This window comes from Tyto alba, unplaced genomic scaffold, assembly GCF_018691265.1.
Source record: "Tyto alba isolate M040663 unplaced genomic scaffold, T.alba_DEE_v4.0 Super-Scaffold_8, whole genome shotgun sequence".
Taxonomy (NCBI): Eukaryota; Metazoa; Chordata; class Aves; order Strigiformes; family Tytonidae; genus Tyto; species Tyto alba.
Window position 1 is genome coordinate 22,480,783 of NW_024881329.1, and position 137,001 is coordinate 22,617,783.

The 137,001-nt window shown below is 47.6% G+C and overlaps 12 protein-coding genes and 1 long non-coding RNA gene across 23 annotated transcripts; 6 read left to right on the forward strand and 7 right to left on the reverse strand.

Moving 5' to 3' along the window:
* Positions 1–6,321: 6,321 nt before the first annotated feature.
* Positions 6,322–19,795, reverse strand: NCSTN (nicastrin). The gene is made up of 17 exons (XM_033002160.2): positions 19,649–19,795; positions 19,290–19,394; positions 17,760–17,883; positions 17,136–17,254; positions 15,925–16,070; positions 15,586–15,736; positions 14,982–15,091; positions 14,006–14,158; positions 12,520–12,624; positions 12,255–12,332; positions 11,936–12,105; positions 10,616–10,718; positions 10,275–10,370; positions 9,666–9,753; positions 9,383–9,534; positions 8,853–9,065; positions 6,322–7,321 (listed from the first exon to the last, which is right to left on the reverse strand). Exons 1-17 carry the CDS (start codon positions 19,773–19,775, stop codon positions 7,199–7,201), a joined length of 2,163 nt encoding a protein of 720 aa, XP_032858051.2. The 5' UTR covers positions 19,776–19,795; the 3' UTR covers positions 6,322–7,198.
* A 63-nt stretch (positions 19,796–19,858) lies between these two features.
* On the forward strand, positions 19,859–40,693 carry COPA (COPI coat complex subunit alpha). The gene is made up of 33 exons (XM_033002148.2): positions 19,859–19,962; positions 20,151–20,264; positions 20,693–20,766; positions 21,081–21,161; positions 21,452–21,528; positions 21,992–22,101; positions 25,960–26,069; positions 26,665–26,764; positions 27,347–27,482; positions 27,930–28,012; positions 28,567–28,717; positions 29,171–29,237; positions 29,345–29,420; positions 31,520–31,602; positions 32,578–32,717; positions 33,634–33,719; positions 34,158–34,296; positions 34,664–34,826; positions 34,938–35,084; positions 35,375–35,564; positions 35,662–35,757; positions 36,112–36,200; positions 36,429–36,552; positions 36,850–36,939; positions 37,030–37,139; positions 37,335–37,412; positions 37,602–37,670; positions 37,887–38,023; positions 38,608–38,794; positions 38,877–38,987; positions 39,215–39,376; positions 39,472–39,666; positions 39,990–40,693. Exons 1-33 carry the CDS (start codon positions 19,923–19,925, stop codon positions 40,047–40,049), a joined length of 3,675 nt encoding a protein of 1,224 aa, XP_032858039.1. The 5' UTR covers positions 19,859–19,922; the 3' UTR covers positions 40,050–40,693.
* Positions 40,694–41,203: 510 nt separating this feature from the next.
* Positions 41,204–44,459, reverse strand: S100A11 (S100 calcium binding protein A11). 2 transcript variants are annotated; one of them, XM_033002149.2, is made up of 3 exons: positions 44,366–44,459; positions 41,747–41,884; positions 41,204–41,490 (listed from the first exon to the last, which is right to left on the reverse strand). In XM_033002149.2, exons 1-3 carry the CDS (start codon positions 44,423–44,425, stop codon positions 41,341–41,343), a joined length of 348 nt encoding a protein of 115 aa, XP_032858040.1. In that variant the 5' UTR covers positions 44,426–44,459; the 3' UTR covers positions 41,204–41,340. The 2 variants fall into 2 exon arrangements, with proteins under 2 accessions (XP_032858040.1, XP_032858041.1); XM_033002150.2 differs by lacking the exon at positions 44,366–44,459 and adding an exon at positions 42,994–43,127.
* A 1,604-nt stretch (positions 44,460–46,063) lies between these two features.
* Positions 46,064–59,176, reverse strand: TCHH (trichohyalin). Of its 6 annotated transcripts, none has more exons than XM_042785369.1 (7): positions 59,138–59,176; positions 57,795–57,954; positions 55,649–57,325; positions 53,975–55,282; positions 52,673–53,614; positions 49,411–50,416; positions 46,064–49,056 (listed from the first exon to the last, which is right to left on the reverse strand). In XM_042785369.1, the coding sequence occupies exons 2-7, from the start codon at positions 57,930–57,932 to the stop codon at positions 46,286–46,288; spliced, it is 7,842 nt and encodes a 2,613-aa protein (XP_042641303.1). In that variant the 5' UTR covers positions 57,933–57,954; positions 59,138–59,176; the 3' UTR covers positions 46,064–46,285. The 6 variants fall into 6 exon arrangements, with proteins under 6 accessions (XP_042641303.1, XP_042641302.1, XP_042641300.1 ...); XM_042785368.1 differs by having other exon boundaries at positions 53,975–55,102; positions 55,463–57,325; XM_042785366.1 differs by adding an exon at positions 53,699–53,703 and having other exon boundaries at positions 52,673–53,626; positions 53,992–57,325.
* A 3,646-nt stretch (positions 59,177–62,822) lies between these two features.
* CRNN (cornulin) lies at positions 62,823–70,430 on the reverse strand. Of its 2 annotated transcripts, none has more exons than XM_033002159.2 (3): positions 70,279–70,430; positions 64,234–64,393; positions 62,823–64,123 (listed from the first exon to the last, which is right to left on the reverse strand). In XM_033002159.2, the coding sequence occupies exons 2-3, from the start codon at positions 64,369–64,371 to the stop codon at positions 63,008–63,010; spliced, it is 1,254 nt and encodes a 417-aa protein (XP_032858050.2). In that variant the 5' UTR covers positions 64,372–64,393; positions 70,279–70,430; the 3' UTR covers positions 62,823–63,007. The 2 variants fall into 2 exon arrangements, with proteins under 2 accessions (XP_032858050.2, XP_032858049.2); XM_033002158.2 differs by lacking the exon at positions 70,279–70,430 and adding an exon at positions 64,883–65,039.
* A 4,312-nt stretch (positions 70,431–74,742) lies between these two features.
* Positions 74,743–77,008, reverse strand: LOC116964004. 2 transcript variants are annotated; one of them, XM_033002166.2, is made up of 3 exons: positions 76,794–77,006; positions 76,443–76,586; positions 74,743–75,909 (listed from the first exon to the last, which is right to left on the reverse strand). In XM_033002166.2, exon 3 carries the CDS (start codon positions 75,886–75,888, stop codon positions 74,890–74,892), a length of 999 nt encoding a protein of 332 aa, XP_032858057.2. In that variant the 5' UTR covers positions 75,889–75,909; positions 76,443–76,586; positions 76,794–77,006; the 3' UTR covers positions 74,743–74,889. The 2 variants fall into 2 exon arrangements, with proteins under 2 accessions (XP_032858057.2, XP_042641585.1); XM_042785651.1 differs by lacking the exon at positions 76,443–76,586 and having other exon boundaries at positions 76,794–77,008.
* Positions 77,009–78,479: 1,471 nt separating this feature from the next.
* Positions 78,480–83,000, forward strand: LOC116964003 (keratin-associated protein 16-1-like). The gene is made up of 4 exons (XM_042784903.1): positions 78,480–78,540; positions 79,459–79,583; positions 80,139–80,431; positions 80,506–83,000. Exons 1-4 carry the CDS (start codon positions 78,480–78,482, stop codon positions 82,601–82,603), a joined length of 2,577 nt encoding a protein of 858 aa, XP_042640837.1. The 3' UTR covers positions 82,604–83,000.
* Positions 83,001–87,974: 4,974 nt separating this feature from the next.
* On the forward strand, positions 87,975–89,976 carry LOC104356935 (proline-rich protein 9). Its single transcript, XM_009962276.3, has 2 exons — positions 87,975–88,052; positions 89,050–89,976. Exons 1-2 carry the CDS (start codon positions 87,999–88,001, stop codon positions 89,575–89,577), a joined length of 582 nt encoding a protein of 193 aa, XP_009960578.2. The 5' UTR covers positions 87,975–87,998; the 3' UTR covers positions 89,578–89,976.
* Positions 89,977–90,418: 442 nt separating this feature from the next.
* Positions 90,419–92,750, reverse strand: LOC116963999. The gene is made up of 3 exons (XR_004408499.1): positions 92,564–92,750; positions 90,842–90,939; positions 90,419–90,606 (listed from the first exon to the last, which is right to left on the reverse strand). It is a non-coding gene; the product is annotated as an uncharacterized LOC116963999 (long non-coding RNA).
* A 2,869-nt stretch (positions 92,751–95,619) lies between these two features.
* On the reverse strand, positions 95,620–99,649 carry LOC104356934 (keratinocyte proline-rich protein). The gene is made up of 2 exons (XM_033002168.2): positions 99,575–99,649; positions 95,620–97,714 (listed from the first exon to the last, which is right to left on the reverse strand). Exon 2 carries the CDS (start codon positions 97,691–97,693, stop codon positions 96,665–96,667), a length of 1,029 nt encoding a protein of 342 aa, XP_032858059.1. The 5' UTR covers positions 97,694–97,714; positions 99,575–99,649; the 3' UTR covers positions 95,620–96,664.
* An 11,072-nt stretch (positions 99,650–110,721) lies between these two features.
* On the forward strand, positions 110,722–114,304 carry LOC104360708 (keratin-associated protein 10-4-like). Of its 2 annotated transcripts, XM_042785165.1 has the most exons (3): positions 110,722–110,747; positions 111,684–113,190; positions 113,281–114,304. In XM_042785165.1, exons 2-3 carry the CDS (start codon positions 111,704–111,706, stop codon positions 113,366–113,368), a joined length of 1,575 nt encoding a protein of 524 aa, XP_042641099.1. In that variant the 5' UTR covers positions 110,722–110,747; positions 111,684–111,703; the 3' UTR covers positions 113,369–114,304. The 2 variants fall into 2 exon arrangements, with proteins under 2 accessions (XP_042641099.1, XP_032858033.2); XM_033002142.2 differs by having other exon boundaries at positions 111,684–114,304.
* A 2,659-nt stretch (positions 114,305–116,963) lies between these two features.
* On the forward strand, positions 116,964–120,510 carry LOC104360707. The gene is made up of 2 exons (XM_009966718.3): positions 116,964–117,015; positions 119,174–120,510. Exon 2 carries the CDS (start codon positions 119,189–119,191, stop codon positions 120,149–120,151), a length of 963 nt encoding a protein of 320 aa, XP_009965020.3. The 5' UTR covers positions 116,964–117,015; positions 119,174–119,188; the 3' UTR covers positions 120,152–120,510.
* Positions 120,511–133,227: 12,717 nt separating this feature from the next.
* LOC116964002 (claw keratin-like) lies at positions 133,228–136,659 on the forward strand. 2 transcript variants are annotated; one of them, XM_042785297.1, is made up of 2 exons: positions 133,228–133,295; positions 135,737–136,659. In XM_042785297.1, exon 2 carries the CDS (start codon positions 135,758–135,760, stop codon positions 136,268–136,270), a length of 513 nt encoding a protein of 170 aa, XP_042641231.1. In that variant the 5' UTR covers positions 133,228–133,295; positions 135,737–135,757; the 3' UTR covers positions 136,271–136,659. The 2 variants fall into 2 exon arrangements, with proteins under 2 accessions (XP_042641231.1, XP_042641230.1); XM_042785296.1 differs by lacking the exon at positions 133,228–133,295 and adding an exon at positions 135,042–135,060.
* Positions 136,660–137,001: the final 342 nt, after the last annotated feature.

Genomic DNA, 137,001 nt, shown 5'->3' on the forward strand with positions numbered 1-137,001 from the left:
CATCAATTCATTTAGCAGCAGCTCCCTGCCTCCTCTAGCCCATCTGCTTCTCCCTTTCTGCTGGCTGCGAGATGCAGAGATGCTGTTTTGTTTGTATGTCGATCTTGATTAGCCCCAGAAACCTCACTGTTAAAGCTGTGCTGGCACTGGGGAAAGATCACCTGGGTAGCAGAGAGCTGTAGGTCCTAAGCAGCATCCTCCATCCCTGCCTCACCCTCTGCCTTCTCCGCGCCATCGCACCACACGCTCAGGCTGGACACGCAGGTGAAAGAGGCTGGAGAGAAAAGGACGGGGGCCCAGGAGCACAGGGCTGCACGAGGCAGGCTGGGGAGGTGCAAGCTGGAATCGGTATCGCCCTAAATTACCTTCCTTTTTCCTCTAGCCCTGGTATTTTTCTCCAGGAATGCGTGCAACTGGCTGGACGACGGACAGACGCACAGGCGTGGTGGTGAGACCCGAGTGGATGCTCTCGCTGCAGGCAGAAGGGAGGACGAGGTCGAGAGGAGCCGGGGCAGACGGCTGCAGTGGTGCCTAGGGGGGGAACTGGGTGCCAGGTATCGGTGCCGTGGATTTGGGGTTTGGGGGGGGGGGGGGGGGGGAGTCACTCCAGGGTCTTCTGCACCTTTCCCAGCAGCAGCGGGTGCTGGTCTCTGTCAGACACAAGGGCGGCGGCAAAGATGGACCCTGGGCACGATCCAGTCTGGCAATTCCTACACTCCTAGTTGTAGTAGTCAGATCCTGATTTTAAACACATGCTGGACTCAGATGCCTGCTGGGCTCCAGCCAATGGCCCCTGCTTGCTGTGATAGTTATCCCCAGCTAAGCTGCCTTCGTTCCTTCAGCTGGACCGTGTTGCTGCTCATGGTAGGACACAGAAAGCAATGGCCAACGGTCGGGGCAGCAGGACGACTGGAGAGTGACCACAGGCTACTGGACTGGGACACAGGACTCGATGTATCCTTTAGCATCACACAGAGGCTCCATTACACCCGAATCCGCTCCGCTGGTCCACGGACCAAAGACCCCGGTCTGTGGAGGCAAAGGATGGGAGAGCCTCGAGGCACCGGGCACACAAAGCTCAGAAGTCTTTAAAGTATTCAGCACAGATCTAAAGCAGTTTCAAAGGCATGCAAAGGAGGAGCTTGTGTGGCAGGTAACACGTTTTCTCCACATATTTATTTAGGAGTTAAAGCTACGTGCTGCTCACCCTTGAATAATCCATGCCTAAGCAATCGCCACTTGGGAAAACAGGGTCTGGATGTCTGTATATGCCTGAAAGGGGTATGTAGAGCAACACCTCAGTCTCTCTAAATCCTGAGCTACATATCAGGCAGGCAATGGCCCAAGTGGGAGCCAGACCTGGCCACACTGCAATGCTGACTGTTAGGGAGAAGTGAAAGGGGTAAAGAGTCCTGGCAAAGGTGCTCGTGGGACAGCTCGGCTCCAGCCAGCTGCAGCCACTGCTGCGGGGCTCCAGGGCCGGGAGCAGGAGAGGCAGCAGAAGCTGGGCAGACTGGAAAGGGAGGATGCTACGTGAGGAGCAGACGTGTCATCTCAAGTAAGAGAAAAAGAGACTTCTCAGAGAAGCGACAGAGAGCATGGTACTACGAATACCGCTCTGCCATGTCGCAGGCTCAGCCCCCAGAGTGGATAAGGCAATGGTGGCTGCTCCTACGGCTTCTCCCAACAACCTCTCCTGCCCTCGGTCAGAAAGTGTCTTTCTTTGGTCTCCAAAAATCAATCCCTTCACCCCCGCAGTGGGCTTCATCTGTTTTAGCTGCTGATAAAAAGTAGAAAGCAAATTATTTAAGACAACACCAATTTTTTCTTCCTGTCTCCACTGCTTCCCTTCTCCCAGCAGCCAAACAGCCCTGGCTTTGTTCTGGGTATTAATTAACTTTCCTGCCTCTTAATATTCCAGAGCCATAAAGTTCCCAGGAGCTGGGAGGCCGGGCGCTAAGAAAACACACATTTCCTCTCCTTTCTCCTTGTCTCATTGACTGTCACCCCCATATGTCTCCCCCCTCAGGGCACAAGGGCAGCTGCAAACCCTCCTCTCTGGGCTCAGCCCCAGCCCTCTGCCTCCTGGGAGGCAGCTGAGTTCAGAGGTCAAGAGAGTCAGTGGCATCTTCTTTTTGTGCAGAAATCCCTGGTAGAGTTGCATGGGGAGAGAGGAGAGGAAATTGATGCTTGCAAATTATGTGTGTGCATGAAGGGGGGGGAGAGTGTGTGTCTCAGCAAGATGCCTGGGGGCTCCACGGCAGAGACAGCAAGTGCCAGCTGCCCTCCTCAGCAAGAGGAGTCAGGGGCTGCCCAAAATCTGGGCTTTGCCGTAGCTGGAGGTGGTTTGGGGTAAGCCAAGCACTGTCTCAGTACCAGAGGCGCGGGTGGGAGTTCCACGGAGCATCTCTGGGGGTTATCAGTAAGGACAGGACTTCTTGTGGATCCGTGCAAGGCAAGGTACAGGGATGAAGCTCATTGGGGAGGACAGTCACGGAGAGCCAGGATCTCTACTCCTGGCTTGGCACCTTGTAGCCAAACGAGCCAGCAGTGGGTAGTGAATTTCTCCAAGCACAACAGGAAAAGCGGTTCCAGTGTCCGGCTGATCTCCAGGGCTCTCCAGCCAGCACCAGACTCCCTGGAGCTGGGTGCAGGGAGGGGATGGGAGCAGGAACAGGCGCGGAGCTGCAGCCTTTACCTTCAAGACCAAAACCTGGCACAAGCTAAGGACAGGAGACTGCCCCTGGGAGCAGCTGCCCCAGCCTTCGCTGGCGTCAACAGCCTGTTTATTTTGAGGAGCAGTTCAGCAAGACTTGCTAGAAGTTGCATCACCTTTTCCCCCGGCAGAGGGTTGCAGAACTTGCTTCTTCCAGGCTCCGTCTCTTGAGGGGAACAACTTTGCCTTTGGCTGCTCAGCCGCTTTCACCTTTCTTCCTTGTGTCTTTGGTCAAGCGTTGAGCAGGGGAGAGAGCTTTCAGAATCCCAGTCCCACTAAAGCAGCAGAATAACTGATCTGCTGAACTCTGTGCCTAAAAGATGCCAAGGATGCCAAGTGCTTGGACAGAACTCAAAGCCGTCCAGCATCTATAAGTGTCAGGAAGAACTGGTTAGACCAGGAGTGATGTAAAACAACCTCAAAATGTAGCAGTTCTGGAAGAAATTCAAGTCCTCGTGCTCTGGAGAAACAAGCTGAAGTCTAAGAGTCAGAAAAGAGCATTTTCCCAGTACCTGAACTTGATTGCGATGCTGGACTAGAAATGGATTGAGCTTTTGTCTCCTCTGCTGCCTGTGCTAGAGCGATGGTAACCTTCGTCAGGTGGGAGAGTATCTGAACTCATCACGGCAGCAAGGTTTGCCAGGAGAAATCTCTCGAAGCCAGCAAACAGCTAGGTATCTCTAGAGCGTTCCTGCGAATCGTTTCCCAGCTGGACCACGTCCTCCTGGACCGGCTATGACGGACGCAAGCGGTGCTTGCTGCATCCCTTCCCTAGACCAAGAGGCAGCCAGGGGTACGCTGCTGCTTCAAAGACAACCAGACACGGAGCGGGGAAGTGGTTTGCTTTCCATATGTTTCGCATAATTTCCCATGCGAACTTTTCTCATTATCAAAGCAAATGGGCTTTGAAGGGGGGAATTCTCTCGTACACGTCAGCCTACCTCAAAGAAGGCCACACCACCGGCTTCGCACCGTCATCCGGCACAACTTGGGCTCTACCTCGTTTACCCAGCACACATCAAAATACACGCAGTTTCTCCTCAGAACTCAGTAATTTTGTTCCTATCGCCAAGACAAAAATAAATCTACTTATATGCCAATACTCAAACTACTTTCCACATTAATGTACTGAGAAGGCACTTATTCCCCATTGCTTATTAGCATTAGGGATGCTCTAATTAATGCACATAATCTCAGGAGTGATGGAGAAAAGTGTATCAGGGGAGTTATCAACTTTAAGGTTTGCGCAGCTGAGGACAGCTGCTGTTATACCAGGATGGGGAGGAGGAACTAGAGACACCACTCGCCCCAAGCCAAAGGCAGCTACTGCACATTACGAAGGAAGATACACAAGGGGTCAAAGCCCATTTCATTTTTAAACTGGGGACTTGGATCTGCCGCAGATAACTGTACTCAGACTGATGGTATGGAAAGGGTGGCTTAAGAGTGAGCTTTTGCAGGGCTAAGACACTAACTCTGGGCTTGAAGCAGCAGACAGCAGCTCCCTCAGGGGCAGCGATTTAGTTGTCGTACACAAAAGCAGCAAAGGCTTTCCTGGTCCCAGCGGAGGGGACGGAGCACTCACAAATCCACTGTCAGCTCTTTGTTCGGAGATCGGGAGTGAGACTGAGCAACTGAATAGGTCACAGGGATCTCGGTTCCTCCCAGCTTGCTCCATTTATGATCTGGAGAGGGATGCAGGTGAACTAAGACCTTTTCACATGGTCTTGTTTCCGGATAAAATGGGATTTCATTCTCCACGACACAAAAAGCAGCTCCTTTCACCAACATTAGCTTTACTTTAACAAAACACCTTTGTACTTCAAGTACTGTTCACCTCAAGGGCTCAAGAGCATCCCCTCAGCCCTGTGAAACACGGGTGAGATTCCCTCTCCGCAAGGGGAAGCAAAGCGGCCGCAGCCGGCCTGGGGAAGGACAGGGAAGAGAAACCGAGGGACCGGGACTCACTCTCATAGCTCATTTACTTCCCAGATGAATCCCGCAAATCCTGACTATTTCTTCCCCACCCCCTTTCATCCACCACTCAGGCCCAAGTCCCCAGAGGAGGGAAGGCTCAGATCTGCACGGCGCAAGCCTCATCGTCAAAAACCAGCTGAGCAAAACGAAATTTACTGACCATGGCAAAAACACAACGAGGAGGGCTGGAGACACCGGCGGCTACTGCCTTTCCCTTTACCCCTCTGTGCAGCGACGCTGCTGGCGCCAAGAGGGACACGCAAACCCCCAGCTCAGGGGGAATTTTGGGCTGACAGTCAAGCGCAGAAGACTTGTGGCGTTCTCCAGCCTTGGCAGCAGGAGGGAAAATGTGTCTCTGCTGCAGCGCCTGCCAGCCTAGCCCCTTGCTTCTCCCCTCCTTTTGTCGGGCACTGATAGGAGGGCTGCTCATCGCGCTGTCCACAGGGGAGACCTGTTGGCCATCCAAGGAGCGGCGCAGGCACAGACAACGGCGGCAGCTGTTTGTTCGCCTCGCCAGAGAGCGGCTCCGAACAAAAAGCTGGGAGTGGAAAATGGGGCTGGGAGTGGTAAAAAGGTTTATTTCTGTGTGTATGGGGAAAACGAGAAGAAAAAAAAAAAAAAAAAAAACCAACACCAAACAAAAATTACAACCAGAAGCCTTTAGGGGGGAAAAGAATAAATAAAAAAAGAGAGCCCAGAGAGCCCAAACCCAAGCACAGAATCTAGATTTGAAAGGTGGGAGAGAGAGATGGGAAGGACACGTTTTTAATTTGAAAATTATCAAGAAACCTGGGTGTATTGACCCAATTCACTGATTAGCCAACACTGATCCCAACACCTCTCCACACAGCACTGTTCCACCATGAATTAAGCGTTTGCATTTTGATACGTTAAAAAAAAAAAAAAAATTAAAATAATTAACTTACCTTAGGGAAGGAAAAGCATTCTACAAAATTCTCTGCCAGACCACAGGCTATCTTGAGGTCCTGCATCTCACCCAAAATACTTTCATGCACAGCAATAGTCTACTTGGATAATTTTGGGGAACTGATTTTGTTCTGACAAAGTTGGAATGAGTCCAAAGATTAGGAGTTAGAGGCTATGAAAATCCTTATTGTAAAGACAAGGTATCTCCATGTAAATTGAGATAGGAGTCTCTTCAGCATTGCTAGGAGAAATGAAAAGAAATCAGGCACAGAAACATTCCACCAAGTATCAGGAGCAGTTTCCTGATAGCAAGATGCATTAGCAAGTGGAAAAAGCAGCCCTCAGGGTAGCACTGAAAGTACAAGCTCTGAATTACTTTAAAACTCCGGAGTGTATGCCTAGCTGAGAAAAGACTTAAACACAATAAGCCCTCGCTGTCCTCTAAGGAAGGGAAAGCAATGTCTGCCTCAGTGCTAGTCAGCTCCGATTTCTGGAATTAATCCTCTCTACCTATTTTTGAGCTCCTCGTTTTGGACAACAGCATTATCGCACCTTTAAATCACGATCGGTGAAGAGCAAGTGAATTTTCATACACAAGGAACCAGGAATATCCGAGGGTCAGTCACAACCACTAGCCCTGAGAGCCCAGGCTTGCTGGGCACTAAGCAATAGCATCGAAGGAAAGAAAGTGGGTGAGCACGCTCATTAAAAACCACGTTTATTATACCAGCACCTAGAGATCGACCGAGGTCAAGGTACCATCGCACAAAGCACTGTCTGGAGTGATCAGACATCCCTGCATTGGAGAGCTTACAGTCTAAACAAGTGGATTAATTCCCTGTCCTGTCTGAGGACACCAATGTCTTCCTTTTGTTTAGCTGTAAAAAGAATGCAAAGTTTCAATGCGAGTCAAAAACCAAAATCAGACAATCTCTATTTCTCCCAAGACCAAAACATATAGCAACACCCGGTGGTTTTGGTCCTTTTGGCAGCAACTAAGACAAAACAGGCAATGGGTTAATTTGTAGGTGGAGATTTTTTTAATTAAATGGAACTATTTATATATATACAAAACCCAGAAAATATTGCACCATTAAAAAAAGGACATTTTACATCTAATCAACTGTTAAACACACCTTGTCCTCCCTGCACTGCAGTATACACAGATTCACAGCGACTGTCGGACATTATCAGGCAGCCTGTGCTGTCAGACACCACGGAAATCTGCTGGTCCACGTACATCCCAGAGAAAATACCTTTACCCTTTCCAACATGGCCTTCATTTAGGGAACACATCCATCACGTTGTCGTCTCAGGACCAATCCTCTCAACTTGCTCAGAAGGAAGGACAAATTAAAAAGAAAGGCTTTGGGAACTTCTCGGTTTCCTTAGGGCTTGGTCGGCACCGTTTTCTGGGAAAGTCTCTCATGTTTTAGGGCTCAGTCCCCAGAACCCGAGCACGGAAGCTCTGGAGAGAACCCTTTGCGTCCCTATCCCGAGAGAGGGGCATTCCAGTGTAGTTTTATCTTTGACAATTGTAATCCAAGGGCTAAGACTTCTCAAGCCCCGAGAGCATCTTCAGTAAGCCACAGCCCCAGGGTCCCGTGGGATGCTGAAAAGTACATCAGCTTTGGCGTTGATAAAATACGTGGTCAGGAGAGAGAAGATCAGAATGGCAATGCCAACAACCAAAGTGATTATCTAGGAAGGGATGAGAAACACTTAGCATTGTTGTTACAAACACAGACCTGCAACACCTCACAGAATTTGCATCAAACAGGGGTTTCTGTCAGAAAGCCACAGCGAGACACTATGTACGCTGAAATAAAAAAGATACTCTGAGGAGCTTACAGCCTCAGCTGAAAGTGACTGCCAGACAGGAACAGGTCAGCTTTTGCTGTAGTTATCAACAGTGCACACAAACCAAGAGTTTAAGAGAAAAGGTAGGAAAGTTGTACCACGGATAAAGAACCTATCACCTTGCAGAGCGGTTGACGCAGTTCACAAAGATTTTTAGCAAGTATTTAATGTGACACTTTGGCTATTCCTGCATGAACTGTCATCTCCTCCGGCAAGGAACTGTAAATGCCTTCGACGAGCACGGTTGCTGGCAGAATCAACATCTGTCAGTAGCCTTCGTGTGGCTGAGATTGCCTCCCGCTCAGCACCTTGCCTGAAGCCTAAGCGCCAGGCCAGCCTAAGGCCTCGCCACGTTCCTTTCTGTCATCCCTTCTTCTTGCATGGTAGGACTGCTGTTCCCAGTCTCCCCTGGATATCTCAGAACAGTCCCCATGCACTGGCCAGTCACTCACGTGCTGCTACAGTTTTTTGCTATCGGGTCAACACTTCAGGGATGGCTGGGCTCAAACTGTGCATCTCCAGGGCACCAGTATCTACTGGGCTGTAACGGGCTGAGACACACAGGCAGGGCATTGTGCTTGTTCGACAGTGGTAAAAAGGCCCAGTGCCACACAAATTAATCACTCAGATTTCAAATAACCACCCGAGAGATGCAACAATTGCCTGGGCTTGCATGGCCTTTGGGTGGCTTAGGGCTAGCACATGATGATGACAGCGCTGTGCACTCCTGAGTCTGTCCTGACAGGGTATGACATCATTAACAGCCAACCAGAGGGCATCAAGACAGGCACAGAGCCCCAAAGGGACGGTACGCTTAACCCTTATTCTGCTGGCACTGAAGCCACTTCACACCCAGCTAAGGGCTGCTTAAAATCTGAGACACCGAAGCAACAGCAGCTTTCGCTTGCGAAGGTTTGTGCAAAAGTTATTTCTGCGCTGTCGAGAGGGAACTCCAGCTGCAGGAAGGGAGATCTGGGTCGCACATCAGGCGAAACGTCTCGAGCCAGATTCACTGGCTCGGCTTCCTGTGCTTGGGGAAGGGGTTAAAGACTCCTGTCACTTCTATCTTTTATTCACAGAGCTCAGCCTGCTCATGGGACTCTTGATTATTCTGCACAGTCTCGGCCTCAGTGGCAAGGTTATTAACCCACAAATGGCCGGAGGTGGTAGGGTTATCACCAGCGATGCATTCTGGGTTACCTCATTCTGAAGGATCGAAGCCTGGCTGTTCTGAACTGGGGAGCTCACACAGGATGATGGCACAAGATCTCGGAACAAACTCTGAACTATTTCTCCAGCTGTCAGGAGATGTTATTCAAAGCTAGCCATATTTTTTTCTGCTACTTTCTTTTTCAGACATGTACAAACTCACCTCTAGCTCCTTGCTGGCTACCAGAAATATTCGGGCACGGATCTCTTTCCACCGACTCTCTGTCCATGTGGAATACTCTGTAGATCCCCACTGCCTCAGCTCAAAGGCAGGAGACAGCGCTTTGCTTAGGTGAACAGTGGACCGAACGCAGTAGGGGACTCGTGATGTTGAGTTAGGGTCCAGGGAACCCTGCACCCAGGCATATTCATACATCTACAGAGAAAATGGGAGAGTTAGAGACAGTAAAAAACCACTAGCAAATAATCAGATTATCTCCTTGTTCTGGAACCTTACCCGTGCCTCTGGGGAGAGAGAGGGGCTCTACTGACTGTTCTCACTTCAAGGGGATCCTTTTGCCCACTCCTCCCCTGCCCTCGGGCATTAAGATGCCTCCTTGCTGGAGGAGTTTCCCAGTTCTCTCAGGTTATTACGAGCAATAGAAAGCTAACCAGCTTTCCTCAAAAGTGGAAATCAGCAAATTGGACAGCAGATCTGTTCTTGCCTATCGTCCCACACTAATGGATACTTACTTCTTTCTCACTGCTGGGTATTTTTTCAGGGTCCAGGCACTCTTCCTTGGTGAGGTTAACAACCGTGCCCGTGAGGTTGGCCAGGACATACTGTACAAGGTAGGTGGTGTTCACAGGGCTGGAAACGGCGACGTAATGTTGGGGAACATCACCTGGAACAGTCAGAGAAAGGGGATTGGCAGGGAGATGGCCAGACCACGTTAGTATGGTGCTTTAGAAAGCTGCCAGGTAACATATGGGGTCAAACCCATTCCCGTGTTCTTCTTCCCCATGCTGCTCTTACCCAGAATTCCTTTTATGTCTGGTTTAATGATGGACTGAAACCAGGAATTGTTCATTTTAATCAGAAACCCATACAGCATTCGAGTGACCTGGAAAGAGATGGAAATTGGTTTATACGAAGAGAAGAGAAAATAGCACCTTAACAGCTAACACCTCTCAAGACTATTTGGCTGACAGATGTTTCCCACGACAGGGGCCAAGAGCACAGCAAAGGGGAGACTATACGTCACAACTGTATATAATCCAGGACTGAGCTATGACAACTGGGTTTGACTCCAGCTCCGCTGACTCCTTAGCTGGTCCCTGTGGCACACGTTGCCATTTCACCCCAGCTTCCTCTTCTGTTTTATGGACAGTAGATAAAGGAGCTCTGTTTTGCAGAGGGCTCGTGAAGCTTAATGTCTGCCCTGAGATTGAGAGGCAAGGAACTAGAGAGGGGTGAAAGGTTTTTCATTCAGCTGTGGTGGGGAAAGAGAGAAGGGGGGGGAGGCAAAGCCCTCATGGAGACAGACAGGACAGCATGCTGTGTAAACACATATAAACAGAGACAGAAGGGAAGTACGTGAGGGCTCATCAGAGATGCCAGGGACTCAATTCCATCTGCTCGTACCGTTCTTGGATCTGCCTGAATAGCAGAGGTGTTGTTGGCTCCCCCTGCAAGCCGGTAGAGAGCACGGGCGACCACTGTGGCAACTTCTGCCAGGGACTGCAAAGGAAGAGTGCTCTGTGTTAATCAAGATAGGCAGATCCAGCAAAACAAGCAAGGAGAGCAAGCCAGAATCCACACATCCATCAAAACGCTTACGTCGTGCTACCATCTGAGTGCCTATTGCCTTTATCACTGCACAGAGCACCCCCACCTTCTTTCTGCCCTTTTTGGAAACAGCTTTCCCCTTCTGATTGCCCCACCTGCCCCAGATACAGCAGCTAAAGAAAATGCAAAGTAGGAACCTTGGCTGTGTCTGTGACATACTCCAAGGTCTCCTCAGGGCTAAGCCCCTCAGGGTACTGCATCCGGATGTTCTCTGGAGTGTCGTACATGCTCTGGTAGTATCTGAAAAGAAGGCAAACAGAGGTTGGGGAGGGGCAGAAAGAAACCACAGGGCATGGAATTCAATTCAGAGTGTGCCTAAAGCAAACAGTGGGAGCAGTCTCCTGGGAGCAGAGATACAGCCCTGCCAAAGCACTGCCCTGCCACACGCTCTTTAAACCATTTAATGAGGCTTTATAATTAACTTGGCCCTTCCACAGCTTCTCCCATCTGAGGATCTCCAAGCAATTTACAAGCTGTGATTAGCTTTCAGGTGGGCGACAGCCCAATCTATTAAATGGGTAGAGAAACTGAGGCAAGGACAACCCATGCAGGTGGTCTCCTGGGAAGAGAGCTTTTGATGCAAGTCGTGCCAGTGGATTTTATTAATGCCTTATCTTGAAGCCGATGAGGAATTCCAAGTGAACTCTAGGAGAGATTTACACCAAAGCATCTGCAGCACGTGCAGCTGAACTGGGAAATGGGCTGAAAGCCCACTGCATGGTCTATGCACCTGACAATCCCAACCAACCCGGGACTGATCCCCCCAGTCTAAAGGGGAGTCACACAGCAGCGAGTTGCGCTTTCCTCCACCCCAGCTCTCCTTACCCCTTTAGAGCAGTGCAGATTTGGAGGTGGAAGGCAAGCTACTTCCCCTCAACTGCTACAGAGATTCTCAGAAACAGCAGAGAAAGACAGAAGATGAAGGGAAAGAGACCAGTTGAAGAGTTTAAGAAACTGGGGAGAGGCATGCATCTATCCTCTACCCCACATTTCCACTTCCAAAGTTGACGAGGAGCAAGGGATCCCCAAGGAACATGATGTAGTAGGGTCATGTGGGGTGAATGAAAGTGCCCTTTCCAATGCCTGGGGCTTTCTGCCATCACAGATAGAAAGCTGTATTAAAAAAAAAAAAAAAAAAAAAAAGGCAGCTAGCTTCTGGAAGAACAGATGAGGCTTAGGCACGCTCAGTTGCCATTTGCTCACCTCTGGCTTCCAGCCAGCTGTGGGGAACATTTTCTGTACAAAACTGGATTTCTTTCGGTTGTCAGAATAATTATGTTGCGCTTGTTCAATTACATGGCACACGTTTGCTCCTCTGCTCCCCCCAGACTCCTACTCCACACGTATGTTAGGCAGCACACCCCTGGCAGAGGCGTTGCAGGAGCTCACATGCCCTCTGCCGGCTCCGCTGCCTTTGCCTGTGGGCCAGCCCGTGCCCACCGACCCTGGAGAAGTACCTGTTCTGGAAGGCAGTCCTGTGGTCAGTTAGGACCACGCCGGGGATGTGCCGGGCCCGAAGGAAGCGCTGGAAGGAAGATGGGGGAAGAGGCTGCGAATATCCAGCTTCCTGCAAAGTCACGTTCGCTCCCACGCTGCTGTTACTCAGAATATCTAGCAATTTTCTAACCTGAAAGAAGAGAAGACGGCGCTGTTCCGCTATTCTTTTGGATGTGTAATTTCTCTGGGAAGTGAAATTAGCACACCGATCATCTGCAGCGTGCTGAAGATCCCGCAGCATTTTGGTGAGGTGAACGACTAGAGATTGCTTCCTATTACCTGCACTTCAACAGACTCATTCATCCGAGAGACGGGATCCGTATGCATCCATAGAACTGAGCCATTCCTTAGAGCCACCTTCAAGAAAAAACAAACAAACAAACAAACCACCATAAGTATATACTTGGAAATCACCGAGTCTTGCAGAGCAGGGAAGTCCAGTCCAGGGAAAAATCAAAACCAGTAAAAGGCTGGCTGGGAAAAATCACAGCTAAATTAATCACAGAGAAAAGGGAATAAAAAGGTCCCCTAACTTATCCCGCACCTGATTCAACTCCACAAACGAATGAATGTTGTCCAAGCGGAGAGGAAACTTTTCTTTTTCCATATCATACACCATTCGTGAGCTGCCAATGTAGTCAAAGGTCTCCTGTAACAGGGAGAAATTAATATGTGAATCACAAATGGATAGCTGTATTTGAGAGGCTGAGGAGGACCAAAACCAAGAGTCTGAGGGCCAACTACTGCACTAAGTGTTTCTGAAGGTTTGCATAGTCTGGCACACACCAAATGACCAAAGTAAATATTACATTGTGCCTAGCTCCAAAGACAAAGGTATTGTAGGAAGGGCTGGAGCAAAGGACAAAAAAGAAGGCAAATTACAGAAAAACAGGGGACAGCTATTGAATTCCACAAGCAAGAAAGGCACAAAGTCAGAACTAAGTAAGCACCAATATCCAGCAAGATACCGCTACTGTGAGTAAGAGCAGAGAGGCATTAACACAGCCTTTACTCTGGCATAAGTCATCCTCTTTGTTTTTTGGTAGAGGATAGCAAGACAGGAAAAGGGCGATTCTCCATTCCAGGAATTAAACATATGAAGCTTTCCTGAAAGGAGGGGCGTCCGTTTCCCTGGAAAAAAAAGGAGGGAAGGCTAGATGACACAAGTGAGTTTGTCAAGGGAGCTGCGAGAAGCTGAGCGTTGCCTGGGAAAGAATAGGTGCCCCCAAGAAAAGAATCCCCAAGACAAAGAAAGGCAGTGAAGTCAGCCAGCCACCAGACTTCCCCCTTGACCAATTTACAGCCAAATCTTGTCTTTCCTCCTACATCCTGGGAGCACGACAGAGAATGCCCGCTCCATAGCACTGTATGCCTGTCTCCCCCAGGGAAATTCTGACCAGGGATGTATGTGCTGAGGAGGGTGAATGAAGGGAATCACATGGCCACGGCAAGAGGCTGTGGGAGCCACTTTCACAAAGCTGCACAAAAGAAGCCATCAACCTAGATGCCTTGAGGGGAACATCAGCTGTTGGCCATCAGTCCCTCCTCCACACTCTTGTTCTGCTTTTCCACAGCTGCCAACTCCAGTGCTGGGCTCTCAGATATGAGCTGCATTTCGCTGCTGTCGACGCATATATTTTTAATCTAGCCCTTTCGGGGCTTCATTTCAGAGTTTAAAGCCTGGCCATTGCAGCTCATCCTGGGGGGGCGGGGGGGGGGGTGAGGCAGAGAACAGCCACGCAGACAGGCACACTGGGAGGAGACAGGAGGGAAAGCAAAGTTTGAGCCATTCATCCAGAATGAACTGTGGGGCAGAATACGGGTTGCCCCAGTGGAAGCTCCATCTGCTGCTGTTATCCCAGTGCAATTAAGATCCTGTTCGCACTGGGGGAGCGGAGAGAACCACGGTGTGGGGATGCAGACAAATGACTCTGCACAAAGAGTAGGGAAAAAGTTCATTTGCAGGGAGCCAAGGGCTGATTTGCTATCTTAGAACAAGCCAAATGGTGGAGAGCTGCTGCTGCTCTTACCCCTTGGAAGAAGGTGAACATTATATTCCTTTGCAACAAATGAACATCTGATGCTTTATGAAGGGCTTCAGCAGCAGCCAAGTGGGTCACAAAAGAAGAGACAGCACTCTCTGCCCCAGGCGCAATGTTCCAGAAGAAGGAATGGCTGTCAATCTGTAAGCACGAACAGGAGGTGTAAGAAATGTGCACGCAGGCAGAGGAATACCGTCCTGGGAATGTAAATTTATCACCTCTCTCTTATCCCGCTCACCCTACTGATAGGGGAAGAACCAAAGCGCCCTGCTTAATGAAACTTAAAATACCAACTGCATTGCTGTGGCAGTCCTGAGGCCTCAGAGCCCTGCCACCACCACCACCCTGACCTGAAAACTGAGATTACCAGGCATGCCGTAATTTTAATGCTTGCATCACTGTTTAGCATGAGGCTCTGAGATGGTGTCAAAATGGAGTTTTGAACTTGGATCTCTGTAGGGTGTAAAACGTCCATAAAATAGACTGCTAGAGGGGGAAGTAAACTTCTTTCTCAGCTCTGACGCTGACTCACTGCTTGACACACACACAGAAATCTCCATGTGATTCAGTGTGTTCCCCCCAAAAAATACAGACGAGCCAACCATGCTGTCTCCCTCTTGGCCACACTTTTTAAGGATATGAAATGTCTTAGGCAAGTGTAACAGACAAGCTAATTATTTCTACTTCTCTGGTTCCATCAGTGAAAAAAATGCTAAAAAATGTCTCATGTAACAAGACAGAAAGAAACAAAATGCAGACGTTCTTATATTGAAACAATAGGTAAACCCACCAACTAAAAGGCTCGTACTTGCAGAAAAACAATAGCCAGTCAGATCTAAAAGGTTTGGAACATGGGAAGAAATTAAAATACATGAGAGGTATGTTCCCATGAGACTCTAAGCCCAACATCTTCTCAGAATCCTTCCAGTCCATGCCCTACAAAGCAAGATTAAGAGGTACCTACTCGTGTAGCGACAATAATAACTTCCTTCTCAGGATCGACTTTCCCAGAGGAATTGATAGGTTGCAAGGTGCTCCACACATTGTAGTCAACAAGAGGATCACATACAACCTCTAGGAAGCAAAACCAACATTGCTCGAGTTGTGACTACATCAGTGACAAGTGAGACATAAGCTTTCTGGTCAGCTGTAGCTCATCAGTGGTTCTATCAGAGGAGCAAACTGCTGCTCAGCAGGCATGAAGTGCTGGCCCCAGGAAAGTCCCTGACAAAACATTCACCAGGATTTCAATTCATGTACACAAAACCTAACGGAGCAGTTATCTCAGAGCTATTCTTGGTAATCTGCATAGCAGGTATTAGGTGTCTTTCTCAGCCAGCATCAATTCTACAGATTATTTTCTAAACTAAATTTGTCATATTTGGGATATGACAAACATATCCCCAAATTCCTTCCCACTTCAGTAGTTTATTTTGAAAAGGGTCAGTTGGCGTGCAAGCCTTTAGGAAAACTCTAAAATTTTCTTTCTTTTGCACAACTGTACTCCACCTGGATTCTTGTCACCAGCCTTATCCCACCTCATGACAAGCAAAGAGGAATCTGTTCACCTGGATTAATGCTGAAGGTGCTTTGGAGGGAGCTGCGTCTCATGCAGGTAACAGTGCTGGTGACAGCATGCATGTGGGAAAAAAGCTGCATGGCACAGAGAGGGTACTCGGGGCCAGATCCATCACGAGGGACATTATGGTCTTGGTAACACTGGATGGAAATAAAAATAATTACAAAACTTAGCCTTTCTGTAATAGTACTGTGTACTGCATATAAAGTTGGGCTGTACTTTTTTACTGTAGATTTCAACATCTAAGCTGTCAGAAGACAAAACTTCTGCCCCCTTTCCTGAACTGTGCAGCAGCTCCCCTCTCCTAATCGTTGAGGAAGTGCAGTACCTGCTTAATAACTTGTGTCTCATTGGCATCTTCAAGGAGAAAAATAGGGAAATCAAAATCCTCATATGAAAGCCCACTCCCCACAGGATTCCACACAGTCTTATTGCAGTGTGCAAACTGAGGGCCATAATCTTTGGAATAGACACCTGGAAAGAGAAAGAAATGGGCAAATCTGAGCCTGCAAGAGAATAACAGACTGCAGGAGAGGCAGGGCCTGCTGAGAAAATAGCAGCAAATACAGAATGAGCACCATTATGGGCTGAGGAACCAGCTGACAAAAGCTTGGAGAGATGGAGTTGGTCACTGCATGCGGCAGAGTGGCAGAGACAGAGTGCTGTGCCACGCAGAGAGAATGAGAAACATGCATGCTCAAAGCCATCACATGCCAGGAGGCTGGCATGAGCACTCAGTGAGCATTTATCACATGCTGAGAGAGCGGAGGAGGCACACAGAGAAACATCATACTTCAAAAGGAGGAACATACAAACCCGCATTTTCTGAGCTCATCAAGTGCTGGAAGTACCCCTAAGGCATCCATAATGCGCTCGTCATTTTAACACCTAGATACCGTGCAAACAGCATGAAGGCAGAGCCAAGACAAATGCCAGCACACCAAACTCATCTCAAGAGCGTAAATGGCATCCTTCACGGCAGAAAGCTTTGTGCAAACTACAGAAGGTGTGGCAATTTTTCCCCCTCAAACTGCAATACAGTAAATTTGCTGCATGTAAAAATAATGAAATGAAAACCTGACTGAAACCACAGAGGGAATTCAGGGAGGCAGAATGTCATTTTAAAAAGTAGTGACTGGCCCAGACAGAGAGGTTAACACACACTCTGCTCAATCTGTGCAAACACAAGACGCTTTAGTCATCACGTGTGGACAAAGTACAAGTTTCACATGTTAAAGAAAAAGAAGTTACAACCACCCTTGCTCAGGTTTAACACTTTAGTGACTTAATGCTGTTTTAGTCATCTTATCTAAGAGTCTTCCCCTAAACACCCATTCCAGCCCTTGTTGAGAACGATGAGATGCCAGCTCAGACATGCTACTTTGAAGGAACATATCGAGCCTGTTACTTGAACACCATTTTGACATTAAAACGTAGCTGCAATTTCAGCTATCCTTCGTGCTTCCTTCTTTGAGCACACAGTGTAAAGACCCTATTTCTCTTCCTCTTAACAACGATAAAGACTTAACATTTCCTTACCAAACCCATCATTGGGGCACTTCAAACCAGGAGAAAATCCCTGGGGAGGACTAGGCTTGGCAGGGGCCACAGCAAGGCCTGACACTCGTGAGGTTCCCTTCAGCTGCAGCATTACCTTCCTGGAAGAGAGAAAGTACAACTGATATTACAAATTCATGAACAAAGAGTTACAATCCAAGACTGATGTATTACAGCTGAGCATGTGATGATGCTTTTGATCAAAATAACTAACACGTCCCTTTATTTTCTCAGAACCGCATAAGATTATGCATACAGCAACAGGCAGAAAACTTCAACCACTTCTTTCCTGCTCTGCCCAGGAAGAGATGTGACCAATCTTAATAATGTTATTTAATGAACTTTAGTAACTGCTACAGTGATGAACATGGCATGAGAATTTACACAGAGCAGAGCAGCAAGGCAGCCCATTTAAGAAGAAGTAAATTCAGGCACAAAAACACAGGAGAACCACAAATGTTTCAACCTCCCTACACTTCAGTGCAGTCAGGGCTGATTCTGCCAGCTGTCACTTGAAAAATGGCATTTTCATCACCAGGTTAGGGATCTATATTGGTCTTCTGGGCTCCAGTCACGCTGGGAAGACAAAAACTGCTGATGACTGACCTGTTGAAGAGGTTCCCATCTAGCAGTATCATGTAGGGTGGGTGCGGGCCATCAGCAAGCACCCAGTTCAGGTCCTCCTCCTTCTCAACCACATGGATCACCCCTGTGTCGCCACTGATGGAGGCTGTGGGAAGAGAGTGTGCCCTTCATGTTTCACAGTGATCTATTTCATTCACCCCCCCCAAACCACCTGAAACAGCAGGGCAGTAGGTTACAAGGGCTTTAGGAAAGAGCAGCTCATGGGGTTAGAGGGCTGGAGGGAGCAATTCGGTGAAATGGCACCATTTAGCTAAAGCAGGACAGAAAAACGAACAGTGGCTTTTAGTCCGGAAAAAAAAAGCTGAACAGCACACATTAAGAAATAAGCGCTCATGCTCTGAAAGCATCTTTTGTTTAAGCACATCAAAGCACTTAAGGACCTTCAGCTAACAAAGAACAATGAGTCTCCTGTGGCTGAAGAGAATAAGGAAGGATTGGAGGAAAGCGAGGCCCTGAGACAGAAAGACATTCAGGAGGAGGCAGGACCTGCCTCAAGGACCACAGTCCCCTCAGCACAGAGTAGAGATTGCAAATTCAGAAACTGAGAGCTCAAAGTCAACACAGCACGAGGCCCGGAGGAACACATGGGGAAAAAGATTGTGACAGCAAAGGGGACTAGCAACAAAGCAGGTCTACCACTTGCCATTTCACCCTGTTCCAAAGAAAACTGATGATGGACAAATCGCTTTCATGAGAAGCTACTGATAAAAACAAGCCCTTTGTCAACCCTCCCAGTTAGTAACTGCTGGCATTGTTGGAAACTGCCCGTGACTGGGAAGGAAGAACGGTGTATGGCTGCCTGCCCAAACACTAGGCTCACGCAGAGGGTGGAAGAGGAGTTAGAGAACCTTGTACCCTTGGTTATCTGACCAACCAAGCGCAGCTGTGCTGCCCTTAGCACTGCAGGGCACGGCTCATGGTGGAAGCAAAACTGAACTGGAAACGAGCAAAATACTGACTCACACTACCTTCAGCCAGGAAGGCTGCCTGAAGAGGATTCCCTTATCTATCTTTTAACAGTCCTGCAGTTCTGTCTTCCCCCTTTCAATATGACAAAACAACCTTCCAAAGCTAACAAGCGCTGCACAAGCAGCTCAGCCAAACCCTCCACTTCTCACTTCTTCACTCTCTGCTCCCTTTCTCTCGTACCTTGTTAACCCCTCACGCATTCTACAGCGCTCGCAAATTTGCCTTGTACCCCTCGAACCTGTGGCTTGGTTTTGTCCTGCGTGTGCACTGCCTGCACAAGCTCAAAACGCTGCTCTCTGCCTTGGAAGGGATTTTCAAGGCCTGTAGGAACACAGTCTACAGTCACCACCCCCCAATTTAGCAGGAACAGGTCAGCATATTCAGCGTTATTGGAAAAAAGAGCAAACTGAGAACAAGGGCAATGCTGATCTAAGCAAACCCAACAGGATTGCTGCATTACCCCCATCACCCACGGCACAACCACCCCAAGGAGCAGCTCTGGGGCCCCACAGCTGTACTCACACTGGCAGCCAATCTGGTGGGTGGCATTCAGGAGGCGAACACACGGTGCCGTTTTGTTCAGGGGAATGTAGATTTTCCTCTCCACAGAGTTCCCCTGGCAGGGACCTGGGGAGAAGACACAGCACCGCTTCAGAGGGTGCCAAACCAGGGGCTCCCCGCCTCTCAAAAGTCTCTCCCCAGCTCGGGGGCGGAGAGGAAAGACGCGCCCGTCCCCAGCTCGCAGAGGGACAGGAGCGGGCTCCCTGTGCCGCCAACTCAAAGGGGCCAGGCGGGGCTCTCCCTGCCTCCGCCTCAGTCACGGAGCCCAGTCAAACCGGGGGAGGCCCAGCCCGGCCCGCCCCTCTCCCAGCCAGCCTCACCCACTGCCAGCACGGCGAGGAGCAGTCCCCGGAGCAGCCCCCGCCAGGCCGGGAACGAGTCCCGGCGAGTCCCCGCAGCGGCCTCCATCCCCCGGCTGCCCCAGCCTCGCCCCGCCGCCGCCGCCATCTTGTCAGCCCTTCCGCTTCCTCCCCCGCCGCCGGAAGCCGCTCTGCGCCGGCGGGAGGACCGCCACCTCTGTGGTCGGGGGACGGAAGCGGAAGTCAGCGGGGGGAACATCCGGGGCGCCGACGTGGAGGGCCGGGGCGGAGGGCGATGCTGACCAAGTTCGAGACGAAGTCGGCCCGAGTGAAAGGTAACGGTGGGACCGCGCTTGGGCCGCGCGGAGAGCCCCTGGGGGTGTGGGGGGACCGTGCCGGGAGCTGCCACCAGCCCCTGGGGTCGCTGGGTGTGGGGGGTCGGGCGGCTCCCCTAGAGCTGCTCCGCGCCTCAGGGCTCCGGTGCGCGAAGGCCTCGTTGTCACGTCCCTCTGTGCCTCGGCAGGGCTCAGCTTTCACCCCAAGCGGCCGTGGATCCTCACCAGCCTGCACAATGGCGTCATCCAGCTGTGGGATTATCGGATGTGCACCCTTATCGACAAATTCGATGAGCATGATGGTCAGTGTGCTGGGGGGAGGCGCTGGGACCTGCTGGTGGAGGGAGACTGGGGTGCGGGGGGAGGTGGGGAAGCTCTGCTGAAGCGTTCCTGAGGCCTCTACTTAAATTTGCCTTCAGAGTTCGTCTGTTTTAGCTTCTATTTCTTTGCAGCTGGTTTGCTGAACATTGCTTGCACATGCGTAGAGTGGGATAGTAGTTTTGTTTCTGGCTGGAAATACAGACCTGAAAGGCCTGGATGTTTTGTGATGGAAAAGAGTGGGTTTGCGAATGGGATCTCAGACTGTTACATGACTTTTCATCATGACTTTGAAGCTTTTAATTTACCAATAGCTACAGGCATGAGGAAGAGTGCAAATTGTAGTCTTTAAGTGGTGCAAAGGACTGCTTCAGCTGTCTTGCTGTGTCCAACCTGCTCTTCCTATTTGTAGGACCCGTTCGAGGTATTGATTTCCACAAACAGCAGCCTCTCTTTGTTTCTGGAGGTGATGATTACAAAATAAAGGTAAAATTTTACTCCTGTAGCTCTTGTTCTCTGAAAAGCATCATCCAGGGAATGGAATGTGCAAAGAAACTGGTTAAAAGATGAGAAAGAGTGTTTGTGGGTGGGAAATAGTGTTTAGGAATTGTGATTCTCCTGTTTCAGAGACACTGGAGTTAACAGCAGCGAGTTGAAATCATTTTGTAGCTTACCTTAGAAAAATACTTTCAAATGGAAGAGAGAGGCTTGTAGGTGAACTGAAATGTGAGAAAGCACAAAAAAAAAAGTCTAGCAGGTGGTGGCCTGTGCTGTCATTGTTCTGCTTCTGTGTTGTGCAGGTCTGGAATTACAAATTGCGCCGCTGTCTCTTCACTCTGCTCGGGCACTTGGATTATATTCGCACGACCTTCTTCCACCACGTAAGCTCCTCTCGTGCTTACCCAGTGGTGGATGCCTCCTCCCTTTGTGTGTGAAAGGGATTTTTTTTTTTTTTGCTTCCCTTGCTAACGAAACTGTGCTGGTTTTGCTGGTGTGAGGGTGCTCCAGAGATGGTGGCCTTCTGTAGAGGTACAAGACGCATAAATTCTGCCTCCAAGACCTTAAATAAGATTTTAAAGGGTCATACCTGGGGACGGATGGAAAATACCATGTGGGAAGGGAATGTCTGGGGTTTGTATTACTTCATATATAGAATACTTTGTCTTTTTAGGAATATCCCTGGATCTTGAGTGCTTCCGATGACCAGACCATTCGGGTTTGGAACTGGCAGTCCAGAACTTGTGTCTGGTAAAATCAGTTGTTGCTTTAAAAAATAACTGCACAGTTTGGGGGCGAGCTGTCTTCATCTGTTGTTTTCAAGCTGTAGCCATGCTTAGTTGAAGGAACAGAACTGATAAAGAGAACTGCTCAGTTAGGAATGTTTCCATCAGTCTTGTCTTTTGCTTGTTTATTCTGATGCCACTAGACTTGTATTCATAAAGGCGCATATTGTTTGGTTGCAGATTTTTTGAGGTTAAAATAATGTGTCAGTGCTGAAGCCTGCGAAGTTATTGATATCAGAAAGCTGACTCTTGAATGCTCTCTGTAAGAACAGATATGCTCAGTGTTCAGCCATGCCAACTCTGGAAGAGTCGCAGTCAGCAATCCTGTATTTCCTTCCTGAGACTGAGCTTAGTGCTGTTGGTGCAAATTGGATTGTGTACTAAAATATTTTATGCTTAAATGGTATTTTCTGTGCTTTTTGTTGTAGTGTGCTGACAGGACACAACCACTATGTGATGTGTGCCCAGTTTCACCCCTCTGAGGACCTGGTAGTGTCAGCCAGCTTGGATCAGACTGTGCGCGTTTGGGATATTTCTGGTGAGCTGCCCAGATCAAGGGGGTACCAGTGGCAAAGCCCACCTCAAAACTGCAATTGCCGAAAGTCAAGTGAGGCAGGAGGGAGTGGTTCAGATCTGAGAGCAGGAAGAGTAGCCTGGTGACTGCAGGAACCTCAGGCAGAAAATTAAAAATTCTCTACTGCTGGGGACCTATTCCCCGTAGTTTTCATGAAGTCGTGGGATGTTGGGAAGGGACCTCTGGGTGTCATCTATTCCAGCCTTTTGCTTGAAGCAAGCCTTCTGTGACAGTAGATGAGGTGAGCTGTAGCTTTGTACAGCCAAAAAAAACCTCTAAAGGTGGAAATTCTGCAACCTAGTCTTTCAGGCTGACTTTATAGCCAATGTAGGCAATGAATATTGCTGTCAGAAGGGACACAGGGTTGTCGACTGATCAGCTTTGCAGATATGCCAGACTTGGAGGAGGATTTTAGAAATTTCTGGATCGCCTTTATCCCCTTGGAAAACTCTTGGAGGCAGCAATAAGTCATATGTTCTGAGAGAAAGATAAAAAGGCCTCTGCCTGGATTGCAAAAAGGGTAGGGTTTGGTTATCATAGCCTAGTTGTGGGTGGTGGCAAGAAGATAATCTTATCAGGAATTCTTTCAACTTTTTCAGTGTGGTTGTGTGTTTCATAAAATAAAGATCAGAGCAGGAGTTGCAAATCAAAACTCCGAAGTACTTAGCTGATACCTGAGCTATTTCCTAGTTATACGTAGGTGATTTAATGGAATGAAATATGATGGCTAAATAAAAAAGCTAGAAATTGAGAAGATATTAGCTGGAGAGAAGGGACTGGTGGGGGGGAAGCACTGGTGGTGTTGCAACTAGAGACAGACTTCATCCGACCTGCCGCTCTCGCCATTGCAGTTTTGGTTGGGCACGCTGCGTTATTTGTAGCACACGCTCAGACACGGCCAGCTGTGTCAACAGCCGGGGCTGGGGACAGGATATCCTGGTTATTTAAAACCTGTCCTCCTCTCTGTACTGCCAGCATGGGGAGTTTAACAACTATTCTGCCAGTGAGCTTTGCTGCTGCATTCTCCCACAAACGCTCTCTCTCAGCAGAGTTCCAGCTGCCAAATTGGTTTGGAGATAGTACAGACCTTTTTTTCTCAGCTGATATGTGATGAGGGGTTTTAGAGACATGCTGAATTATTGACTCAGCTGTCGCTCCAGTCAGACACGACACTGCGAGAATACTAGTGTGTGGAAAAACCCACAGAGAGATAAGTGGTTTCAAAATACAATTCCGCTTCCCAATTTTTCCCCAAAATGACTTCTGTCCTTAGCAGGATTCTGTTCTGACTCTAGCAGTCTCCTGGGAAGGGTTATTTCCCCATTTTGTCTGATGTCTGCTGTGCACATAATCCTAGTCAGAGAAAACATCATTTGGTGTTGAGCTTTAAATCCATTTCTGAGTGCTGCTGTTAACTTGCAGCTTCTCTTGACATCAGTGACAATTTTTTTCAGCAGGTTTTGGGATTATGAGCGCTGGGTCTTTGATGCCCTCAGTTAAATGAATCTAAAGGTCACATTCTAAAAGCCTCCTCCCAAAACTGTGAACCTCAGAGACAGTGTGAGGAATGAGGAGTGTGACCCGGACTGGGCGCGGGAATGTGAAGATTTTCCTCTTGGTTTGAATTCCTACACAGATAATGCTCCTTGGTTTGAAACCTGCTGGTAAAGCATCTGCAATGCAAAACAAGTAGGCTCAAAGTTAAAGGGTCTGTTTGCTGCTCATCTCCTGAGAGAGACTGTGGGAATGCAGTCAGAATAAGCTTGTTTATATATATTAAAATGCATGAACGTTTGTGTTGTATTATTCACCTGTGCTGTGGAATGAAGTCCTTGCTCATGGTGCTGATATTAACCTACAGACACTACAAAATAATCTTCTGTTTTCCTCTAAGTATTAACCCCCGAGGAGGGTGTTAGTGGTCTTACCCTGAGTGCTTTTGTGTGTGCTCTAACATCACACACCAACTTCTGTTTAACCTCGCTCGTGGTTGGCAAACGTCGATGTCTGATGCTTGGCAGGAAACTTCCTTGTTCTGTCAGGGCTCTGTTTAGTCCATCTGGGTGACCAGCTTAAGTGAGGATCACCCGAGGGTTTGGGCTGGCAATGTTGAGAAGCCCTGGGACTGGCAGGACCTGAGAGTCCCCAGGTAGCGTCGGAGGCCTCGACTGCCTCTCCTTGAGCACCCTCAGTGGATGTATGTTGACGGCTGGCAAAACCCTTGGTACAACTTCAGCCTCCACTGCACTTCTCTAATTGCCCACTGAATGTGGATGGATTACAGGGACAGGAAAGAACCTGAGGCCAGCAACAAAAGGGTCTGTACCCAAGAACCCTCTTTAGTTTCCATTGAAGAGGAGAATAGAGCAAAGGAATTTGCAAAGGACTCTTTGTCGTCTTCCTTCTAACTTGCAGCTTGTCATTCACAGTTAGCATGTCACCCCTTTACTCTGGTTATTTTAATACCTGTTCTCCTGAGTGGTCATGTGCATGTTGAGCTGAGTCTCCTTTTCAGGTTTCTTTTTTAACACCTGTCCTCAGAATGCCTAATAGCTGCCTTTCTGCTACGAGTCCCTTTTCCGTCCCTTCTCCCTCCCCAGAGCAACACAGGAGGCTGGTGTGTTCTGTGAGTGTCCTGCCTTTCCTCTCGATTTGTGCAGTTACGCCAGAAATTTTCCACTTGTGTCCCAGTCTTGTTTCACTGGCTTGTCAAAGGCTCAAGTATTTTCTCTTCCAAAAACTCTTGTATTTCTTCACTCCTCTTTCTTGGATTATGTATGTTTAATTCCTCCTTTCTGGGGTACTTAGTGTCAGCTTTGTAGGGGTATCTACTCAGCCATTCCAGTCCTTCACCGTTACCCGGTCCGTCTGTATGTGCACCTCCCTCAGTGCGCTGAGCCTTTGTGCTTTGCTGTGAGACACTGCTTAACATGTTGGTTTCATTAGACTAACTTTGCCAGAGAGGTTGTTGAGCTGTTAATCCATGAGGAGTTTAGGAATCAAAATTGCGACAAGAAAATAATAATTTTTGTCTTCAGTATTGTTTGTTTGCTTCTTACCCTTCCCTCTCTGCTGGCATCCATGCCAGTGCAATTCTGCTTTTATCTTAGACGTTTTTTTCTTATCCTTAATAAATTTCGTGATAGCATCCTTGGGCCAAGTACTTTTAAATGGCAAAGCATATTTTCTGAGTTATGTTTTAGAGTGTTATGTGTACAGTCTTCTCCCTGTGCACTGTTGGAGGAGAAGCTTTTTTTGATTCTCAGTTTCCCTACTGTGGTCCGTTGGGTTTTTAGGAAGGATAGCAGGTATAGGCCTGTTTTAACTTGGAACCCATAGTTTTCTTCAGAATCAGGAACAGGGTTTATTTCGTATAGCTTTAGCTCCTGAAAATACTTTGTTTCCAGTCAGGTTGTCCAAATCCATAACCAAGAGGCCATCAAAGTGATGTGGGTGAGAGTCCCCTGAAAGGTGCAAGCTCAGATAAGCGAAGGGGTAAGAGGGGGAGAAATGGGAACGGGTCAGTCCTCCCTCGCTGAGGTGCTGCTGCCTTCCTCCCAGTGAGCTGAGGCGATCCTCCCTGCGATTTGCTGCATTGCAGACTTTCCTCTGGGTATGTCTAATCTGAGCTTGTGCTTTTGGAGGAAGTGGAAGGGAGTCCTGGATGTTTCTCATCCTCTTTCAAGTTCCCAGTTTCCACCTGAAGATGTGTGTAAGCAGCACAGGAGAGCACTCAGCTTGTCGTTAAATCAGTAACGTTGTCTTGATAATGTAATTTTTGCTCCCTCCTCCCCTGCTTCTCCTTCCTCTTTGTTCTACAAGGCCTAAGGAAGAAGAACCTGTCCCCTGGAGCTGTGGAATCGGATGTCAGGGGAATAACGGGGGTGGATTTGTTTGGGACAACAGATGCGGTTGTGAAGCACGTTCTTGAGGTACAATGTCAGTGTGTGTGTGCAGTACAGCCTTTTCAGTTTTATTTAATGAAATCTGTGACATAAATGATCCTCTAAAAGCCCAGAAAAATAGCAGAGGAGAAAAGAGTTGAAACACCTGGCTCAGCTCTGTAGAGTTACGTGCTCTTGTAGATTATGGAATTACTTTTTCTGAGTTTAAAATCTGAAATCTGGAGATATTTGCACTGTAACCAAACGGATATGGTTTTCTCCGTACTGCCAAAAGCTCAGTTAAATAGCAGATGTTATTACCTTGTGTTCATGGAAGCAGCAGAGGAGATTATGGTAGAGACAGCCTTCTGTAACGGCTTGTTAAAGCGAGGAAGTGGGGCTGCTCTGCTGCCGAGCTTCAGCTTTGCTCTCTTGGTGAGGAACGGTATCTGCAAAGCTTATTATTGCGGGCATCTCTGATCTTACTATCTGTAAGCATTCGGCATGAGCAGCATGGAGTATTAAAATAGTGGAAGCTGTGTCTTGGGAAGTCTGTCTGCAGTCTTTGTTGCTTCGGCCTTCCTTTGCTCATTCCATTCAGTCACCAAATTGCTTCAAGTGACTGTTTTCTTTGCGCCTGTAGGGCCACGATCGGGGGGTGAACTGGGCTGCCTTCCACCCTACAATGCCGCTTATTGTGTCGGGAGCTGATGATCGGCAAGTGAAGATCTGGCGGATGAATGGTAAGAGGATTCTCCAGGGAGGGCCCTCAGGGAGAAGGGGGTTAAGAGTTGAAATTTATGTTTGAACATCTGTAGGCTGAACCTGGAGGTAATTTACACTTTGCAAACGTGTCTGTATGATAGAGTGGTAAATAATCCCAAGCAGCGTTGGGTTTTGCAATTTGAGGAGAGCTCAGTTCTCTAGCAAACACTTCTAGCTTCTTTTGATTTGCACACACTGCTGAACAGAATCTTGTAGGATTAGGAAAACTTGACTCAAGTTTTTTGAATATGCCCGGATGGAATAAGAAAGGGAGATGATTTGAGAGCCAGAAGCCCTCTGCCCGGAATGGTTGTGCTTTTGTCAGCTCAGTCCAGCTAAATTCTGTACTCAGCACCTCTTTCGTAATCTGGTTAATCTGTTTCTCAGGTGAGTTGTGCTGGTGATTAGAGAGAGATCGGAAATGTGAATTGCAGAGAATGGTGTAGGAGCTAGTGGCCGATGCAGTTTGCTTTTTATTCAAACGCTTGCTGTGCTTCTGCTGTGGCAGAACTTAACCTGTTTAAGTGTTCTTTTCCTCATTCTTTTCCACTTCTGGCTAGAATCGAAGGCCTGGGAGGTTGACACTTGCCGGGGGCATTACAACAATGTCTCGTGCGCTGTCTTTCACCCGCGGCAGGAACTAATCCTCAGCAATTCAGAAGACAAGAGCATCCGTGTCTGGGATATGTCTAAACGGTTAGTGCTTGTCAAGCATCTGACTCAAGCTCATTGTGCACATTTTTACACTTATGAAAGACCTGCACTTATTCTTAGAGAAACCGAATGCTAGCAGTTCTTAAAACGTCATTGCTAGTGTTTGATAATTCAGGAGTGGGAAGTCATAATTTTCACGTTCTCTGTCCCTTTGAGACACGTGTGAAGAGGAAGGCTTGTAATTGTCTGAAAGCAGGTGGAAGACGGCTAACTTGTCTAGTGATACTGCTGCTGAAAATACGTTAAATGAGAATATATTATTTGACAGGAGGCTTTGAATACAATGTTTTGAACTCTCAGTGGGCTCCTTGTGCCGAATGCTAGAGGTGGTCTGTATGGCAAAGCTCAGGATCTTCAGTTTTGGGAACTGAAGTTTACACCAAGGTTTCCATTTGTTTATATTCCTTATTCCTTCTGTTGCACATTTAGCACGGGCGTCCAGACCTTTCGACGTGATCATGATCGCTTTTGGGTATTGGCTGCTCATCCCAACCTCAACCTCTTTGCTGCAGGTAAAAAAAAGCTCCTACTCAGTGTCTGACTGGTTGCTGCGAAGAGAAAATGCATTCCATGTAGGAAATCCATATGGGATTTGCTTTTCTTTAGCGCGCTTTGCAGAACACACTGACTTTATTAAATGTAGGGAAAAGATCCTTATTTAGTGGAACAGAGTCTCATTGTATCAACTGTAGTTCAGAGTTGGAACAAGATAGACCCTGCATTAACTAGCTAACTGCTGTAAGGCTAAGAAGAGAAGGGACAGATCCTAGGGGAACCTGTGTGGGAGTATTAATCCTTACAGACATGCGTGACATCGAGGCAGAGTGTTTCTAGAAGAGTGTCAGGTCTTAGATTTACTAGGAAACCTCAAGGAGGACGGGCACTTAGGAGAGAAGTGGAATCAGTTAATTCAGTGAGGCTGAGGAGTAGCAGACGTGGCTGGCAGTCACTGGTTGTGATTTTTGTTGGCTCTTTCTTGGTTTGAAGGGCTTGGTGGTGTCATCTTCATAATGAGAGAAGCCACAGGATTTAATTCACGTTTGAATTCTTTCATGCCTTTTCTCAGGGCATGATGGTGGAATGATTGTCTTCAAGCTGGAGCGTGAGCGGCCGGCTTATGCTGTGCACGGGAACATGCTGTATTATGTGAAGGACCGTTTCCTCCGCCAGCTTGATTTCAACAGTTCAAAAGACGTTGCTGTCATGCAGCTGCGAAGGTAGGAGATGGGTGCTCATCACCTTACAAGAGGTGTTGCCAGTATCCTGAATCCCTTATTAGTTTCTCGCTTACAGATAGATCATATTATTGTATTTGCACACCTCAGCTTCAGCTGACTCTTCTGTCAGATGAACTTATAAAATCTAGAAGTTTTTCTTAGGTAAATTTTTATCTGTGTGTAGATAAAAAAATTTTTATCTGTGTTTTTTTTTTTTTTTTTTTTTTTAACTAGTTTTAAGTTTCAGACTGAACTGACAGCTCTTTCATTTATGGAAACACTGATATTCTTACTCTGTTTCCAAGTGGTCTTGATTCAGGAAATTCATCAAAACTGAGCTTTTCTGGTACTCAGTATATTTCAGAAAATGAAAAATGTTTATCAGAAGGTAACTTTGGTAGAAGTAATCTTGATCTGCTCAAAGTTTCTCTTTTCTTTGTGACTCTTTTTCAGTGGTTCCAAGTTCCCTGTGTTCAACATGTCATACAACCCGGCTGAGAACGCTGTCCTTCTCTGCACAGTAAGTCAGTTTTGCTGCATAATGTGCTGAAAAACTTTCCACAAGGCTGTAAATGTTGGTTCTGTGAAATCCTATCTCAAAATGGGTTTTTGCCCCCCTCTCTGCAGAGAGCCAGCAACTTAGAGAACAGTACTTATGACCTATACACCATTCCCAAGGATGCAGACTCCCAGAATCCGGATGGTAGGCATTTCTTATTTCACATTAATCCTTGTGGGTGTTCATTATTGTGTAGCTGTCCCCTCCTCTGCTCTCCAACTCTGTATGTGTGTGCTATATATAAAAAAAAGCTTCATTTCTCTAAACCTCTCTTGTTGGACTCTTTCTCTGTATTTCCCAATGCCCCTGCAGCACACATCGTTTGGCAGGCTTCCTGCACACTATATCACACTACACTGACTTGAAAAATTCATGTTCATCCCAAACTTTTACTGCTACAAATATATATTTTATAATTTTGTTATTAGGAACTTTCTGTTTTCCCTTTCGACACAGCAGGCAGCCTTCCTGGCTTGTCAACAGAGATGGATTTTAACCAGATATGTTTTGTTCTAAGAGGTTTTATACTCTGAAAAGTGGCTGTAAAAGTGACAGTGCCAGACTGCCAGTAGTCATTCTTCCTCTCGGCAAATACCATGATCAGTTTTGTGCAATTTACAAGTCAAAACATGATTTAGGAAAAAAAAAATAATTCTTTCTCCTAACTATGAATTCCATTTGGGATCTGAAACTCCAGCTGGTTCCTCCTGCCTCTGTCATCACGGCAGTAAAGATTTTGAAATGAGTGGGAGTGATGAATGAGTGAGACTGGAATCCAGCTCACTTGCTCATAGATTTATTGATTTCTGTGGGCCTAATGAAGGGAAAATTTCTTTGCTGAGTACAGCCAGCAGGTGTATTTGAAGAGAGAAAGAGAGGTTTTTAGGAACTTTATATAGATGAAATGTTACTGAATATATTTCAAATATTTAGTTTGAGATGATCAAAGCTGACTTGTCTGGGGACACCCAGCTTGTGACCCTTTTAATGAGAAAAAGCATTATTCATCTTCTGCACGAAGAAGAAACGTTCAGGCCTCATGAAAACCATGCACTTTTAATACATGTTCAGGAATAGCATAAAATTTTACTGGTTGGTCAATACCTTCTCCAGCAAGCTGCTATATATGCAACCTTCTGATGATCTCCCAGGGCTAAAATGTAGGTATTTAACATGTGTCTTGGAGTTGTCATCCTCATGTCCTTCAGCTCATTTACCTGACCTACAAGGGAAGCTAAGCTTTCTTATCACTCTTCAACAGTCTTTTGGGTAATATATTTCAATCATTTTCTGTCTGATCTAACAGTCAGTGTTAAAGACTTCCAGCCAGTAAAAATACTGAGTTGTGGAGATTCAGAAAACCAGAAGTTGCCATCAGAAAACCCCAAGCAGAGCTGGGAATTGAATTCAGACAAGTCTTTCTTGGGCTGCGTAGCAAATGAGGGCTGAGGGGTGAGGCAGTCAGGTTAAAGTCATCATTTGTTGGGATGTAAATCTGCCACAAATGGCACTGTGCTTGGTGAAGTAGCACGCGGTCTAGCACGTGAGTCTCTAAAAACATCGTGTTGGGGTGCAGGACTGATGAGAAAAGGGGCTGAGAACTAAAGAACTAAAGAAAATTTTAATTTAGCAAAACGGCAGCAGCTCTCACTTCACTTCTCTGGTCCCTTCCGCTGCTGCAGAAAGCCTTCTCCACATCTGATGCGCGTCCTGCAGCACTGTTCTCTCTCTGTGCTGTCTGACACGCAGAGTGCTGTGTTTGTATTAGCATTTTAAAACTGGGAGAACAGCTGCGTGCTGGGGCGAGCGCAGCCTTTCTCCTCCAGCTCGTTATATCCGTTTGCAGGGGAGGGGGGGGGAGGGAGAAGGGAAGGGGGGGGGGGGGGCTTACATTGAAGCCGGGACCCTCGCTGCTCGGTTCGTTTGGCCAGCAAGGCTCTGCTCGTTAGCTTGACAGACGGTGCTGTCGCCCAGGATGGCCTGTGTCGGCGCCAAGCGGTGGCGTTGGCGGTACCGACAGCCACTTGTCTTGTGCCTTGGCTGGAGAGAAGGGCTGGCGCTGGCCACGCCGAGGACATCGGGAGGGGGGGCAGGAAATGAGTCTTGTGAATAGCCTCAGGTTAAACATGAGCTAGTAGGAAGCAGCTACAACAGCCAAGATGGGATCAAACAAGACTGACTAATGTGTTGCTGGAAGAGCCTGCCAGAGGTTTTATTCACTGCCTGTGTTTTGCTCTCCCCAGCCCCTGAAGGGAAACGTTCCTCCGGGCTAACAGCTGTGTGGGTAGCTCGTAACCGCTTTGCAGTCCTGGATCGCATGCATTCGGTAAGGGGACAAGCTTAATAGGGTCATCTTTTTAACAGGGTATGGTGTCGTTTGGAAGCCTGCAGATGGAAAGCGGGGAGATTGGGTTAACAGAATTATTGGAGATCCGAGTAGACTGGCAAAGCATTGTCAGTAGAGAGTGGGGCTGCGGACATACACGAGGAAATGTAATGCAGTGACAATGTAATGAGTTGAAATATTATTTAACTACTTTGTCAGTAAATCTCAGCTCAGTTGCTGGAAGCCTGCTACAGCAGGTGAGATCAGGAATGACAGCTCTCCAGAACAGGGCTGTGAAGCCAGCCAGGTCACTTTCGTAGCATGGAAGTAATGGGGAAATGGTGAAAATACAGGTTAGATTATTAACAAAGCTCTTTGTTCCGCTCTTGTGGAGTGTGATAGGAGAAAGAAGGGGGAAAGACAGTCATGGAAAGTTTTCCCTGCTTGAATTTACTTCATGTGAAGGGGAAGAAAAGCCTTGCTCTTTGCCTCATGCTAGATACTGTGTTTTGTTTTGTTTAAATTCAGAGTGTGTTTTGACTTAGGAAATTCAAGTTTATTTCCTGCCTGTTCTGGTGCTCCTCCCTGCCTTCCCCTTCTCCGCTTGCCATTCTTGCCTCTCAAATTCCTCATTTTCTTATTCTGTCTACACTCGTTCTCTCTCGTTTTTCCCTAATATTTACTTTGTTCATATACTCATTGTAGAGAGGGTTTGCAAACTGTATCAGCCAGTTAGCAATGACACCAGTGGGGCAGAAAAGAAAGGTTGCTCTGTTTCTGCACCCTGGCAAACTTGTGGTTGGGTTTTCTCACAGGGTAAAGTCTGATCCTGCCCTGAGAAGGGCTGCAGCTCTTATTTTGGCCTCACGTCGCTGAGGTTCAGCTACACAAAAATTCTGAGTGCAAACAGTCCGAAATTTCTTTGTGGAATTCAGCTAACTGTCCTGTGCAACATTTCCTCTCATCAAATGGCAGATCCTAATCAAAAACCTGAAGAATGAGATCACGAAGAAGGTGCAGGTGCCGAACTGTGATGAGATTTTCTATGCTGGCACAGGGAACTTGTTACTGAGGGATACAGACTCCATCACCCTCTTTGACGTGCAGCAGAAGCGGTAAGATCCAGTCTGCTGGGGGAAGTTTTAATATTGTAATCCTGCTGGTGTATGCCCTCTGGGGACAAGTAATAGCTATTAATGCACTCCAGAATTTAGCATCAGCTGCAGGCTGTGTCAGACCGATCCAAACCACGGCTAGCAACTGTTACGAAGAGCAGAGTGTAAACATAGCCAAGGTGCAATTTATGCTGCAGGCATCGTGCCAGTGATCACAGGGAGATGCGTGCCATACCCTTGTAAATCCTGTGACTACGGAATCGGGTGCTGTAAAAGTGGAGAGAAATCAAAAAACCCAAACTCAATCAAGCTAAGCTTGCCTGATATCTTGTCCCTGAGGTTTTATATCTGCTCAAAATGCTCTTTTGGCAGCATGTTTGTGCTGGTATATGTGCTGCTAGCCACAAAGGAACAGGCAAGGAGTTGGTGCTTTTGGCCATCTTTGTAGGCTTGAGAAGGTTCTGGATCATCTGCAGATAAATATAGTGCATGCTGATTGTTTCTGTCCCAGAACTTGCCTAATTTCCTTGCTTGAATGCCTCTGTCTTTCTAGTATTGTTGGGAAAGTTATAAGTAAATTAATGCAAGTGCTGCTTGGAAATACCTTATTTCCCTCGTTCTGTTAAATCTGCCTTTAAAACCCCCTCAGAAATCTAGGTTTTGAAGTCAGTTGTCACTCTAATATATTTGTTATTGCACAGGTATGGAGAGAGGTTTGTTTTGCTGCACAGGACTGCAGAGACACTCGGTTCTGCCTCACGATTTTGTAGCTCCAGAATAGCAAAAAGGGCCTTCAGAGCATCTGCAAATTGGGCTCAGGCTGTTGGGCACTGGTCGTTATCATACCGAGCTTGATCCTAGAGCGTGCTGTGGAGGGATATTGTTCAACTCTGATATCAGTGCTGTCCTTTCCCAGAACTCTGGCCTCGGTGAAGATCTCCAAGGTGAAATACGTCATCTGGTCGGCTGACATGTCCCATGTAGCTCTGCTGGCTAAGCACGGTAAGTGCTGGGGTGGGGCGGGGGGCACAGTGTTTCATTGGGATCCTGGTGCATGCTAGCTCCTTCCTCGATTGGGAGCAGAGTCCCTGCTAGCATGGCCTGCTAGAGAAACCACTGGGTGCCATGGCTGGCAGTGAAGGTGCAGCTGAGGGCATTCACAGCGTGGGCCCTGCCGCTTTGCCCCTTCAGCAAAACCTTTCCACAGGCCTGTAAAACAGAGGGCTGCTTGTGCTCCTCAAACTCATCCAGCTAATCCCTTTCATAAAACAAAGGCGGATGGTGACAATTTAGTTGTGGTTGCCGTCATCTCCTTAGCATCTGACGCCCTGAATTGAATTGCTGTTGCTGGCACTATGGAATAGAGAAGCCATAATTCTGAGACAAATGTTTAACAGTAGAGGGTTCCCTAGCCTTACTTTTTTTGGCTTTCCTTTCCAGCCATCATGATCTGCAACAGGAAGCTGGAGTCACTGTGTAACATCCATGAAAACATCCGTGTCAAGAGCGGTGCCTGGGATGAAAGTGGTGTTTTCATCTACACCACCAGCAATCACATCAAATACGCCGTCACCACAGGGTGAGTCTGGGAGTCGTGCACCGAGTCCTTGCACTGGCAGGCCTTGTGGAGGCTACTGTGGGGTTTTTGGTTTGGTTTGTTTTTTTTTGGGGTTGTTTTTTTGGCAGACACCAAAACTGGTGCTTGTGAAACGGCACTTTTGTTACAGCATGGACATACCCAAGGGCAGCTAGGGCTAAATACTCATGTTTGGTTGCTTAATCTGTGCACTGGTGTTTTATCGCTGGGCTGGATGCCTGCACTGTTCATCTGACTGGGGCTTGCTTTTATAATGCAGGCTGAAATAACATACGGAGTGTTGAGGTAGGGGATGTAGTCCTACGGATGTGTTGGCATGTGTCACACGTGTGCTGTTTACTGGCTTTAGGGATCACGGAATTATCCGCACCCTGGACCTGCCTATCTATGTTACCCGTGTGAAGGGGAACAACGTGTACTGCCTGGACAGAGAGTGCCGCCCCAGGGTCCTCACCATTGATCCCACAGAATTCAAATTCAAGCTGGCATTGATCAACAGGAAGTATGATGAGGTGAGGAGATGGGACAGACCCTGCTTTCTTCCTTGACCTAAACCCAAGGGTCGAGGGAAGTCCCTCGCAAGCGGTGTTGGCAGCGTCAGTGCCTGGGCCTTTTCTCTGCAGGTGCTGCACATGGTGAGGAATGCCAAGCTTGTGGGCCAGTCCATCATTGCTTATCTGCAGAAAAAGGGCTACCCAGAGGTGGCCCTGCACTTTGTCAAGGACGAGAAGACCCGGTTCAGCCTGGCACTGGAGTGTGGCAACATTGAGGTGAGGCGCAGGTGGTGCTGTGAGAAAGGCATGTCCTCTGGGTATCGCTTGCAAACCTTACTTTTTGCTGTGAGGAGGGAGGAGTATTGGGAAGAAGGGAGTATTAGTTGAGAGTGATAGAGTTGAGGGTGACAGCAGTCCTGCTAAGGCGCAGGCCCTTGGCTGGGGGAATGATTTAGTGCAGCGATCCTTGTAATCCCATGCTTTCCATCATGGGCATTATCAAGAGAAGCCAGCAGAGAAAACTGGTTTCTGCAAAGTCTTTGTAACCATGTTAATTCTCTTGTTAGATTGCTCTGGAAGCAGCCAAAGCTCTGGATGACAAGAATTGCTGGGAGAAACTGGGAGAAGTGGCATTGCTGCAGGGAAATCACCAGATTGTGGAGATGTGCTACCAGCGCACCAAGAACTTTGATAGGCTTTCCTTCCTCTATCTCATCACTGGCAATCTGGAGAAGCTTCGGAAGATGATGAAGATAGGTGAGTGCCAGGGTGATGAGATAAGAGCGAACGGGCAGCAGCACAGTGGAGGCTGAGAACAGCAAAGCTATTGTGACTTTTTTTCCTTTTGGTTTAGCTGAGATCCGTAAAGATATGAGTGGCCACTACCAGAATGCCTTGTATCTAGGAGATGTGGCAGAGAGAGTGAGGATCCTGAAGAACTGTGGGCAAAGTGAGTAACAGACTAACATAAATCCTTGTGGGCTGGGGAGAAGCTGGGGAGGCTGTTGGGATGAACAGTAATTTTTGGAGGCAGATCAGCATAATCCCTTACCTGAGAAACTGAATCAGATGAGCAGAAACTAACCCGAGATCCAGGAGACCCATATCAGCTGTAGAGCTTATTCAAATGGTCAGTTGTTGCCTGCACATTCTAGTCCTAAATCCAGTAACATCCCTAAAGGTGTGATTCTACACCTTGGTATGCTGCTAATCTTTCCTTTGTGGCCCCGTGTGCTGGTGTGAGAAGTTTTCTTTCTCTAGGCAACGAAGAACACTCACTCCTGTTAGTTATATCTCATTTCAGAGTCTCTGGCCTATCTCACGGCTGCAACTCATGGTCTGGATGAGGAAGCTGAAAGCCTGAAGGAAACATTTGATCCTGAAAAGGAAACGGTTAGCAGACTGACTAATGCTTCCTGCTTCATTGTGAGAGTTCTAGAGTTTGGGAAGGAGATGACAGTGAGTGTTAAGTGTCACTGGCTGGGCAGCTCCTTTCTGGGAGGGAGGAACCATCACCGTTCCAGTCACTTGAGACTGCCTGTGCCGCTTGGAGGTGGGTAGGCCAAAGAGTGGGATTTTCCTTCTGTGGCCTTTAGCTGTTTTCTGCACCTCTCTGCTCAGATTCCAGACATTGATCACAATGCAAAGCTGCTGCAGCCTCCTGCTCCTGTCATGCCTCTGGATACCAACTGGCCTCTGCTGACTGTCTCCAAGGGGTTCTTCGAAGGAACAATTGCTAGCAAAGGTATTGCTTTGTACTTGGAAAGGTGCATTAAGCTGGGGTATGCAGGATGGAGATATTTATTTGTCTCTGTGGCTCCTGAACTGTTGCTGTTAACCTCAGATTTGTTATGTGTTACTAGCAGAGATTGGAATCCAGCTTGGCATTTACACAGTCTTGGCAAATCTCTCAAATCTTTGGCCTTTTAGCACAAGATGAGACTTAACAATTGGAGGGGAGGGTGCTGGTCTAATGTAATTCTTTGCTTAACATCTGACCCACTCAGAAATGAGCAAATGAAGGATTCTACCCTTTTTGTAGGCAAAGGGGGTGCCTTGGCTGCTGATATTGATATCGACACTGTGGGCACTGAAGGCTGGGGAGAAGATGCAGAGTTGCAGCTGGATGAAGGTGGGTGAATCCCAGAGTTTTTCTTGCAGAGGTGTAAGTGTGTGCCTGTGTAAGAGCTCTGACTATTTCTCCTCTGCCCCCTCCATGCAGATGGCTTTGTGGATGCTGGAGAGGGCTTTGGAGAGGAAGGCCTAGGTAAAGGACAGGAAGAAGGAGGTGGATGGGAAGTTGAAGAAGATTTGGATCTTCCCCCTGAACTGGTAGGAGGCTTCTGAGAGGCTTGTTGAGCAGCCCAGTTGTAGTTACTTGGGAAGGCGATGACAGCTTGTGGTGGTGGTGGGGGAAATGTGTTCTGGGCTTCTTCAGAGACTCGGTCATCACAGCTGTGGCCAGCTCTGATTTCACCTGGGTGCTGGAAACTTCCGCACTAATCACTGCTCTGTGTGTTCCCCCAGGATGTACCTGCTGGTCCAGCAGGAACAGCGGAGGACGGATTCTTTGTGCCCCCCACCAAGGGCACCAGCCCAGCTCAGGTAGCGGCACAAGTCTTTGATTGTCTTTCTCAGAAAATTTCTACTTCGCTGCTTCTTTTCCGGTTCAGTCTTTCTTGTTAACACGTGCCTGCGAGCAGAGAGTAGGAATTTAAGTGGAGTTAGGGGTGATGAGGGTAGGTAAGACAAAGGTGTGCATATACACAATATGTTTCCCTTCCATTCTTGTAGGTGTGGTGTAACAATTCTCAGCTTCCTGTTGACCACATTCTGGCAGGCTCCTTTGAGACAGCAATGAGAGTAAGTTGCTCGTGGAGTTCCTAGGGAAAAGATTGTGCTCTTGTCCTCACGTATTTTATCTCTGATCCAGTCTGAACCTTCATTTTGTGTCCTTCTTTGAATCATTTTGTGCATTGTTTTCGCTGGGTATAAAATAAGAGGTGCTGTGAGCCTGAGTGACATCTTTTGTACAGCCCTGGACAACTTTTACTCAGCAGTTCAATGTGTCTCTTCCAGCTCCTCCATGACCAGGTAGGAGTAACAAACTTTGGACCCTACAAGCAGCTGTTCCTGCAGACCTATGCCCGTGGCCGCACGACCTACCAAGCTCTGCCATCTCTCCCTGCCATGTATGGATACCCACATCGCAACTGGTAAGCGATCGGCTTAGCTCCTTTCCTGTCCTCTTTCCCTTGGGCCATACACCCCCCAGCCTCCTCGACAGTTGGAGCCAGAAATGTCTCCAGTTTCTGTTGTGAAGGAAGGAGCCTTCCCGTTTGTGGGTATAAACAGGGAGCATTCTGTCTTTAGTGGGATTTTTCCGCTGCCTGCTGTTAGATGTAAAGAACTGCTTTCATTTTTTTTATTTTAGAGACTAAAACCAGGGTGAGGTGGTTGGGATGCTGTGTTTTCTAGCGCTAATGCTCTGCCTCTGACAGAGCTGGTGTGAGGCATCTAGAGAACCACAGGTGTGTTTTCACAGTGGTGCCTGGGAGCCACTGTAGAAAAATGAGCCAGACTTCCCAGCCTGCGCTAATGCAGAGTGAGCTGGGCATTGTGGGTGGCAGAATTATGGAAGCACAGATGTCTTTTGTGCTAAGCTAATGGCAAAGAAAAACAGCGTGGCCCTAGGTCAAAACATTTCTGACAAGTTGCAGTCGAGCTGACGATGTGTGTGTTCCTGCTGGCCTCTGCAGTGGTCTCATTTGTACCCCCAACCCCTCTTTGGTGCCCCCAGGAAAGAAGCTGGCTTGAAGAATGCCCTCCCTGCTGTTGGACTGAAACTCAACGACCTGATCCAGCGCCTGCAGCTGTGCTACCAGCTCACTACAGCTGGCAAATTTGAGGAGGCCGTGGAGAAGTTCCGCTCTATCTTGCTCAGCGTGCCCTTGCTGGTTGTGGACAACAAGCAGGAGATTGCTGAGGTGAGACGCAGGCTCGTGTCTGTTTTCTGTGTGCCCGTGGGGCAGGAGGCTGAGTGCCTGACTCTGTCTCCCTCTCTGAAAGGCTCAGCAGCTGATAGCCATTTGCCGGGAGTATATTGTAGGACTCTCGATGGAGATTGAGAGGAAGAAGCTGCCCAAAGAGACCCTGGAGCAACAGAAGCGAATCTGTGAGGTACAGAAACTCTTGTGAATTCCTTCACTTTGAGGGAGATTGAGGGGGAAGTAGCCTTTGGGTTTAAAAAGGAATTGGGAATCCTGAATTCTGCCATTTCCTCTTTTAAATTAGATGTGGTGGTGATTACCTGGGAGGGGTTTTTTGCAGCATTTTTCAGAGCATCCAGCTATTCCCATGGTTGGTAGTGATTGTATCCCTGCTTTCCCTCCTTCTCCCTAATGCAGATGGCTGCCTATTTCACCCACTCCAACCTGCAGCCTGTCCACATGATCTTGGTGCTGCGTACCGCTCTCAACCTCTTTTTCAAACTCAAAAACTTCAAGACAGCTGCTACTTTTGCCCGTCGGCTGCTGGAGCTGGGTCCAAAGCCTGAGGTGGCCCAGCAGGTACGTCTGTGAGGTGCATGGCCAGAAATATCTGCTGTGGCAGACCCCGCCTGGACGGCTTCCTAGCTGCCCCTCGATGTGATTGCTTTTTGCAGACGCGCAAGATCTTGTCAGCGTGTGAGAAGAATCCCACTGACACCTACCAGCTCAACTATGACATGCACAACCCCTTCGACATCTGTGCTGCCTCTTACCGACCCATCTATCGTGGCAAACCCGTGGAGAAGTGTCCGCTCAGCGGAGCCTGCTACTGCCCGGAGTTCCATGGGCAGATCTGCCGCGTCACTACGGTGAGGGAGGCTCAAATTCTGTTACCACCCGCTCCTAACCCGCGATGTTTCCCTTGACAGTTCCCTCCAGCAGCTTTCCCCCGTGCTTGCCCCTAACTTGGCGTAGGTTTTGGGTCAAGTTGAATGTTGGAGGACTTGGCACGTGAGGTGGAACAGTTTGAGAATTGTGAAATATTGCGTAGTTCAACTGCTACCTGCGGGGTCTGACATTGTGGCCATCAGCGGCGGGCGTTCTCGAGAACCGTCCAGGCTCTGAGCGCCGCGTGTGGGGTTGGGCTGTTGAGTTGCTTTTAAGCTTTAATCATCTCCCTTTCATTCCTCAGGTGACGGAGATCGGCAAAGATGTCATCGGGCTGCGGATCAGCCCACTCCAGTTCCGTTAGGGCATGCCTGTCCCAGGGAGGTGTGAGACTGGAGGGAACCGGTCCTGTTCCACAGCACAGTGTGGAAACCTTCACCTCCCACCATTCCAGCTTTTAGTTCATAGTCTCTTCACCATAGCCATGCCTGTGCTGTGTCTTCCCTGCTCTTCCCCACCCAGGAATGCTGTAGTGAGACAATTTGCTGCTTCCAAGTAGCAGCAACTTGAGCACCTGTTTCCAGATCCAGCTGATGTGAAGTTTCTGTGTGCCCTTGTCCCAGAGCAGATTTTTTTTCCAGAGGATAAAGGGTGGTTCTTGCTGAGCTCTGTTTACCACACAGTGCGCTTTGTAGAAACTCCTTGAGAGTCAGCAGCTGCCTCTTACGTCCTTTAGTGTCAGGCTCCTGAAAGAAGAGCTCGAAGACCCTGCTGCAGGCTGGAGAGCAGGAATTGCTGAGCCTGGCTCTCGCAGGACCGCGGCCCTGTCTGGATCTGGGCTCAGTGCAGAGCCTGGCCCTGCTCCGGGGCAGCTCTCCGCCCCGCGGAAGTGGCAGGAAAAACTGCTCAGCATTCAAGTGCTAGTGTTGACTTTTTGTTTTGTTGTCCTAGCAACGCTTCTCAAAATAATCAGCTTCTCTCACAAATAAAGTAGATTGACCATCTTGATCTTCCTGTTTTGGAGCTCACTTGGTTTTACTGAGATAGAAGAGAGATAAGGTTTAATTTCCTCTTCTCCCCTCGGTCCCTCTTCTGCACTCCTAAGCTACCACACTTAGAGGTTTCTAAACTTTCCAGAAAATGGAGGCTGTAGTCCTGAAATAATTTATCACGCCGGCAGGGGCTGCTTCTAATTATAGTTAATTATATAGTTAATACATAACTGCTGTTGCCAGGGCTCAAATTATCCTCCTTGGTAATGCTCCTGTCTTTGCGTTTACCTTGCGTAGTTGTACCCTTTAGTGTTACTGCATCTTTCCCCGTGGCACTTCGCAGGCTGGAGGATCTCCAAAGCCGGGCAGATCGTGGCTTCCAGCAGTGACAAGGATGAGAAAACACATCTCACATCCATGGAGGAGCAGAGGGTAGAACGCAGAGCTCCTGCTCCCTCTGTGGCTGGACTGCTTTCCTAGTGCTTCCTCCTCAAACACGATGCTGAAATAAAACCATGCCTTACACTAGGATTTTAAACCTTTTATTTTATACATAAAAATGAGGAGTGGGGATGTCCCCATCTTAAAGGCGCTGCTTCCAGCTTTGCATCGGTCTGGTTCGAGGAATGTTCACAGCGGTGGGGGGAGATGCAGCAGCCAGGGCTAAGGGTGAGGGGCCTTAACAATCAGGGTATCGTGGCAGGCCACCGCAATGCCCCCGATGAGGTTCAGGAACTCTTGGAAATCTAGCTGCCCATCGCTATTCAAATCGAGTTTCTTCATCATCCTGTCCACAACACCTGGGTCCTGATTCTGCAAAAGAGCCAAGAGATGGGAGTCGATGTCTGCCTCGAGGCAGAGGTGCCCCTCGCTGAGCCCCCCCCCCCACCCCAGGCGTGGAGCTGCCGCTGCCCAGTTCATCACCAGTGGAGAGGGACTGGCAGAGAGAGGCAGAATTTGGTCAGGCCGCACTCTCATCAGGCTACACTGTGGCTTCTGGTGGGAGCAGAGGCTTTTAATTGCTGTCCCAGACGCTACGGGAGCTGCTTTTGGCCTGGATTTTGCTCACCTTCGTGAAGGCAGCCAGCTCGGTGTTCATGAAGGCCAGGAACTCCCTCTTGGAGAGCGTGCAGTTGTCCCCCTCGCGCCCTGCGTACCGCTGGAAGACGGCTAGCAGGGACTCGATGCAGCGTTCGGTCTCCGTGGGCTGCAAGAGCAAGGTCAGGTGAGCGTTGCAGGGAGCTCGGGGCTCGCAGGGGAGCAAACCTGGCTCTGTTTCTGGAGGAAGGCTGAGCTGAGGTTGGGGGGGGGACGGGGACTCCTGCTTTCTTCGAGGAGTCTCATATGCCCAACCTGTCCAGCTGCATTTTTCTTTGGTATTAAGTTCTCTGATGCCTTGGCACAGCACTCTAGTGCGGGAAGGACCCGGAGGCTTGGGGAGTGGTGCATGGAAAATCCCCTGGGGAGATGTCAGCTCCCATCAGAGGAGTGTCCTGGACTGGGAAGAGGTTGTGCTGCAACCACTGCAATGTGCTAGTTTTTTCCGTGCTCTCCAGCACGGCTTGGCTGGGACTGCATTTGTAGAAAGATAAGCCCGTTCTCCCCCTTCCCTTCCCCCTGCCCGGTCTGGACAGAGGAGAAACTCTGAGTCACCAGAGAAAAATTCAAGCAGAGTTAGCTCCCCAAGCTCCTGCCTGCAGGCAGGGACAGAGCTGGTCTGGAGAGGGCAAGGTGAGGGACATGGGGGGGGACGTGGGGCTCTTTCCCCTCCCCATAGCTCCAGACTTTGGGGAACTGGGCTGGAGCCCACCCTTCCCTGCCCAACCTCAGCATCCTGGGGCCTCCCCGCCACATCCTGCCCTGCCTGAGGCTCAATTCAGCCTTTTTTTTGGTTAATGGGAGAGGAGCCGGGTCTCTTCCGCCCTCAGCCGCAGGTCCTGGGCTCCTCTGTGCCCCCCACCCTGGTGCCGAGGGGGGGGTGAGATGGTGGAGGCAGAGCTGCAGCCCTGACTCTGGTAATGGGCAGCGGGGGGAAAAAAGGAGGAAGGAGGGGGTGGGGAACAGCACCAATGTCACCCCTTGGTCCCCCACACCTGCAGGGACCCTCTGCCCACCCTGTGTAGCTCTACACCCTCTTCCCGCGCCCGGGCCCCCTCCCCGGCAGAGATTTAGCTCCGCTCTTGGCACCTTCTCCCGTTTTCCGTGCCAAAGCGTTTCTCGCCTTCGGCTCTGGGGCCGCTTGCGGGAAAAGCTCCTCAGCCCTTGCCCTCCTGCCCTGCCAGAGCCGTCTTCTCCCTCCCCATCCCCGGGGCTCACCATGGCTGGGGTGCGACGAGACGGGGTTGGGGAGGGAGGCTCGGTCCTCAGCACGGCCGCGCTGGGATGCAGCAAAGCCCGAACCGGGGCGGTTATGAGCCTCAACGCCGCAGCCACCGCCCTGCCCGGCGCAGCCACCGCCCCAGCCCTGACTCAGCCCCCCCTGAGCCGCGTTGGGCAATCGTCAGCTCTAACGGCAGATCGGGACATGCCTGCGGTCCCCAGCTCCGGCTCAGGAATGTGCTGAGCCCCTCCTCTAGGCTCTCCATCCCTTTCCCTCCCGAGTTTTATTCTTTGCAGTTATTTACACTCCCGTTTTCTCCTTGTCTGTTTTCTCCCCTTGGTCCTTTGCTGCTTGTCCCTCCATTTCTTCCCCAGGGTCGGGGCTGAGCCCCCAGCCCAGGCTCCCTCAGTACTACCTGGAGCGTCCTCAGAGTTTCCTCTTGCTACAGCGAGATTTGGGCTCCCCCATCTCTGCTAATGAGGCCGGCAAAGGCAGATCAGATGAACAGGCACCATTCCCCCCTCCTGCAGTGCTGGGGCTGCTCACTCTGGGGGCTGGCTGCTGCTTGTCCCCTTCAAGCCCGACTGGTCCCACTTGCTCAGTTTTGCTGGTAACACCTTGTAAAATGGGGGGGAGGAGGAAGCCCTGTGGGGTTGGGGGGCTCTGTGGGCAGCTGGCTGCAGCCAGGATTTGTCCCCGGGGGTGCTGGTCTGAGCTCCTTGCCAGGTCTGGCCACCCATTGTGCAGCTACAGAGAGACTCGGGAGAGCTAAAACCAGGGAGAAACAGAGGTGGAAGAGGGAGAAGGAGGCACCCAGAAGGGCAAGGATGTGTCCAAATACCTCGGAGGAGGGATTTGTGCCCCAGGGGAGCCGGGGAAGCTGCTCCCTGTTTACCCGTGTTTGCACAGCCGTGCCGTGGTTACAAACCCACTTCCCCGCCTTTGCGACCGGTGCTGACACAATCCCTCGCCCGTGGCCGGATTTCCCCCTGACTCCCAGCCCTGGGTGTTTCCGTGTTTCCCCAAAAGCTTCAGGGGACCCCGTAGCACAGAGGTGGGGGGTAACACAGGCTGTCCCCGCCCGGCGCGGGTGCTGGGATGTGCTCTGGGATGTGGGACAGCTTCCAGGGCCGGGGCTCTTTGGAAAATGCTGCTGGAGACTGAGTCAGCATAGAGCAGGAGAAAAAGAAGCAGCCACTCAGGGCGACAACAGTCCCCAATATGTTTTCCTTTCTTGTCCCAATTTCCTGCCCCAAAGCTCTCCTTTTCCCCCATGTATTGGGGGAAAAATACTTCCCACTCCGCCATCCAGCCCCTCCCAAACTGGAAACAGTTCAGTCCCTGTAAAGACAAAAATATTTTCCAAACCTGGGAGCCGAGGGCAAGAAACCTGGTCCTCTTCTGGGATATTTGCAGTTCCACCTGCATTTGGCAAACTCTTCTTTGTTGCTCCTTTAACAATAAAATCGGAGCTGGTCGAGTGTTATTTCCCCCTTTGCAAGAGCAAATCCCAGCGGGGGTGATGGCCCGGCCCCGTCCTGTTTGATTTTGGGAGGTTTCTGTTCCTTGCTGCTGTGTGTGTGTTTGCAGACGAGGCTTTGGCCCTGGTTGCAGACAGACCATCTGTGCTGCCATATGTTTGTCACCGAGACACGCGCCTGTCGCGTGCACGAAGGGGACATCGCCCCGCGCATCCACCTGCCCCGGGCTGGGACAGACCCTTCTCAGTCCTCCTGGCATCAGGTTTAAAACATCTCAGGATGGTGGCTGTGGCTCGGTGGCCAAGAAGCCCTGAGTGCTGGTCCCTGAGGTTGCATCAGGCTCTGGTGGACCTGAGCTGCCCTTGCTCCTCCTGGCCAGCCCCGTTGCCAGCCAGCGGGCTCTGGTTGCATTTAAGAGCAAGACACAGATGGTGCTGGGGTTGTCCTCGCTTCTCTTTTTCTCTTCTTGCAACACTGCAGCCCCATCTGCTGCTGAGGCAATCGGTTCTCTCTGGCTCAAGGGAAAAAAAAGTGAATAAAATCTGGTTTTCTCCATGGAGGGTCATGGATGTCTCCACCTCCAGCCTTGTGCACCATGTGTGAGAGCGGTGACTTCTCGGGGCCGTGCTGCTGCCTCTCTCCTGCCTGAGGATCCAGGAGTGGCCCCAGGTACGGGGCAGCCCAGGGGAGAAGGCAGATGGATGCGTGTGGCCAGGAAAATGTGTGTCTGGATGGCTCTTAACCAGCTGTGGCTTTGCACCGCTGGCTGTCCCCGTAGTGCACAGGCCCGTCCGTGTGTCCCCACGTGGGTGTCAGACCACAGCGTGTGCAGGCTGTGGTGGGAGCCCCTGAAACCACGCAGATCAGTGGGGAGGGCCGGAGTTTGAGAGGTATGTGGGCTCCTAAACATGTAGTAGGGAGGATTCGGTGGGATTTTCAGCGGCCCCTGTCTGGATTAAATGTTTGGGATTAGGAGGAATGTGTGATCTGAGCTGGGGCACCCTCCCACCAGGCTGAGGCCCTCGTAGAAATTAGATGCAAGAATGAAAGATGGCAGCAGCCAGTGCAGTCATCAGCTATTTATTCTGATTTTTCATGCAATACATCAGTGTGAAGAAGAAAAAGACACACCCCCCCCACCATTACCCTGCAGTAACCACAGCATAACTCGACTGCCTCAAAGCCTCCGTGGGGCTGAAGCTGGGATTCTGCTCAGCTGTTAGGGGAGCAGAAAAGTGTAACTAAAAGCACTGAGTCTAAAAAAGAGTGGTGTTTTGTTTTGTTTTGGTTTGGTTTTTTTTGTTTGTTTTCCCCCAGCCTCGAGGACCTTCAGGCCCTGGAATAAGTATGATTGAGCTACTAGAATTTTTAATTCTTGATCCATTGCAGAGCTGAAGCCAACAGGAGAGCCAGTCACGGGGCTAGGGAGATGTGAGTGCAGTGAAATGCAGAACAGTCATGCCACAGGGTAGAAGAGATGACAGGGACATAAAGGACAGAGAGACCCAAGGAATCCAATTAGAGCAGAAAAGTGACTAAATATTGCATTAATGTGGATAGACATAATGCAGGAAGGCAGAAACCGCAGATCCTGCAGTAACTCTCTGCCTACCTAGCTGCTGAGGATTTGTTACATGGGAAACCCCCGAAACCCACTTGACACCCTCTCAGAGCACCTCATTAACCCTTTTGTGTCAAACACTTCTGTGCCACCACACGGTGACATCCTAAGCTGAAAGCAGAGAGCAGAAGTGATCCTCAAAGAGGTTTAGAGAAGCCCCATCAGCTCCAGGGAGAGGACTTCCCCTTAAGATGTCTTGGCTTCATCCCCGGCAGGACAGCTCGGTTCCTCCTGTGAGAGGGGGGGGCCCTGGCTCTGCTTGGTGCAAAGACGTGGTTCCTCCTCCCGTTGAGGCTGGGCATCGCGCACTGGCCGGGGGCTCCTCTTGCTGTTCTCCTGCCGTGGCTGGCGGCTCTCCTCTGGTGGGGGAAGCTTTGCATCCTCACGGCAGCGGATGGTTTCATCTCTCCGGGGTGTCTGGGGATGGTTCTCTTTGGTGGCTTGCTGGCATGGCTCGCAAGCGTCCCGTGGTTCTGGAGCCTGGGGCAGAGGTGGGCAGCTCCTGGCCTCCCTGTCCTCACGCTCTCTCAACTGGCAGCTGGACTTGGGCTCCGAAAGGACCTGCTCCCTGGCAGCTTTTGATCCATCTCCCCCGGGCTGATGCTCATTCTCTTGTACATCAGGCATCTTGGGGTGCTGGCTGTCCCTCCTGTCCTCCTTGAGCTTTGCCTGGCAAGCGTTACCCTTAACACCATCTGGCTCAGAGGCAGAAGCCTGGTGAGACCTGTCCCTCACTCCCATTTCAGACCTCTCCTGGGGCTCATTGAGGATTCCTGTGTTCTCCTGGGAGCTAGAAGCTGGTGTTCCCCCTTGCCGTGGCAGTTTGGACTCCCTTGTTTCTCGCTTGTCATTTTGGGGTCGTGGATCTGGGTGGTTGCTCTTGTCACACGGGACTGCTGGTGGCTGGGGTGACACACAGCACTTCTTCACATAGACAGGCTGTCCCAGGTCATTGGCCTGGTGGCAGATGATCTTGTAGGTGGTAGCTTCAGGATCATTCAGATTCTGGATCACATGGATTAAGTACGCAATGGTCTGAGGTTTACAAGCCTCAGGGAGGACCTGTACTTCTGGGGGTACATTAGGCTCAGCAGGGATGTAACGGACCCTCATGTCGGTGACAGATGCCTGCTGGCCTGCAGGGAAGAGGTCTCTGTTGTCTACCTCAACCGTTTGGTAGAGGCTTTTCTTATGCCTTAGTCTTTCATCCTCACGTGACCGGCATGTGTTTTCCTCAAGTGCTTCTTCCTCATGTAAAAGCTGATGGATACTCCTTTCTTGATCGTCTGAGGGATCGCTCGGAATATTCTCACGGGCATCAGGATGTAGTTCACTTCCATGATGACTGTGCAGAATCTCTAACTCCTGATCTTCGAGTCTCTGGAGGATGCTGCTCCTGCAGGTCCCTTCATCGGATCCCATGGCAACTTGTTGTCCACTCTTCTGTGTATGGCGGCTGCAGCGCTCATACACCTCCAGCTCGCGTTGGCGATCGGTCCTGCCGTTGCACACAGGCTCTTCCCTGTCTCTTCCCTGGAAAGTCTTCTTCTCATCCTCTGATTCTTCGCACTCACGGGGATGCTCCCTCCTTTCCACATCATCATGGGGCTCCTCTTCACAGGACATGGGTTGACACTCCCTCCTTACCACGTCGTCACGGGGCTCCCTTTCATGGGACACACGGTGGACGTTGATGTCTCCTTCTGCCTCTGCTGACTCTTGCGTCCGTTCGAACCTCACGGACTCACGTTGTCTCCTTCCCTCATCTTTGGGCTCACGTGTTGGAGGGTCACGCCTCTCGCGTGTCTCTCTCAGGTCGGTGGTGGCACCTCGCTCTTCCCTTTCGCGTGTCTGGCGGCTGCGGCGCTCGTAGGCCTCCAGATCCAGCTCGCGTTGGCAATCGGTCCTCCTGTCATCCATTGGCTCTTCCCTTTCTCTTCGCCGGCAAGTCCTCCTGCCATCCTCTGGTTCTTCGCAAACACGGGATCGCTGCCCACTTTCCACCTCGTCATGGTTCTCCCGTTTGCTGGACACACGGTGGACCTTGATATCCGCTTCTGCTTCTGCCTCTGCCGTCTCTCGCGTCCGTTCGAATCTCACAGATTCACGTTGTCTCATTCCCTCATCTTTGGGCTCACGTGTTGGAGGGTCACGCCTCTTGCGTGTCTCTCTCAGGTCGGTGGTGACACCTCGCTCTTCCCTTTCACGTGTCTGGCGGTTGCGGCGCTCGTAGGCCTCCAGATCCAGCTCGTGTTGGTGATCGGTCCTCCTGTCATCCACGGGCTCTTCCCTTTCTCTTTGCCGGCAAGTCCTCCTGTCATCCTCTGGTTCTTCGCAAACACGGGGACGCTGCCCCCTTTGCTCCTCGTCATGGGGCTCCCGTTTGCGGGACACACGGTGGACCTTGATATCTGCTTCTGCTTCTGCTTCTGCCATCTCTCGTGTCCGTTCGTACCTCACGGATTCACGTTGTCTCCTTCCCTCGTCTTTGGGCTCACGTGTTGGAGGGTCACGCCTCTCGCGTGTCTCTCTCAGGTCGCTGGTGACACCTCGCTCTTCCCTTTCACATGTCTGGCGGCTGCGGCGCTCGGAGGCCTCCAGGTCCAGCTCGCGTTGGCGATCGGTCCTCCTGTCATCCACGGGCTCTTCCCTTTCTCTTTGCCGGGAAGTCTTCCTCTGATCCTGTGGTTCTTTGGACACACGGGGATGCTCCTTTCTTCCCACCTCCTCATGGGGCTCTTCTTCACAGGACATGAGTCGACACTTCCTTCTTTCCATGTCGTCACGTTTCTCCCTTTCCCGGGACTCACAGTGGACCTTGATGTCTGCTTCTGCCTCTGCCGTCACTCGTGTCCGTTCGAACCTCACGGATTCACGTTGTCTCCTTCCCTCATCTTCGGGCTCGTGTGTTGGAGGGTCATGCCTCTTGGGTGTCTCTCTCAGGTCGGTGGTGACACCTCGCTCTTCGCTTTTGCGTTTCTGGCGGCTGCGGCGCTCGGAGGCCTCCAGATCCAGGTCAATTTGGCGATCGGTCCTCCTGTCGTCCATTGGCTCTTCCCTATGTCTTTGCCAGCAAGTCCTTCTGTCATCCTCTGGTTCTTCGCACACACGGGGACGCTGCCCACTTTCCACCCCGTCATGGTTCTCCCGTTCACGGGACACACGGTGGACGTTGATGTCTGCTTCTGCCTCGGCCATCTCTCGTGTCCGTTCGTACCTCACGGATTCACATTGTCTCCTTCCCTCATCTTCGGGCTCGCGTGTTGGAGGGTCACGCCTCTCACGTGTCTCTCTCTGGTTGGTGGTGACACCTCGTTCTTCCCTTTCACGTGTCTGGCGGCTGCGGCGCTCGTAGGCCTCCAGGTCCAGCTCACGTTGACGATCAGTCCTCCTGTCGTCCATTGGCTCTTCCCTTTCTATTTGCTGGCTAGTCCTCCTGTCATCCTCTGGTTCTTTGCACACACGGGGACGCTGCCTCCTTTCCACATCATCACGGGGCTCCTGTTTGTGGGACACATGGCGGACCTCAATGTCTGCTGCTGCTTCTGCCGTCACTCGTGTCCGTTCGTATCTCACAGATTCACGTTGTCTCCTTCCCTCATCTTCGGGCTCGCGTGTTGGAGGGTCATGCCTCTCACGTGTCTCTCTCAGGTCAGTGGTGACACCTCGCTCTTCCCTTTCACATGTCTGGCGGCTGCGGCGCTCGGAGGCCTCCAGGTCCAGCTCGCGTTGGCGATCGGTCCTCCTGTCACGCAGAGGCACTTCCCTTTCTCCTTGCCGGCAAGTCTTCCTGTCATCCTCTGGTTCTTCGCAAACACGGGGACGCTGTGTCCTTTCCACCTCGTCACGGTTCTCCCGTTCGCGGGACACACGGTGGACCTTGATATCTGCTTCTACTTCTGTCTCTGCCATCTCTCGTGTCCGTTCGAATCTCACGGACTCACGTTGTCTTCCTCCCTCATCTTTGGGCTCACGTGTTGGAGGATCACGCCTCTCGCGTGTCTCTCTCAGGTCGGTGGTGACACCTCGCTCTTCCCTTTCACGTGTCTGGCGGCTGCGGCGCTCGGAGGCCTCCAGGTCCAGCTCGCGTTGGCGGTGGGTCCTCCTATTGCTCACGGGCTCTTCCCTATCTCTTTGGCTGCAAGTCTTCCTCTGATCCTCTGGTTCTTTGGACACACAGGGATGTTCCCTTCTTCCCACCTCCTCACGGGACTCTTCTTTGCAGAACACGGGTCGACGCTCCCCACTTTCCACATCGTCACGGTTCTCCCTTTCTTGGGACATGCGGTGGACCTTGATATCTGCTTCTGCTTCTGCCTCTGCTGTCTCTCGTGTCCGTTCGAATCTCACGGATTCACGTTGTCTCCTTCCCTCATCTTCGGGCGCGCGTGTTGGAGGGTCACGCCTCTCGCGTGTCTCTCTCAGGTTGCTGGTGACACCTCGCTCTTCCCTTTCACGTGTCTGGCGGCTGCGGCGCTCGTAGGCCTCCAGGTCCAGCTCGCGTTGGCGATCGGTCCTCCTGTCGTCCATGGGCTTTTCCCTTTCTCTTTGCCAGCAAGTCCTTCTTTCATCCTCTGATTCTTCGCAAACATGGGGACGCTGCTCCCTTTGCTCCTCGTCATGGGGCTCCCGTTCGCTGGACACACGGTGGACCTTGATATCTGCTTCTGCTTCTGCTTCTGCCATCTCTCGTGTCCGTTCGAACCTCACGGACTCACGTTGTCTCCTTCCCTCATCTTCGGGCTCACGTGTTGGAGGGTCATGCCTCTTGGGTGTCTCTCTCAGGTTGGTGGTGACACCTCGCTCTTCCCTTTCACGTGTCTGGCGGCTGCGGCGCTCGTAGGCCTCCAGATCCAGCTCGCGTTGGTGATCAGTCCTCCTGTCACGCAGAGGCACTTCCCTTTCTCTTTGCCGGCAAGTCTTCCTGTCTTCCTCTGGTTTGTCACACACACGCGGTCGCTGCCCCCTTTCCACCTCGTCATGGGGCTCCCGTTCGCTGGACACACGGTGGACCTTGATATCTGCTTCTACTTCTGCCTCTGCCATCTCTCGTGTCCGTTCGTACCTCACGGACTCACGTTGTCTCCCTCCCTCATCTTTGGGCTCACGTGTTGGAGGGTCACGCCTCTCGCGTGTCTCTCTCTGGTCGGTGGTGACACCTCGCTCTTCTCTTTCACGTGTCTGGCGGCTGCGGCGCTCGTAGGCCTCCAGGTCCAGCTTGCGTTGGCGATCAGTCCTCCTGTCGTCCATTGGCTCTTCCCTTTCTATTTGCCGGCAAGTCCTCCTGTCATCCTCTGGTTCTTTGCACACACAGGGACGCTGCCTCCTTTCCACATCATCACAGGGCTCCAGTTTGTGGGACACGCGGCGGACCTCAATGTCTGCTGCTGCTTCTGCCGTCACTCGTGTCTGTTCGTATCTCACGGACTCACGTTGTCTCCTTCCCTCATCTTCGGGCTCGCGTGTTGGAGGGTCATGCCTCTCGCGTGTCTCTCTCAGGTCGCTGGTGACACCTCGTTCTTCCCTTTCACGTGTCTGGCGGCTGCGGCGCTCGTAGGCCTCCAGATCCAGCTCGCGTTGGCGATCGGTCCTCCTGTCATGCAGAGGCACTTCCCTTTCTCTTTGCCAGCAAGTCTTCCTGTCATCCTCTGGTTCTTCGCAAACACGGGGACGCTGTGTCCTTTCCACCTTGTCACGGTTCTCCTGTTCGCGGGACACACGGTGGACCTTGATATCTGCTTCTACTTCTGTCTCTGCCATCTCTCGTGTCTGTTCGTACCTCACGGACTCACCTTGTCTCCCTCCCTCATCTTTGGGCTCGCGTGTTGGAGGGTCACGCCTCTCGCGTGTCTCTCTCAGGTCGGTGGTGACACCTCGCTCTTCCCTTTCACGTGTCTGGCGGCTGCGGCGCTCAGAGGCCTCCAGGTCCAGCTCGCGTTGGCGATGGGTCCTCCTATTGCTCACGGGCTCTTCCCTATCTCTTTGGCTGCAAGTCTTCCTCTGATCCTCTGGTTCTTTGGACACACAGGGATGTTCCCTTCTTCCCACCTCCTCACGGGACTCTTCTTTGGAGAACACGGGTCGACGCTCCCTCCTTTCCACATCGTCACGGTTCTCCCTTTCTCGGGACATGCGGTGTATCTTGATATCTGCATCTACTTCTGCCTCTGCCATCTCTCGTGTCCGTTCATACCTCACAGACTCATGTTGTCTTCCTCCCTCGTCTTTGTGCTCGCGTGTTGGAGGGTCACGCCTCTCGTGTGTCTCTCTCTGGTCGGTGGTGACACCTCGTTCTTCCCTTTCACGTGTCTGGCGGCTGCGGCGCTCGGAGGCCTCCAGGTCCAGCTCGCGTTGGCGATCGTTCCTCCTGTTATCCATGGGCTCTTCCCTGTCTCTTTGCCGGGAAGTCTTCCTCTGATCCTGTGATTCTTTGGACACACGGGGATGGTCCTTTCTTCCCACGTCCTCACGGGACTCTTCTTCGCAGGACATGGGTCGACACTCCCTCCTTTCCATGTCATCACGGTTCTCCCTTTCATGGGACACACGGTGGACGTTGATGTCTGCTTCTGCCTCTGCCATCTCTCGTGTCCGTTCGAACCTCACGGACTCACGTTGTCTTCCTCCCTCATCTTCGGGCTCGCGTGTTGGAGGGTCATGCCTCTCGTGTGTCTCTCTCAGGTCGGTGGTGACACCTCGTTCTTCCCTTTCACGTGTCTGGCGGCTGCGGCGCTCGGAGGCCTCCAGGTCCAGCTCCCGTTGGCGATCGGTCCTCCTGTCACGCAGAGGCACTTCCCTTTCTCCTTGCCGGCAAGTCTTCCTGTCATCCTCTGGTTCTTCACAAACACGGGGACGCTGTGTCCTTTCCACCTTGTCACGGTTCTCCCGTTCGCGGGACACACGGTGGACCTTGATATCTGCTTCTACTTCTGTCTCTGCCATCTCTCGTGTCCGTTCGAATCTCATGAACTCACGTTGTCTTCCTCCCTCATCTTTGGGCTCACGTGTTGGAGGGTCACGCCTCTCGTGTGTCTCTCTCAGGTCGGTGGTGACACCTCGCTCTTCCCTTTCACGTGTCTGGCGGCTGCGGCGCTCGGAGGCCTCCAGGTCCAGCTCGCGTTGGCGATGGGTCCTCCTATTGCTCACGGGCTCTTCCCTATCTCTTTGGCTGCAAGTCTTCCTCTGATCCTCTGGTTCTTTGGACACACAGGGATGTTCCCTTCTTCCCACCTCCTCACGGGACTCTTCTTTGCAGAACACGGGTCGACGCTCCCCACTTTCCACATCGTCACGGTTCTCCCTTTCTTGGGACATGCGGTGGACCTTGATATCTGCTTCTGCTTCTGCCTCTGATGTCTCTCGCGTCCGTTCGAATCTCACGGATTCACGTTGTCTCCTTCCCTCATCTTCGGGCTCGCGTGTTGGAGGGTCACGCCTCTCGCGTGTCTCTCTCAGGTCGGTGGTGACACCTCGCTCTTCCCTTTCACGTGTCTGGCTGCTGCGGCGCTCGTAGGCCTCCAGGTCCAGCTCGCGTTGGTGATCGGTCCTCCTGTCACGCAGAGGCACTTCCCTTTCTCTTTGCCAGCAAGTCTTCCTGTCATCCTCTGGTTCTTCGCAAACACGGGGATGCTGCCCCCTTTGCTCCTCGTCATGGTTCTCCCGTTTGCGGGACACACGGTGGACCTTGATATCTGTTTCTGCTTCTGCCTCTGCCATCTCTTGTGTCCGTTCGTATCTGACAGACTCACCTTGTCTCCTTCTCTCATCTTCAGGCTCGTGTATTGGAGAGTCACTCCTCTCGCGTGTCTCTCGCGTGTCGGTGGTGACACCTCGCTCTTCTCTTTCACGTGTCTGGCGGCTGCGGCGCTTGTAGGCCTCCAGATCCAGCTCGCGTTGGCGATCGGTCCTCCTGTCGTCCATTGGCTCTTCCCTTTCTATTTGCCGGCAAGTCCTCCTGTCATCCTCTGGTTCTTTGCAAACACGGGGATGCTGCCTCCTTTCCTCATCATCACAGGGCTCCAGTTTGTGGGACACATGGCGGACCTCAATGTCTGCTGCTGCTTCTGCCGTCACTCGTGTCCGTTCGTATCTCACGGATTCACGTTGTCTCCTTCCCTCATCTTCGGGCTCACGTGTTGGAGGGTCACGCCTCTCGCGTGTCTCTCTCAGGTCGGTGGTGACACCTCGCTCTTCCCTTTCACGTGTCTGGCGGCTGCGGCGCTCGTAGGCCTCCAGATCCAGCTCGCGTTGGCGATCAGTCCTCCTGTCGTCCATGGGCTTTTCCCTTTCTCCTTGCCGGCAAGTCCTCCTGTCATCCTCTGGTTCTTCGCAAACACGGGATCGCTGCCCACTTTCCACCTCGTCATGGTTCTCCCGTTTGCGGGACACACGGTGGACCTTGATATCTGCTTCTACTTCTGCCTCTGCCATCTCTCGTGTCCGTTCGTACCTCACGGACTCACCTTGTCTCCCTCCCTCATCTTCGGGCTCACGTGTTGGAGGGTCACGCCTCTCGCGTGTCTCTCTCAGGTCGGTGGTGACACCTCGCTCTTCCCTTTCACGTGTCTGGCGGCTGCGGCGCTCGGAGGCCTCCAGGTCCAGCTCGCGTTGGCGATGGGTCCTCCTATTGCTCACCGGCTCTTCCCTATCTCTTTGGCTGCAAGTCTTCCTCTGATCCTCTGGTTCTTTGGTCACACAGGGATGTTCCCTTCTTCCCACCTCCTCACGGGACTCTTCTTTGCAGAACACGGGTCGACGCTCCCTCCTTTCCACATCGTCACGGTTCTCCTTTTCTTGGGACATGCGGTGTATCTTGATATCTGCATCTACTTCTGCCTCTGCTGTCTCTCGTGTCCGTTCATACCTCACAGACTCACGTTGTCTTCCTCCCTCATCTCCGGGCTCGCGTGTTGGAGGGTCATGCCTCTCGCGTGTCTCTCTCAGGTCGGTGGTGACACCTCGCTCTTCCCTTTCACGTGTCTGGCGGCTGCGGCGCTCGTAGGCCTCCAGATCCAGCTTGCGTTGGCGATCGGTCCTCCTGTCACGCAGAGGAACTTCCCTTTCTCTTTGCCGGCAAGTCCTCCTGTCATCCTCTGGTTCTTCGCAAACACGGGATCGCTGCCCACTTTCCACCTCGTCATGGTTCTCCCATTTGCTGGACACACGGTGGACCCTGATATCTGCTTCTACTTCTGCCTCTGCCATCTCTCGTGTCCGTTCGTACCTCACGGACTCACCTTGTCTCCCTCCCTCATCTTTGGGCTCACGTGTTGGAGGTTCACGCCTCTCGCGTGTCTCTCTCAGGTCGGTGGTGACACCTCGTTCTTCCCTTTCACGTGTCTGGCGGCTGCGGCGCTCGGAGGCCTCCAGGTCCAGCTCGCGTTGGCGATCGGTCCTCCTGTCATCCATTGGCTCTTCCCTTTCTCTTTGCCGGCAAGTCCTCCTGTCATCCTCCGGTTTGTCACACACACGTGGTCGCTGCCCACTTTCCACCTCCTCATGGGGCTCCCGTTCGCTGGACACACGGTGGACCTTGATATCTGCTTCTACTTCTGCCTCTGCCGTCACTCGTGTCTGTTCGAACCTCACGGATTCACGTTGTCTCCTTGCCTCATCTTCGGGCTCACGTGTTGGAGGATCACGCCTCTCGTGTGTCTCTCTCAGGTCGGTGGTGACACCTCGTTCTTCCCTTTCACGTGTCTGGCGGGTGCGGCGCTCGGAGGCCTCCAGGTCCAGCTCGCGTTGGCGATCAGTCCTCCTGTCAACCACGGGCTCTTCCCTTTCTCTTTGCCGGCAAGTCCTCCTGTCATCCTCTGGTTCTTTGCATTCATGGAGACACTCCTTCCTTTCCAGCTCATCACGGGGCTCCACTTCACGGGACACGGTTCGATGCTCCCTTTTTTCCATGTCGTCATGGTTCTCCTGTTCCCGGGACACCTGGTGGATCTTGGTGTCTGCTTCTTCTTCTGCCATGTCTTGCATCCATTCAAACCTCACGGACTCACCTTGTCTCCTTCCCTCGTCTTCGGGCTCGCGTATTAGAGGGTCACGCCTCTCGTGTGTCTCTCTCAGGTCGGCGGTGACACCTCGCTCTTCCCTTTCACGTGTCTGGCGGCTGCAGCGCTCATTGGCTTCCAGCTGCACCTCCCACTGGTCCTCGATCCTTCTTTCATATACAGACTTTTTTCTCCCTGCATTATCTCGTTCTTCCTGCTTCTGTTCATGATGTACGTCTCTTTTGCTTTCTGGATATGTAAGCTCATTTTCCTTGTTCTTCTCTTGTTCATAAATGTCTCTTTCTGCCTCACGGGTCTCATAGTTCCTGAGATTAATTTCTAGCGGTTCCTGTATGTAGGATTGATATGGGCGTGTTGAGTCCAGGCATTCAGGCTCACGTGGCTGGTGGCTGCTGCGTTCAAGTGCTTTTTGTTCCAGGTCACGTACATCGTAGCGGTTTCTCTGTCTTGTGAGTAATTCAGGTTTATGTGGCTGATTTTGACTTCTTCTATCTTCTTCTTGTGGCCTCTGGTTTATTTGATCATGTGCAGGTAGTGCTGGCTCGTGTGGCTGATGGTTACTCCACCGGTTTGGCAGTGGTTGTGGTTCACAGGTCTGGCTGCAACTCCTCACGTCTTCCAGTTGTTCTGATTGAAGGCCCTCTTGATTTTGTCTCTCATTTTCCTGCACTCTGGGCTCATGTGCTTGCAAGCTGCTGCGCTGGCTGAGCTGTACATCTTCTCGTCTGTCTGGCTCCAGTGGCTGACGTCTTCTCTGGCTGTTCTGTTGGTTGCAAGGCTCTTGGCTTCGTTCTTCATATACGTGAGGGATCAGTCTCCCTTCCTTGGTGCGTTGTTTTGCATCATTTCTGCTTTGTGTGTTACGTTGCTGGTGATGACTCCCCTCTTCCTCTAGTGTTTCAAGCTCACTGATCCTGGTGTCTTCTTGCAGCTCACAGGGGGGATGATGATTACCCTCAGAGGCTTTTTGTTCCTCCTCCTGGAATTGCCGACTGATCCCTCTGTTCTTAATATCTGGCTCTCGGAGTGACTTGCCAGTGGTTGTCAACTTTGTTCTTTGCAGAAGGCATGGTCCCTTTGGCAGGTACCAGTAACAAGCCTTAGCCACTCCGAACACCAGAAGCAGGAACTCATTAAAATCTATTTTCCCATCATCATCCCACTCCAGAAACTTCAGAATCTTGTCAATTGTCTGAGGGTCATGCGGCTTCTGCAGGGAAAACACACACAGGGAAACAAAAAATGGGATTTTAGCCTTCCTGCTCCTTGTCAGAGAAATTCAAAGACAGGGACAATTTCTCCTTCTCTCTCTCACACCTTCACTCTTACAGCTCAACAACAACTCCATGTCTTTGTTCTCCATTTTCCTGGTTGTTCCCCAGCTGCAGCTAACTAGATCTCTTCTCTGGGATATGCTGTATTGTTCTGCTGGATGCATTTCCTTCTTACCTTTGAAAGAATACCATACCTCCCACAGTTCATTTTCCAGCTTTTGCCCATTTGCTCATGGCAAAATTGGTTGGAAGAACTGTCGAAGCAGTTAGTGCAAAGGAACTCAACTGCTGCTCCCCTTTGGTGATAGCCTCCCCGTCCCACTGACATAAGTATCCAGAGGAAGATTTTGCAGTCCCTGCACTGCAGTCTTGGCCTCAAGCCCTCCCCCTCACAGCAACACTCACATCTATGACATCTGCAAACTCCCTCTGGATGAACTCTTTCATCTTCCTTCGGCTGAGGTTGGAGCAGTCTCCATCTTCCTTTGCCTGTTTGTGAAAGACGCTGATGATGGTGGAAATGCCGTCTAAGAAGCAAGACATCTTCCTGCAGATTCAAGCAAGCCTGCAAGAAGAGGAGCAGACCTAAGGATGGGAGATTTTCTTGCCTCTGAAAAGAGGAAGGAGAATTGCTGGGGCCAGGCTGCGTGTGTTAACGAGATGCTGGGTGCCATGTGCTATGTGTCCTCTCCTGTGCCAGGGCGAGCTCTGTTTGACCAGAGCACTGGGAAGAACTTCAAATGCTTAGGGGTTTTAGTGGGATGGGGAGTGTCCTCCAACCTATCTACTGTTGTATTTGAGTGACGTTTGACAGGGGATGGCAAGATGCCTGCATTTGTAGACCACAGGGAGGGAACTGGGGATGATGACTCAAAAGATGCCCCAGGAACCCATCCCCATGGATGGTACTTATATTTCCAGGACCCACACTGTTATCTCTGCCTGGCACTGAGACACACCAGCTTCTGTGAGCCAGGTTAGAAGATGTCCCAGCACTGGCAAGGTCTGAGACAAGATCTAGCTGGGTCAGAGACAGGTAGGGTGCTTACACAGGGAGTTAAAACAAGCCCTGTGGCAGATGCTCCTGTGACCAGTAGTAATGCAAATCAATCAATAAAACTTTCATTACAACATCAGTTCATTGGCAAATAGGTTTTGGCCAGAGGGGAACTGTCAGATCACCTAGGTTAGTGTTACTTATTTAATTTTACTGAAAACTGCTTGGCAGAAAGCAGTGCTGATGTTGGAGCTTTGTTTCTGGAAACTTCGGAAGCCACCTCCTTCCTTCCTCCTCATAGGATCCCCAAGCCTGTATCATCTACATCAGTGCCAAGAGCTCACATCTGGGGAAGCTCTGCCGTGTCTGCCTTGCTGACTCTATAACACGCACATACACATGAACACATGTGCACACCTCTGCATACAGCATCCTGTTTTTTGGTATTACTGTAGAAAACAAAATTTTCCCAATTTGTTCATTCTGGCTGGGAGCTGATTCCAGACCAAAGTAATGCTCAAAACCTGGCTCCCCCTCTTGTTTTCCCTTTGAGAAAAGCTGCCTCTACACATGGAAGCATGATGACAGCATGCAAGTGTCCGAACAACACAAACCAACATTTCTCTGAATATAAAAGCAAAAGGCTTTCAGAAAATACTGCGGCAGGAATGATGCTGCCACCCAACATGAATCCTATAGAAATAACATATCCTTGCCCAGCAAAATGCACATTTCAGAAGGAGTGACTTACCCAAATCACCAGCGGGATCAAGTGGGATTCCTGTGAAGCCGTGCAGAGCGATCGGAGGACCCGAGTGCTTTTATAGGGTCCATGACGGAGCTACAGAAAGGAGACACCCTTTGTGGACGTTGTCCTGATTCATCTTTGGCCAAGCCCAGCTGCACCTTGACGTCCTCAAACGGGTTATTTAACTTATCATCCCCTTACCTATCATTTTAACCCAGAAATAGCAGTTGCCATGTGGCAATTCAGGCACTGGCTGGTTCCACCTAATCCAGACTGTAAAGTTATTTTACAGGCTGATTGCATTTCAGATTTTAAAAAATCTGGAGTAGCTATAAAGTGTATATATGTATTCACGGGAGGGTGTATTTTTATATAAATGTACATATGCATAAGTATGAATTTAAATATACAACACACACACACATAAAAGTACTGCCAGAAATTTTGAAGATGAGGACAGACTGCTGATGGTAGCAGAGCTCACTATGAGGACAGTCAAGGTCTGTATGGCCCATGATCTTGGTACCACAATATCAGAGATTATTTTTGTTTGCTTTTTGCGCTGTTCCTTTGGCACGTTGGGCCTGAAGTCAACAGGCTTTGGGTCTAGCTTTCAGTCACAGAAGGACAGAAGAAGACCTAAGTTGTATGAAGATGATGAACTGCAGGTGCAGAGCAGTGAGATCCTCAAATCCTCCAGATCTTGGCTTGCGTGGTGTCCTTGTATAGTGTTTTATTTTTGGTAGCTTCTTATTAAGGAGCCTTTTTGTTCTATTATCCAGGTTTTTGTTGGAAAAAAAACCAACCACAAACAGAACATTTTTAAATGGTAAAGTTTGCAAAATGAATTTTTGTACAAGAAAATGTCTGTTCAATACGCAATGACTTTTCATTGAGAAAAATAATGATAAAACACTTTTCACATTAACTGTCTTCCATGAACGACTTTCATTTCAACTTAGCTTGATCTTTAATTAAAAATAAAACAGAAACCTCCCTGCCGAGAGGTCGATTCATGTTGAATCTTCATCTTGTTGCCCTAGGCAGCTTTTGCTGTAATTACCTCTACAATTTTTTTATTATTATTTTTTTTTTAATCTTTAACAGCAAAATAATTAGAGACCAACCTATTCGTTTATTCACCCCAAATTCTGCCAGTACACAGAACAAATAAGGAAGATACCAGCCGTGCCACCTGGGCCCCTGCTTTTTGTTTTAGAGGTAGGATGATGCCTTGACAAGCATGACGGAGACATTGCAGAGAGTCTTCAGAGCATGAACTTGTCACGCAGCCTTGGGTGAGTGGCTCATCTGGCCCATCTGTAAGGTAAGATCATACTGGGTGTAGGAGCCTAATTAATTAGTGCTGGTAACACCTTGGGGATACTCATACAAGTGCGTACGAAGGATTGTTACTAACCATACTTCATTTTTGAGCTTTTTTTCAAGATTAAATTATACTTGTGCAAATTATACCCCACCTGTGGGATAATAACACCCTTGGGAAACTGTAATTTTATGGTAGATTGGAGTTATTATTAAAATTAAAGTATTAGAGCGTGGCTCGGTGTCCTGTAACAGTCTGTAATCCCCCCGCAGGGTCTGGGGCAGTGCGGGATGGTCGGGTGCCATGTGAGCCATCCATCAGGCAGAGTTTGGGTATCGATGCAGGAAAAGGTACGATGCCTTTTGGCCATGCGTTTCACCTGCTTTCCCGGGCTCTGCTGCCATTCCCAGAAGAAAACAAGGAATTTCAAAGCACGTTCTTGGCAGTGCTGAAACCCCCTTTTTCTCCAGGGGCTTTGTTTTCCCCAAAGATGCTTTCATAAGATGGAACTTGGATAGGTTTTTAAAAGTTATCACCCAAGAGGGTGGGCTCCATCCTCCTGCTTCTCACCCAGTTCTGTGCCCATCCCCATCACTGTTTATAAAGGCTGACCAAACATCTGTTGCATTTAATCTTAGAGGAATTGGGCTCCTTGTGTGGTGTAGAAAAGATCTCTTCCAACACCTCCCAGGCTTGCAGGACTCTTAGGTATTTTTGTCAGTGGAATAATTTTAATGTTCTTAAAATGAACCAAAAAAACCCTCTTAACTTCAAATACGACACTCCTGATGGCAAAAGTAGTGTTCTTCAGAATAGAGCGTATAATTAACATGTCCCTAACAGGGCTTGGTGCCTGCCTGAACTGGGAGGTCATTTTTTTATTGATGCTGCAAAAGGTGGCAGCTGATGGACAGACAGACTACAGAGGGATGGTTGGGTCTGGTGATTTTAGATCTGAAGCCAGACCTAATAAGAAGCAAAGAGCTAGAGGACAAACCTCTAACTGAGACCTATTTTACAAGAAAAATTAAGTTCTCTGGAAAATGCCATGTTTTGAAGAATGTCTCAGGTGGAATGGGGTTTTTGAGAGATAGGTGATGAAATTTAAGTTTTGACTCTCCCACTGCGTGTCCACAACTGTTATGAGGTAGTTCAGAACTTATTATTGCTAATATGTTTTATCAGGAGTAGAGCAGACTGGTGTGCTTCATGTCTAATACATTTACTTTTGACATTAGCACTTTTAAAGCCGATCATTTTTGCGATGTACATTCTGGGGGTAGTTTTGAAATGCTGGTTTTTCTGATTCAGCACTTTGCAAATTGTGAAATTCTGGGGTGTCCCAGAGGAATGACGTTTTATTTTCCAGTGAGGTCTCTGTGTGCTGCTTGTCACCAGCCACAGAGCAGGAGGTGCGAGTGCATTTATCGTGCTGATTTTGCTGATAGGTCTCAAGTGAAAGATAGCATGGTGAAAAACAGGCTGAGCATCACCTTCCCTGCGGGATGCAAGTCCTTGGGTCTGCCTGGTGGTCCAGCATGTCTGAACCCCCTAATAAACCCCACTGACTTCACCGGACTGCTCATGCCCTCAGAGTTATCCACATTCCTATGTGCATGTCTGGACAAGGGCTCAAGGACCTGGTACCCCGGACTGTCTGAACTGAATCTGAGTTTGAGATTGGCTCCATTTGTGCACCATTTGCCTGCCAGCTTTTTATCTCTGGCCTCTCAGTTGTTGCTGGGACTGGATGTATCCAAATAATCATTTTTCCTGTGTTTAATATGTTTCCGCTCCTTCGTTTGGAGAATTCCATAGCTAATAGGGATTTTTGATCTTCATAGCATGCTCCACATTCCCCTTGCTTCTGAGATTATTAATAAGTGAGATTAAATAGGACAGATCCCTCCCATTCAGTGTTAAGCAGCTGTTTATTCTTTTCACAACAGACATGAAAAATGCCCAGAGCAGATGGGTGCTGTGAGGGATCTCTTCAGGTTGGCCATACTGTTGTGTTAATCCAGACCTCTACCCTCTCTGAAGACATCTCTCACAGAGATGTCACATCCCTGCCCACAGGGAGCAATCGATTCACCTCGGCTAAATTGCAAAGGCGGTTGAGCAGCAGCTCCTTTAGGCTATCCACCCCCAGGACACACCTGCCTCTCTGCAGCCACCCCTCCATCTGCACCCTGGAGCAATCTGGCCATATGTCATGCAAGGGACGGGCGCCCAGGTCCTCTGCACCACATCATGTCAGCCTGGCAGTTTGCTGAGGGTTCGCTTGCAGCAATGCGCCGGGACACTGTGACATTTTGCCTTCAGCTTTATTGCTTTGCTTTACACAGAGGCAGCCGAACAGAGAGTAAGAGGGAAGGTCTCTAGTCATGCATAGCTCGGTACAAAGCAGGGGTGTGAAGCCCAGGGTTAATAAGGAATTAGAGAAGACATGACAAATAGAAATGCAAACCCAGGGTGGGACTGGACAAAATGTACCTCATTGCAGAGGGCAAGAGCCTCACTTAGCCAGGGGCTTGTTTCAGCCTTTACTGCTGTGGTGGCCACTTATACAGAGGCTGCAGGAGCTGTTGCTCTATAGGGGGTTGTCTTTGGTGATGAGCATCTTGTTCTTGTTCTGCTGGACAAGACGGAGCCTCTGCTCTGCTGTGCTCCTGCTCCAGCACCTTGGATTCCGGGAACTGATGGCAGACTGGCTCATGGCATGTTCCCCAGGGCTTCAGATCCCGACGGCGGCTCGAACCCCACTGTGGGGACAGCAGATTCTGGGTCTTGCTGTGGTTGGGGTCCTGCCAAGGGGCCTCACAGATCTGGGTCTTGTTTAGGTCTCTTCCTTGTGTCTCAGAGGGACAATTCAGGTCCTGCTCTGCTGGCTCAGTCTCTGGGATCTGATGGTGGTTTGAGCCCTGTCCTGGTGCCTCTGTTTCTTGGGCCTGGTGGGTTTTTGGGTCCTGTTTTGGTGTCTCAGTCTCTTCAGCCTTATGGGTATTTCTGTCCTGCTCTGAGGTTTTGGTGTCCAGGTTCTCACCTCTCTCTGGATCTCCTTCTGGTGCTTCAGTCCCATCATCCTGATAGTTGTCTTGGTCCTGCTTTGATGTCTCACCTTCCTGGGACTGATGGTTGTCCTGGTCCTGCTCCAGTGTCTCACCCTCCTGGATTTGATGGTTGTCCTGGTCCTGCTCTGGTGTTTCACCCTCTTGAATCTGATGGTTGTCCTCATCCTGCTTTGATGTCTCACCCTCCTGGGTTTGATGGTTGTCCTGGTCCTGCTTTGATGTCTCACCCTCCTGGATTTGATGGTTGTCCTTGTCCTGCTTTGATGTCTCACCTTCCTGGACTTGATGGTTGTCTGGGTCCTGTGTCTCAGTGTCCTGGACCTGATTGTTCACACGCTGCTCAGGGACCTGCTGGTTGCTTGAGACCTTCCCCGCTGCACGTGGCCCTGACGGCTGCTCCCCACGTGCCTTCTCTTGCACCATCAGCTCTTGAGCATCTTCCAGTGCCTGGTGCTCCTGGGATGGTTTGTAACAAGCCTTGGCCATGCGGAAAACCAGGCTGAGCAACTCGCCGAAGTCAACCCTGCAGTTGCTGTCATCACCCAGGAAGCGCAGCACCTTCTTGACTGTTTTGGGGTCCTGGGGGTTCTGTAAAGAGACAAATGGTGTCGTCAAAGCCTGTGAGCCATTTGTGCCATCTCTCTAGGAGCACCCAAGCAGTTTCAGGTCAGGAACTAGCTGTGGGGCTGGATTCTCACCTCCATTGCATCCGCAAACTCCTGCTCAAGGAGCTGCCTCAGCTCCTCCCTGCTCAGGGGGCTGCAGTTGCCGTCACTTCTGGCATACACGTAGAAAGCAGCAACAATGCCACTGATGTTTTCCTGGAACTGGGCCATCTCCCTGCAAAACTGATGCAGCCTGCAAGAAAAACACAGACAAAAAGGGACTTGGTTTGTTTGCTTGCTTGGTTTTCAGATAACTTACTCTTAAACAACATAGCTGGACAGGCAGAGAGAGAAAGAAAACCACCGATGAAATGAAACAGTCAAAGGGAAGGGAAGGAAAAAGAAAGAAGGATCTCACAGGAAAACAAATCTGAAAAATGAAAGTCAGCTTCAGAGATGGCTGGAGAAGTGAGGGACAGCGAGAGCCAAAAGGCTGGGGACACACAGTAAGAGGGGAGAGAAAAAAATCCCATTTTACTTTCTTGGGAGCAGAGCAGAGCTGTGAATGGAGGCTGTATCTAATGAACCATGGAATAGTGAAAATCCAGTTTCCTTTTATTATTATCTATTTCCTTTAAGAGAACTCAGTAGTGGCAGCTCCAGGGACTTCCTTACGGCCAGAAGCTCCTGCTTTTCTGCTGGTAGCAAAGTCAGACAGCGTGAACAGTCTGTCCAGGCTTACCTGGGTGAGGAGTAGGAGCGCTGAGCTTCAGGAGCGCAGTGTAGAGCAGATCAGCTCTTGGCCATCTTATATACAGTTCAGGATCACAGCCTGCATCTTCCAGAGGAGACACCCCTTCAGCAGGGCGACCTGAAACATCTCTCACCCAATTATGTTGTCATGCCCCTGTCTTCATTTGTCTCTTTCTCATTAACTTCTACTCGGATGCTTTTCTCTGGAGTTAATGCATGATCCTTCCTAAGCCTGCCCCACCTGCAGACACATTTCAGAGGAATTTAACAGAAATAGCTATTTTTACCACTGAAGGATTTAGTTTAAGGTGATGCCTGAGCAACGCCCGGGACTCGTGTTTGGCAAACGTGTTTTGTGAGGTGATCCCCAGTGACTGACATGCGGGGGAGGAGACTGCCCGGGAGCGCTTGCAAGGTGAATAAAGAGAAAAGGAAACAAAGGAAGAAAAATGAGGATATTGTGATGCCAAGATTAATGTCATTCCTTCCAGAAACTCCCCGTTCTGGATCCCGATGGGGAGGTAGGCATCGAGCAAAGAAATCTTTTCAAACAGTGCCACCAAGTGGCACGTGGAGTAGGACAGAGGGGTGACATGGTGTGTCCCAGAGCCAGAGAGCAGCTGGAATTTGTGGGCATAGTGGGCTGCGATCACCCATTTACCAGAAGGGGAAACTGAGGCATATGGCAAGGAAAGGACTTAAACTCCTTGTGCTGTGTCCAGCACCAGTCCCCACCACAACCCTGTGTCCTGTGGGTGAGGGCACCATACTGGGACCCAGTGGGTTAACTGGGGCCCCCACAGACCTACATGCAGTTATTGCTGTTTGCGCAGGAAGAGAAATTTTATATCTCCCTATGCTGTCTTATCACCCCCCAGCTGTTCCAAATGCAGTGTGACATGAAAGTTGTTTCCTAGGCACTTTGAGTAAGACTTTTAGATGTCCTCGCTTCAGATTTCTATTTTTAAAAGTCTTTTTCTTGACCAGTACATGGTTAATAAGAAAGACTAGGAAAAAAATTATATCAGAAATCCATGTAGCTTTTAAAGTACAAGGTGCTTGGGGCATAGAAAATAAAACACATCCAGTTCTGTACTAAAAAAAAGCACTTTCAGGAAAAGGCCCTGGTTTGCTTGGTGTCTGTCAGGGGGAAGGTTAATGGGTCCCACTTTGTTTATGTGAAATCCTTGCAGGGGTGCATGGAAGGGCTTGGAGAGGATATCTATGGGAGGCTGCAGGCTCAGGAGGGCTTTGCAAGCTGTCCTGTGCTTTGGTTGTCTGCTGAGTCCCCGAGCGAGCTCAGGGCTCCTTTTTCTCCGGCTGGCTCTCTCTGAAACCATGCCCTTTCTTTATGCTGAGAGGTTTCTAATATATGAGTTTTAATTCTAGGTGCCACCAAGCAGCTATTCTGTCTGCCCGAGTGGGCAGTGCCTGGGGAGGAGCTGTGGTCTTCTGGGCAATGCCCTTTTATTTCTAGCTATCCATCTTTCTATCATACCCACATGGAAATGCACCACTTTCCTCTAACGTGTGGCATGTCGGCTGCTAACCTTCTCATTAAGCTACAGTGAGGGTGGGGGGCAATTACTGGGGCACCTTGGAGAGGCAGAAGTGGTTAGGGTGGTTTTGGTGAAGTTATTTCTAGTCAAACCACCCAGACCCTGAGCACAGTGGCTTCTCCTCTTGTAGACAACTGTAGACAATAACAGGTTTATGTTGTACAGGATTTCATGCATGTTTTATGAGGCAGAAAAGGTTAGAAGGTCAAATGAGACGTGAAGAAGTTAAAAGTGCTGCAGAACAGAAAAGAGAAAAACATCACTTTTAACAGAGCTTGTAATAAATTATGTTCAACCCAGGGAGTGGAGGGCAGGTGCTTCTGAGACTTGTGCTAGCAAAATCACATGAAACTTCAGTGATGGTGCTGTGAGAACTGTGAAAGAGGAGGGGAGGCTTTGCATGAGCTCACATCTGGTTTGCAATGATGCTGGGGGGTTTTGAACAGGATTGGGATGGGGCTGGGAGGGCTTGTTCTTTGAAAAGGTCTGGAAAGAAGCTGATCTTTCTAGGAGCTCCTCTACAACATTTGTGCTGCTCTTTACCCCCAAAACTGCTCTTCCAGCAGAGCCAAATTGGTAAACACAATTAGCTCATGATGCCTTTGGCTGAAATAAAGCTTGAGCTCCAATTTCTCTGTTTTCACCCAGTATTGAAAGGAACCAGCAGCCTGAAGGCTGTGCCCCATATGGTTAGAGATTCCTGGGCATCTCAAGACCTTCAAGCCTTGCTGGTACTGGAAAGGCATCATTAACACCAACAGCCTGAGTTTTGGGGCAGGAGGGGTGGCTCCTTCCCCTGTGATGCCACCTGCACTTCAGAGGAGATAAATACTTTGAGAGTTTGCATTCAAAGGAGATAAAATGCAAGTTAATCTGGGCTGGCTTTCCAAGGTGGATTTACAGTGGAGACAAGGTGGGTGATATGGTGAAGGAGGGAACAAGTCTACAGCGCTTTGCTTACTTGGCAAACACATTCCACTAATATTGACAAATCTTTGAGGTGTATTTGCTGAAGGAGCTCTGTTTTCTGAGTTCACTGGTAGCAGATGTGTTGGGGCACTGGGCAAACCAACTACTCTGGATAAGCAGCGTGTATTCAAGCTTAGGCTGCTGGTGAAATGCTCTCTGGTTGCTTCCTTTAAGCAGTTTGATCACCTAATTTTATCCACATCTGTCCAGTTCACCTTTCTTTCTGTTTCTTGGGCAAAAAGTTATTCAAAGCATGCTGGTCTGTGTGTTCACACGAGGGGCAGCTGTGGTTCCCTGGGCTGTGGGCTGCAGAGCTGGGGTGGGTTTGGAGGAGTGATGTGCACCAGGGCTGGGTGAAGCTGGAGGTGGCACCTGGGGCTTTGGTGTGATCATTTGGAGCAGCACGATTCGTGTCAGACGTGCAGAAAAAAAAGAAAGGTGTGGAAAATCCAAGTGTGTATGGTTATGCAAAAGCTTTTAAATGATTTAGTAGCTGTTATTACCACCATGGTGATTGCTAAAGGTCTGCAGCTTAGCTCATGCTTAAATTTCTCCAGTATTTTAACATGTAAAACTCCAGGTAACCCAACCTCACCTAAAATTGTTTTATTTGAAAATATAATTAGAAAACTGGTGCCTCCTCAGACATGCCAGGGTTATTTTCCTCTCTTCTGCCTGAAGAACTTGTGGATCTGGGAAGTTACTCAGCTCCTTGGTTAAGGGGGAGGAAAGGAAGAAGCAGATGAAGGGGGCATTGGGAGGGAAGGAGGCACAGGAAAAACATTACCAGCAGTTGGGGGTGTGTGATGAGCATGTCAGGCAGTAATGGCAGGGACTGGTGGTGAGCTGGTGTTGGGTGTTAGGACTCGGGGGTGTTTAAGGTCTAGGGCACAAGGGGGTGGGAGTTAGGTCAGAGTGGTCAGGTTTCTCAACAAAACAACAAAGCAGGACATTACTGTTGATTCCTGCATGACTGTTCCTGCTCAGCAGGGAAGAGCAGAAGGGCAGGTTAGCACTGATGAAGGAGGGAAAGTGCTGCACTGAAGGTTTAATGTGAGAAAACTTTTAAATATGGGTTTTGGAGAGCTGGAAGGCTGTGGGGCTCAAATGGATGAGGCTTGCTTTGAGAAGTTAGAAGAAAAAGCAAATGCTTGGTTAGTGCCTGCATTCTGTGCAGCTGTGAGACCTAGAGAATTTGTCAGTGGTTATTACCTTCCTAACATGCCCCCTCCAATTTTTCTTCCTGTTGTTTCCTTCTTTCTTTCGCCTGCTGAGAGCTGAGGGCAGCTTACACTGACGTTCAGGCTTACCTCCCTTTTCTTGCCTCGTTCCATACACAAAGCACGATTCCTAAACTTTCCCAGGGCTGGAGCCCATTATACAGCGGGTTTTATCGCTACATCTATGTCATTATCAGGAATTAAGCTAATTGGAATAAAATGCTTTATTTTCCTATGCTGCCTAGGCATTTCAGCAAGTTATTTCTGTTGCAACCTTCTTTATTGCTAATTCATTGTGACATTAAGAAGTGTAATACATCAGATTTTCTCTAATACATGTTTCCCCCTTTTTACATGTTAATGAGCATATTTAACATATTTCTTCAGCGGTAATTGGATTCTAAGTCTCCCTGTGGTAAAGCACTGAAAGCCAGCTAGCAATGCCTTTAATATCTAAAAGATTCTTTCTGCATTTGAATAATCCCACAATTAAAATTAAGAATTAATCTCTTGGCTGAAACAAGGCTTTTGAGGATATTTTTTCTTGTTTTGAGAGAGCTTTAATACATATGTTAAGTATACTTATAGAGGAGTTAATTAAACCCTTCTTTTGCATTTGTTCCCCAGAACTCACAAAGGGGCACAGGTATCTCAGATTATCTTGTTCCTCTCACCCACTGATCCTCTTTGTGAAGACAGAATTTTTCTGTTTCATTTGCTCATAACTTATCCAGCCAGCTGTCTTAATGCGAAACATAGAAGCTATCACTGAGTAAATTATTTTTTTTTCTGAAGGCGCAAAGGAACTCACAAGTGTACTTAATCAAGTCTAGGTCTGGTAAAGGAAAAGAAATTATGATACGTAGCTAGCCAGTGCATAGAGAGCACATATATTTTGTACCTCCATTTTAAGTAAATCTTTAGCAATTAGAAACTAAGAATAAACCTAACGTGGAAATAGGGCAGGGAGGAAGGTGAGATGAGATTATCCCACATTTACTGCTATGAAGAATTACTTCACCTCCTTCCAAAGGCAGCTGCTTTTCGCTGTGAGGAGGAGGACGCCGGTGCGGCAGTGTGCTCTGTGGCAGTCCTTCAGCCCAGATGTTTGGCAATGCTGTTAACTGACAGATGATCAAGACAAAATTAATCACTCAGCTACTACTCGTTACCTCCAGTCCAGAAGACTCCAAGTCTCCATGGTTTTTTATCTGTCATCGGAAAACAAGCTTTGCCACTGCCTGTCTGTTCCTTGCCTTTCATCTCCGAGCTCCGGTAGGAAATGTCCTCCTGCCTTCCTTCCCATGCCCTAAGCCGCCAGAGGACGCTGCGTGTGTGCATGCACGGTCACACGTGTGCGCGTTTGCTGTGGGTGCCCAGGCCAAGTGTGTGCATGCACAGACACACCTGCACGCGTTTGGTGTGGGCAGCTGGGACGCCAGCCCTCCCATCAGGTCTGCCGCCCGCACCCAGACCTCGCACCGAGGCCCTCCCTGAGCCAACCCCCGGGGGGTTTTAGGTTTGGAAAATCAGTCTCTGGGTACAGCTCTGACCGTGAACCAGCTTTTTGTGGTAGTGCTCAGAGGCTGGGCAGGTGGAGCAGCCCAGCTGTGAGCACTCCTCTTTGATTTTCTTACCCCCACTGTATCGTCCCGAGCTCGGAACCATGGCTCCTGCCACACGCGGGGACCTTGACTGGGGATGGAGGCAGCAGCAGTTCACTTCTGCCACCCGTGTGCCGGTGGAGCTTCCTGCCTTCTCCTGGGGCTGTCAGCAGAGGAGCTGGGCTGTGATGGGGCTGTCGGCTCAGTTGTGGTCTCTGCTAACTTGCTTCACTCAAAAGCTGAGTGTTTAGTGGAGACCTGAGTCACCTCTTGCGGCTGTGGTGGAAGTGAGTCACGGGCTGCGCTCATTTTGGCTGCTCCCCTTGGTGGTGGAGACAATTTTGGTGCCTTTGCCCGTTAGCTTCCTCACTGCCCAGCACATCAGTAGGAGAATTTCTGTTCCTTTTCCTAGCTCATTTTTGGAGGAAGCTGCAATGTGGGGCAATGCTTAGAGTCTCAGGATTAGTATCTTCTCTGGTTGGGGTAGAAATCTGCTTCCTGCTCTCCTGAAGAGCAGCTCTGGTCACCAAGAAGCGACCGCAGGAGCAGTGAGGGCAGGCTGAGAGGAAGCAACAAGAAGTGCTCGGGGGTGGCTGTGCTGAAACAACAGGAGCGTCATGTAGAGCAGAGGGTAGAAGGGGGCAGAGAGGACGTGTTGGGAAAGACGACCTGATAAACCCCACCAAAGCCGTGCTGGAGGTGTGGTGGATCTGGCTGGGCAAGGTGCCGCTGGGGAGGAGCAAGGCGTTGTGTCGGGCTGGCAACTGAGGACTGGAGTGGGTGCTCTGGGGCAAGACAGAGCTTGCCTGGCAGGGCCGCCCGTCTGGCAGCACCCAGCGAGGCAAACGGTGCGGGTCTGGAAGCTGCTGGCACAAGGCTTGGGGGGTGGCAGCAGAAGCAGGCTGATGCACCCTGTCCTGCACTGGGCTACCCGTGCCGCTTGCAGGAATGCAACTTTTGCCTACCTTACCCACTCCTCTCCTTTTTTTTTTTCCCAGAGAGATATAAAGACAAGGAAATAACCTGCTTTCTTCTTCTTTTTTTTTTTTTTTTTTTTTCTTCTCATAGAGGTTCATCTTTCTTCAGCCTGGTTTTCCCAAGAAGAGAAGCTTCTATGCTCCCGCTTTTAACATCCTAACCTATTATTTGCAAGCAAATTTGACACAGTGGCACAGTTCAAACAAATGCTAAATCTCTACTAGTTTCATGAAAATCAGTGGAGACTTGGTTAATGCTGCTGTACTAGAAAGGACTAATCAGTTCTCCTTTCTTTGGTCTGTTGGACACAGGACAGATGGTGGAAACCAGGCTCTACCAGTTCTGCCTGTGGTCTGCCTTGTTTAAGGGCAACATTGCTGTTTGCTTACACTGGAAAGGAGAGCACAGAGGAAGGTGTGCTGGGCTCTGGCAGGATCCCAGCCATTCTCAGAACCTTCTTGCCCGGTTGTACGTTTGTGCTGAAGTTTAGAGCTGTGTCCTGCTCAAAACGGAGCCAGCCACAGCCCACGGGCAAAAGTCACCTGGTCCTGAACCCAGCACAATGCTGGATGGGAGCCTGAAAACCAGAGGGGGGAAAATGGAATGAAGAAATAGGGCTTTCAGAGTCAATGTGGCAATGGCTGAACTTGTTCTTTTTGTCAAATTCTTCACTTAGTGCAGCTTCCATGTCTTTGGAAGAGTTACTCGCTAAGACCTCTCTGCCTTTAGTAAAGGGCAGGAGATGCTCCTTTTAACTGGATTTTTCAGTCTCCTTCCTGTACCTGGAAGACCCTCTGGAGCTGGTGACTCAGGCCAGGAGAATGCAGACTCCAGACTGGCACCGCTCACAGGTGCAGACGTGCAGCAGTTGACCTGCTCTGAAGGATCAGCTTCCTGAAATGACTCACCTGGCTCCATGAAACAAGCAGTACCAGCCCTGGGGTACTGCTTATGGTCCTTCATCTCAATACCAGCCAAGATGTCTGTTATACAAGCTTTCAGCCTTGTTGGCTGTGCCTGAGAAAGGAGATCCTCAACTTTTGTTTGCAAAGTTTGGCCCAACCCAGGTCAGATGGCATTTTGTCCTTTTCTTCCTCTCTGTAGGAAAGGTGTAAATTACTAGCTGATATGTTAGGAATGCCACAATCACACCTGATGCCTCTTTTCCAGCTGTACCAATTACACTCCACCCTGATGATGATGAGGTGTCACAAGGCAGGAGTAATGACAGATGAGTGAGGGGAGGAGATCATGTCGAGGGGAACATGAGAACTGTCAAAGGAATGAAGAGCTGGGGGAAGTCAATGAACAGGCTGCTCATGAGTTTTGAGATGCAAACAACAGTACATCCCCAGATAACACGGACCAGTGAAAGGATCCAGCTGGATCTGTTCCTCTTCCTGCTTTGCTACTTTACCACCAGCACTGCAGGCCCAGGACTGAGATCAGGGTGCTGCAGCCCAGCCAAAGACTGTCTCTGCCCCAGATTGCTGGAATGAAGAAATTATCACTGAAATTACAGTCAATGCACTCAACTAAAAAGTCAAGTTTTTCTAGGTTTAGTTTTCATATAAACCATGATATACTTATAGCCCTGGATGGACTGTGGAGTACTTTAAAGAGCTAAAGAAACCTTCACCTTGGTCTTGATGAACACCTCCAGCTTAATGACACTTGAGGAAACTCACTTCCTCACCTGCTGAGCAACCGCTGTGCTAGGGGAAACGGCTCAGTCTTCAGGTTTTGTTTTATTGTCATTGGTAAGCACTCAGAAGCACCTGGGATGATGCCAATAAACTTTGAGCATCGGTAGATGGGTGAATGTCAAACGCGCTGGGATGGGGCACACTCTGTTGGCATAACCATAAATGTTGGGGTTGCATGGGAAAGCACCAGCCAGGGCAATGTAAGTGTGTAATGAGGAGTTACTTTTTAACTGAGATTATGTGGGAGAGCACAACAATTTGGAAAGGACAGCCTAGTAATGCCGTGTCAAAAGAGCATCTTGTCGCAATCATCAAATGGTTTGGGTTGGAAGGGACCTTAAAAATCATCCGTTTTCAACCCCCCTGCCACGGGCAGGGACACCTTCCACTAGACAACGTTGCTCAAAGCCCCGTCCAACCTGACCTTGAACCCTTCTGGGGCGGCAGCCACAGCTTCTCTGGGCACCCTGTGGCAATGAGCTGAGCTTATCTGGCTTTGCAAGGGCATATTTGGTACTACAGTAAACAGTATTCCTCTGCTTATCATCTTTGCTGGTTCATCTTTAGTTGTCATTTTTACGTTACTATAGGCTATCTTCACTAATGTTTGATTTATAGGTGTTTCCAAAGTCTAATACTGCAGATCTAATCTAACTCACAGAAGAGTCGTATTACAACATAATGGGTGATATATGTAGTTTCAGGCACAGTAATCTGGCATAGTGTCTTGAGAATTATTTCAGTTGATTTATTTACTGAGAAAAAAAATGGAAACATCTGACAAACTTTTCATATTCATCAAGATTTATTCCCTCAATCCAATAAACTGCGTTTATTGCTACACTATAAGGACTTGTTTCATTTCTTTGCAAATACACAGAGAGTGCTAACACATAGAGGTATTTTATTTGATGTGTGTATGGAGACAGAAAAATCTTTTCTAACAGAGAATGTTAAAGACCCAGGAAACAAAGTGCCATAATCCAATAAAAATGGCTTTCATTGAGCAGCTGTTTATGGATGCCTAGGCTGGTTCTCATCAGTTTTCCAGGCTGCCCTGAGCTGGATTGGGCCCTTCTTGCCACGGCAGCAAACTGCCGGATCAGCAAACAGCAGCTCATGACCAAGTGCCACCAGGAGTATGGAGAGCCTTGGACGCTAACACTGAGTCTGATAGGGCTGCTGAGCCAGAAATGTCAGATGATATATCAATTACAAGGCAGGCAGCTGCAGGAAAAATTGGTATATCCTTCTCCCCCATGGTCTTTCAGTAACATTTAGAAAGTTTTAGCCATCTACTGCATCAGGTTGCTGCTAATGGTTAGAGATATAACTCTGGTTTTGGGGAAAGCTGTTACATGTTGAAAACTTTTAAGCATACAGAGTTTTACCCAGTCTTCAACTAGACATTGTGCAACAAAACTTCCATTTCTCAGCATTACTCTTCTCTTGGTGTTTTCTGCAACTTCTTTCTATTCAGCATTTGCTCTTTCTTCACCCTAAATGTCGTCTGTCATTTGATATCTCCTTAAAAGACCTTTCTCAAGCTATGTTAAAATGATGCCTTTAAGCTACTTTTCTCAATATTCTCATAATAATTTCAATCTAAAAGACCATTAAAAAAAAGGATATAAAACCCAAAGGCAAAATTGTAACTGAATTTAAGACAGACTATGAAAGTAGTTATTTGTATGTGGGAAATAAAAAGGTTGAAGATGATGAAATGGGTCTCTGTGAATGCAATTAATACTTGCATTGCACTTTTGCCATTATTATTGCAGTTAACATTAGGCAATAAAAATAAGAGCCGTAATTAACAGATGATTGAAAAGTATTTTTTATTTAACATGAAGGAAATTTCTCTCTCGTTGTTACACATAAGAAACCAAGAGACTCACCGGAGGAGGTCTGATTTATGCAGGGAAACCTCTTCTTTACCATGTGCCCACTGAGGCCACTCTTATTTCTTGCCTCGCAGCCAATTTTGACACCTGGAAAGGCACCTCTCCACGATGGCGGCGGTGCGGGTATTCAGGCGGAAAGGTGCTCGCGCGGAGCGGGTGCTGGCACCCTTGGCGGTGCCCTTGGTAGAGCTGGTGTCTGTGGATCCTGCTGTGCATGTCCCTGGGGGTTCTGCGGTGCTCTGGGACACACATGGCTCCGTACAAATTACGCTTTGGGATGTGCAGGGATCCAGGCATGTCACCGAGCACTGATCGGGGCAGGGATCACCAGCGATCGCACCCTGAGCACCGCAGGGCTCCTTCGTGCAGGTTTCGAGAACCTCGAGGGTGCAGGGCTCCACGGTTGAGGCTGGGTGCTGCAAGGGGATGTTTTCCATGCAGGTCCCAACTGTCTCGGGGATGCAAGGTTCCACCGGCGAGATTGCTTGCTGGAAGGGGAAGGTCTCCACGCACGGCCCGGTTGTGTCAGTGGGACAGAGCTCCACTGTTGGGATGGTGTGCTGGAAGGGGAAGGTCTTCACACAGGTTCCAACCGTCTCAAGGGTGCAGGGATCCATTGCTGAGGTTGGATACTGCACAGGGAAGGTTTCCACGCATGTCCCAACGGACTCAGGGGTGCAGGGCTCCACTGGCGAGGCTGTGGGCTCAAGTGGGAAGTTGGTCCCTCCCTTGCTTTGAGGGGGGTCACAGGGGTTCACTGCTGGGCACACGTAGGCGCCCACACACGGAGATGCACAGGAGTCCCAGGCGGGCACGGGGACAGCAGGAGCTGGGCAGGAGGGTCCAACCTGAGGGCAAGTATCCAGGCAGGTGGCTGCACCCTGACGCAGGCAAGGGTCCGCCTGGAAAGTCTGCTCAGGACAGGGATGCGGGTCCTGCACGGGGTCGGCAGCCAGGTCCATCACGGCACAATGCGACGGGGAAGTGTCGGTGTGCGCAGCCTCCCCCGTGCAGGCAGAAGCGGGCAGGACGGGCAGCTTGCACTGGGAAGACATCTTTCCGCGCTGCAGGCAAGCCTGAAGGAAAAAGAGTAGTTTGGTGTCTATTAACCCAAACCATCAGACGTTTCATTTTCTTGGCTGGTGAATTCTTCAGCAAGATGGTTGCTGTTTGTGCCACGATTTGGCCGTGAAATATGGAAGAGAGAAAATTTGCTGTTTTGTTTTGTTTTAAGAAATTCTACAACCACTCCTTACGAAAAGAAGTTTGGTCATTCTGTTTTGCTGCATAAACTTCCAAGCTCAGCTTTTCTTATTCAAAATGTGTTTTCAGCCAAACGATTTCACCCTAGAAGCATTTTCTTGTGCAGATAGCAGTGGACTAGGTTAACATTTTCAGCAGGTTTATAAACTCCGAGTTAATCCCCTCTCTTTTCCAGACATTTTCTCCTTGTCCTGAAACTCCCTTGCTGGAGAATGCCCATCTTGCAGAAGCTGCAAGAAGTGCAGCTGTCTCTGTCCTACCTTTACCATGGCTAAAAGCAGCAACAGGCTAAACAGGTAAAAGAAAGATGTAGTTGTTCAGGTTTACCGAGGCTAGACAATCTTACCTGGGACCTTGGCTTCTGCTGTACGCGATGCTGCAGTCGCTTCACCGCTTAGACTGATAACTACATGCACAGCAGTTTCGGCTCCTGCCTGCTGTGTAGGTGCCCAGTGAGCAAGATGGTGTTTCTGTCCCTCTAAATCCAGTGCTGAGATAACAGGAAGCATTTTGCAGAGCATCCATGGGATTTACAGCAAAGTAAGTGTGAAGGAAGAAGATTATTACTCTTTCAAACCCTTATCACCAAGGAGGTGTGAGAGCCAATAAATTTCCCTTATGCAGATGGTAGCAGTAATCTATTTCAGCATATAGTAGAAAATTAACACCAGACCTGTACAATCCCAAAGATACTTACCCAGCTCAGTATCAGCAAATAAAGACGGCGAGCAGACTCGGCAACTTTAACCTGGGATATGCCATGTATATTCAAGAGCCTGGCCTCTGGAGATGAGGTGCCCCAGGCACACAGATGAGCTACCCTTTGCTATCCTGGACCTGCTCCGCCTCTGCCCTGTGATGGATTATTTGACTAATTATTTTAATGGAAACCTGGCTATTTCCGTGGCTGCAGCATAACCTCAAGTGAGCAAAGATGGCTTTTGAATTCACGTGTCCTTTCAGCGGGGCTGACGCCAGAGAAGAATTTGGGAAATGAATGGACTCTCAGCTTGCTCTCAAATAGTTGGCCAGTCATGGGTCAGTTTTTCTGTGACGGTAAAACATCCTCCAGCCCAACACATCACATGGGCCATTAGAGACAGGATGGGATGTGGGCTCTAGGGGATTCTTTTATTTTTAGCCACATCTGACCTCTTTCTGTCACTGCCACTGTCCTGTTCAGACGTGGTGCTGCTGGTGATAGTCTCCTGATGTGCTTCTGGAAACTCTTACATCATCACTAGTCTCATGATGTTTTGCATTTTCTCCTAAAGGTCTGACTCAAATAACATAACACTGCTCCATCGCCATGATGTCGCCTTTATCCTCATGCAGGTACACCCCTGAAGAGCAGGTGGGAGATAGAAGGAGTGACCACCACCCTTTCCCTTCAGCCCACTGGTTTACCAAAGTCAACTGAATTATACTAAGGGTTAATTCAAATCGCTGTGGTCAGCAGCAAACTAGCAACCCAAGTAGTCACATATCCCACATTTATTTATTTTGATTTAAATAACCAAAAGCCACTACACTGGACACCACCGTCCTCAGCAGCATGGACACGTACACTTGAAGGGAGAATAACATGCAGACACAGGAACACACCTTCTTCTCCAGATGATATATGCCCTCATCTCTGCATGCAAATAATACTGGTTTGGTGCTTGTGTCACCAAGTGACTTAAGGCTGGTTTGGAGTGAGCAGAGAAGGAAGTTTCAGAGTCTTTGATCTCTCACAGACAATGCACTCGTTGGTTCTCCCTTCTCTCTTATAATGAGGGATTTTCAGACAAGAACATCTTTACTTGACCGCAATTGTAGCAGGCAGAAAGCTGCGACCCCGTGCTGCGGCAGTCATGCACATCTTTTGTGAACGGTGTCTTTCAGTCTTGGTTTAGCCTGCTATATGATAGAAATGTGCACAGCAAACTGAAAAGGGCCACTACCACCGACGCTGTGGTCAGAGCACCGAACACAGAGGGTTCATCACCCTGGAGCCTCACTGCATAGAGATGGGCCACTGCAGGAGAAGTCCTTCAAGGAGCCGATGTGACGCTGAAGACCTTAACACAGTGTGAAGCCTTCCCTGGCTGCCTAACTGCCAAAATCATAACAGATTTTGGTTAGGCTGGCATATTGCCCTTGGTTGAAGAGCAGAGATGTTATGAAGCTGCCCAGAAAACTTGGGTGCTCCCATGCACTGGGCTGTGCTCTCCAGCGTACACCAGCAGTTACGGGAGGGAGTGTGCTCCCCTCCGTCTGGCACATACGAGACCACATCTGGACACTGTGTCCCATTTGGAACCCACTGGGCAAGACAGTCTCCAACAAACTGCAATGAGTCCAGTGGAGACCACCAAAATGGTCCAGCGGCCTTGCGGAGATGATGGATGGGGAGAGGCTGAAGGACCTGATCACACTGGAAAGGAAAAGACAAGACTTAGGTGAGATCCTGGGGGCCCTTTCGGCTATCTAAAAGGTGTTAATGGAGAGGCTCTTCTCAGAGGTGCCCAGAGACAGGGTGAGAGGCCATGACTGCAACTTGTAACAAGAGAAATTCTGACCAGATAATTGGAAATAAAATTCTCAGCAGGAGGGATATCGTGTGCTAGGAGGAGCAAGCAAACTTGAACTGTAGAGCAGAACAAAGCTGCTAAGAGAGTCCTACTCCATCTGTAATCCTGGTCTGTATGGCTGTCTCGGGGGAAGGTGCAAGAAAATGTATCAAACTAACTTTTATAAAAACAAAGTTTAATCCCGAGGGGGATTGTTTCCAGGCTGTATCATCAGTTCTTTGTTCCCCATCCCGCATAGAAAATATGTGGATCAAGAATTCAAGCTTGCAGGCAGCAGGCGGTCATAGTGTCGCATGTACCACCTCAATGGCTGGGTTTCATTAAAAATTATAATGTAAGCAAGTAATTTAAGGATTGGAGGTGGAGCAGGTCTGGATTATTAAAAATTTTATTTCCATACCCCTGAGGTGTCTCACTTCCGGAGACACGGACACTGAAATCATATAAAAGGATTCATATTGTAGTGTTTCTCAAACCATTTTGGTTTCATTTGCTAGTTGCTGGTGGTGAATTGGGTAAGTCTCTCTTGGCCTACTGGGAAGTACTGTAGTGACTGGGGTTATTTAATTTTTAAATATTATCTACAGAAACAAGTTAGAAGACTTGTGAGTACTTCTGCTCAGCGAGATTTTTGTGTGGTACTTACCAAGCAGCTGAGTTAAGGATAAATATTCATTCCATCTTCTACCAGGCTTTATTTGCTGTATGTTTTGCAATTGCTGTGTTTTCTCCATCAAGATACATCTCAGAGTAGCTGAGAGTGGACTAACCTCTCCCTTTCCACAGTGAGATTGCTACCATGTTTTAACCAGGAAATTATTGGGTTTGAGAGAGATCAAAAGGCAAGGCTAGGACTTCAAAGGAAAAAAGTGGGAGGGAAGATAAGAAGTGGAGACTTGCAGGCTGCAAGGGTAAGCAATGCCTGGAAGGAAGTCTGGATGAGAAGATCTATCAGGACTCCTGGGGTAGAGGTGGGAAAGCAGCTGCCCTGTAAGCGTCAGATCCTTTCCTTGTGGAAGGTTTCTGTCAGGAAGCTTCCACTCATGTCCTCTAGCTGAGGACCTGCATGTGGACAGGGAACTATCAGAAGCCTACTAGTCTCTTTTTGGGTGGAATTAGAGAAATAATGTCAAAGAATTTATCCAAATTCAAGGGGAGCTGTGGATAGGTGAGGGCTGTCATGACTTCTGACCCTGCAAATATTCTAGCTGACTCCAGATAACACCATTTTTCTTTCCTATTTATGAGAAGAAGTTGTTTGAAATGTGCATGCAGCCAGTAGCTACAAACCTGTCTAAAATGCTTTCACATGGAGTTAGTGCCCTGCTATGGATTTCAGGCTGTTTTCCCAGTATATTTTTCAGTATTCCACTGGAAAAAGTTTAGTTTACCTCAGTGTATAAAATAGCCTTGTGAAATCTGAATGTCTCTGTTTTCCACAAAGTATATTCCTTTCCTGCTTTCAGACATTACCCCTCCCTCAAAGATGCAGTGCCAAAAGTGGTTACCAGCTGAGACAGCTTTGCCTTCCACCTCCCACCATCTTGGTGAAGAGTTTTCCCGTGAAAGACTGTGTGGATCCCTGTGGTGCTGTCTGTAACATCCAGTGCCCGCCTCCACGTGTGGATCCCTGCTGCTACACTGGGATTCGTCGGGGCACCACCACTTACGTGAACCTGGGTAATCTTGGTGTGACACAGGCTGCCAGGTGCTTCGATCCCTGCTGCCTTGGAGCCTACACATGTGTCCCTCCAGTGCTGTGAGGAGGTGACCAAGTGCAGCACCCCACGTGCAGACCCGTGCTGTTGCAAAGTGACCTGAATGCACCAGCAGATGCGAAGATCCGTGCTGTGAGGAAGTGACCAAGTGCAGCACTAAGGGCGTGGATCCGTGCTGCCAAGAAGCGACCAAATGCAGCACCAAGTGTGTGGATCCCTGTTGCCAAGAAGTGACCAAATGCACCACCAAGTGTGTAGATCCGTGTTGCCAAGAAGTGACCAAGTGCAGCACCAAGTGCGTGGATCCTTGTTGCCAAGAAGTGACCAAATGCACCACCAAGCGTGTGGATCCCTGCTGCCAAGAAGTGACCAAGTGCACCACCACATGCGTGGATCCCTGCTGCCAAGAAGTGACCAAGTGCACCACCACATGTGTGGATCCCTGCTGCAAGGAAGTGACCAAGTGCACCAGATGTGTAGAACCGTGCTGTAGCAAGGTGTCCAAGTGCACCACCACGTGTGTAGAACCCTGCTGTAAGGAAGTGACCAAGTGCACCACCACATGTGTGGATCCGTGCTGTGGACCTGTGACTAGATGTGCTACCACATGCGTGGAACCATGCTGCAGCAAAGTGACCAAATGCACCACAACATGCGTTGATCCGTGTTGTGAGGAAGTGACCAGATGCACCACGAAGTGCATAGATCCATGCTGTGGGGGTGTCACCAGATGCACCACTAAATGTGTGGATCCGTGCTGTGACAGAGTGACCAAGTGCACCACAAAATGTGTGGATCCCTGCTGTGAGGAAGTGACCAAATGTACCACGAGATGCACAGATCCATGCTGTGGAGATGTCACCAGATGCATCACTAAGTGTGTGGATCCGTGCTGTGGCAGAGTGACCAAGTGCACCACGAGGTGTGTAGATCCATGCTGTAGTGAGGTGACAAAGTACATCACCACATGTGTTGATCCCTGCTGTGGGGAAGTGACCAGATGCACCACGAGGTGCATAGATCCGTGTTGTGCAGGTGTCACCAGATGCACCACTAAATGTGTGGATCCGTGCTGTGGCAGAATGACCAAGTGCACCACGAGGTGTGTAGATCCATGCTGTAGAGAGGTGACCAAGTGCTCCTCCAGGTGTGTGTTCTGTGGAGGAGTGATAAAGTGTGCTACCAGGTGTGTAGATCCGTGCTGCGGACATGTGACCAGATGCACCACCAAGTGCGTGGAGCCATGCTGTGAGCAAGTGACCAAGTGCACCACCTCGTGTGTGGATCCTTGCTGCCAAGAACTGACCAAGTGCACCACCAAGTGTGTGGATCCGTGCTGCCAAGAAGTGACCAAGTGCAGCACCAAGTGTGTGGATCCATGCTGCCAAGAAGTGACCAAATGCACCACCACGTGTGTGGATCCCTGTTGCCAAGAAGTGACCAAGTGCACCGCCTCGTGTGTGGATCCCTGTTGCCAAGAAGTGACCAAGTGCACCACCACGTGCGTGGATCCCTGTTGCCAACAAGTGACCAAGTGCACCGCCTCGTGTGTGGATCCCTGTTGCCAAGAAGTGACCAAGTGCACCACCACGTGCGTGGATCCCTGTTGCCAAGAAGTGACCAAGTGCACCACCACGTGCGTGGATCCCTGTTGCCAAGAAGTGACCAAGTGCACCACCACGTGCGTGGATCCCTGCTGCCAACAAGTGACCAAATGCACCACCTCGTGTGTGGATCCCTGTTGCCAAGAAGTGACCAAGTGCACCACCAGATGTGTGGATCCCTGCTGCCAAGAAGTGACCAAATGCACCACCACGTGCGTGGATCCCTGCTGTAAGGAAGTGACCAAATGCACCACCACATGTGTGGATCCTTGCTGCCAAGAAGTGACCAAATGCACCACCAGATGTGTGGATCCTTGCTGCCAAGAAGTGACCAAATGCACCACCAGATGTGTGGATCCTTGCTGCCAAGAAGTGACCAAATGCACCACCAGATGTGTGGATCCCTGCTGCCAAGAAGTGACCAAGTGCACCACCACGTGCACGGATCCTTGCTGTGGGGGTGTTCAGGTTGTTACGAGGTGCGTGGATTCCTGTCCCACCACCTGCATTACACAAGCCACCCCGCTGTGCACAGGCGTGTGCCCATGTGGCCAGCGCTACTCCATCAGATGTGCAGATGTCTGCTACCGCAAATGCAAGGCTCCTTGAGGGGGTGCACGTGGCAGGTCCTGTGGTGGGACCCCACTCTGCATTGCCATTGCCCTGTGGACTCTTCTAAGGCTAAGGAATGAAAATGGTTTGCAGATCCCTGAACTTGCCAACGTCTTCCTCACATCTTTGCTTTCCTAGTGCCCTTCCTGTCCTAGGAAGACTAAATCGTCAAATGGTTTCCCATATGTTCTGCATAATTTCTGCTATATTTATCTCGAGAACAATGCCTTTTCTTGTAACATGTAACTAATTGATTTTGTGCCCCCAGGAATATTGCCTGGGAGAGAGATTCTGTAATTCTTCTTTGCACTGATGTAGATGGAGGAATTTCCCTGTTTGTTCTTTCTTGCCATCTTCTCCATTTCTTGTATGAAGCAATAAAAAAAAAAAAAAAGATCTTGGCATCAGCTGTCTGCAAGTGTTTCCTTCACTTTTGTATTCCCCCAGACTCGCTTTCTCCTTTTAATTTCTACCTAAAAAACTGATCTCTGTAGAGTGGCAGCTCCTGCTAGAATGCATGTGAAGGTCTAAGGCAGTAGCAGGAGACCTGGGACTCATCTGGGATACCCCAGATCATTGCTGGGAGAGGATGCTGTACATCGTAAGGAAGGACCGCTCTCCCATGGTTTTGAAAAGACTTTGAAAACCCACTCATTTGTTGAAGTGCTCCTCTGAAGCTGGAGGAGCTCAGGGCCAGCTGTGTCTGCATCTCGCAGGCAGAAATGAAATGTTCCATTATGAGCAATGGGTAAATAAGCCACTAACGAGGGGAAGATGAGCAGGTCTGGGAGACTGTGCCTCATGACTTTGTCACCCGTGTGTGAGAGGTCTTATCTCAGCCTTTTGCGATTGACTTCTATTTCCTTGTCTCTGGTGGCAATTGGGCAAGCCTCATCAGTTAGGGAAATCAACACGGATTCTCTCACCACTGGATTCTGCAGAAATGTTATTAGTATTAACAAGGTGTTTTGGACAGTTTTGGTGACCTTCCATGAATATCTGCTGACAAGATCCCAGTGCTTCCTCCTCAGCAGCAAATTTGTTTGCAAATTGCTCACCTAGGAGTAAGCAACATCCTCAGGGACTCAAAGTCACCCTGCTACACAGGCCATAGTGCTCTGCAGGTTTCCAGAGCAGCGGGTGATGCAGAATGGGATTGGGTTTAGCAACAAGTGCTGAAGGGAGAAGAGATGGGGAGACAGACTGTGGGGGAAGCCAGCCCAGCAGACGCGGGCACAGCTCTGTCTGCCAGCACCCACTGGCTCCTTCTTTAAAGATGCCCCAAGGCACGTGGCGAGTGACTAACCTGCAATTATCACTGTCTCACTTTTTCTAGTAGAGGAATCTGACCAATAGTGCGACATGATAAATCATACCCGATGGACATGGCATTGCACGCGGGTTGAGGAGACCCAACCTCGCACAAATCGTTTCCCTCCCAGCTCTTCTGCTTCCGTCCTCCTCTCCCAACAGGTTGTGGCAGACCCTGGCTCTTGCCACTGGTTGTGCAGCACTCGCCACAGCGGGTGTCTGGACTTCAGCAAATGCTCTAGGCATTACCTAAGCACAAATTCTGCACAATAGAAATACCAAACCAATTGAGGCTTCCTAATCACCTCCTTGTGGAGTTCTGATTTGACCCCAAAAGTCCTTTAAAACTCATTAAAAGGTTCTGTGCAAGCACCAATTTCCTTTGCATCTGTTCCCAAATCAAATGGAACAATCTTCTGGGAAATAAGAAACTGTAGGTGTTAAAAATGACATTTAGATAAGATTTTCTCTTAAACTATTTCTCTGTAACATCCTTCTGATGGCATGATGCTTGCATTATATTTAATCCTTCACATGAACATAGAAACTCAGATTTTAAGAGGCTGAGACCATTAGCGGAGAACAGACACTTCATTTCCAGGTGAACGTCACAAGATTGTGCTGTAGGAAGAGAAACAGAGATCCTTCCTCCCAGAACACCTGGATGTTTATACTATATCTATGGAACTGTTATTGCAGTTAGGGAGAAAATTGCTGTTCAGCATAAGCAAATGTAGTAAGCCCACTGTTCTTGCTCTGTCAGGCAATGTACTCTGATTCCTAAAATGTATTCCTCAGACATCAGCACACAGTTTTATTCAGCAATGTAAAAAATCCTAAGGAGAGCTGGATTCCCATTCTAAAATATCGGGAAAATCAAATTAAATATCTGCAATAGTCAGAAGGCAAAAGATAAACCAGATGAGGTATTTTTTCATAACCACAGCTAGTTCCCCTTTTTCAGGCTTAATTGCATTCAGATGCTCACTTATCATTCTTCACAGAGCACTCACCTTCCTGAGTAAACAGGAAAAGAGGCGGACAGTGCCGTATTTGGGTTCCTCTCAGCCCCAGAAGTAATGATCTAATTACTTGATCAAATAGTCCCTAGGGCACAGACTAGACCGAGCCACTTGTTTTCATGTGAGGCTAATTGCATTCTACACTCAGCCTCCTGGCATCTCAGCTATGCGAGGATTTCCAAAGCTGAGTTGATGGACCAGAAGCCTGGAGACCAGCCCCGCCTGGAAGCTGCCCTCCGTGCTGGATCACACCCTCGCACCTTCCCCCGGTAGTTGTGGTAGGGAATGACAGGAAGGGAAAGTTGGGTGTAATGAAGCCCCAGACTTTAAAATTTAATTACAACAAAGTGAAGGAGAGTGGGCTGGGAAGGCCTTGCTACGGTGAGAATATAGGGAGAATTCTTGATTTCGATGAAAATGCTTTGCTCACCAAAAATGTGGGTAGTGTACTATATGGGATGCTGCGCATAAAAAAAATGAAATCCCTGATGCTGAACAGTGCTGGATGCCACAGAGGAAGGAAGCTTATTTAGGAGGCTTTTAGGTCAGCCAAGGAATGCAAAGAAATCCCGACGTATCGTATTTTTAAAGCAAAGTGTTCAGCAGTTTATGAAATTGTTTTTTTTTTCCTAGCAGAAATCCAGCTGAACAGCCCAAAATGGTGCATATCCAAACAGTTACAGAGGGAAAAATTTCAGTTTGAGAAGTTTCCATCAAAAGTCATGACATCTGCACATCCTGATGTTTTGTATTTATGTGAACAATCACGTCTCCGTGACCATGTGGTGTTTCACGTCTGCAGGTGTGTTATAGCTTGTAGGAAAATGGTTCCAATCTTGATGTGCCTCCATCTTTGGTAGCTCTTGGTGGTGAACTATGAAGTCGCAGATTCTTTGGAGCCAAAATTGTTGACCACGTTCTTTTCTACTGAGTTTTTCAGAAACATTCTCCTGAGTACCAGAATACAGTGCTCAGGAGGCTCCTCTTCTGCAGCACCATGCAAACCTCTGGGTAGGGGAGTCTGTCTCCTCCTGGGCTCCAGGAACCATTTCTGGTTCAGATTTGGGCTCTGTCATGCTCCTTTCATCAGAGTGCTACCCATCGCACCAGACTCTGGTTCTGCAAGAGACCTTAACATGTGCCATTTAATTAAACAGATCCCAGAAGTGTCAGATTTGGAAAACCACTTCTTTTCAGCTCTTTTGCCAAAGAAGGATGGCCACAAAAGGATGTTGCTGTGGGGTCCTGACTCACTGGAGTTAATATGACTAGTCAAATGACCAAATTGCTCATAAATATAATAGAGATCCACAAATAAGTGTCAATTAAGAATAATAATCCAAACCTCTGACCTTCCCACATATTACAAATGCAGATCAATTTATATCTCCTAAAATGTCTGTTTCTCTTAGAAGTCATTACAATTTCTTGCTAATCAAATATAACAATAGGGTGTACAATAACCCACTATAGAAATGGAGACGTAGGACCGGTCCTCAGCATTGGTTTTAGAGGTGAGCCTGGAGCCCTAGGAAAGCATGAAGAACTGTACAGACTGGACTCTGAGAAACTCGTCAGCAAGATAAGTGTTGGAGGTTGCTGCTTTGAGGGGACCTAGAAGTACTGGAGGAAAATTGCTTGCTCAGCATTACCCAGCAGAGTTAGCTCTGGGAGGACAAGATAGGGAGAGATTAGTCTATCAAAATATTAGACACTTAAATCTGATATAATTGTAAAACTGTTCGTTTTACAATCTGCAGGGTCTATTTGGTGCAGACATGGGTGTTTCTCCTCACCCTGAAGCAGATGTCTAAGACAAGCAAACCACACTCTACAAGTCTATTTCTTCCTATCATCTATAAATGCTGCTGGTGCATCGGTATGAATCTTGGGGGGAGAAACTGCACGTGATGCACCGAGTCTGTCCAGCAAAGGAAGAGAAGTGGAAAGACTGAACAAACCATGAAGTGCTGCTGGGAAGGTGTCAAGAGCAGTGCAAATCCAACAGCTCACATGGGCTTAGGACAGGAATTCCAGTTTCCCCACATAAACACTAGAAAGGAACCAGTGCCGATGCCTGCAATTCTTCAGTGGGACTCCTGGTTTTCAGTGTAAACAGGATGCACTGCTCATGCTGCACAGGTTGGTTGGGGATTTTTGCCCATTTAGCATTTGTGCAAGTGATCTCATTGGGGAATTTGGTTACCTAAATGTAGTCTGATGATCACATGCCACCATCGTGATTGAAATATCTCAGAGAAACAAAGATTTTCTCTTCTGCAGAGCTGAGTGGGATATCACAATCAGCAAAAGTCTTCAATATGCTAATATGGCGTCCTGGGCCTAAATCCCACTTAAACTAAAACCCTTTACGGTGCTCTGGCAGTGAAAAATACCTTTAAAATGAATGTCCCTTTACTTTTCCCTGAATGGCTTGAAAAGGTCCTCAAGGTAAATAGAGTTGTGTCCCCGTTGGCATTGTCAAGCTTGAATGTTGTTAATAGATGGTGGAGAGGAACGAGTTGGGTGTATTTAATGGTTAAAAAGGTATTAGAGGAACAACTACCTCAACAGTTTGTTGAAGTGCTGATAGTCCACTGTAGGATTAGCTGTTTCTTACCATGAGAATCAGGACATGGTATTTCTCATAGTAAAACAGATCAGTTGTCTAACTTCCCTAATAATAGCTATCCGTTCTTACTGCATTGAAAAAAACCTAAGGTATCATTCAGACATTTATGGAAATGAGGAGCTGAAAATATCAAAGCATATTAAATCTTTTTTGAAAAGCAATTAATCCAGTACATGATTTTTTTCAATTACTGTGTCATTCTTGTGGGAACCATATGACTTGGGTATTAGGTGGAAACAGAATTTGCTCAGGATCACATGTCTTTCCTGGAAGAGGTTTTCCATCAAAAATTAGGATGTAAACAAATATGTAAAGTATGTATAGGTGGAGCCTGCTCAGGTAGTTAGTGGTCAGGTGTCCATACCCCTGGGCTCCCTTGTTTCCGGAGATGACGCCATGCAAGCCATATAAAAAGGTTTGCATTTTGATGCTCACACCAGTTCATTTGCCTTCTCCCTCACTCACCTGCATTGGTGAACTGGTAAGTTTTTCTTGGATATATTAGGGAACGATGCAATGGCTGTGCTACCTGGTTGTTCTGGTCAAGAGAATATATTACGGCTCACAGGAGAGCTTTGCTTCTGGTGTTTCTGTTCCAGGATTTGTCCTGGAATGGGGGAGAGGATGTTCAACTTATTTAGAGTTTACTCTTCCTTAAGTAGCTTGCAAATGTCTTGTCACCTCTTCAGAAACTGTGACTGTCTCTTATTGTCCTTTGTATTCTATCTTCATTAATTTTTTCATACCTCATTAAGTCTGGAAATTAAATAAATTAGTAGATGCTGCAGAGTAAGTCTTGGGACTTCAAAAGAGATGGGTGGGAAGATGCATTCTCTGGAAGAGGGAAGCTGCAGGATATCTGAGGGCAAACCTGCAGGGGACATCTGGGAGAAGTCAAGATGAATTGGAAACAGGAGCTGCAACCTCTGGGCCAACCCTTCTCTTATGAAAGGATGAGCACATTAATTTTGATACAGCTGCGATGATGTACCATGATACACAGCTGGAGGATTTGGGATAGCGTCTGAATTTGTGGTCTTTGGACTTTGTCCTCAGGCATTAGGAGTTCAGTGCCTACACACAGGGGAACATGAGGTCTGTGTGAGGAACTGAAGAAATGATAAGCAAAAGGTTGGCCCTGGAACGTGTGCTGAAAATAAGGAAATGAACTATTTTCATGTTGTGGCTTCTACAAAGTTTAACTGTGGGCATCTCTATAAAATTCAGGGCTTATGGCTCTAGTCTTCTTAACAGTGATGCTTGCAGGTTCCCAAGGAACAAAATAATAATCAGGCAGTTTTAATTGCATATGTCTGAATCCAGAAATCATTCACACATGCAATTTTTTCTAACAGTCCTTTTCTCAGTCCAACAGCTATCTGAAATTTATGTTTCAACAGCTCAAGTTACAAATTGCGACTCAAGAAGAAAGGATGAGCGTCCTGATTTTGTATCTCTCTTTTTATCTTTGTCTTTAGCTTTACCAGCATCTCAGAAAGATGTCTTACTACGAGCAGCGCAAACAGCCCTGCCTGCCCCCTCCCATTTGTGTGCAGAAATGCAACCAGTGCGTGGAGCCCTGCAAGACGGTGTGCGTGGAGCCCTGTAGCAACATTTGCGTGAAGCCGTGCCCCACACCGTGCGTGGAGGTCTGCCCAACACCTTGTGCCACCCAGTGCACCACATCCTGCACCACGCAGTGCGTGGAGCCTTGTGCCACCCAGTGCACCACATCCTGCACCACCCAGTGCGTGGAGCCTTGTGCCACCCAGTGCACCACATCCTGCAGCACCCAGTGCGTGGAGCCCTGCAGCACCCAGTGCGTGGAGCCCTGCCCCACTAAGTGCATCGATGTCTGCGTACAGCCATGTGCCACTCAGTGCTCAACCCAGTGCGTGGAGCCCTGCCCAGCCCCCTGCGTGGAGGTGTGTGCCACCAAGTGCATTGATTCGTGCGAGACGGTGTGCTTGGAGCCGTGCAGCACCACCTGCTCCCGCCCGTGCTGATCGCCTTAACGCATGAGCCCTGCATGCAGCCCTGCGTTGCGATATCCACAGGCTCTCGCGCATCTGCGGAATGAAAAACAGGTTACAGACCCATCTGCGACGTACTGAGACCTCTCCCGAGCTGGGCACTCCATGCTCTCTTTGTCTTGGAAAATATTTCTCTGAATGTTTCCAGCCTGTATCTTTGCTTCCTATGATACTTCTGCTACTGCTATTTCAGCACCTTTTTCCTGGTAACTGCCGTTGGCCAATATTATACTGCTGGGCATCTTGGGAAGTTATTTAGCAATGGTTGTGCTGTGAGCAGTTGATGTTGGAAGATGTCTGCCTTCTATTCTTTAATTCTCATCTTGTCTTTTAATGTCTATGTGCAGCAATAAAAACTGACCATTGTTGGCATAGTGTGTCTTCTGTCTTTCTTTCCTCTCCCCATTTCCATGTCTTTGGACACAAGGATATCCTCCCCTAGTTTGAATTTTAAAAAAGCTGTTATGATTGTGCTAGACTTCCGCCTGCAATGTATTGCTGTAAACAGAGAGATTATGCAGTATAATGTGCAGCAATGTCTTCTAAGACAATAAGCAAAACATCATCTGGTTAATATTTTTCTGACAGATCAGACAAAAAAAAAGATTTTTATTGTACTAGAAAATAATTATAGAAATATAATTTTCAACTTTATTAATGACAGAATTTTGAAGGCAAATCTTAGAAACTATTAAATGGTAAATTTAAGTGGAAGAAAGCCCCAAATCCAAGAGAGAATTACTTGAAATGTTCTTGCTGGGATTTTAATTATTTCTTAAAAGCATTCTGATGGAGATGAAAATGGTATTTTTGATTCATTCTTCCCACGATCCTCATGGACTAAATATAGAAAGTAGGGGATTTGGCTTGAGGAGATGAATCTTTTTGTGGTTCAGGAACAGGTCTGAGCCCTGCAAGATTGCAGTTTTCTTCCCAGGTTTGCTGCAGATATTTTGTGTGGCTTTGGGCAGGTCTCACTCTTGTTATCTACCCGTTCCCCATCTGCAATGAGAAGACACATCCCTGACTGATAGGATAGTTCGCATTTCGGGTTCATTAATGTCTAGCAGGTACAAGAATATTTTGATTCAATTATAAACGCATATTCTTTATTTGAAGTCATAATTTTGACACTGAAGGAGGGCCATTGTCTGGAGGGACGTTATACCCACTTAAATGCTGAGTTTCAGAGATAATACTCCCATTGTCTCCCATACCGTGCATGTGACTGACTTACCTCTGTCTCCGTGATGGCCACCCAATTTCCATGTCTGGGATGTAGAGAATTGCTATCCACATACCGTATCATTATGGCAAGGGTGGAGAATATCTAATCTAGAAAAGAAAAGAGTTATATTTAGGTGTGCGTAAACACTATTACCAAATCAGCTTTTAATGAAACCTTGTGAGCAGGTGTAGAGAGTTTAACAGCAGATTCCTTTTTGTGTTATTTCTGTCAACACCAAAAGGTGACACCATCAAACAGGAATAATGATAGGCAAAACACGTCTCAGGAAGGCAAACAAATTCTACACCTAAACACACCTTTCAGTTCAGATAGACAAAGCAGGGGTAGGTGGACCAGATATTCAACAGCACAAAAATGGAGGGGGAAGATTAGGAACGTGCACCTCTAATTCCTACTGTTGATCGTAAATCTTCAGGGATTCAGCAACGAACTCTGCCTTGTTAACAACAACTTGCTGCTGCCACATGTGTAACATCAGCACCCACTTTTAGGCATGGGAAAAGTCTTAGTCAGGAAGTCATATGCAGCTACTAATGAGATCCATCCCATAGGTTAGTCACCTGTGACTGATTTCCAAACCTCTTCATCCAGCTCTATCAGCTGTGTTAGTCATTTAAAATTTTTTCTTCTCTCCCTCTCTGCTGCAAGCGTTGCACCAGACACAGTAATCATAGATGGGAGCATGTAGCTCTGAAAACCCCAGAGGAAGTGGCAAAGAGACCTGTTGGTTTGTGCTCATCACGCTTCCTGCACCTGTAGGAAAAAGCCCTGACGCACTGCTCTCCTATGCACCTGTGGTTAGTTCTGAGCATTGCTAGGATTCCCCTGTACATTTACAACAAATTAGTGACATCTGGTCCATGTCAACCTCAGGGTCATTAAGACCCCTTGTAAATCAGGAATGAGTGAGGGATCTTAAGATATGGGAAGATGATGTTTCCTTTAGCGCATTCATCTCTCCATGTATCACATGTCTAATGGAGACTGGGCTGTAATTCATCGGGCTGAATATGACCCCACAGGGCATAGCATTGGGGAACACTCAAGGGAGGCTTGAACTACCTTTTCTATTAAAGACAACGTTTCAGATGAATCATTTTCTCTGTTCCTTCCTTGGAAAAAATTCAAGGGGATCAACATTTTTCTGAAACACAGATCCATCCCCCCCCCCCCCCCCAAGAAATTCTGCCACAATTTCAGCAAGCCAAACCCAGTGTTTATAAAGAAGAAGTTTTAGTTGCTTCAGTAAAAATCTACTTGTAAAGCGCAAGACAAAATAAGGGGAAAGCTTTCTAATTTCATGGCAATATAAAATGTTTCATTCCCCTTTTGGGGAAGGAAAAGAGAGAAGGACAGAAGCAAACCCCAAAACCACAGACTGCCAAACACAGACCTGCTGCCCTTCCCAGGAGCTGGGGTGTAGCACACAGACCTCCCCCACCCCACTCAGATTTATGCCAGCTGGAGATCTGTCCTGGTGATCCCAGACAAAACTCTCAGGAAACACCTAAACTTTATGCAAACATTTTCTGCTAAACCCAGAGGGGATCTGAGCCATCTCTCCAATCTGAGTTTGGTTGTGGGATCTTTGCCCAGGGTCGGGACAAGATGAATTATTAATAAATTAGCCAGTTATTACCAGATTGGGTGTGCCTTGCATGAAAAACAACAAATCCCCCGCACCTGAAAGAGGACGCATCTCTCACAGACCTTGACTGAAGTCCAGGTGTACGGAGGTGTCAGTGGAGCAGGTTCTGGTTGTGAAAGATTCTGGTCATCAAGTTAATCTGTTGTCATCAGTTCCCGGGGCTGACTTCTGAAAGCGTATAAAAGCCTTCCATTGGGAGGCTCATTAATCTGAGTGGCTTCTTCTTCCTTTTCTCCAACAGCAGGAGACACCAGGTGAGTCCTTCCATGCACATTTAGCTATATAGGTGGGGGGTTCTGCTGCCCTCTTCTTGGGAGACAAGGTGATTTTTCTTTATTTTGTTTCTCTAGTAACATTTTCAGCTCCTCTCCCTGACAATTTAATCCCCATACAAGTGAAAGCTATGTTATGTTGTTTTGAGACTTTTTGAGGCTTCAGATAGTGGCTTCCTGACTCTTTGGGCCATCAAACCCTTGTCAACCCTCACAATTTTTTCTCAACTGATAAGGAACCTTGTGGATAACCATCAGGTATTGAGTATCAACTACCAAAGGATGGCATCTACCAGCAGCTTGGTTTGCATCTGTTGAACAGCCATGGGCTGATCACTGCAATCTCCTGGATCTCCAGGGCTCTGAGTTTCACTTCTTTGCATAAAATCATATCATCGCTGAGCAGGAGGATAGTTCACCTACATCTAGCTGCCGGAGACCTGGCTCCTGCTCTGAGGCTCTCAATGAACTAAGCAGAGACGTGGCTGTTGCCCGAAGGGATTTTTATCAAATGATTTTTCTCTTTCAAATCCATTTGCAATACTCAAATGTCCTTAGCTTTCTGCTCCTCTTTGACTAGTTTTAAATATTGCTCTGAGGTTCTCCTTGAATTAACCACACTTTCATTAAAACTTACATTGCTTTTTAGCTTGTCAAAGTTGAAGCGTTAAGAAAATAGCAAACAGATGGAAAGAAGGAAAACCCCTCTCAGGGTTTCTTGTCCCATTCCTCTGCCGCCATTTAGCTGTTTGGATCACAACTTTGTTAGGATAGTGCCTGCCTCTTACATTCATGTATGATTATATACAGTTACACCCTGAGGCCTCAGCAGTGGCTGATCTCCATAGAGGCTAACTGTGATGGGAGCCCAGAAGAGCAGTATGGGGGCAGCTACAGCAAGCTGGAGTCACCAACACAAATTTGATCTGAACAGCAGGATCCTTAGGGATTTCCAAGGGTGTTTTATTTTGTGCTTTTGCTAGTGGGATTAACTTTTAAAGGCTCTTCGCTGTTGGTTTGTCAAAGCTGAAGAACTGACTGAGACTGTAGTATCCAGAAAGGAGAAGTGTGTGGGGCTTAAAATAACTGAAATGGCACCTTGGTTTTCTTTCAGGCTTAGCAAAGATGTCTTCCCACCAGCAGAAACAGCAGCAGCAAATACCTTCAAAATGCCAGGAAAAGTGTCCTCCAAAGTCTGTGGAGCAATGCCAGTCCCAAAAAGGACAAACCAAGTGTCCAGTGAAGAGCATCCCGCAGCAGCAGCAGCAGCAGCAATGTCCAAAGCAGAAGTAGCACTAACAGCAGCTGCCACAAAGTGCCATGGAAGATGCACACGCTTATTTCCAAGCTCTCCTTCTGTTTTCTGGCTCTGCCGGAATAGCTAGAAATTCACAGCGTGCCTCCTTTGTTTGCAAGCAGAAACTACTTTACAAAGAGATGCAATTCATTAACTTGGATTTATTCCTTCTCTGCTATAAAAAAAATAAAAAATTGCGGTGCCATTTTCTTCTGATCTTTAATTTGGGGCATGCTACAATAAAATTATAAGTAACCTCATTACTTGCTTCCTGATTTTTTTTTTTTTCACTTTACTAGTGCCATTCGTTCTCTTTTGCTTTCTTTTATTAGACAAAGAATTACCTTTAAACCTTCACTTATATAAGGCACACATACACAGGGACCTTGCATATTTGCCTTCCAGGTTTCCCAAGGAATTATTTGTCCATCTTTTTATTTTCAGATAGCTGTAGGTTTCTCGAGCTATTAATATGATGACCAAATAAACCAGAAATACGAAATGTCTAGAGCAAACAGAACACAAAATTATCATAATATCTAGAAAGGCTTGGGGTCCTGTGGGGCAGAGCTGCTGCCTGGGTGTCAAAGGTGACTCAGGCTCAATGTGCTTCCCATCTTGGGACAAACTTGCAAATTGTTTTAATCCTGAACTGCAGCACACTGGACAAAATCAGTTTTCTGCAAGATATAATATTCTGAAGTGTATTCTTATGGCTCTATCAGAACAATTAATTGTGGGTTTAGAGTCTTAACTATACTGTAACTGCTGAGAGGAAAATAGTCTTTGGAAGTTTTAAATGCTGCTTGCTCAGAATGAATAGTTTCAATTTTAAAAGAATCAGAAAGAGGACTCAGAATGTTTTGGTTTCTCAGCAGGACCTACTGTCTTGGCGAATTTATTTCCAGTCAGCTGTACAGCAGAGGAGGAAAATTATAAATACAGAAACTGTTGAGTGATACAATACTGGTGTTTGGCAGACAGACATAAGCTTGCTCTGCAAACCAGAAGCTGTGTGTCTCAGTGTGATTCTGTGATCAGATGATGAGGTTGGATGTATCTAACACCCATCTAACAGGTACAGGGCCAAACTAGTGTGATTACATCGCTCTTGGCTCATCTGAAGTGTGGGAAAAACTTGTTTGCTTGTGCTTGCACCCTGCCTCGTAGACGTGCCCACGCCATATGTCTGCTGGAGGTCACAGAGTGGCTGTGAAGGTGTTTAAGTTGGGCAGATTGACCGTGGGGACATCTCAGTGTGAGCTGATGCCATGTGCCACGCTCTGGGACTGCGTGTCTTGCTGAGAGGTGTTTCAGTGCAATTAAAGTTTCAGGGCTATTGGCCAACCCTGACTGACTCTGTGAAGGGACTCTTGCAGGTTCTCTAACCTGAGCACCTGGAGAAGAACAGCAGACCCAGGGTCCCCTGTGAGCACCCGAGTTTCTGAGTCCTGATTCACCCAGCTTTGAGCCTAAAAATTGACTGGCTGTTTCAGGCTGAGGCTCCTTTTCAACTTTGTAAGCAGAAGCTATTAAAAATCTCCACAACTTGGTATTCAAAGTCATTTTTATTGTTGATTTTCACAGTGAAATAAATCCTGGATACAATATCAGCCTAAAATAATTAGAGATAAGTACCAAATACATACGCAACAACACTGTGTGGTGAAACATATTCCAGGGTGTAATTGAGACAGCGCTGTGTATGCTTCTTCCTTTATCCTGTCTAACAGATGGAAGCCACGCCTGAGGTTAATCTATTTCAAAACATGTCTGGATTGGATTTCATTATCTATATATTCTCCATAAATAATCTCAGCGTGAGCTGTTCTTTTACACATCCTAGAAAATCCAAGGTGAGCTCTCTGAGGAAAGTGCTGATTGCTACCGATTCAGCTAAGCAGATAATTAAGAGGGGATGGCTCTTTTGTAAAAAATCTTTCTCTTTCCTCTAGCTCAATGGATTTTTTTAATTGCATAAAATATTCGGCACTATGGATTCATGATTCGGAAAGTCTTGTTGCCATTGACCAGAACCCCTTAGCAGCAGGCTCTGCACAAACCTCAAACGCTATTGTTAATAGGCAAAACTCCTAAATGCAAGGTGGGAGATGGCATTCGCATACAGGGAGCTGGGGAGGAAGGCATGAAAACCAGGAGGCAGCATGCGGGTCTGGACAATGAGCTCTAGGTCCCTAACTGCATTTGGGTTAAGTTTGAATATTTAGCTTAATGAACCCTGACTCGTGCGTGCCATCATACTCTTTGGTCTCTCTCTGGGCCTTTAAAAGCCAGCGAGATGGTTGGGAGAGGGCAGAAATTCAGGCTGCTGGGAAGCTGAACGCACATGCCTACAACACCGCTTGAAGCCTTATTATCTATTGACGGTCCTGACGTGTCAGTTATTGTATGGCTGTTAGTATAGGATAACGCTAGCGTTAGCTGGGGGGGAGTTGGAAGCTGTGCTTCTTAACAGAAAATCTGCAACGAACAAAAGGGTGTTGGAAAATGACCGCTGGTTGTGAGACACGGGGAGAGGAGGTCTGGGTTTGTGATCTTCTTCTCTCTTCAGGGCTTCCCTTGCCAGCTGCAAGTTACTTCTGCATGGGTGGCCACTGGTTGGGCTGCTTCACCTGCTGCTGCTCGATGGGAGGACAATTCTCTGGAAGAGAGCACTTCTCTGGCTCAGGGCAGGGAGCAGGGATTGGCGCAGGGGTCTCCTTGCACTCCTGCTTCTCTGGAGGGCACGGGGTGGGCACAGGGATCTCCTTGCACTCTTGCTTTTCCTGGGGACATTGCGCAGGTTCAGGGCATGGAACAGGGATTGGTGCAGGGATCTCCTTGCACTGCTGCTCCTCCTGAGGACACGATGCAGGTTCAGGGCATGGAACAGGGATTGGCACGGGGATCTCCTTGCACTGCTGCTTTTCTTGGGCACATGGTGTGGGCTCAGGGCACGGAACAGGGATTGGCACAGGGGTCTCCTTGCACTCCTGCTTCTCTGGAGGGCACGGGGTGGGCACAGGGATCTCCTTGCACTCCTGCTTCTCCTGAGGACATTGTGCAGGTTCAGGGCATGGAACAGGGATTGGTGCAGGGATCTCCTTGCACTGCTGCTTCTCCTGGGGACATTGTTCAGGTTCAGGGCAGGGAACAGGGATTGGCACAGGGATCTCCTTGCACTCCTGTTTCTCCAGCACACACGGAGTTGGCTCAGAGCAGGAAACAGGTTCTGGCACAGGCACCTCTTTGCACTCTGATTTCTCTTCAGGGCATGGAACAGGCTCAGGGCATGACACAGGTGGGATAGTTGGTGGTAGCTTGCATTGCTGTTGCTGCTGCTGCTCCTGGGGTGGACACGTGGGTATTACGACCACTGGTGTTTCTTCCTGGGTTGGTTCCACCACCGGTGTTGGCAATGGCACTGTTTTTTCTGGGCATGGTACCACTACTACAGGGACTGGTTCTGGGCAAGGTGTTGGGACTTGGACTTCAGGTTGCTGCTGTGGACATGGGACTGGCTCAGTGCATGGCACAGGCTCTTGGCTTTGCTTTGAAATTGTTTTGCCCAAGCCAGGTGGGAGGTTGAATTCCTGCTTGATTTGCATTTGATTCAAAGACATCTTTGCAGGAAACAAAATTATCTGAAAGAAATGTCAGAGTGTTATTGTGTCTGCTAAATGAATAGCATTGGGATAAGGGTGAAACGATTATAAGAAACATGAATCAGCCGCAAGAGTAAAGTTCTCTTAGTTTGCCGTTGGTTTCCCAAGGCAGGTTGGCAGAAAAAGAATTATGATTTGCTCTTTCTTTCTCATCCTGCCTTTCAGCTCCTGCTCTGACTCTGTCTTATCTTGTTCCTCTTTTCTGTTCTGCAATGTGGGACAGCCCTGTCAGGTCTAACTGAGGTAGCACCACTCCTTTGAATGTGGAGCTGATTTACACTTCAGAGCTCTTGCTCCTGTTGCTTAGCTCTTCCTAGTGTGTTAACTTCCTTTCATTTCTGTCCTGGGGAATTGATGAGAAGAGCGGGAAAATAACAGATCTACTGGTTTGATAACGGTTTCAGAAAGTCAAAATAATAATAATAATAATAATAATAATAATAATAATAATAATAATAATAATAATAATAATAATAATAATAATAGAATGCTGAAGACAATTAAAAACTTTTGGTGTATCAAAAATTAGAAAGACACAAATCTGGGCCCAACAGGATATTTTACATTGACAAAACTGAAATACTTAATTTGATTTTGCCCATTTTAAAATGGTTTCCAGATATTTCTTGGAATTAGAAACCTGAGGTGCCAAGGCCTCAAGATTGACCTCATCAGTAAGCTGATATCTTTCTGTAGTATTAAGAGCCTTTATAGTAACAGTAATAGGCCAACTCCTCCTCTTGCTCTGGTTTCCCTCTGACTTCACTGGTGATGTAATGGATTGAGGTTACCTGTGGCACAGTTCTTCCAACTGTCATTGAAAGAATTAGCAGTGGTAACGCGTCCATATGTTTCTGGATTATCATGGCCACTAATAATACACATAGGTTGCATGAATCAGAATAATCAGGAGGGATTTATTTTCCCAAGGCCAGTAATGTGCAACAGGCCAAATGGGTTTTCCTAACAATTTATGAAACTGCCTCTGTTTTGTGGGCTGCTGAAGGCTGGACTGATGCTGTGTCTTTGGTAAAGCCTGTGTTGTTGTTTTTCTAAACACAATCTAAGGGCACAAATAGAAGGTTAGAATCACAGAAGTGTTGGTTGGAAGAGGCATTTTTAAGTCCCTCAATGCAGGACTAGCACCAACACAGATCATGTGAGAGTGTGCAAATTGTTCTCCCTTCCTCATGTTGCCTACTCCTCTCAGCACATCTTCAAAGCAAATTCATTCCTCTCTTCTACATCCTCCTAGATCCTCCAGATCAATATCACTTGTCTCTTGCTATTTTTTTTTATAAGGACCTGAAAGATCTTAGACCAAGATATATTGCTCTTGACATGGTTAGCATGACTGAGGCAGCACACTAGGAATACCTTCACCGTTCTATTCCCTACAGCCCTTCATACTCCCAAATTTATCTTTTACAAAATAATTATTCAATGAAAGTGAAGTTTAAAAAATATTCTTGTTATAAATAGCAGAATCACAGAAAATAGATTTGGAAGGAGCTTTAGGAGGTAATTTACACCTTCTCTTTCCCTGAAGGCAGGATCAGTTATACTTAAACCAAAGTAATTTTATCTAATCTCTTCTTCAGAAACAGTCTAATTTAGCACTTAACTATCCTCAGGTTTACACGCAATCTGAATTTGCCTTGCAGAGTCATTCCAAGACTGCTTGTCCTATTCCAATACCCACCATTTCTCTTCTTTGCAGGAATCTTTTACATATTCAAAGGTATTGAAAAAAAATACTTCTTTAAAGAGTCTGCCTACATTAAACCAAGAAGTAAAATTATAGATAGCACAAAAAAGTATCAGTATTCTCTGACTTACCCAACCAGTCAACAGGGAGAAGCACGAAGTCGAGTGGATGGTGAAGCACGGAGATTTGAGAACTTTTATATGGTTTCAAAGCCCTGCCTTCTGGGAATGAGTCCTCCTAGGTAATGAGCTCATTCTTTCACAACTGCCGTTGTGCATGCATTTCCTCCACAGACTTGTTTTACACGTAGGCATTGTGAAGAGAGGCTTTTAGTGCAGAATGAGTTTTATTCCCCTTTTTGACTAATCTGATTTAATAAAAAAAACTTTCTGTGTGAATCAAGGTCATACCGTCAGGTTAATACATTCATTGCAGACCCCATGGAGATCAGGGGTCTTGGTGTGGTGTCAACCAGTGTGGCTCCACTTCAACCCATACATGAGTCATTTCATGCCAGCTAATGCCCCTGCTTCTTAAGATGCATTTGTAGTTTAAGACAGGGGAGCTAATCTGTACTTCTCTCACCTGCTTTTCATCAATGAGATCTCTAAAGTGACTTTCTTGTGCTTTTATAAACTTGTGATGGATGGGTTTATTCTTACCCCCTGAAGATCTTAATAGATTTAATTCTTCTTTCATTTCGGAGCAGATAATTTTGAATGCATGTTACTTTCCACAGTACAGAAGACATAAATCCCACCCATCTAAATGTGACAGAAGAGGAAACTGAGTTTATCTCCATGTATCATGTAAAAAGTAAGGGGATTTTTTAGTAGTATATAAGATTCAACACATCCAAATGGAATTTGGACACTTGTCTCATTTAAGTGCTGGAATGGCATTTGAAAAGATGTTTCAATCTCCATGTGAAATAAAGGGAGTTTGTAGCATATACAGTTTATTCCCTAAGCATTATTCCATGTAAAAAAAAAAAAAAAAAAAAAAGAGTGAAAATAGCTCACTGATTATTATCCTCAAAATCTCAGGGAGCTACCAGAATACCAGTCAAACAGTCCTCATTTCTGATAGTAGGATTATTTTCAGCAGCAGAGACGAGGCATCCCACACAGAGGTGAATTTCATCATATTTGGTTGTCTTGGGACTATCTTTGTCCTGTCTCCACCATTTTACCAGAGCTCTTATCAGAGCACGCACTACCGATGCAATCATTGCAACAGGCTGAGCTGGTACCCGTCACCAGCTGGGATTCCTGGGCTGCAAATGCAAGAAGCTGTTTCTAGCTGTGGTGTAACTTCCTCTGTTAATAATTGTTTGGCAACTGAAGGACAGAACACCTGAATTTTAGACCATGTCTTCTCCTATAGCGTGACTTCATCTGGGCAACTTCCTTTCTTACCTCATGGCAGGTGGGGCTCTGCCTTTGCTGCTTGCCTGCCTGGCTCTGGAAGCTGCTTAGTTTTAGTCGCCAGCCTTTGCTAGAGAGGGGAATATCCCAGCCCAGGACCTAACCCTGACTCAGGCCTCACCTGCTGCTCTGTGGGTACAAATTGCAGTTGTAGCTCTGCTGAAGGCAGGAACTAGGACACTTTCCAACAGTGGAGAACCTGCCTGTCTGCTTTCTAGGTAGCATCATGCTTCGCGGTTATCAAAATAGCCCTTCTGCTGAGATATGATTCTGGAATAGAGCCCTTCAAAGCAGGAAGATAGAGGGAATAAGCTCAGACTCATTAAAAAAGTGATTTTTATCATTGCACTTGTTGGCCTGAAGAGCAGTTGGGTTCGAAAGGAGACGGTACATTTCATTAGATCAAACACTACATTTGAATGTTTGTGCAATATTCACAAGTGAATATGCATCTTCAGGTTACAGCTTCAGTAACCTTTATTATGTCCATCAATTAGAGCACCCGAGGGAAACAGGGCACGTAGCACTTGTAGAGCAGTGTTAAGGCAAGGACTGTTACAGGCCGTACAGCCATGGCTCTGTGTTGAGACACTGATTTTATTTAAGCAAACAGTGATGTCTCTGGAATATTTAGGTGTCAAATTTCTAGCCTCAACTTGCAACACCGAGTGATTAAAGAAAATCACTTTCCATAGCTGGAAGGGAGACGACCTGAACCCTGTCTGGAGATCAGAAGGTGGGGCTGTCCTGACCTTAAACACTGGTTTGGATCCAGGTCTGGAGAGGCTCGGGGAGGTCACTTCACCTCCATGTCAGCAACCTCAGCAGAAAAATGATGGTAATTATCATCGAAGAGTCTCTGAAGTCAGCCTGTGGAAAGGGAGTGAATGTTTTTCCCATAGTAGAGGTGTAATTGCTTTCCCCTTCCATGTGAGTTACACAAAGACTATTTTTAGAGGCAAATACCATATGCAGTGAAACCTGCCTTACTAAAACATTTGGGAAACTACGGGGGAAACGTGCATTGAGCAAGGTGGCTTTACAGTGAACGTGGAGCTCCTCAGCTCTCACCTGGTGGAGCCCAGCTCATCTCCCAGTTGATACTGAAGTTGTACCACTAATTTCAGGGAACATAACACCACAAGTGAGAAAACATACCAGCCTGAACCCATCTTTCCTAGATAGAAATTGCTACTCCAGCTCCCACACAGCTTGGGTAGGTGCTGTGTTGCTATCAGCCTGTCAGTGGCCGTGCAAATGCTGACCAGGTGATTAAGTCCCCAAAAGTCTAAGATACCCTGGGAGATATGTAGCAGTTATGCTAGCAGCTCTGAATGGAGGCCTGTAGCTGTCAACTTTATCTGGTTTATCACTGAGATGAATGTCTCAATATCTCTAAGGGTCCCGAAGCTATATTGCTCCAGTCTAAAAAAAAAAGAATCAGCTTTTTCAGAAGTGGAGACCACTGCAGAGAACTTCAGCTCAGGATGTGAAATGCTTGCTGTGATCCTCACCTCATGCCTGCATGGATGCTCCTTGATTTTTCTCTGTCCAGTACTATGAACCTTTGTGCACAGAGAAAACGATCTGAGGAAACCATTGCACTCCTGGATTTCATGGTGTGATTCAGAAGTTGCTGAACTGGATCTCTCAAGACAGGGCTCGCCCTGCTGGCTTAATTAAACACTGTTTCGTTAACACCCCATCTTGTTCTTTATTATTGTGTCTGTCATCATTTTAGGGTGGACATCTTGATTAACTCATCTCACGAGACAAAAGACATAATTACCTGTTACTGAATTTCCTAGTATCGGTCTGTCTGCCTATGAGTCCAGTCACTAAAGCATCTTCTCTCCTAGTGCTGGAGACTGTCAAGTCATGTTACAGAAGATGAGGGGCTGGTCACCCACAGGCATGGCCAAATGCTGTAGTATCCAAGTACTGGATATGAAGTATCCACTCTTCAATATTTTCTTTTTTTCCTGCTTGTTATTTCATGAGTGATTCCTCTTCGGTTCTGCTACAATACAACACCTGAGCTTCCCAGGAACCAGAGGGCTTCCTATTAAACCTGTATCAATGGATTAGTTTAATAACTCTCAAGAGACGCACATGGCTGAATCACTGAGTTAAGTCTGTGACTCTGCATTCATAGTTATAAAACCTCCTCCATAAATTCACCAACCTCCATCTTAAAGCTTGTTCCATATTTTGATTCCAATTTTCTGATTTGGCAGCCTGTTCCAGAGTCTCCCTGCACTGCTTCTTGAAAATCTTCTCTTAATTCCCTGCTTAAATTTATTCCTAACTGCTTCTGCAGAATTAATGTGCTTCTCAAGTACAACAGATTGCCTCATTGAAAACCCATTGGGCACAACAGGAACACTTTCCAGTCAGCCATCACATCAAAGAGACTAATTCACAATTGCTACATTAATGCAGTTGAGCTCAGGAATGAACTTGTTGGAGTTTAGTCTGTCATCAGCCTTTTCTAGCTCATGCACCAGGACTTGCAATTGTAAAATAGAGCAGCCTGGGGGTCACCCTGGCTTTGTGCTTGTCTTTACGGTGCTGCTGCAGAAGAGTGAGCTGGGGTACAGTGCCACGTTTCAGGTTTCCCTGCCCTCTAGGAAGGGGATGAAATACCAGCTTGCTGGAGCATTGGCTGTATGGTGGTCAGGCAGGTGTCTGGTGCAACAGGGAGGTTCTTGGGGCACTGCTTGCAGTCAGAAAAGACCTTGAATGTCCCTGAGATACAGGCCCCACATTTTGAATTTCTTCACGAATTTTCTGCCTGCATTATTTTTGTTGTTTCTGGCAGGACTGAAGTCATGATTCTTTAGAGGAGAGCATTTGGAAAACATCTGGATAAGAACAAGCTTTTGTGCCTCAGGTGTGGCCAACACAACCACCTTCTGTTGCTAAAATAGAAAATGTCTAAGAATGGGGAGTTTTCTCTCCCAAAGGTCAGGAAAAAAACACCTGCTTCTGCAAATTGGGCAGTTCTGGAGCTGTGAAAAAAATGTACCATGTACAGTACAAGCCCTTCTCTCTGGGAGGTAGAGCTCCTGGGGTGTACAAGGATGTCTCTGACTCTCAAGTCTGTTATATTGTCTTTGCACTGATTCATTTTTTCACTGGTGGGGTGGGTAATTTTGATTGTGATGAATCTATTAAATACTATATTACTTAGACTTGCCATAATATGACTTATTGTAAGATTAGGGTTTGGTGATGGCAATTTCAGATTCTTCCATTTACAAATGGAAGTAATTGAGATTAAATATCAGAAGCTGCAGGCTCTAGGAATTAAACTCTTTCTTCTCCAACTGTTTCTGCATCTGTGTAATGCCACAGATTAATGGAGATAATCTTGGTTATACCTATGCCATTCTTGTGACTTGGATGGCATCACACCATTGCACAAGGTGATTATAGGAAGAGAATCAGGCCCAGAGGACTCAGAGATTATATAAACATGCCTTGTACTATAATCCTAAAACTGCTCTATTAGCTGAATTGTTATAAAAGAGGAAATTTTAAAAGCTTAGTATGACCTAAGCATCTGATTTAATAATATGTTCTGTCTGATAGAACAAACTCCCTGGGGAGGAAAAGAAAGGGGTAAATCTCAGAGCAGCAGGGAAGATTTTGAGGAGCCTCACAGTCTTGCACAAATGCTGTGTCTGAGAAAATGGACCCAACCTTGGTGTCCTCAAAGGTGCTTGGACTGCAAATGAATACTAACACCAGTGAGCGCTGGGAAAGAAATCATTAAACAAGGTCTGAGTAATGAAAGAGACATTGACCAGGTGAATATACAGCTGGCAGATAGCTTGGGAGTGGCAGTTACTGGTCTTCAAGCTCAAAAGAGAAAGGCTTATCTTGTATCTTCTCCTTTCTATTGCTCTGAGTTAGTAATTAAAATCACAACAATCCTGAGCTCTCACAGTTTGCTTCATTCTAACACCTGTATGTGGAGGAAGGTGAAGCTACTAGTGTTTCTAATAGAAAAGTGCTGCTTTTGCTGCTGTGTTTCTTCCCTCTCTTGGTTTGTTGTTTTACAAAAAGAAGAAAAATAAAGAAGTGCAATTCTTTTATTTCCTTAAAACCATCGGATTTTCTTTTTTCCCATAATCTTTTTCTCAGTCCCTGGCTTGCAAGAAGGGTGTCCTCCCAGCTAAACCAGCGGCAGTGCAAGCAAGCAGCCCCTCTGCCACCTGCAGTAGGCAAAGCCATGCTAGAACCAGCACCCAGCATCCAGCAGCAGCAGAGCCAGACACAGCAAGAGCCAAAAAGAAAAGAAAAGCAACCGGAGGAGGTTTTTACATCAAAACCAGAAGCCAAGAAATGCCCACCGCCAGACAAGGCATGACAAGCTCTCATTTCTGTGCCACGCACGGAACAACAACAAAACCAGAAGCTGAGTCAATGGCCTCCCAAGCCAAAGTAGCTCCTCTGTATGGAAAGTGATGGCAGAGGAATGAAATCTGGGGCATGCCATGGTGACTTCACGTTCTCATTCCTGGTGTGATAGAGGCTCCACTAGATATATTTCACAGCTTCATCTTCTGGAGCTGGATGCCTCGGCGACCGCATGCTGCTTCCCTATTCAGAGCAGAGGTGCCGGTGGTTCCTGGAGCTGTGCTGCCGCCGGGGACTTTGTGCCTTTGACTTAACATCCATTGCTGCCACAGGGTGGGCAGCTGTGGCTGTGATCAAGCTTTGAGTTCAAACCTCAGCACCAAGTTTTCCCTCCCATTAGAAGTCCAGCTAAGGAATGGAGCTAATGGATATGGGTGCTGGGGAGAGAGAAAGTTGTGTTGAAACTCCACAGCTCAGCTTAAGTGTTTGAGAAGTCATCAGGGCTATTAAAATCATGTAGTCAGATTTTCTGCAGAGACTAACCTCCATCGAGCCTGGTAGCAACCAGAACAAAGAGGTGTGTGGGGCTACTAATTGCAGAACAGCAAGAGTTCATTAAGTAATAAAACACTTTTAAAATGAAGCAAGAAGGAGTCCAAATGAGGAGCATTTCATTCTAATGCATGATGGGGTTAGTATTTTGCCTTCAGTGCTATTAAATCACTGAAATAGTGAGACTGTGAATTTACTGCTTGCTGGGCTAATAATATGTTAAGTTGTATTATCTACAGCCTGTATGCTGCTTTCTAATTACAAGTCTGATACAATAAAAATGCAATCTCTGCTTATTCTCCTGTGTTTCCTTTATTCTCTACCCTCCCCTCCCTGCACGCATCTTACTGCCCTGCAGCGATCAACTGAGCAGACTCACTCTCCTGTGAAGAACCCGACGTGCAGCCCAGCTACCATTTCAGTGTGTGTTCTCAATGCCCAGAAGCACATGTACTTGTGAGCAGCTGGAATAAGGCACTCTGGCTTTTACCGGCTGTGGTTGGGCTGCAGGGATCGTTGCTGACTCAGATTTAACATCATGCCATGGTACGATAAAGGAGTATTCAGACATTAGGGTCCTATGACACAAAGGCATTGGGCTGGGTCTAGTTCACAGGCTGCCAATTTAAACTATTTTCCTGGAGAGAGAGGGCATCTGAAGGCAGTTTCCCAGCTGCCAGCATCTGGTTCTGCAAGGCTGTTGCAGGAGGTGGTTGCGTGTGTGAATGCTGCGCTCTAGTGGTTTGTACAGCTTGAAGGAAATGTCCATGCCCTGGGAGTTTGGAGGACATAGCCATGCCTTGGTGAGGCCAGAGGAAATGGCCATGCCTTTGTGAGGCTGGAGGAAAGGTCTGTGTTTTGGTGAAGCTGAAGGAAATGATCATGACTTGGTGAGGCTGGAGGAAATGTCCATGCCTTCGTGAGACTGGAGGACATTACTGTTCCTTGGCAAGGCTGGAGGAAATGGCTGTGTCTTGAAGACACTGGAGGAAATGACCATCCCAGACCCATGCAGGTACTTGTCTAAGGCAGATCTATTTCTTCAAGGGAAGACTCTCTTCCTTGGCTTTGCTATTGTAGCTTAACACATGTAGTGTTCTTCACTATGCACTAGTTTTAAAGATTAACAGCTCCCTGCTTTCACTCCCTCCTGCTTTACAGCTCTTTGCCTGGTTTATTGGTATTTTTTTTTTTGTTACTGTTAATGGAACAAGGTGAATTTTATACTACTTGAAGTTTCAAACCAATATCCCAGATCACACCTAGCTAATTTACCTTGTTTCATAGAATCATAGAATGGTTTGGCTTGGAAGGGACCTTAAAGATTATCCAGTTCCAACCGCCCTGCCATGGGCAGGTACATCTTCCACTAGACCAGGTTGCTCAAAGCCCCATCCAACCTGGCCTTGAACCCTTCCAGGGAGGGGGCAGCCACAGCTTCTCTGGGCACCCTGTGCCAGTGCCTTACCACCCTCACAGTAAAGAATTTCCTCCTTATACCTAATCTACATCTATCCTTTTTCAGTTTAACGCCATTACCCCTCGTCCTATCACTACATGCCCTTGTAAAGACTCCCTCCCCACCTTTCCTGTCCCCCCTTTAAGCCCTGGGAGGCTGCTCGAAGGTCCCCCCGGAGCCTTCTCTTCTCCAGGCTGACCCCCCCCAACTCTCTCAGCCTGGCCTCCCAGGGGAGCTGCTCCAGCCCCCCCAGCATCTTCGTGGCCTCCTCTGGCCCCGCTCGAGCAGCTCCGTGTCCTTCTGCTGTTGGGGGCCCCCGAGCTGGCCCCAGCACTGCAGAGGAGTCTCCCCAGAGCGGAGCAGAGGGGGAGAATCCCCTCCCTGGCCCTGCTGCCCCCCCTGCTCTGGCTGCAGCCCAGGGCACGGGTGGGTTCGGGGCTGTGAGTGCATGGTGCTGGCTCACAGGCAGTTTTCCACCCACCAACAGCCCCAAGTCCCTCTCTGCAGGTCCGCTCTCCATCCACTCTTCGCCCAGCTTGGATTTGTGCTGGGGATTTCCCTGAACCATGGGCAGGACCTTGCCCCTGGCCTTGTTGAACTCCATGAGGTTTGCACAGGCCAACCTCTCGAGCCTGGACAGGTCCCTCTGGATGCCATCCCTGCCCTCCAGCGTGTCACTGCACCACACAGCTCAGAGTTGTTGATGAACTTGTTGAGGGTACACTTGATCCCATTGTCTATGTCACCAACAAAAAGGTGTTAAACAGGGCCAGGCCCAACACTGACCCTTGAGGAACACCACTCATCACTGCTCTCCACTTGGACATCGAGCTGTTGACTGCCACTCTTTGAGTGCGACCATCCAACAAATTCTTTATCCACCAGGTGCTCCATCTGTCAAATCCATGTCTGTCCAATTTAGAGACAAGGATGTTGTGTGAGACGTTGCCAAATGCTTTGCACAAGTCCAGGTAGATGACATCAGTTGTTCTTATTCACCAATGCTGTAACCCCATTGTAGAAGGACACCAAAATTGTGTCACAATTTGCCCTTAGTGAAGCCATGTTGGCTGTCACCAATCACCTCCTTATTTTCCATGTGCCATGTGTTTCTTCTATCTTTTTTTTTGACTGGCTCGTTCTTCTGCCAGATTTCTTTATTTGGAGCAGGCAAGGAGCTTTGCATTCCTGGTGCACTGGCTCATGCTCCAAAATTGCTGCACTGTGACGGTGCTCCTTTGCATTCCTGACTTATTAAAGGGAAGGTGGTGGAGTCCCTAATGTCTCACCTGGTATCTCCTTCAGGATGTTTTTCTGCTTCCCTCTTCGTACTTCTCAGTGCCACAGCCTTGTTTTAACCTCTTTTTCCCACCTTCATCTCATGCTGTTTTTCAGGTTGAGTCAGACATGGTAAAAAAGCACAGGAGATTTTCTTAGCTGAGAACAGCAGGGCAGGGATGGCTTGTGGGGAGAAGGTGGATATTACCGGGATATGCACAGAGGATGACAAACAGAAGCACACATTTTTAACAGGCATTGTCACATGAAAGTGAAACACTCATTAAATTGTTACATAGTGAAAGTCTCCAGAGTTACTATGTTGTCAAAGTTAAAATGGAGTCTAATTGGGTTTCTGGGGCTTTCTTCCTGTCTTTGATTCTGTAGTTTTGGAGTGTACTGATTAAGAGGATTTAGATGCATAGTTTTACAGACATTACTGGGTATTAACATGAAAGACAAGTGACTGTTGTGATCAAAAAATTAAAGTTCACCTGGGCTTTCAGTAAGTTAGGTGGGTACGCATGGGGTTTTTGTCGAGTACAGGATGAAATAAGGATTTGTTTGAAGGTTGGGGCAGTATTACATCTGAACTAGAATAAAAATACTATGAATGTGAACTGCTCACTTTGGCTAACAGGGAGGCTCACACCTCCGGCCTTTGGAGCTAAAAAGCAATGAAGTGTTATGGCTTTGGATCAAAGAGCCAATTTCTGCAGAAGGGATGCCACAACAAAGCCACATTTCTTGTGGTTCAGGTAAAGATGAACACACACAGTGCTGACCAGCAAGGGTCAAGATTTGTTCTTGCTGGAGAAGCCTATGGTAAAGGGAGCATTTCACCCGCGGTGATTCTTGCTGGGTGTGGGGCATAGTTGTCCAAGAGTTCCTAAACTTTATTATTCAGTTTCATTACAAAATTATTTCTGGACCTTTTCCTTTGCCTCAAAAACCACCTGGGTCGAGTCATTTCTCTAGTTCATAAGAAACCACTGTTTTTAATAAACATACTCAGGAACCGATCCTCTTGGGGTGGGTTTCATCTCAGCCAGTGTCAGATGTCAGTGGGGCTGAGCACTCCTCTGTGCTGGTCCCCCTCATCTCTCCTTGTAGTCAGCAGGAAGAAATTGTCCCTCTTGGAGACATTTCATGTGACGACGTACACATGAAAACATCAATTAGATCTTCAGTGACTTCAAAAAATTAATCTCCCAGTTTTCTAACTAGTTTCTTTAATCTGGGCGCAGTGTGTGATAAGAAGTTGACTCACTGAGAAAGTCACCTGCAGGACTGGAGGAAGTTTATCTGCTCCCGGTGCTTTTTGTGTCCGGCTGTGCTGCCAGTCACAGCTTTGACAGATGAGCCTGTTGTGCAAGAGCTGCAATCAAACGTGACTGTAGCTCATCTTTTCTGCTCACCTGATAGTCACTGGAGCGTTTATCCCCATTGCTCTGATAACGAGTGATGGTGTTGGGATCAGGGGAGCATTGGGACTACGTGAGCTAAAAATGAAGGTCTCTATGGATGTGAACTGCACCCACCCAAGGGGGTGGTTTGAACTTTACTACAAGCTCCTATTTTTCCTCCAAGGAGCCAGTACCCTGTGTCCAGCACCCCCCCCCCCCCCCCCCCCACACACACACCTGACCCCAGGGGCTGGCCACTGTAGGCAGCTGAGAAGTGCTGCCAGCTCTAACCAGGGACTACAATTAGAGAAGGACATGGAGCTGTCAGTGTAGCTCTCACAGCATGAGACCAATGCCATCTGTGCGTGGAAGGAAGCTGAGTGATGGGATGGTCCCATTTCCAGGGGACCACTAGGACATTTCCAGGGACTGTGAAGCCTGACTTCCAGTGAGACCTCTGGAAAGCCACTAGTGCATGTTTTTGGGTGCAGTTCTGCCTTACAAAACCCCTGAGGCCGGGGATGCTGCTGCTGCTGCCTCTTCGAATGCCATTCAGTCTTACCATGCCAGGGAGGATTATACAAAAGTTAATTACTCTTACTATGGGGAGCTGACACTCAACTACTCATCCTCAGGGATGAGTACACTGATGCTAGTCACTACAAGTGTTGCACACAGAGCAGCTTTTGCATAGGAGCTAATAGGATATGTCGTGGGTACCTCATACCTTCAAGGCATGTTTAGTAGCTATATAAAAGCTGTCCTTCTATTAGTGCTCACTGGTCACATCACAAAGCTGTTCTCACCAGGGAGCTGGGTAAGTCTGGTTTGTGCTGAGCTTCTGTAGCTGCTGAAATGCAGATTTATTTCTGCTTTTTTTGCATATAAAAAATGCTCTATGGGAAAAGACTTTAAAACTAGTTGGTTTGAATTGCTGTGTTGAAGTGGGAGTGTGCTCTCAGTGTCTATAGCTGGGCATCTGCGTCCAAGAGATGCTTCTGAAAAATGTGAGGAAAGGTTGTTAGCAGTAATTGGGGTGCTGCTATTGTTGTTTGTTTTTGGGGTGCCTAACAACAGTCAGAACGGATTTGGTGTATCAGAGAACATAATGCTAGAAGAACTGTAAGCAGGCTTGTGCTCAGTTGTGGTATTGCTACCCTTTAATTGGCTTTGGTTCCCTAATGAGCATGAACTTTGTGATGCTGGGACTGAACTGTGAACTTTTGCCTGCCTGCGGTGTGATGGAATCACCAAGCAGCGGTGCCTTGGGTGCTCTTTGCCTCTTCTGCTATGGCAGATGTGGCCAGAGGTTCAGAGCTTGTTTCTCGTTTGGGCTTTTTTCTTGATGCATGAGCAAGAGGTCAGAGGCAGTCGCCAACGAAAAGCAGGAGGGGAAAACTGGCTTTAATGATTGAAAGGCAGCTCTGAGACCAGCTATTCCTCTGCTGACCTCCAAGATCAGCTCTCCCCTGTGAAGGTCCAGGTGATGGAGACAGAGATGTAGTCTGGGGAGATGTTTAGTGATACGTGTCTCTGAATTTCCCCACTGCTTGGCTTAGTGCTGTGTTTCAGAGTTTCAAATGATGGGTTGGGTCCTTGGCTGTTGCTGGTGTGGTTTTGAGACCGTGGCATAGGTGGGACGTGTCTCTGGCACCCTGTGAAGTGAGCCAGTCCAGCAGCATAGGCAGCAGCAGGACTCAGAAACTCAGCCGGCTGTCTGTCTAAAGGGTCTGTTTCTCGCGTGTCTTTCCAGTCCTGCAAAATCTCATCAAGATGTCGTGCTACCTACACCAATGCCTCCCTCCGGTCTACCAGGACCCCATCCCCATCAAGTGCCCGTCGATGTACGCTGCCAGACACCTGCCAGTGCCTACCTGGCACTCGGCACCGTACATCCCACAATATGTGACCCCCTGCGTCCCCCGGCAGCGGATCATGTCCTCCAGCTTCTCCCAACAGCAGTGTGTGACCAAGTGTGTGCCGCGCCAGCAGTATGCAACCAAGTGCGTCCCGCAGCAGCAGAGTGTGATCCAGCGCATCCTACAGCAGCCATGTGTAACTCGGTGCGTGACGACCTGCGTGCCGCAGCAGCAGCGCGTGACCAGCGGTGTGTCACAGCAGCCTTGTGTGACCAGGTGTGTGCCACAGCAGCAGCAGCGCGCGACCCCGGGTGCGCCGCAAGAGAGCGCAACCAACTGCGTGGCCACCTCTGCCCCCCAGCAGCAGTGTGCCACCAGGTGCGTGACCACATGTGTACCACAGCAGCCGTACCTGGCCAAAGGCATCCCACAGGAGCAGTGTGCGACCAAGTGCGTCCCGCAGCAGTGTGTGACCACATACAGCCCCCAGCAGCAGTGTCCCACCAGGTGTGTCACCACGTGTGTCCCGCAGCAGCGTGCCACCAAGTTTGTCTCACACCGCTTTGTGACCTCCTGTGCCCCGCAGCAGTGTGCCACCACGTACGTCCCGCAGCAGTGTGCAACCAGGTGTGTGACCAAGTGTGTCCCACAGCAGTGTGCTACCAAGTGTGCTACCATTTGTGTCCCACAGCAGTGTGAGACAGCTGATGGCCCACAGCAGCAGTGTGTCACCAAATGTGTCCCACAGCAGCAATGTCCCACCAAAAGTGTCCCACAGCAGCAGTGCGCGACCAAGTGTGTCCCGCAGCAGCAGTGTGCCACCAAAAGTGTCCCACAGCAGCAGTGTGCCACTAAGTGTGTCCCACAACAGCAGCAGTGCACGACCAAGTGTGTCATGCAGCAGCAGTGTGCCACTAAGTGTGTCCCACAGCAGCAGTGTGCCACCAAAAGTGTCCCACAGCAGCAGTGTGCCACTAAGTGTGTCCCACAACAGCAGCAGTGCGCGACCAAAAGTGTCCCACAGCAGCAGTGTGCCACTAAGTGTGTCCCGCAGCAGCAGTGTGCCACCAAAAGTGTCCCACAGCAGCAGTGTGCCACTAAATGTGTCCCACAGCAGCAGTGTGCCACCAAGCGTGTCCCGCAGCAGCAGTGTGCCACTAAGTGTGTCCCACAGCAGCAGTGCGTGACCAAGTGTGTCCCGCAGCAGCAGTGTGCCACTAAGTGTGTCCCGCAGCAGCAGTGCGTGACCAAGTGTGTCCCACAGCAGCAGTGTGCCACCAAGTGTGTCCCACAGCAGCAGTGCGTGACCAAGTGTGTCCCACAGCAGCAGTGTGCCACCAAGTGTGTCCCACAGCAGCAGTGTGCCACTAAGTGTGTCCCGCAGCAGCAGTGTGCCACTAAGTGTGTCCCACAGCAGCAGTGTGCCACTAAGTGTGTCCCGCAGCAGCAGTGTGCCACCAAGTGTGTCCCACAGCATCAGTGTGCCACTAACTGTGTCCCACAGCAGTGTCAGTCAGGTGGAGTAAAAATTTCAAGTCACTCTAAAAAGTATTGTTCTGCATCCAAATGGCCCTGGTAAAAAGGAGCCGGGGAAAGGAAGGTCCATGGAAAAAAAGCGAGGCACAGCTTTGGGGCAGGGGTTACTTAGCTCCTCATACCACCTGCCAACTAGTTCCTATTGCTTAAGTCTGCTTTATCTCTGTTTTCCAGTATTTCCCCTGTAGCTCAGCTCCGTTTTGGGCCAGGGTGTGATACTATTTCCATTGCTGCGCTCCAGGTGCCTGTGGCTTGTATGTTAATCTGCTACAAGGCAAAGATTAGTGGGATGTTGTTAAATCCTCACCTAATTGAAGTGAATAGTGATTTAAAAAAAAAAAAAATTTAAAAAAAGAAATAGAAATGTCTAAGGAGTCTAGGTCATGAGAGCATCAAAAGGGCTGGCAGTGTGGCCAGTGGAGCTCTCGCCCATGCCTGGCTCTGGGTTTAGTCCTGGCCTTGGAAGACAATATTCAGGTTAACTTGGATTCCACGAGGCTGTGAGTGGTCCAAACCAGCTGCTTTCACTCATGGATTTGGAAGCCAAATGTAAATTTGCTGAGCAAACTGTGTACAAATCTCACTCCAATGGCCTTCATTTCAGAAGGTGGCCAGAAATCCCCGCTGCTTTAAAACACTGACTCTGCACTGACTTCAGTAGAGTCCTCAAACAAGACAGGATTTCTGGCTCACTGAAGTTTGTCCTTGCTGAAATTTTATACATGTAAGTTTTTATTCACTTGGTTGCTGTAATTAATATTGAAAACACAACTTGAAACAAAAGAAAGTCTTTGAAACAACACTGAAAGTTGTAGCACGACTATTTTATAAAAGTTTGAGCTATAAAAACAATTAACTATATTCTTTATGCTGCCTGAAGATGTGTACTCTACGCTGTATTGAAAACAAACCATATATATATATGTATACTTATATTATACATATATATATACACTAAAATAAATACAGTTGTCTGAACTCGGATTAAATAGCTTGTCTTTTTGCCCTCTGGTGGTTCTTCTTTATTAAATATAGTGAACTCCTACCTGAAAAATACAAAAATCCTATAATATGCCCTATCATTAGGAAAATGAGTAGTAGCTCATGCTAAGCAGCTCATGCGTATTTGGAGGGCAAAAACAAGTGTTGCAAGGCAAAGAGGAGGGTGTGACCAGGGCCGGGACGCTGCCCCGCATCCTGCCCTGCTCCACCCTTGCTCGGTGACCTTGGGTGCCACCGCGGGCTGCCCTCGGAAGGCAAGGAGGTATCCAAGACCTGAGCATCTAGCAATGTTGAAGTGGCATCTGGGTGCTTCCCCAGGGTGCTCCGTGCATCATGGGGGGAGCAGAGTTTCTCCTTTTCACACCTTCTCCTGAATGTCCAGTGACGACGATTCGGCCTAGAGAGGCAGTGTGCAAGAGCAGCAGTGACCGTGGTCTTCCTTCCACCTTGCAGAGCCAGCGATGCTCTCACAATCCAGCGTTTTGTGCCTTTAAAACCAAGAACTGAGCCATGGTGTTGGCCTTCTCAGGAGCTGTCAGATCCTTGTGGCTTTCCCATATGAGCCAGAGCCCAAGGGATCGTTAGGAAAAATCTTCCTGGGTGGTGGGTGGCTGGGTGGTGTAGGACCTCATCTCACAGAGGTGGAGTGGTTGCCAGAGCATGGGGCTTGTTGTGGAGGTGGTTGCGACGGAGTCTTGTTCTGACCCTGGCTCTGACTCATGCTGCACCGCCAAGTGACCGCAGTGCAATGTGCCTCAGTTTCCCCTGTGATTAATTGGGAATAATAATAACCCCCACAACAATGTCCCATGTGGCCCTGTGCGTCTCTCCGAGATGAAAGGACTTTACAGATGCTAATTAAGAACATTTGGATGACAGGGCACGATGTTATCATCGGGTTAATATTTTGCTACCTGCACTGGAAACACTAAACTGAATATTAGCATTACTTGAAGGCTGTTTGGTCTGGAGCTTGCCTGGGAAGTGGATTTATGGAGCTTATAAGAATTGTGTTAATCTACTTACCCGGTCCCTGACGCCAGCTTGATTCTTAAAACCTTGGGTCAGATCATTTAACATCAAAATGGGCATTGTGGTTCAAGGGAGTGAAATGCAATTAAAGTTAGAGAAATCCAGGTTGGATTCAGTGCTTTTGTCTTCAGCTGTGGAAAATAAGATAAGCCTAAAGAAAACATTCTCCCATTTGGTTTTTGTAGCTCTCAAAATGTTGACATCAACTAGGAAAACATGCACTTTGTCTGTATTTTTTTCTATGATACTGAGGGAGGCTTTCTTGTTGGGAAATCAGAAATGTAAATAACAAGCCTACCTTCAGGCTTATGAATCTTCTGATGAAAACAGAAATAGAAAATTTATTCAGTGGTTCATAAGCCAGAGATCAATATTCTGCTTCAAATCACAGAATCATAGAATCATTTAGGTTAGAAAAGACCCTTAAGATCATTGAGTCCAACCATAAGTGTAACACTGCCAAGTCCACCAGTAAACCATGTTCTAAGTGCCTTGTCCACATGTCTTTTAAATACCTCCAGGGATGGTCACCCAGCTTCATATCAGTGAGAATTTTTCCACCTACTTCATTGAGAGTCAACTTACTTCACTTCTTTTTATTTCAATGTGTGGGACCTCACCTTAATTCCCAGCATGCTGGAATCCAATACATAGGTATCAGATTCACATTAAAGGAAAAAAAAAAAAATGCCAGGGCCTTCACTTATGCAGACATGACTACATAAAAATGCATTCCCTGTCGGCACTTATGCTCATGACACTGTTAATTTTTCCTTGGGATTATTTGTGGCATAAACAGGGAACAAAAGGAGGGATGACTGGTGCAGAGACTGTGCAGCAGAGCAGGAAATGCGATCTGTGTTTTCAGGACATGAGCCTGGTTTGATTCAGGAACTTTTCCCCGGGCCGCCCCAGCACTCCTTGCCCCTTCTCCTCTTTGTTGTCCCGGAAAAGCGTCACCTCTTTCAGCAGGTTATTCACTTCATGGCATGTTCTTTTTAGTAGCCGTCTTGCCCTTAGCCCAGAGGCTTTCTCAGTCCCAATCATCCATCTCTTCCCTGGGTTCCTTGTGTAAGTGAAGGAAGTCTGCGTGCCACAGTAATTATGGTCTGCAAAAAGTCGTCGAGAGTTCTTCCTGGACTGTGTTTTCAAAGGCACTGGAAGGACTTATACATGCAGCACCCATGGAAACGAGGAGTCCCTTGAGCAGTCCCTTTGGTGGTCTCAACCGCAATCTTCTTCTGGGCGGAAAAATGCGTTTTAGCAGATCTGGATTTGCAATGGTCAGGCAGGGACACTTTGGCATCGCTCATGGGGATTCGTAGCATGAGGGCCACCAGCAGCCCCTGCACAGGGTGTCCTTGGCCTACCAGGGGCTTCACTGGTTCAGCGCGTTGGATCAGGAGGTGCCCCCCTCACAATGCTCACAGTAACCCAGATGTCCCAGGCAGTGATGGCAGCCCCGCAGAGCGAGGCCAGCCAGCCATTCCCGCCGGCACGAAGCTGCACGTGGCTCGGCCAGGACTGGCAGGCAATTAGAGCATCACCCAGCCAAACCGCCTCACTCCCCTAGGGCACTTATTCACTGTATAAAAGCTCTGCCATCGCGGGGCTCTCCTAGGCACTTCTCTCCGGTTGTTGTCACTGATGAAGTGGGTAAGTCTGGCTTTTAATGGAGATCCTGAAATGCTGTTTTATTCCTGGGTGGCCGGAGCAGGCAGAGGTCCTGCCTGTGTGCTCGCGGAGAAGCATCCTCTGGGGGATGCTGCCTTCAGCACCGGCGTGTGCGGCTCTAACAGCTGGAGCATCTCTTCCATGATAAGCTGAAGAATATTGGGAAAGCAATTCCAGATGGACTATCATGTCAGGAGTGGGATTTGTGGGCTTTTCTATGCTTTCTGTTAGTTCTAGACCGAAGGAGGCTGTTGACTACATAAAGGGCTCGATGTTGGCAGGAGTCAGATATGAGCTTGCACGCAAGAAGGCATCTCCTCTGAAGGAAGTGGCATGGAGAAATTTGCTGCCATTTTATGGAATTTAAACAAAGCAACTTTTCAGATAATAGGAAGAAGTTGGCCAACTTCAATGCCAATGTGAAAGTCAGCAGAGAGACTCTGTAGCTAAAGCTGAACGTGTTACAATTTCTAGCTAGGCTAACAATTATAAAAATAAGTCTGAGATGCAAACAACCCCTTGGAAGCAAATAGTTACCCCTACTTTAGAAACTTTTAATCCTGATGAGCATCACCAGATACTTTAACATTGTACACGTGGTAGTAGAAATTGCTATCATTGTTTTTCAACGGGTTGCTTTTATTAGTCATAGATTATTGTAATTGTAGTGACGATAAGTTTTCCTAATGATAGTAACACACAGCATTATTATTGCTGATAGTCAGCCAGTGATAGGTTTTTGGAAGATAAAACATCTTACTGTAATTATAGACAGAACTAGGGGTGTTCAGAAAATGCAGCTTCTTTATAGTTGCTTAGTGATATGACTTAACCTCCAAACAATGTTGAAATGAAAGAAAAATTTTCTATCAGAGTACCTTTCACATGTCAGCGCTTCGCTCTGTCATGCTCAAAATAAACCTGTTTGTTAAAAACTCAGAAAACTCCCTGAAACTGTTGCTTTCCGGAGTAAGGAATGAAGTGGGATGGTTTCTCCCACGACTCCAAGGGCCAAGGCAAAGTGAGATTCATTTCAATTCAACATTTCACAGTGATTTCAGGAGGCAAGTGTGGACCCGTGGGTGGTGCCACCATGTCCCTCCCCCAGGGATGGTGTCTCAGTTAGTCTCCCCTTTGTGCTGCTCACAGAGGGGCTGCCAGGATGAGGTTTCACTGTCAGAGCCGCTATGCCAGGCATTTTGACAGTGGGTTTTCAGGTTACCATAACAAAACCAGGACACTACAGCTTGCTATGACTGTAGTGCAGGACAGGAGGCTGATTTAAATGGATGTAATTCTTTCAAGTTAGCGAAACTTGACCAGTTAAGACCAGCTGAGATTTTGCCTTGATAACTTCTCCTTTCTGCTATGGTTTCACCAAATATTTGGAAACAATCCTGTTGTATTTCCTCTTTATTTTGCTTGAAGATGCCTACACAGCAGTACTGAGCCAGGACTGCAAGGCTTGCAGAGGCAGCAAAGCTGACGCTACGATAGCAAGCTCAGAGCCTGTAATTGCACGCTGCCAGCCCAGCAGACCCCTGTGGGACCGTGACTCGGCAGGCAGACAGGTCGTACGTGCTGAGCTCCGTGCTGCCACAAAACTATCCTTACCCTCAGCTAGCTAATTTAACCTCAGTTTGGGTTTGCCTGCATGAACTGCAGCCACACCTGAGTATTACAGCATGGACACACCTTTAATTTTGGCTTGCCTTTCATCTCTGGTGCTTGGGAGTTGGGAGGACATAAACTTGAAAGGATGTCCCAGTAGGGACACAGGAGATTTCCCGGAAGTAAAACGGAGGGTCATAATGTCACTTCTGCTCGGTGAAATGTTTTGATGGACACTTAGCTGGTCTTTGAAAGGCGGCATGAAAACTCCTCAGTTCGTCTGGCTCAAATCCCTGATTGTTTCTGGGCTCTTAAGAGAAGGGTGTGGGGGCACGGGCTGAGAGCAGCCTCTCCTCTCCTCACCTCAGTAATCACATCTTGGTCTTGAGTCACTGAGAGCCTCTGACCTTGGGGAGAGCTAATGTGTGGGCTTACTATGTTGAGATGCCTGTGGGGAAACTCCAAGTGCTGCATCATAAAAAATAGCCAATGCCTATTGAACTGTCTGTCTTCTTCCTGCTTCTTTCAGACATAAGCACCTTGCATGACCATGCACTACTATGGGGACCGGTATAAACACCTGTACCTGCCGGGATCAGGCTATATCACTGAAAGCATCCAGCAGTGCACACCCCAGGCCAATGCGTGCAGCACCACGTGCTACCCGGTGAGCGTGATCAAGAGCCCGATGCCAAGATGGCAAAGCTGCACGCAACCTTTCACTTACGTGTGCCCACAGCCAAGCGTGAGCCAGACATCCCTGTTGTCTTGTCAGCCCTACGTACAGCAGTGTGTCCTGCTGTACCCTGAGCCTTGCGAGACCACTCGCCTTCTGCCCTGCAGGAAGCCCAGCCTGAAGCTGAGCACAATGCAGAGTTTCCAGCCCTGTGAGACTAACCACCCTGAGAAAAAGCGTGTAGCCAAGAGCCTTCCACCATGTGCACCCAGGTGCCCAGAACCAGGCAAACTCAAGTTCCCACCGTGTGGGATCAAGTACTCGGCCTCATGCAAAGACGAATGCAGGTCGCAGAAGATCTCCAAATGCTCGTCGCAGCGGTACGGCGCGGAGCTCCAGTCCATGCAGGGGATGACCAGTGGCTACTCCCCACCTTTGCGGGGAGTCACTGAGTGCCCCCCGCAGCAGTGTGTAACTCAGGAGTACGTGAGCGGGTTCCCCCACCAGAAATGCATGAAGGGCTACCCGACGCAGGAGTGCGTCACCACCTACTCCTCGCAGCAGTGTGTAACCAAGTCCCTGCCGCAGCCACCCGTGCCCAAGTGCCCCCCTGGGCAGGGAGCAAAGGAGTGCTCCTTGCACCAACACGCAGTCAAATGCTCGCTGCCGCAGGAGGGAGCCAAGCACAAGAGCTCATCGACACAACACCTGAGCAAGTCCAAGTGCCTCTACCCACGGGCCACCCAGCACTCGATGCAGCATCACGCAGGTGGGGCGAAACGTTCGAGCCACTCCAAGAAGAGTCGTTGTGGTTCAAAATGGCTGTGGTAAAAGAATTAAAGGAGTAGTTGTGTAAACAGCAAGCTACGTAGCTGAGGTGTGAGGTTATTTTTCTCCCCCTGTTCCCATTCTTATCCCCCAGAGAAGCTTTGGCCTTATTCTACCCCTTATTGTATCCATGTTAAACTCGTAGAGTGCGTTGCCTTCCTTTTGTGACCACACTTCACATATTCCTGCAACAGAAGAACTGTTAGTGAGAAGTTAAGTAACTCTGAGCAGGTGCTCAGGCTTTGAACTTCAAACCGATAAAACTCTGTTACAGTGTGCACACACCGAGAGGTTTTTACTGTTGCTGGATCAATCATATTCGCCGGTTGTACCAGTCATATTAAACTCAGGTTGTAGGTGGATCCTTGCTCTCTGTCTGATTTATTTTCCATTCTAAGAACCTGTTTCTAATACCTACTACTGGACAAAATTATTCCCTGTTGTTACACCACTCCTTTGTGTAAAATAATGGCAGTAATCATGCTTTTAGGACTAAAAAGATTTACCATCTGTGGCAACATCTCAGTGTTGAAAGATTACCCAGAGACATATTAAAAGAAGCAGAACAGGGTGGTATTTAGAAGAAGGCTTGACTGAAGTAAAGAGACTCATTAGCAGCCCTCAGACAGGAGTTTACTCCAGGCTTAGCTCACCAGTGTTGTAGGGGAGCGCACCCCATCTGCACGGGTCACACAGAGGAGCTTTCAGTCCTGCAACGTGGGACCAGGGCAAGCTTCCCCCAGGCACCCCCTGCTTTGCAGTTTTGTCCCTGGACAAACCACTGCTGAGCAGATTATGAACTGGGTTGTGTGGGATAGACCCTGACATAGCAGGAGGGAGAGAGGATGCTGCAGAAGGTCTCTTCTAGTGCTGCGACCCTGAGATGGCCCTGTCTGCATCGGACAGGTAATCAGCATCGATAGTCTGTGGTTATAAAAGTATAACCAGAGGGAAAACTAACTTTCACGTCCAGCTGTTCCTTGACAATAACATTTTCATAGACAGCAGGAAATAATTATCATGCTTGGTCAATATTTTGATTTCCTGGTGCGTATATATACAAGAGCAAAGTCCCAAAGCACGTGCTTTTGCACACCTGCCCTACACCACAGTCTCTCCCAGGGAAGCAGAAGCTCTCGGCCACCATCTAAAGGTGCAGCAAGAGACCCAGCAGCTCCTCCCATCACTGCTTTGCTGCCTGGCTCAGCTCAGGCAGCTTCCTGGGGAAATCCCAGCAGGAAAACTGCCTCCTATCCCGTTGGCTTCTTCCACAGCACACCAAACAGACCAAGCGGGATTTATGTAGATGCCTTTTTTAAATAAACTGATAGATTTGCCTGTAAAAACAGAGACTGATGCTACCAGCAGTTCTTCAGGGTTAGGAGGAGTCTTGTTCCCCCAGGGGAGAGAAAATTAATTTTTACTTCTGGCAAATCACCCTGGGCAATTAAATGAAAAAGAGAGGAAAGGCCCGATCTGCTAAGACCCTCCTGACTACCTGACATGGGATCAATCCCTTTCTTATACCAGGTCTATTAAAAACCTGGTTCTTCCTCTCTATCCTCGCTTAAGCCAGGCATGCTCAGGACAGGTGTTGAGGCTGGCAGGTGCCATTAGAGGGAGATGGAGGTTCACAATTAAGAATAAGGTTGGCACAGCCCAGGCCCAGGAGAAGCTCTCCCACCTGCATTTCTCCCACCTGCATGGTTTAAAAAGCTCTGCTGATCTCAGTCTCTCTTGGTCCCCAAAAGTATCCAGTCTCCCTTTCAGTTAGCATGGGGAAGATGGCACTGATCAGCAGAGAAGGGTTTCCTTTCAAAAAGCTGAGCTTCTGTTTCTGGTTTTGCTCCTGATAAAAAGGTTACACTGACATGATAATATAAAAATCTGATATCTCAAAGCAACTAAATGGTGCCCAAAGTTTTACTGACTCTCTGCATGAGGAAGATTTTTACGCTCTCTTGTTCCCGCTCTCCTCCTGCTACCTGCTCTGGCAGCAGAACCTGCTCTCCCTCGTCAAATGGATTAGTAGGTGGGATCTGTTTCTGGAGAGCTGAGTGCTGCAAAAAAGGGACCTGGTGGCCCAAAAGTTGACATGAGACAGTGCTGCATCCTTGTGGCGGTGACAGCCGACTGCAGGCTGGGCTGCCTAAGCCAGAGCACAGCCAGCGGCGGGAGAAAAGTGTTGATTCCCCTCCCATCAGCATCCAGGAGGCCACATCCAGACCTCCAATGTCTGGTTTGGGTGCTCAGCACAAAAGCCGTGAACAGCCAGGAGTGAAGCGAGAGGCTGGGAGAGCTGGGTATGTTTATCCGGGAGAAGAAAACACTGAAAGGACAGTTTATTACTACCTTCACCCACCTAGTGAATGTTTAGAGCAAAGGTGGGCTCCACTCTGAGGTGGACAGTGACAGGGTGGGCTACAAAGTGTTTTTTTTTTTTTTTTTTTCTTTTTTGGGCTTACTTTGCACAGCCTTTCCATGAGACTGTTGTCCGAAGCTGTTCTAGTGCAGGATCCCTCAGCTGGACAAGCTCTACATTTCCCACATTACCAAGAAGTGTAAGGTGTCTAGGATTGTGTTTCTACTTCCATTCCCAAAGGTGATTTTTTGCAGAAGGCAGCATAACTTTTAGAAATTAAATGGCAACCTTGCTGTCTTTTCTTCCAACAAGGAAGACTGGGAGGTGAAAATGAGTTTCCAGTTTGGGGTATTTGGATGCTCTGCAGGTAAAGTGGCATAGAAACAGGAATTTCCATTTTTCCAGACACTTTTTTAATTTTTCAGGAAGAAGGGTATGATCATAAATTGGTTCAGAAGTCACCAAGAGATCCATAAGCTACCTGAAATTGTTAAGGAATATTAAACACAATTTTTAACATAAATTGCCAGCAATTTCTAGTAATATAGCTCAATGTGATTAGCCTCCATCATGAGCTATGAATCTGGGTCCTGGCTTTTTGGATAACTTTGTGTGAACTTTTCATTGTCTTTTGTGAGAGGACAGGGAAAATAATCCTGACAGTTAGGGACTAGTGAGGTGAGGTTTCCACACAACAGGGAATGTCAAAACATTTCGAAAATATTAATTACTGGTTTATGCATGCAAAACGTTTTATCGTTATAATACTAATAGTATGTTATCTCAGACAAACACCTCAGGGCTAATAGCAACTTTAGAATATATATTTTTTTGATGGAACTGTCTTAGTTGTTCTCATGAACAGGATGGCTTTTTTCGAGTCCCGACAACACAAGGTGTTCTGTATTTTCATTAAATAATGCATTTCTGTTTGCATTAAAAACCAATCATTTTGAAACGGGCTAAAAGGCATCTTTGGCTAACCCTGTGAGAGTTGAACATGTGGCCCTTAACTCTGAGAATTTACCTGGATCCTTGGGAAATCGGTGAGGCTCCACAAAATTCAACAATAGCTTTCCATCAGTAGCCAAGTGATTAAAAATTTTTCCCCATACTTAAGTCTCCCTTGATGCACTTTTAGCCCATGACTATTTCTCCTGTTCTCAGCAGGTGTAAATAGCAGCTAAATTCTTTCACCTTGGTATCTTTTATCTGTAGAAATGATTACCTTATCTCCTTCCAGCCGTCTCTTCCGTAAGTTGGCATCTTTCAGAGGTTATGCTTCTTCGCCTTCTGATCATGTATGGTGATTGGAGCCAGACACTTGGCAGCTGGTCAGGACCCAGGGCATGAGTGGGGATCCCCACGCAGAATGATGTCCTCCAGCTGAAGCTGTGATGACAGACAGTGGGACAAAGGATGGGAAGCAAATAACCAAATCACTTTCACTGTGGTCAAAATTGGGGTGTGGGCAGACTGCAAAATTCTGTTCTCCACTCCTCCCTTCTCCAAGCCACTTATAGTGATGAACCCCACGGTGCCTCCAATTAAATGTTACGGTGGATTTAAGGGAGTGAATTAAAATCCCACACTTAGCAGCAGACATGGCCAATATGGCTGCTACATCAGCTGCCGTCTGCAAAACGCTGCTCACATGGTCAATGTTTAAGTCAAAACTGAACAAACTGGAGTGAGCTGCATCCCCAGGTTAATACAGACAGAAGTGGTAGAATCACATCAGCAATTAAGTTCCACCATAAAAATATAATACAAAGGGAATCCCACAGTATGTAACAGTATGTACCATAGAAAATTGAATAATGTTGGTAAACAATGTTAAAATAATTACAGTAATTATAAGTGTTACACATGCGGGAAAAATTGTTTGGAAAGTAATTAAGACCTCATGCAAAAAAGTTGTCTCATCCTCCTGGAAGTTCATGAAAGCATATAAAACTCAAAGGATTCAGGGCTCCTCTGGTCATTTCTCTTCACTTCTTCCTGGACAAGTGGTAAGTGCCTTTCACCTCAATCTAATCATATTGAGTAAAACGTCATTTTAAAATGAGCTAGGGTTTAACAGCAAGTTATTCTGTGGTTTCTAAAATGATTATTGAGATTCTTTCTTGAAAAGTCTGCTAGAAATTATTTAGTTGTATACTTGGTTCATGTGCAACCTTAAAAAGATATCTGTGGGGACTAACAATCTTATTATAAAAAAGTAGTATAATTTTGTTATTATCAATTAACTGTATGGTATTAACTGATGGTTAATTAACTGTGTGGTAGTACCAATTAATTACATGGTATCCAACATAAAAGGCATTTTAAGCTCTATTCAGGTAGAGTTTAGATAACATTATCAAAGAGTCATAGAATGGTTTGGGTTGGAAGGGATCTTTAAAGGTCATCTAGTCCAACTCCCCTGCAATGACCAGGGACATCTTCAACTACATTAGGTAGCTCAGTAACATTAGTATTAATATTTTTTCATTAAAAAACTGGAGGTCTGAGATGTTTGGTTTTGTTTTCCAAATAAATCAGCAAGATTTAGTTTCCAAAGGGATAAAAAGTGACTAAAATCTTCTCATCTCCTTCCTTTCCTGACAAAATTATCATGTTTGCATGGAAAACACAGCCAGAACAAAGAGTCTATTTCACTAAGAAATGATGTCTCCCCAGTTTTCAGTTGGTCATTCACGCAGGTCTGTTCATGGCTGGAGCTTCTCTCTTTGGACTGAGACACCTTTATCATGGCAAAATTAAAAAGAAGAAACTCTTCAAGGACAATTGTTTTCATACTCAGTGACTTTAGGTTTTTTCTGACAAGAGCATCTAATGCTGAGCATCACAGACATGAAAAGCTAGACAAGATAAATAATGAAATCCCCCTTAGCCTTCCCATTGTAACCGGTATTTCACATGACTTATCTAAACACCTACCTCTGAATGAGCTTGACTGCACTCTGAAAGTGCCTGTTTTTCTCCAGTGACAAAAATAAAGTGGCTATTTTCTAGGTACTCATCTACATCACACAGTTAACTTTGACAGATAAATCCCACAATATATCTTTGTAATTAGATCCAGTTGAATCACCTAAAGGATGGATTCAGGGTCTAGGCAAAAACGTAGGCACCAAAAATCTCTTATGACGTTCTTGGCAAACCATCTGGAGGTACCTGGAGGCAAGATTTTCCTGGAAGCTCAGGGGCTAACGTGCAGAATGGCACTGAATTCAGGTCCTTCCACCTCCTGCACAGCAGTCCCCAGCTTGCAGAGCTGGGATAATGTTTTTTCCTCCCAGTCCTGCCTGACATGGTCTTGTTAGTCTACACAAACCTCTCGGGACACTGATACAGCACCCAGTGCAATCTCAGCAGAGGCGCAAGAATCCTATTATGCATAATTACTCTAATGAGGGCTGGGCATGGTGTATTACTGAGACAAACAAGCAAACCCAAGTGAGGATGTTCTCCAGGACAGGTATATAAAACACCAATTCCTGCGTGACCAGTGGCCTTACAGCACCAGCAGTGACTTCACTGAAGTCACTGGCCACAGCTGTGGAACCACTCCAGTTGTCCTTGGTGATTGCCCAGGCAGGATCTGTAGTGGGGAGAGTGAAAAGAGGCACTGTACAGGGGCAGAGGTGGAAATGGTCTGGGGGCAATGGATGGCAGTGACAAAATGGTTAAACCCAGAGGTCTAAGGGTCTTTTTTGGGAAGGAGGAGGCAGGATGAGAAGGACTCAAGGTGATGAAGGTGAGGTGAGCGAAGCAAAGGGACAAATCTGTACTGACCTATGAGCTTTATTTCCTGAAATCACAGGCTCATGTTGTCTCTGCTACAGCATCTACGTTATCGGCACAGCCCCTATAACTAAAACACCCAAGCCACACTCTTAGCTACTTGCACCTTCTTCTCCACCACAGCGTAGCCCCAGCTGTGGCACACACCTCACCCTCCCTGCAAGGAGAACAGGAGAGAAGAGCAGGACTGTCACCCATCCCGAGGTGCAAGGGTCTGCGGGGCGGAAGGTAGGGCGTGGGTTGCAAATGCTTTGAGAAACATGCCTGCGGTCTCTGCTATGTGCTGCAGGTTCACCACCATTTCTCCCAGATGTCCTTCGGTGGGGAGCAGGATGCAGGACGACGTTTCTACTCATGCGATGTGCAGTGCCCACAGCCTCTTGCTACCAGCTGCAATGACCCCTGTGTTGTATCCTGCGGCGCCACCAGAGTCATTATATACCCCCCTCCCGTCGTCGTGACATTCCCAGGGCCGATCCTCAGCACGTGTCCACAGGAGACGGTAGTGGGAAGCTCTGCAGTTCTGGAGGGAGGTGCATCAGCCCCACTGACATCTTTGAGAGCAGAAGTCCTGTGCTCAGAGCCACCTGCAGAGAAATTCATCCCAAAATACACACCTCAGCGTGCATCACGGTGCTCCTATGTGTTTTCTTCCCAGTGGATGCATCCTTGTAGTAGACCCAGCTACAGATGCTACCAACCGTCTGAGAGCGAGAGGGAAGACCATGTTCCAGAGAAGGAGAAGCCAGAAACTGAAGATACAGATACAGCAAATGAGGACCAAGAGACCTCAGAAGCATAACACAGTGATACCAATCACAGTGACCAAGTCCAAATGCCTTGTAGACTCCTACTACCTCTCTAAAGCAGACTTACCTATGTCTTCTTTAAATTATGCTTTACCTTAAGCTCATATTTTTTTTTTTTCTTCTCAGGCAGGTGATTAGAGTAATAAAATGCCCCCTATCCTAATTTGTTTTAGCTTGACCTTTGATACATATGGTATCTGATTCCTGGGAAAAATTTGTTCTTTTTCCATTGCTTTACAGAAAAATGAAGTCATCAGCTGTTTCAAGAACACCACAAATATGGACAATGGAGACATGACAAACCCTTTCACTTCTAGACTTAATTAGACTGGTTTTAGCATTTAAGAGAATTAGTCACCAGGAAGTTCCCTTTTCCTTTTGATCAATATATACACACACACATCATTTGTTTCTGGCTTTCAGTTTCACTGCAGGAAAGAAATGTGGGGAAAAAGAAACTGTTCCACTCTTTATGTTTAATTTTATTCAAGAAAGCGGAAGAAAAATATTTGATGAAATATATCACTTGCATATAGAATTTAATGCCATATATGAGTGACGGAATCTGCATCTGGAACTGTGCCCTGTGTGCTGTTAATGATTTTAGCAGTCTTCTTTGGTTCTTTCCCTTCCCATTAAAATCATTCTGCATTACCGTGGTGGTTTTCTCATTTTCTTTCTTTTCTACTCTGGACTTTTAGGTACCTACTGGTGAAACTTAGATGGCAAACATCAAAACCAAATCTGTCAGTCCTGTTCACCCACGAAGTGAGAAAATAATCAACTCTTCCTTGCAGTCCTCAGCTCTGTTCACACACCTTTGCACAAGACTGTTTTATTTTCACTTTCATCTCACAGCTTCCACTTATTCCTCATCCTGTTAAGTACAGCTTGTGGTTTTGAGAGTTCATGACTTGATGTGTACTGAAAAACAGTAAGTATACAAAAAGGAATGACACTCTGAGAAATTTTCCTTATTATTTACTTTGGCTCAGGAAAGACCCCCAGCTGCTCCATGCTCCACTCTCCCCAACTCCTTTGCCTTCAGATTCTAAGCTTCTATTCCTCTAAACATTTCCACATATTTTAAGTGCAAGCCTTGTCCATTTGGCCCCAAGAAGAACATTACTGCCATTATGATTGGGCACCTCCGCCAGTCTTTTCAAGTTAAAAGCCCAGTTTAGCAGAAGCCAAATAAAATTCATAGCTAAACTTGTCCCTGAAACTGGAATGTGAAAGCTGTCTGAACTCTAATTCCCCATTGTTGGGCTGGTGGGTCTTTGATAACTGCTATTTAACATTTTGCCCTCACCCGCGGAGGCAGGTGCCCGTGAACATCAGGGTGTGCACTTCATTCCACAAGCAGCCCGTGCAGCCACATCCAGACGCAGCTGATTTTCCAGGGACCTCTTCAAAGAGAAAAGGGATTGCAGAAAACTTTACAGCAACGTTAAATCACCAGATGAAAACACGTTGAGCAGCCTGGATTGCCGCCAGTCTCCCTGCTTACCCTGCCCTGTCTCCCTGGGAAGCTGCCAGCCTCTGAGAACACAGTTTGCCCATCCAGCTGCTACGGCCCCCAGGCTTTCACCTTCACTGTGATCTGCTGCCTGCTCAGCCAGCTCATCTACACATCTGCCTGGAAGATGAGCAGCCTGTACATGCTCCTTCCCCCTGTAAATCTACTCTTTCTAAACCAAGCCCCTCAAATATTTGGTCTATATATATACATTCATTTTTTTCCCTTTACTGGATGGGAACTCCTCTAAACTTGCTTGTTTATTTTGAAGTCATTAGCATGTGTCCTACTTTTATTGATCCAATATGAAGATTTAATTACTATATCTTGGAAGATTAGCTTGCGAACTGTGTCTTAGTGTCACGCCCTAGATAAGCTTGGAAGCAAGGCAGAGATATACTCTTTGTTGATTGCCTGGCTCACGCAAAAAGCGTTGTGAAAAATTTGGTAATGAGGTTATCAGCAGGGTGGAGATCTCAGGAACCTCCAGTCCAAAAGACCCAGTCTTGGCTCATTACCTACACCCCATCCAGTCCAGCAGTTCAAGGAATTTAACAATAATCTAGTTGCACAAAGTGATTCAGGAAGTGATTTTCACCTGCTGAAGATGACTTGCAAACTTTTTTTTTGCTTTTTTTTTTAAAATTACATGCCTGGAAACCACTAACTTGGTTCTTCTTGAGAAAGCAGCAGGTTGCATGAGATAGTCTGTCCTCCAAGAGCCTTGCTGAGGCTTTTTAGGGAAAAGCCATTAACCTTTCAGCCTAGGAACTTAGAGCTTGACCCCTTTTGGAGAAATCTGTGTGTAATATCCATATACTATGCACCACAGTGCTTCCGAAATGCAGGCATGACATTTAGGTCTATTCAGTGAGTACTGACACATCACATTTTCAAAGAACCCTCAATGTTCTCTACTCATCTGCCTAAGCCACATCTTGAGAGATTTTTATTAATAGCCTAGCAAAAGCAAAAAAAATAAGTATTTCTGACAATATTGCATCTTTCTGCCAATTTGGCCTTCACACTCCACTCTTCCACCTTTGCCTGCTATTTAGCAATCTCCCACAAACACTTCACCTGTTTCTCTTATCCTGCTTGTTTCAATGCTTTCCACTCATGTTGCCTTGCGTGTTGAAGCCCAGCTGCTCTTCTACCTTCCCTTGCTGTTTCAGTCATTATAAAAGATGCCACATTTCATTGGCATTATAACATCCCACATCATCTCACTGCTTCTTGCAAACCTTCTTTCTCTTTACACCCATATGGCACAGACAATTATCATCTTATTATGGGATAACTGATGCCCAAAAGCCACCTAACCTGTCTAAGGACAGTCTATACATAAGGGTGGATCTAAGACTCAGACACACCTAATTATTATTAGTCTTATTACTTATAACCCGTCATTATAATTCCAATAACGCACACTAGCAAAATTTATGATGAGGCCAGGGAGACCAAGGCATGGGACAGACACAGGAGAAGGGACAAAATGAATCCTGCATGGTATTCCCAGAGAAGGTGCTGGTTCAGGGCTGCTTTTACTGTTTTAATCCCTTTTCAAATTGTGACATGAATTACTGAGGGTGAGGTAGGAATGCACCGGCCTTCGTAGAGGCTTTCTACTCAAGCTGAAGTTTTACCCTTCTTGACCTGAGTTGGAAGAAACAGTGTTATACAGATACTTAGAGCAGAAGAGGACCTGGCACCATAATTCAAATATTTCCTCTCGATAGCAGAACTCTGCTTTGCGTTTTGTGAGAAAAGATTTCTCCATCTCTAAGATCAACTATAAATTTATTTAACAGGGTTATGTACCACCAAATCTGCACTCTTTTAGTTTAATAGCCTTGAAGTGACTGAAAGTCAGCTGCCAGTTTTTCTTGCTGAAATTATCAGGCTTAATGAAGTAATGAACCAGAATGAGGATTTAATTAATAGCTTTATAATTAATAGATTATTAAACTGGATATTAGTACCACACCTCTGTGAGCCATGAGGTGATAGAGGAATATGAATCCACTCTGGCAGCATCAGCACATACCATGAGCACTAATGAAGTATTAAAAATAGATTATTTGCAAGGGTGGAATTTTCCAAGGTACTCTAAATAATCCAAAACTTAGACTCACGAACACCCATTTTCATAAGAAACAGGCCTATACACACCTATGCCCTACTTGCATTTTAAGAAGACCCAGCTAACCTCACACGCTTTCCTCCCCCCTTGTCATGGGACAAAAGTGTTATTTCAGGCTGACTTTAAATACACAATTGTCACTCCACTTAACACACCTCACTGTGTCCTGCTCACCACTACAATCCTCTTGGTTCTCACTGAGGTCCTTCACCTCCTTGCAGCAACTCAGGCACAGAGAAGAAGGTATAAGTCTCCTCCTCAGATCTCGGGTCTTATGGGATGGGGTGAGGTGGAATAGGGCAGGGCTGGTCTGATTAAGGCTGCTGGGTTGCTGCATAAATCAGACCAGCCTTAGCAATGCTGCTACATCAGCTCTTCCCACAGCTGGGGATTTCAGGTGACCCGAGAACCCTCAGAGTCCTACAGCCCTGTTGCTGGTCAAACAAGGTGGCTCCAACCTGGAAAACATGCTTGGGTGATGGCTATGTTGTGTGCAGCCTGAGAGGTACACATCGGCCAGCTTTTATATGAAGCTAAATTATACAGAGACATGCAAGGTGTAGTTACACCTTGGGCTGCAATTTCACAGACCCTCAGGTTTTATGGAGGAGAGCAGCATTCATATATTAAAGAGCATTAGCTCTGTTTTGTTTTTAAGATGAAAGATGTCTGGTAAGATTGCAGTAGTGTAATTATTCCTGAGCTCTAAGCAAATATCATTTAGTGATGGGGAAGAATTCTTCAGCTTCAGAATTAATCATGTGTGTAATGATTTAATCACCACCTTTTGTTGTACTGTAGCTAGAAAACATAACCAAACCTATCCATCCATAAGAGAGGAAATTCATGTAACAAGTGAGCTGAATTTTGCCATTAAATACTTAAAGATGAGAGCAGGTATTCAGAATATATATGGGAGATGGGTAGGCTGAGGTCACTGACTATGAATTTCCTCTGGGATCAGGGTGAATTTTGCTAAAAGGGAATTAAGTGAGGAGTGTGGAAAAGGAAAAAAAAAAATAGAAAAGTCATTTTAGTGCCAGTGGAAACTGGAACATGCAGTGGTGGCTGAATACAGGGTCTCCATATCAGTGGCATTTCTAAACTTGCAGTGCTCTCAAAGGACAGTGAGACAGTACTTCAAAGAGACGGCAGAACTGCATACTTGATGTAATGCAAACATTTATGGAAAGGTGAATACGTGGATAGATCTCCAGGCTCCACCAGATGTGTCTGCTGACTGAGAGAAACCCAGATAGGTATTTTCAGACACACAAGTGTAGTTATCTCAATCTGGAACTGAATCGAACCCCTATGGTCTCCTTTCTCCTGTGGCAACCGCACAGTTACACAACCAAGTCCAACTTTCAGGCACAATGACTTGTTTTGCTCCACCGAGTGACAGACAGTACAAGCAAGCAGCGGTTTTAGGTCCTAAGAGATGGTTACTGGAGAAGATTGTTATAAAGATAAGATAGATTCTGAGAAACAGAAGGCAGATGTGAGTGAGATTTCAAGAATAAAATAAGTTCATTTGATTTGGGGAACTGGTGGAAGCATCAGTTTTTATGGAAAACTACAAATTCGAGCATCATTCTGGACTCATTTTTTTTTCTGTTGTCTGGTCACGAGGTTTCCTATACTTACAGTAGCATAGTCTGAGTAAATCATCTCCAACAGCTCCAAACACAGGGAGGGCAGTAGTGCTGTCAATAAAAAGAGATTTATTTATTTATTTTTAATAGGGATGAACAAAGGGAATCAAGTAAATGTAATGCACAACTCACAATGAACATAAAAATACAAACCCAAGATACTGCTATTATCTGAGCAATATAATAGCACTGAATGTACATCTAATGAAAGAGCAGTCAGTGGTGATCTAGTCCTTTAGTTCCTTATTTCATCTTCAGTCTTGCAATTAGGCAATGAAAAAGCACTCAGTAATATTGACCCTCCAGTTTCAGCAGATTTGGAAATCATTTTCCAGGTGGTAGCTGTTTTCCACACTGGAAACTTATGCCAAACTGTGGATCTCCAGGATCCAAAGAAGCCTTAAGTTTGTACTCTTGCACAATGATTCCCATATTTTAGCTTATTTATTTTGCTGCATGGTGTTGTTTGTTTGTTTGTTTGTTTGTTTTTTTTTTCTTGCAAGCATTATCTTCCTGGAATTGCTATGATAAAATCTGTGGAAAAATTAAGGTTAAAGGTAATGTTTTGCTACAATCTTTGATAATAATATAGGCCATTTCCTTTCAGACAAGCAAGCTTTCAGACCAATTTAGAAAATTATAGCATGGCACAGGTGAGAGCAATAGCAATTAAACCAGCTTCCTCTTTAAGATTTAATCTTTGTATGCAAAACAGCTGTGCAAGGATCAGAGCACAGTACTGGGATTTCTAAAACCAGAAAATCAATAAAGCCGCTGACAACAACAACAAGCAAGAAAAAACAAGATGAGGAATCTTTCAGATAATGCTTCAGATTTGCTTTATGTGAGGTGAGTTTAAATCTAAAGCTGTAAGTACCAAGTCTGGGATTTCTCAGCTATGCCAGACTGCTGGTTTATGTAAATTTGTTGCTCTGTAAATGAAACAACACATCCTTTAGAGAAAAATGCAAAATCCTTGATGTCTTTTCTTCATATTTTCAGAAGTATTTAGCTTTTACTTGGTGAGGGAGGATATCTATTTCTGTATTTTTAAAAGAATTTTTTGATATAAGGCCACTGAGGTTCAGGTGTTGTGAAAATGGGTGTTGGACTATTTCTAATGACTTTTTTGCATTTTGTGTCTTATATTTTTAAAAGGCTATCTATAGAGTATGAGAACTGATTACAGTTTGAACTTGAAAGACTATTTGTTTTTATGGCTTTCTACCTTATATAAGACATGAATTCCCTTTATTGAAAGCTGCTGGGGAAGAGCATCAATTACAGAAAGCATACTGTGTGGATGGTCAAGCCAGTGTGATCCTTCAGTGTGTGTTAAGAAACTGTTTTGAACAAGTTTTCTATACATTTGAAGTACCTCAAAAACAATGAGGTCCTTGCTAACTTTTATAAAATATTTTGTTTGGTAACTTCCTTAATTGCTTCAGTTGTCAATTGCTTTAATTATTAATTACTTTGCATTCCCACAAATTATGTGAGTCATATTATTCTGTGCAGCTTGCTGTCTCATCTCTATTGGCTGCATACATTCCTCTGGTCATTATATTGATTTCACGGTCATGAAATGTAAATAAAACAATCTGTATATTTTTTTAGCGTTAGTTTTAATAATTTGCCACAGCAGCATAGCTCAGAGGTTTTTTTAATGTAAATGTGATTATGTGAATCACAGTATCAGCATTTGTCAGGCCTTGTGAATTTATTCAAGCTGAGGTTATGGACCTGTACTTCAAGTAATGTTTCCTCTGGCTCCTCTAGTCCCACAGGTGATGTATACTGTTCCTCTCCCCATATTGGCCTTCAATAAGCATATTTAGAAAGGCAAATTCAATTTCTTCAACATTATTAGTATTTTTTTGGTGTTTATTCTCAAGGCACCTTGTAAGGAGATGAGTCTGGGAGACGAGGAACTGCCGATAAATTTTCAAAGCTTGGACAGGTGCCTCTCCTTGGCTGAATTAGATTATTGTGGCTGATCCTAGTGCTTACAGGAGCGTCCGTGAACTGCTTTGGTATCTCTTGCTTTCTACTTACTTGGGATGTGGTATATTCGTGTAGGAGAACACCTGTCTAAGGGACAGTCCCACGTCTTTAACTCCAGTCCCAAAGCCCCTGGAGCGAGTATACCATGGCCACGGATGCTAATGGATATTTAATGTAAAAATATTTCCTACCTTTAAAGAGTAAAAATCTAGAAGGCCACTAGTTATTATTACCTGAGATGACAAATGATAAACTGGAATTCTGTGCTCACTAGCAACGTGTAGTTTACTCAACTCTGAGCTACCATCACAAGTATTTAAGAGAAAATCAACCTCAATTTATTGTAAGATTTTCAGCAAAAAGATGAGATGGTTAAAGTGTGTGCATCATGTTGGGTGGGATTGCAAATTATCTAATAATCATAAGCTGTTATCAAAACAGTTGCAACAAAGGAAAGCATCACAAGGGGAAAACATTCTGTTTCACAAGATGTAGAGAATGGTTGCGTAAAGGTATCTCCTAATTTCTATTCTCTACGACACCATATAAAAGTGCTCGTAACTCAGGTGTCTGTAGCTGCCTCTGCTGACTTATTCTTCTTGGTGACTGGGTAAGTCTGATTTAACTGAATCAGTTCGTAATTATAGACATGGATTTATAGGTAGCATTAATATGAGGTTATAGATCCTACCTTATTTTAGCGTAGGACCTCATTCTCTAAAGACATTTTACTTGGAAACTAACTTGCAAATAGGGTGGATATAGGTATTGCCACGTGCCAGGGGAAAAATGAATGAGAGTTTCAAAAACCTGGATGGTAACAACTCCTAGGAATTGAGCATTTATCTATGGAGACAGAACACTCGAAAAACATTACTGACTCCCAGAAAAAAAGCACAGCAAAAGCAATGATGAGAGAAAAGGACGGAGAGACGTTCTTCCCAGAACTCATTTCTGGAATAGTCTACAGGGCAATGGAGAACTAGAGAGGAGTGGGAATAGACTCAGAAACCTCTACCCAGCGATTCATCTCACTTAATTGGTGAGATTTGTAATGCACAAGTCTACTTTAGACTGGAATGGATTGTGCCTTTGAAATGGTGATTTTTTTTTTTTTTTTAATGACTAATTCAAGTTTAGTGTAGAAGACCTGGACGTATGTATCTTCATCTGTTCAGATGAATGCCATTCAACACATCTGCGCAACACATGTTACTATAACAGGATTTGTTCTTTCACTCTTGTGGCTGTAACTTTAGCAGGCTAGTGTACTCTCTGCCTTTCAGGCTGACCTGCCTTCTGGAAAGATGTCTTCCTATGGACAGATGCTTAGCTCCCGCTGTGCTGAGCCATGTGAAGTGACATGCCAACAACCCTATGTCGACTGTCGCAACGAACCATGTGTCAGCTCATGCAGAGATTCAACAGCAATTGTGTGGGCACCACCCGTTGTCGTGACTTTCCCGGGACCCATTATCAGCTCGTGCCCTCAGGAAAGCATTGTGGGAACGGCCATGCCTGAAATTGGGGGAGGAATGGGCTCCGGAGGTGGGGGAATGGGCTCCGGAGGTGGGGGAATGGGCTCTGGTGGTTCCTGTGGTGGAGGCAGCTCCTATGGAATGGGGTCTCATGGTTCTGGCTGTTCTTATGGTGGCATGGGAGGGGGCTCATACAGTGGGGAGGGCTCATGTGGTGGTGGACTCTACCGTTTGGGAAGCTTTTACCGAAACTCATTTTCTTCAGGATTTGGTAGAAATTATTTCCCCTTTTTTTCCAGAGGGTATTATAGGTATCGCTATGGAAACTATGGGCCATTTTAAATCTTTAAGAAAGAGTAATAACTGAAGGAACAATAGGATGCAAACTAGTAGCTGACAGATAGACCTGGAACTCAGATATGCCAAGCAGCCTCTTCTCCAGCTGGGGTTGCTTGGAATCTTGTTGCGCTTTTTCTAAGGCTTACAATCCCAATGTTGCCTCACTTTGTCGTTTGCTCATGTTATGTTTTGTTCTTTCTGAACCTGAAGAGAGTAAAACAAGTAATGGGACTTGACTGTGAAAGTGTCCAGCTGAAAGAAGAATGTCTTGTGAGCCCTGTGCTCCTCCGAACAACTGATTGATTATAGTCCTTGTTGAAATGGAAATTACATTCTTTGTCTCTGCATTGCCTCATTCTGCAAGAATGTATTCCACTTTTTGTTTGTATTAAAGCCCTCTTGCATCATAGCACTGTCTTGCTTTCATTTCAATGCAGTTTTATAGATACAAACTAGTCTGAAAGAAGTTAGCTTTTTACGTCAATTCTTATGCATTAATCAAGGACTATTATCAGAGAATAATTAATTCCTCTGTATGGCTAACATAATTTGTCAGCAATTCTTCAGGAAAGTATTTTTTCCATTTCTGATGTCTCATACTAATAAATAGAACAGAATCATATAATATTTTAGGTTGGAACAACCTCTGAAGATGGTCTGGTACAGCTCCCACTCAAAACCAAGGTAACTGAAGCTAGGTCAGTTACTCAGAGCTGTTACCAGTCATTCCTTGA

Bases quoted from the DNA above. Each gene is read 5' to 3' on its own strand.
- S100A11 (XM_033002149.2), bottom strand. From the start codon at position 44,425: ATGCAGGTGGAACTGCAAATATCCCAGAAGAGGACCAGGTTTCTTGCC. The intron at 41,885-44,365 runs GTTTGGAAAATA...TTGCTCTTGCAG, and splicing joins TTCTTGCCCTCGGCTCCCAG to CCCACGGAGACCGAACGCTG. The intron at 41,491-41,746 runs GTGAGCAAAATC...GCTCTTTTGCAG, and splicing joins AGCTGGCTGCCTTCACGAAG to AATCAGGACCCAGGTGTTGT.
- LOC104360708 (XM_033002142.2), top strand. From the start codon at position 111,704: ATGTCGTGCTACCTACACCAATGCCTCCCTCCGGTCTACCAGGACCCC.
- LOC104356934 (XM_033002168.2), bottom strand. From the start codon at position 97,693: ATGTCTTTGAATCAAATGCAAATCAAGCAGGAATTCAACCTCCCACCT.
- LOC116964002 (XM_042785297.1), top strand. From the start codon at position 135,758: ATGTCTTCCTATGGACAGATGCTTAGCTCCCGCTGTGCTGAGCCATGT.
- TCHH (XM_042785366.1), bottom strand. From the start codon at position 57,932: ATGTCTTGCTTCTTAGACGGCATTTCCACCATCATCAGCGTCTTTCAC. The intron at 57,326-57,794 runs GTGAGTGTTGCT...TTTTCCCTGCAG, and splicing joins AGTTTGCAGATGTCATAGAT to AAGCCGCATGACCCTCAGAC. The intron at 50,417-52,672 runs GCAGAAGCAGAC...GAGACAGCAGAG, and splicing joins GGACACGAGAGATGGCAGAG to GCAGAAGCAGAAGCAGATAT.
- COPA (XM_033002148.2), top strand. From the start codon at position 19,923: ATGCTGACCAAGTTCGAGACGAAGTCGGCCCGAGTGAAAG. The intron at 22,102-25,959 runs GTGAGCTGCCCA...TTGTTCTACAAG, and splicing joins GCGCGTTTGGGATATTTCTG to GCCTAAGGAAGAAGAACCTG. The intron at 28,013-28,566 runs GTAAAAAAAAGC...GCCTTTTCTCAG, and splicing joins CCTCAACCTCTTTGCTGCAG to GGCATGATGGTGGAATGATT.
- LOC104360707 (XM_009966718.3), top strand. From the start codon at position 119,189: ATGACCATGCACTACTATGGGGACCGGTATAAACACCTGTACCTGCCG.
- CRNN (XM_033002159.2), bottom strand. From the start codon at position 64,371: ATGGCCCAGTTCCAGGAAAACATCAGTGGCATTGTTGCTGCTTTCTAC. The intron at 64,124-64,233 runs GTGAGAATCCAG...GTCTCTTTACAG, and splicing joins AGTTTGCGGATGCAATGGAG to AACCCCCAGGACCCCAAAAC.
- LOC116964004 (XM_042785651.1), bottom strand. From the start codon at position 75,888: ATGTCTTCCCAGTGCAAGCTGCCCGTCCTGCCCGCTTCTGCCTGCACG.
- LOC104356935 (XM_009962276.3), top strand. From the start codon at position 87,999: ATGCTCACACCAGTTCATTTGCCTTCTCCCTCACTCACCTGCATTGGT. The intron at 88,053-89,049 runs GTAAGTTTTTCT...CTTTGTCTTTAG, and splicing joins TCACCTGCATTGGTGAACTG to CTTTACCAGCATCTCAGAAA.
- NCSTN (XM_033002160.2), bottom strand. From the start codon at position 19,775: ATGGCGGCGGCGGCGGGGCGAGGCTGGGGCAGCCGGGGGATGGAGGCC. The intron at 12,333-12,519 runs GTGCGGGATAAG...TTTTTCTTGAAG, and splicing joins CGTTTGTGGAGTTGAATCAG to GTGGCTCTAAGGAATGGCTC. The intron at 9,754-10,274 runs GTACGAGCAGAT...ATCTCTTTCCAG, and splicing joins TTCAGGCAGATCCAAGAACG to GTCACTCGAATGCTGTATGG.
- LOC116964003 (XM_042784903.1), top strand. From the start codon at position 78,480: ATGATGGATGGGGAGAGGCTGAAGGACCTGATCACACTGGAAAGGAAA. The intron at 79,584-80,138 runs GTAAGCAATGCC...TCCTGCTTTCAG, and splicing joins GAGACTTGCAGGCTGCAAGG to ACATTACCCCTCCCTCAAAG. The intron at 80,432-80,505 runs GTGAGGAGGTGA...ATGCACCAGCAG, and splicing joins ACATGTGTCCCTCCAGTGCT to ATGCGAAGATCCGTGCTGTG.